The sequence below is a fragment of the Bufo bufo genome, chromosome 2 (genome assembly GCF_905171765.1).
Source record: "Bufo bufo chromosome 2, aBufBuf1.1, whole genome shotgun sequence".
NCBI lineage: Eukaryota > Metazoa > Chordata > Amphibia > Anura > Bufonidae > Bufo > Bufo bufo.
In genome coordinates this window covers 730,219,957-730,364,135 of record NC_053390.1, presented here as the reverse complement: position 1 = coordinate 730,364,135, position 144,179 = coordinate 730,219,957, and positions in this window count along the sequence as shown.

Genomic DNA, 144,179 nt, shown 5'->3' with positions numbered 1-144,179 from the left:
TCAGTTTTGAATACCTTGAGATGTGTAGTTTCTAAAATGGGGTCACTTTTTTGGAGTTTCTACTCTAGATGTGCATCAGGGATCTTCAAATGTGACATGGCAGCTTAAACTTATCCCAGTGAAATCCGCCCTCCAAAAACCATATGGCGTTCCTTTCCTTCTGCGCCCTGACGTGTGCCCATACAGCAGTTTACGACCACATATGGGGTGTTTCTGTAAACTAAAGAATCAGGGCAATAAATATTGAGTTTTGTTTGACTGTTAATCCTTGCTTTGTTAGTGGAATAAAATGGATTAAAATGGAAAATCTGCCAAAAAAGTGAAATTCTGAAATTTCATCTCCATTTTCCAATAATTCTTGTGGAACACCTAAAGGGTTAACAAAGTTTGTAAAATCAGTTTTGAATACCTTGAGGGGTGTAGTTTCTAAAATGGGGTCATTTCTGGGTGGTTTCTATCATGAAAGCCTCACCAAGTGACTTCGGACCTGAACTGATCCTTAAAAAGTGGGTTTTGGAAATATTCTGAAAATGTTCAAGATTTGCTTTTAAACTTCTAAGCCTTCTAACGTTCCCAAAAAATAAAATGGCATTCACAAAATGATCCAAGCATAAAATAGACATATGGGGAATGTAAAGTAATAACTATTTTTGGAGTTATTACTATCTATTATAAAAGTAGAGAAATTGAAATTTGGAAATTTGCTAATTTTTCTAAATTTTTGGGTAAATTTGTTATTTGAAATTTTTTTACTCAATTTTACCACTGTCATGAAGTACAATATGTGATGAGAAAAAAAATCTCAGAAAGGCCTGGATAAGTAAAAGCATTTTAAAGTTATTACCACGTAAAGTCACACATGTCAGATTTATAAAAAATGGCCTGGTCCTTAAGAGGAAAAATGGCAAGGTCCTAAAGGACTTAATCCACATTTTTATCAGTAAGATAAAATTGTGTCATAATGAATGTTTATAAGGTCAGAGATTATGAACCGTCAGCTGAGCAGTCTGACGCAACAGATTGAAAATTCAAAGCTTGCTACTAGAGAATCTCTGCCCTGTACAGAGAAAAATGCTTAAAATTTTTAATAAAGACCAAATGAAAAAAAATATTTTAGCTCAAAATGAGTACAATGCTATAATAATAAACAATGCTCCCAAAGGTGTACACAGCCTTTAAGCACACATTGTATATGGTGTATGGAGCTCCAACTTTACATTTGTATGTGATTATGACATACGGTATGGTAATCATAGAGACAATGGGCGGATGATCGGTCATGCTTATCGTGAGAACGTACTTCTCTAAAGCCTCTGAAACTTTACGTACTTTAAACATTAAACATTTGAAGTTTTACTTTACAGCAAGCTCCCTCCCTACAGTTTCTAGTTGTTCTAGGGATCACAAGAATTTTCACAAATATCCTATTCTGTGTAACCAGGAGTATAACATTTCCCTCTGTACATTGTCAGGTGAGCCCAAATCTACATATCTCCAATAATAATTTCTACATAAACCAAAAACAATAACAAACTATACCATATACCATTATTCCTTTCAGGCCAAACAATAATTTGTGCCTATGGTTATGATTACATTCGCAAACCTACAAAAATTAACAGATCGCACACAGTTACAATAGTACATATTCTTTATTAGTTCATAGTGGAAACTCTTGTTTACATATATGCATACAGCTAATATCGCCAGTCCTTTCTGTCTCCCTCTTCCTCCAATGATGTTGCAATGTTTTCAAACCCTCCTTTCAACAGTTTTTATTATATGAGCTAATAAAGTATATGCACTATTGTAATTTGTCTGCTAATTTTTGTAGGTTTGTCTACTTATCTCCAATACTTATTTGAACTGCACTCATGTCTTGTATTCCTGTGGGTGCTACTGCAACGCAGAGGTTTCCTGGATATAGTCCCCTTCAAAATAATAGATGGAGGAGGTGCAGTAGACATCGCTTATCTAGACTTTAGTAAGGCTTTTGATACTGTCCCACATAGAAAGCTTATCAATAAAGTGCAGTCTTTGGGCTTGGACTCCCATATTGTTGAATGGATTAGGCAGTGGCTGAGGGACAGGCAACAGAGGGTTGTAGTCAATGGAGTATATTCAGACCAAGGACTTGTTACCAGTGGGGTACCTCAGGGATCTGTTCTGGGACCCATATTGTTTAATATCTTTATCAGCGAAATTGCAGAAGGCCTCGATGGTAAGGTGTCTCTTTTTGCTGATGACACAAAGATTTGTAACAGGGTTGATGTTCCTGGAGGGATACACCAAATGGAAAAGGACTTAGGAAAACTAGAGGAATGGTCAAAAATATGGCAACTAAAATTTAATGTTGATAAGTGCAAGATAATGCACCTGGGACGTAAAAACCCAAGAGCAGAATATAAAATCAGTGATACAGTGCTAACCTCAGTATCTGAGGAAAGGGATTTAGGGGTCATTATTTCAGAAGACTTAAAGGTAGGCAGACAATGTCATAGAGCAGCAGGAAATGCTAGCAGAATGCTTGGGTGTATAGGGAGAGGCATTACCAGTAGAAAGAGGGAGGTGCTCATGCCGCTCTACAGAGCACTAGTGAGACCTCATTTGGAGTATTGTGCTCAGTACTGGAGACCATATCTCCAGAAGGATATTGATACTTTGGAGAGAGTTCAGAGAAGAGCTACTAAACTGGTACATGGATTGCAGGATAAAACTTACCAGGAAAGATTAAAAGGACCTTAACATGTATAGCTTGGAAGAAAGACGAGACAGAGGGGATATGATAGAAACTTTTAAATACATAAAGGGAATCAACAAGGTAAAAGAGGAGAGAATATTTAAAAGAAGAAAAACTGCTACAAGAGGACATAGTTTTAAATTAGAGGGGCAAAGGTTTAAAAGTAATATCAGGAAGTATTACTTTACTGAGAGAGTAGTGGATGCATGGAATAGCCTTCCTGCAGAAGTGGTAGCTGCAAATACAGTGGAGGAGTTTAAGCATGCATGGGATAGGCATAAGGCCATCCTTCATATAAGATAGGGCCAGGGGCTATCCATAGTATTTAGTATATTGGGCAGACTAGATGGGCCAAATGGTTCTTATCTGCCGACACATTCTATGTTTCTATGTTTCTACAGGGAGTGCAGAATTATTAGGCAAGTTGTATTTTTGAGGATTAATTTTATTATTGAACAACAACCATGTTCTCAATGAACCCAAAAAACTCATTAATATCAAAGCTGAATATTTTTGAAAGTAGTTTTTAGTTTGTTTTTAGTTTTAGCTATTTTAGGGGGATATCTGTGTGTGCAGGTGACTATTACTGTGCATAATTATTAGGCAACTTAACAAAAAACAAATATATACCCATTTCAATTATTTATTTTTACCAGTGAAACCAATATAACATCTCAACATTCACAAATATACATTTCTGACATTCAAAAACAAAACAAAAACAAATCAGTGACCAATATAGCCACCTTTCTTTGCAAGGACACTCAAAAGCCTGCCATCCATGGATTCTGTCAGTGTTTTGATCTGTTCACCATCAACATTGCGTGCAGCAGCAACCACAGCCTCCCAGACACTGTTCAGAGAGGTGTACTGTTTTCCCTCCTTGTAAATCTCACATTTGATGATGGACCACAGGTTCTCAATGGGGTTCAGATCAGGTGAACAAGGAGGCCATGTCATTAAATTTTCTTCTTTTATACCCTTTCTTGCCAGCCAAGCTGTGGAGTACTTGGACGCGTGTGATGGAGCATTGTCCTGCATGAAAATCATGTTTTTCTTGAAGAATGCAGACTTCTTCCTGTACCACTGCTTGAAGAAGGTGTCTTCCAGAAACTGGCAGTAGGACTGGGAGTTGAGCTTGACTCCATCCTCAACCCGAAAAGGCCCCACAAGCTCATCTTTGATGATACCAGCCCAAACCAGTACTCCACCTCCACCTTGCTGGCGTCTGAGTCGGACTGGAGCTCTCTGCCCTTTACCAATCCAGCCACGGGCCCATCCATCTGGCCCATCAAGACTCACTCTCATTTCATCAGTCCATAAAACCTTAGAAAAATCAGTCTTGAGATATTTCTTGGCCCAGTCTTGACGTTTCAGCTTGTGTGTCTTGTTCAGTGGTGGTCGTCTTTCAGCCTTTCTTACCTTGGCCATGTCTCTGAGTATTGCACACCTTGTGCTTTTGGGCACTCCAGTGATGTTGTAGCTCTGAAATATGGCCAAACTGGTGGCAAGTGGCATCTTGGCAGCTGCACGCTTGACTTTTCTCAGTTCATGGGCAGTTATTTTGCGCCTTGGTTTTTCCACACGCTTCTTGAGACCCTGTTGACTATTTTGAATGAAACGCTTGATTGTTCGATGATCACGCTTCAGAAGCTTTGCAATTTTAAGAGTGCTGCATCCCTCTGCAAGATATCTCACTATTTTTGACTTTTCTGAGCCTGTCAAGTCCTTCTTTTGACCCATTTTGCCAAAGGAAAGGAAGTTGCCTAATAATTATGCACACCTTATATAGGGTGTTGATGTCATTAGACCACACCCATTCTCATTACAGAGATGCACATCACCTAATATGCTTAATTGGTAGTAGGCTTTCGAGCCTATACAGCTTGGAGTAAGACAACATGCATAAAGAGGATGATGTGGTCAAAATACTCATTTGCCTAATAATTCTGCACGCAGTGTATGTTTCTAAGGGATTGTGATAAAAATTCAAGAGTTGAGATAATTACTACAATGGTTTTTGTAACAGAAATATCAAAGAAATTTCCAGTGGCTTCAAAATCTAATTAATATTTCCAAAAAGACACAAAGAAAGCCTCAGCTTTCCTTCTAAGGCCTAGAACATATGAATATGCAACAATGAAGCAGTGAAAAAGAAGCAATACTGCATGTGCCTGGATCTTGTGTAATTAATATGTAGAGCCTAGACTGAAAAGAATCTCTTTCATCCACAAATTAATAAGTCCCTCCTAAATAAATTGAAAATCAGGGATCTGTAAAGTTTAATCTATGTCACAAAAACCTGAAGATGACTTTGTTCAATGGATGGTAATGGTAAACAACAATAAAACTGCCATACAGTGCACAACATAATATAATAACATGTTCAAATAGTACAGCAATGTAGCCTCAGCATAGCAGTGCCATATGGGTCCAGATATCAGGGCCGGCCTTAGGTGTTCAGGCGCCCTGTGCGAGCTAACCTTGTGGCGCCCCCCCCCCCCAAAAAAAAAAAAAAAAAAAACACTGCTTGTTCATGGCATCATGGCATAGGCTGGCTGACTATCCAACCAAGTAGTTACCAGCCCACACACCCCATAGGTCGGTGTAATGTTATACTTCCCTACTTCGTGAGATTTCCCTACCCTCGTCACTTCCAGTCGCACCGGACATGACGTGAGGAGGTGTGCAGCGCCGCGCAGGCGCACAACGACAGGTTAGGGAAGTTTCACAGCAGAGTGCGCATGCGCCAGGAGCCTCACCAGCGGTTAGGGAAGGGAATAATTACTTACGGGCCAGTGCTTTTTCCCTACCCTAACCGCTGGTGAGGCTCCCAGCGCATGCGCAGTGTCGGCCGGTGTCCAGCTGAGAACATCCATCCGATCACCGCACCTGTGCACTGGCCCATAATTTTTCCCTACCCTAACCGCCGGCGAGGCTCCCAGCGCATGCGCACTCTGCTGTGAAATTTCCCTAACCCATCGTTGTGCGCAGTGCGCCCCCCCAATATAATAAACATTGGCGCAGTGCGCCCCCCCAATATAATAAACATTGGTGGTGCAGTGCGCCCCCCCCAACACCCCAGTATAATAAACATTGGTGGCGCAGTGCGCCCCCCCAACACCCCAGTATAATAAACATTGGTGGTGCAGTGCGCCCCCCCCCAACACCCCAGTATAATAAACATTGGTGGCGCAGTGGGCCCCCCCCAACACCCCAGTATAATAAACATTGGTGGCGCAGTGCGCCCCCCCCAACACCCCAGTATAATAAACATTGGTGGCGCAGTGCGCCCCCCCAACACCCCAGTATAATAAACATTGGTGGCGCAGTGCGCCCCCCCCAACACCCCAGTATAATAAACATTGGTGGCGCAGTGCGCCCCCCCCCAATATAATAAACATTGGTGGCGCAGTGCGCCCCCCCAACACCCCAGTATAATAAACATTGGTGGTGCAGTGCGCCCCCCCCAACACCCCAGTATAATAAACATTGGTGGTGCAGTGCGCCCCCCCCCAACACCCCAGTATAATAAACATTGGTGGTGCAGTGCGCCCCCCCCAACACCCCAGTATAATAAACATTGGTGGCGCAGTGCGCCCCCCCCATCACCCCAATATAATAAACATTGGTGGCACAGTGCGCCCCCCCAACACCCCAGTATAATAAACATTGGTGGCGCAGTGCGCCCCCCCCCCCAACACCCCAGTATAATAAACATTGGTGGCGCAGTGCGCCCCCCCCAACACCCCAGTATAATAAACATTGGTGGCGCAGTGCGCCCCCCCCAATATAATAAACATTGGTGGCGCAGTGCGCCCCCCCAACACCCCAGTATAATAAACATTGGTGGTGCAGTGCGCCCCCCCCAACACCCCAGTATAATAAACATTGGTGGTGCAGTGCGCCCCCCCCAACACCCCAGTATAATAAACATTGGTGGTGCAGTGCGCCCCCCCCAACACCCCAGTATAATAAACATTGGTGGCGCAGTGCGCCCCCCCATCACCCCAATATAATAAACATTGGTGGCACAGTGCGCCCCCCCAACACCCCAGTATAATAAACATTGGTGGCGCAGTGCGCCCCCCCCCAACACCCCAGTATAATAAACATTGGTGGCGCAGTGCGCCCCCCCCAATATAATAAACATTGGTGGCGCAGTGCGCCCCCCCTCAATATAATAAACATTGGTGGCGCAGTGGGCAGTGCCAATGAGGGTTAAAAAATAATTAACTCACCTCCTCCAATTGATCGTCTTCTGTTCTTTCTTCATGACCTGTCAAAGGACCTGTGGTGACATCACTGTGCTCATCACATGATCCATCACCATGGTAATGGGTCATGTGATGAGCTCAGTGACGTCACCACAGGTCCTGAAGAAAACAGGAGACCGGCAGCTATGCGATCAACTGGAGGAGGTGAGTTAATTTTTTAAAATTATTTTTTAACCCTCACTGGCACTTCCCACTGTGCCACCAATGTTTCTTATACTGGGGTGTTGGGGGGGGGGGGGGGGCCGCACTGTGCCACCGTTTCTTATATTCAGGTCAGTTTTCTTCATTGGTGGCGCAGTGGCCACAGCCCCTCCCCTCCTCCTCCTCCTGTCTCTCTTCTTATTGGCAGCGGCGGGGGCAGCAGGCAGGTCAGACACAGGGGAGGAGGAACGAATCAGGTCAGACAGGGGAGGGCTAGATGGAGGGGGCGCCCCGAGGGAGAACACAAGTTCAGCCTCGCCTGCCGCATATTACATTGCGAGCTGTCGGCCGCCCAGCGCCCCTGTTACTATGGCGCCCTGTGCGGCCGCACAGCCCGCACACCCCAAAGGCCGGCCCTGCAGATAATACTCATATTGAAAACATAGTAAGAAAAGACCGGCACTCGGATTCTTGTTGAAAGCAACTTCGCTTTATTCAAGCATGGAGGAGTAGAGCACAGAAGCTTGTGTACATTGGTGAGACATCTACCAGAATGAAAGACAGGTTTAGTAACCACAAATCCACTATACGTAAGAAAAATCAGATGTTGCCAATTCCTTTTCACTTTGATAGATGTGCTCACAATGTTTCACAACTCAGATTCCAGATCATTGAGCAGGTGTTGCCACCACGTAGGGGTGGCAATAGATTGCTGATACTTAAAAAATGGGAACGTTTTTGGATCCACACTCTACAAACTCTTGAACTGAGAGGTCTCAATCGAGAATATGAATTCAGTGCATTTTGTTAGTGTTTCTGATAGACAGTAATGGTCTATTGTATTTTATATTTACAAAAAATGTTTTTTTATTAAGTCACAGAAAAAATAACAAGAATGGATGTCGCTAAGCTATCCTGTAATCTGTATATGAAATACGAATTAGGGTAATTATCTTGATATTTGTTGATGCTGTCTGTTAGTGTCTCATGTTGTTTGCTGACTCCTTTTTTCATTTCTCACAGCTTATTCTACTTAAAGCTACAAGTATCAATTAAATGTTTATTTGCATTGAAATTATGTTACAACAATGTTTGGTATTGCTGAGATTGATTTGTAAAGTAACAATGTCTGTAATTGTTGCAATCAATGTTTTGTATACCTCTGTTGTCATGGTGATGTGACGTCAACACGCTTTGACGCCAAGGCTGGCGCACTATTTAAATTTGTGTTCTGTAGAGACTTACTATGCTTGAAAAAGGCTCGCATTCGAGCCGAAACACGCGTCACTTGCTTCTGTGCTCTACTCCTCCATGCTTGAATGAAGCGAAGTTGCTTTTAACAAGAATCCGAGTGCCGGTCTTTTCTTACTAAGTTTTTGAGTGGGTTTCCTACCCTGCCGCGAGCACCGGGATCCCTGGAGAGGAGTGCCGACTGCCTTTGTTACACTCATATTGAAAAGTCATACCCCTGCCAAAATCATTCCCACAGAATATCATACTGAGCCTACAAATACCCAAATTGCAGTCCTAATACTTCAAACAAAAAAAGAAGACTGTATTCCAGACTGCTCCTTAAATAAGTTCAACAGCTTTATAAAATGCATAATATAATACAACTCAAAAAACAAATGTGTGTAGATAAAGTGCTCACTAGTGTTGAGCAAATCGAAGTTAATGAAGTGGACTTCAATCCAAATTTCAGGAAGAATTCGATTCACCACGAAGCCAAATTTCCTTTATGGCAACAAATCAATTTTTTCTGAAATGGCAGTAAAAAAAATATATACTCACCTCATTAATTTGCTGGCAGAGAGGCCGTCGCGGCCATATTGATTGAAGAAACTGGGCAAATTCTCGCAAGTGTTGATGTCTGACGTCACCACGTTGGTGCGCTGGCCGGGCACAGGGACGTCATGATTACCCACCACACCCGTCGAGCGTGATGACGTTTGACGTCATCACATCACCGCACACAGTTTCTTCAATTAACATTGCCGCGACGGCCTCTAGTATATAAAGCAGTGTACTGACGTGAGGTACAAGGTATAATAGATGCAGTGTGTACAGATATACAGTACAGACCAAAAGTTTGGACACACCTTCTCATTCAAAGAGTTTTCTTTATTTTCATGACTATGAAGGCATCAAAACTATGAATTAACACATGTGGAATTATATACATAACAAACAAGTGTGAAACAACTGAAAATATGTCATATTCTAGGTTCTTCAAAGTAGCCACCTTTTGCTTTGATTACTGCTTTGCACACTCTTGGCATTCTCTTGATGAGCTTCAAGAGGTAGTCCCCTGAAATGGTCTTCCAACAGTCTTGAAGGAGTTCCCAGAGATGCTTAGCACTTGTTGGCCCTTTTGCCTTCACTCTGCGGTCCAGCTCACCCCAAACCATCTCGATTGGGTTCAGGTCCGGTGACTGTGGAGGCCAGGTCATCTGGCGCAGCACCCCATCACTCTCCTTCATGGTCAAATAGCCCTTACTTTCAAAGTTTTCCCAATTTTTCGGCTGACTGACTGACCTTCATTTCTTAAAGTAATGATGGCCACTCGTTTTTTTTTACTTAGCTGCTTCTTTCCTGCCATAATACAAATTCTAACAGTCTATTCAGTAGGACTATCAGCTGTGTATCCACCTGACTTCTCCTCAACGCCACTGATGGTCCCAACCCCATTTATAAGGCAAGAAATCCCACTTATTAAACCTGACAGGGCACACCTGTGAAGTGAAAACCATTTCAGGGGACTACCTCTTGAAGTTCATCAAGAGAATGCCAAGAGTGTGCAAAGCAGTAATCAAAGCAAAAGGTGGCTACTTTGAAGAACCTAGAATATGACATATTTTCAGTTGTTTCACACTTGTTTGTTATGTATATAATTCCACATGTGTTAATTCATAGTTTTGATGCCTTCAGTGTGAATCTACAATTTTCATAGTCATGAAAATAAAGAAAACTCTTTGAATGAGAAGGTGTGTCCAAACTTTTGGTCTGTACTGTATGTAGTCAGTTATATAATATAAATAGAATCAGTGGAGAACTCATGGTGCAGTTCTTCTCCGTGCTGTTGGGGGTTGAAGGACCTGTGTTGAAGCTCTGTGAAGTTCGTTTATTAGATGTACAGGAACTGTGATGATGATGATGCCATCACAGGTCCTGGCAGGTGTTCCTATGTAACCTGGGAACTACACCATGCTCTGTGCAGTTTCTTTACTAGATATACAGGACCTGTGATGACATCATCACAGGTCCTTTAACTTTATTGACTGATAATAGGGATATTATACTGGAGCTGGACAGTAATAAGTGTAATTAGGGGGTGGGGACTTTGATTCACTGCAGGCCCTTTTCCCCCACGAGCCTCATAGCTCCTGTCTGTTATGCCTCTATTGGAGGTACCCCCGTGTTAAGAAAAAAATTGAAGAAAAACTTTGAAACAGATTTTTGCTTTGTCTGTGAAGGTTCTCATTTATCCAGGTCATGGTATATCTGTAAAGAATAAATCAAGGCAACTGGACTTACTGTAGATTTCAGAATTGAGAAAGCTCGTTGGAAGAACGAGTGAAACGTTTTCAAGAAATCTACAGTAAGTCCAGTTGCCTTGATTTATTCTTTACAGATAGATTTTTGCTTTGTATCGCCATATTCAGACCCCCATAACTTTTTTATAGTTAGGTCTATGGAGCTGTGTGAGGGCTCATTTTTAGAAGAACAATCTGTAATTTTCAGTGTGTGTATGACTTTTTGATCACTTTATATAAAAAAAATTTGGTGTTGAAGCGCCGAAAAAACAGCAAATCTGCAATTCTGTTATTTTTTCCTGTTTTGGCGTACACCATACGGGGGAAATACGTTTATATTTTAATAGCTCAGGCATTTTGGGACATGGCAATGTAAATGATCTTTCGTTTTTTTTTATTGTTTATTTTTATTTGTAGTATGGGTGGGGGTGATTAGAATTTTTCAATTTTTTCAAATTCTTTTCACTTATATTAACTTGAGCATGTGTTTATTAGATCGCCGAATGATGAATTACCATTGCAGCCTATGGTACATTTAATACTTACCTGCCTGTGACAGGTCTCCATAGGAACCATCTCTGTTGTAGCTTCGGATCCTTTAGATGGACTGAGGCTACCACAAGGAATGAATGGCTCCCCCGATCACCCAGTGGTGGAGTCGTTTGCGCCCCGGAGCCCAGTGCTGCCGGGTAAAGCTGCCTCAGATGCCGTGGTCACAATTGACCTCGGCATCTGAGAGGTTAAATGTCTGTAATCGGCGTTATCGCAGACATTAGTTCTGGATGCCTGCTGTGTGAAACTATGGCACCCGCTCAACTCAGGAGCTGGCACCATGTTTAAAAACCCGACTTCCAATGTACATGTACGCCAGAGGTTGGGAAAGGGATAAGCCATATTCCTGTCAGTTTGATCAGAGTTGAGCTATAATGGGTGTGTATGAGCTGTCAGGGGTTGAGTGATAAGGGCTACACATAAAGCCACCAGAGCAGCTGCTTGATGGATTATTTGTAAAACAGAAAGCAATACAGTAAAATAAAGGAATTTAACTTATTTGAATACAGTCTGGTATATACAGTATATCTTCATATTTTTTTCTATATTAGGTTTTTTGTACTATATTGGCTTAGCTTGTTTTTTATTTGTAGGGCTTGCTTTGCTTTTTAGTTATACACTCACCTAAAGAATTATTAGGAACACCTGTTCTATTTCTCATTAATGCAATTATCTAGTCAACCAATCACATGGCAGTTGCTTCAATGCATTTAGGGGTGTGGTCCTGATCAAGACAATCTCCTGAACTCCAAACTGAATGTCAGAATGGGAAAGAAAGGGGATTTAAGCAATTTTGAGCGTGACATGGTTGTTGGTGCCAGACGGGCCGGTCTGAGTATTTCACAATCTGCTCAGTTACTGGGATTTTCACGCACAACCATTTCTAGGGTTTACAAAGAATGGTGTGAAAAGGAAAAAACATCCAGTATGCGGCAGTCCTGTGGGCAAAAATGCCTTGTGGATGCTAGAGGTCAGAGGAGAATGGGCCGACTGATTCAAGCTGATAGAAGAGCAACGTTGACTGAAATAACCACTCGTTACAACCGAGGTATGCAGCAAAGCATTTGTTCAGCCACAACACGCACAACCTTGAGGCGGATGGGCTACAACAGCAGAAGACCCCACCGGGTACCACTCATTGCCACTACAAATAGGAAAAAGAGGCTACAATTTGCACGAGCTCACCAAAATTGGACTGTTGAAGACTGGAAAAATGTTGCCTGGTCTGATGAGTCTCGATTTCTGTTGAGACATTCAAATGGTAGAGTCCGAATTTGGCGTAAACAGAATGAGAACATGTATCCATCCTCTGATGGTTACTTCCAGCAGGATAATGCACCATGTCACAAAGCTCGAATCATTTCAAATTGGTTTCTTGAACATGACAATGAGTTCACTGTACTAAAATGGCCCCCACAGTCACCAGATCTCAACCTAATAGAGCATCTTTGGGATGTGGTGGAACGGGAGCTTCGTGCCCTGGATGTGCATCCCTCAAATCTCCATCAACTAGATGCTATCCTATCAATATGGGCCAACATTTCTAAAGAATGCTATCAGCACCTTGTTGAATCAATGCCACGTAGAATTAGGGCAGTTCTGAAGGCAAAAGGGGGTCCAACATCGTATTAGTATGGTGTTCCTAATAATTCTTTAGGTGAGTGTACACTGTATAGTTAAATTATACCACCATTCAGCATTAATATGTTAGTGCTAAAAATAGTTCTCTTTGATGGCCATCTGTACATTTTGGTGCTACACAATGGTCGATGGACTAGTGCAATGGTCGTACAGCAACCACATTCTGAAAGCTTGAAATGCATTCTTGACTCCATTTAAGGGCCTAATTATTACATTTCCACACTAGCATTGGAGAGGTGGTTGCACATGAGGAGTCCTGCCGATCAGACATTAATGGAATATTTAATGATATCTCATAAGTCTGGTGGGAAAACTATTTAACCGTTTAACAAATGAAAGCATGGCGTCCCACAGCCCAACATATTTAGCATGATGTAAACCAGAAAGTGATATAAATTATGCCGCAAAACTTCACCCGTTCGAAGCTGATATAGATTTGATTTTTTGGTGCACAGACAACAAAAAGATGCCCGTGTCTCTAAAAAACATTTAGTGTATCAATTTACTTAAGATTAAGAGCAGCATAGGAGTCTTAGTATAACTCTTCACCAATAGTTTTTAGCTTTTTCTGCCTAAATGCTCAGCACATTTTAAATCATGAATTCATTTTAGATTATCTAAAGATTATCAGTTGCTTCTGATCAGGGCCGGTGCCACCTGTAAGGCGACCTAGGCAGCCGCCTAGGGCGCAATTTAGCAGGGTGCGCCGGCCCCATGCGGTTTTAAAAAAATGCGTTGGTTAAGTGGCGGCCGCACTGCCCGGGCTGGCGCGTCTATGATTGTGCACCGCCCGGGCGCAGCCTGAAGAGAGGGACTGACAGGAGGGAAGCGCCTCTAATGTAGCGTGGCCGAGCTCTGTTCGGTCCGCGGTACAGGAGCTTTTGTTTCCTGTACCCGGCCGGACTGACAGGAAGTGCTCACTTAGTGTGCACTTCCTTTCAGTCCGGCCGGGTACAGGAAACAAATGCTCCTGTACCGCGGACCGAACAGAGCTTGGCCACGCTACATTAGAGGTGGGGGGGAATGAGAGTGACAAGGGAGGGGGGGAAGGAATGAGAGTGACAAGGGAGGGGGGGAAGGAATGAGAGTGACAAGTGAGGGGGGATGAGAGTGACAAGGAAGGGGGGGATGAGAGTGACAAGGAAGGGGGGGAATGAGAGTGACAAGGGAGGGGGGGAATGAGAGTGACAAGGGAGGGGGGAATGAGAGTGACAAGGGAGGGGGGAATGAGAGTGACAAGGGAGGGGGAGAGAGTGACAAGGGGCGGGGTGAGAAAGAGAGTGACAAGGGAGGGGGGATAAGAGTGACAAGGGAGGGGGATAAGAGTGAAAAGGGAGGGAGGGGGGAGAAGAGAGTGACAAGGGGGGGGAGAAGAGAGTGACAGGGGAGGGGGGAGAAGAGAGTGACAGGGGAGGGGGGAGAAGAGAGTGACAAGGGAGGGAGGGGGGAGAAGAGTGTGACAAGGGAGGGAGGGGGAGAAGAGTATGACAAGGGAGGGAGGGGGGAGAAGAGAGTGACAAGGGAGGGAGGGGGGAGAAGAGAGTGACAAGGGAGGGGGGAGAGAGTGACAAGGGAGGGAGGGGGGAGAGTGACAAGGGAGGGAGGGGGGAGAGTGACAAGGGAGGGGGAGGGAGAAGAGAGTGACAAGGGAGGGGGGAGAAGAGAGTGACAAGGGAGGGGGGGGAAGAGAGTGACAAGGGAGGGGGGGAAGAGTGACAAGGGAGGGGGGGAGAGAGTGACAAGGGGGGGGGAGAAGAGAGCGACAAGGGAGTCCCCAGAGCCAGACCAAGAGCCAGACTGCAGCCAGAGACCAGATCCTCTTATTGTCCTGGTGGTAAGTAGACAATGCAATATGTTTAATATTTAATTGTTTAGTTATTAATACTACATTGGAAACTAATTTACCTCACATTAAAAGGACACTATAGTCCCAGAACCACTACAGTTTAATGTAGTGGTACTGGTGTCTATAGCCTGTTCCTGCAGAGAAAAGACACTGGGCAGTACTGGTGTTAAAGGAGCACTATAGTGCCAGGAAAACAAACTTATTTTCCTGGCACTATATAGTTGTTAGGAGTGGGGCACCCTCGTGTCCCCCTCCCACTGGGCTGAAGGGGTTAAAACCCCTTCAGCCACTTACCTTTCTCCAGCGCCGTCACTGGGAACTCTTCTCCCCGATCCTCCTCTCAGCTGCGAATGCAAATGTGTAACATCCCAGAGTTATGTTAGGCTACTTTCACACTACCGTTCAGAGCGGGTCCGTCTGATGTCTGCACAGACGGATCAGCTCATATAATGCAGACTTGGGATCCGTTCAGAACGGATTCGTCTGCATTATATTGTAGAAAAATTTCTAAGTGTGAAAGTAGCTTCAGACTGATCCGTCCAGACTTTACATTGAAAGTCAATGGGGGACGGATCCGTTTGAAAATTGAGCCATATAGTGTCAAATTCAAACGGATCCGTCCCCATTGACTTACATTGTAAGTCTGGACGGATCCGTTTGCCTCCGCACGGCCAGGCGGACACCCGAACTCTGCAAGCAGCGTTCAGGTGTCCGCTTGCTGAGCGGAGCGGAGGCTGAACGCTGCCAGACTGATGCATTCTGAGCGGATCTGGATCCACTCAGAATGCATTAGGGCAGTACGGATGCGTTCAGGGCCGCTTGTGAGCCCCTTCAAACGGAGCTCACAAGCGGAGCCCCGAACGCTAGTGTGAAAGTAGCCTTACTAAACTCTTTTACCCCGCTACAACCTGTTAAGTGTACTTGCATTGTCATCCTGTGTAATTTAACATCACATTCCTCACAAATGTGCATTGAAAGCCTTGTTTGAATGTACTTTGCTGTAATTTCCATGTACACCAGCACATGTACACCAGCAGGTGGCAGCAATGTATTAGCAGGGCCTTAGTTCAGTTTAGCATATCTAGATTGGAATAGTACATTCCAGTTTAGCTCCCCCCTCTGTGAGGAGGTGTGGAATGTTCCCAAATCCTGCCTCATGAGGAGGAAAGGAAGTTAGTGTTATTATGCCAGCCACCCCGGCTAGGGGAAGGCTGTGCTGGTAGGAGCTCCCAGTTCTAGGGATCCCAACCCAGGAGACCAAAGATCTTCATTCCCAGTCTGAGCCCTTCAGCCTCAGCTGGTTGACAAGCAAGCAGCCACCTCCAGAACTCCAGGAAGAACCATCCCCTGTGAGCTAACTATGAGTAACATCCAGAGACCAGGAGAAGCCAAATTCCTCCTCAGCTAGTCAGTCCCATGTACAGCAGAAGATAGACAGAGCAGAAGATATAGATTCCTGCCATATTCTCCAGGCATATGATAGAAGCAGAAGAGATAGTAATCCCTGCCACATATTGCCAATACCTGCTGGGACCCAAGACTATTGCTGTATCTCATATGGATTATTGCTGCCTCCAGTAAAGACAAGTTGAATTATATTTCAAGTCTGGATCTCATTCATTACTACCAAGTTCCTCAATTACTCCTACTAGCAACACACTCATTTATTGCAAGTGAGCCAGGATCCAGGAGTCCAGCTGTACCAAGGTAGGAGACACCGTTGACACTATTGCCATTATCAAACAGAGACATTATACCACTCTGGCAATCCTAACCTGGTACGTGAGTTGCAACACCTTAAAGGGCCCTGAGACTGTACCCTGCGCATGCTGCAATTGGCGTCACGAACAAAACCATAGACTTCTATACCCATATCCGGACCCACTGCATAGTTTGGTGTCCGCGTAACCGTACCACGGTCCGGCTCATTGCACATGCGCACTCATTCAAAACTGTGTTCCGCGTCTTCCCACTGTAATTTTCACAGTGAGAATCGCGGAAGCACCTCTAGCAGCTGTCAGGGAGACAGCTACAAGAAGCTTGATTAACCCTAAGGAAACATAGCAGTTCTTTTAATTTAAATGCTGAGAAAGGGGTGGAACATATGTGATGTCATGATATGGGCAGATCATCTGATAAGGGGGGGGTCAATTTTTATCTTGCCTAGGGCGGCAAAAATCCTTGCACCGGCCCTGCTTCTCCATGCATGTGGTAGACTTGGGTTCAGAAGTAAACTTACAATATTTTAGGATTAGCTCTATACTACTGCCTCTTTTCCAGGGGTGCACCTAGCCTTTCTGCTGCCTCCTTGCAAAATTTTCAGCCTAACCCCTTCCCTCCAGCCTTAAAAGCATACTTGGAAAACATTACATATAGTGCTACAAAACATACTGGTTAATATAGCGATACAGTTGAATATGCAGAGATCAACTCTTCCACAATGAAAGCACTCATTGCCCAAGGCCTTTCCGCTGCCTATCACTTGTCCTGACCTAGTGCTGCCTTAGGCAACCGCCTCAGCTCACCTCATTGGCGGTGCACCCCTGCTCTTTTCCATACCTCAATTCCATCAACCAGAATTCTCCTTTTATCTAGCACCAGCTTAGGAGACCCTTATGACTGCCGAAAGTCCATACTAGCGCAATACATAACATTATCTAGTAGTGTTAACATTAGTTAGTCACAGCTGGTAGTAAGGATAACTGGATAGGGTTTCAGGATCCTAATATACAACTGCCACTGTTCATGTTCAATCTATTCCAGTTTTCACACAACTAGCGCACACACAATATACTGAAAATTCATGCTTTCTGCAGCTAACTGTGGTTGAAGGGGGTTAAAGTACATTCATATCGGTGGCATTCCTGATCTGGCACAAATATCGACTGTCCACCAGACAAAGACCATTGCAGCAAGGTTTTTATTCCTCCGAAATCCAGCATTTATGCTACAAATCACCGGGTCACCACTGGTTACCCATTGATACCCATTGAGCTGTAGAATCTGGCAATGCAAATGTAGCGAAATCCGACAGGCTGCTCTCTGCTGTAACAGTCTACCAGATCCGCTGCTGCACATGTGAACGTACCCTTTATGATAGATGACAGCCCTTATGGAAGATCTCTAAAAAGGAAACATATATTGCTACAACATTTATAAATCATGAACAAATGTATCAGTTTACTAATCCTATAGATGGTGTAAATTTTAGGCCGTCTAGACCTGCACCAAATTTATCACAGGGGATCAGGCTGTGACTCTATACCAGCTATTGGTTGGCTTAGTTTGAGATACAATTTTACACCAGAATTGTGGCAAAATGAAACCATAATTGTGGTGTGAAACTGTGTCAAACTAAGCCAACCAGTGGTTTGTATAGAGTCACTGAAATGTGTCTGTCCCTGCACCAGATTTATCATTCATCCTGAGCCTCTGTGATGAATCTGGTGCAGGTCTAGACAGCCTGCCTAAACTTATGCCATCTATAGCAGGGGTTCCTAACCGCCGGACTGGAAGATTGTTTGCCGGGCTGCGGCAATCAGGGCCATCTTTAACGTGGTACTAATGAAGCGCTTTCATTATGGAAGCGCTTCATTAGTACCGGAGGACCAGGAAGCGGTCCTCGGCTCGGCTGTGCAGGGCTGCGCACAGCGTGAGGGCGCACTGTGACTTCACACTGTGAGCCGTGCCCGCGATACACAGCCGACAGCAGGATGAAGAGGATCGCGATGGTGAGGAGCGGTGGCGTCCAGGAGCAGGAGAGGTAAGTGTTTTTTTTTTTACTTTATTTGCGCTGATGGCTGATGGCTGTCTGACATGGGGGGATGATGGTTGGCTGACATGGGGGGATGATGGCTGGCTGACATGGGGGGCTAATGGCTGACATGGGGGGCTGATGGCTGGCTGACATGGGGTCTGATGGCTGGCTGACATGGGGGCAGGGCCAGCTCCAGGTACATGTGGGCCCTTGGGCGATAAAGCCTCAGTGGGCCCCTTGTGGCATTTTGCACAACACATGAGGCAATAAAACTGCATGTACAGTGATACCTCGGTTCACGAACGCTTCTGTTCACGAACAACTGGGTTCACGAACAGAAAAGTTCATAAAAATATGCTCCGGTTCACGAACTCCGCCTCGGTTCACGAACAGGAGCCGTGGCCATTTTAATGCTATTTCCAGGCTGTCACATGGTCGTGACTTCCTGTAGGAAGACCGTGGAGAGAAGAAGAGACACAGAAAGAAGTACTGTGAGTACTCTGCAAACATTTTAAGTGATTTTATGATTTTTGGTGTGCTTTTTAGCACATACAGTACTGTACAGTTCACTGGACACCCAATATGGCTCCCAAGAAGCATAGTGGAAAGAAGAAAGTGCGGAGCAGCAATGAAGGTGACAAGAACAGCAGTGCAGGTGACAATGTGCAAAGTGGAAATGCAAGTGACAATGTGCAAAGTGGAAATGCAGGTGACAATGTGCAAAGTGGAAATGCAAGTGACAATGTGCAAAGTGGAAATGCAAGTGACAAGAATGTGCAGCGCAAGCATGGTGGCAAAAAGAAAGTGCAGAGCAGTAGTAAAGGTGACAGCAAGGTTGTGAAGAAAATAACCATTGAGCTATACTATACTGTACTAATGTGTATTGTAATTTGTTTCATATTTTTGTGCTTCAAAAACCCCCAAAAAAAGGTCAGCACAGATTAACCGGATTTACATTGAACCCTATGGGAAAATGTGCCTCGGTTCGCGACCAATTCGGTTCGCGACCAGAGTCAGTTCACGAATTAAGTTCGTGAACCGAGGTATCACTGTATTAGACTACTTTTACACTAGTGTATTTGCTGGATCCGGCAGGGTTCGGCAAAAACGCTTCCGTTCTGATAATACAACCGTCTGCATCCGTTATGAACGGATACGATTGTATTATCTTTAACATAGCCAAGATGGATCCGTCATGAACTCCATTGAAAGTCAATGGAGGACAGATCCGTTTTCTATTGTGTCAGAGAAAATGGATCCATCCCCATTGACTTGCATTGTGAGTCATGACGGATCCGTCTTGCTCCACATCCCATGACGGAAAGCAAACCGCAGCATGCTCTCCAGTATGAGTACAAAAAGAGAGCTAAACCAATAACCCCAAAAGAAAATAGGGAAAACGCACATATAAAATATATGTAATTTATTGAGACATAATCAAAATACAAAATATAACATAAGGCACTAAGGTAGAGGAGGGAAGGAAGACCTCAGGTCAGAGGGTCATGTACAACTTCCCTCACAGAACCCAGCTAACAAGGAAAGGGTCACAGCCCTGGGTGTAAAGCAGCATAGATAGTAAGAACTGTAGGTTCAATCATAGTAACATATAATGCTATATATGCTGCATGCATACAAAGAGTACATATGGTCGCACATGGCAGACTAGCCGACCCAGGGTAACTGTGATGGCCACATAAAAATACAGGTAGCCCACAGACTGAATTACAGGCAGGGCAAGTGTGCCAAGTGCAAGCAGTAACAAAAAATACCAAACTGAACAAGCGTAACAACTGAATAGAAATTACCCATAATATGCTGGACCCAGAGCAAGCGACCGGAGCTGCACCTCGACGCATGTTTCGCCTTGAAAAGGCTTCTCCAGTATGAGAACGGAACAGGGTGCAATCCGTTCTGTTCAGTTACGTTTTGTCCCTATTGACAATGAATGGGGACAAAACTGAAACCTTTTTTCCGGTATTGAGACCCTATGACGGATCTCAATACTGGAAAACTTTAACGCTAGTGTGAAAGTAGCCTTATATATGGTGCCAAATTCAATAGACAGAGCACGCTACAGAGTGGATATATGTGAATCAATCCTTATGCCTGCCTCTCATTACTGATTACCACAGTTCTGTACTGGTAGAGAGTATGGCAGCCTGTGTCATTACTGATTACCAAAGAACAGTACAAGGAGGGAGCATAAGAGCAGAGAACTACAAGGCTCAGCATGTCCAGTCTGTCATAACTGATTACCAGAGGACAGTACTGGGAAGGCATATAAGAGCAGAGAACTACAAGGCTCAGCATGTCCAGCCTGTCATTACTGATTACCACAGAACTGTACTAGGAGGGAGCATAAGAGCAGAGAACTACAAGGCTCAGCATGTCCAGCCTGTCATTACTGATTACCACAGAACAGTACTAGGAGGGAGCATAAGAGCAAAGAACTACAAGGCTCAGCTTAGTACTCAATACTATCCACCAGTACTGTCCTCTTGTAATCAATAATGACAGCCTGGACATGCTGAGCCTTGTAGTTCTCTGCCCTTATACGCCTTCCCAGTACTGTCCTCTGGTAATCAGTAATGACAGGCTGGACATGCTGAGCCTTGTAGTTCTCTGAGAGAACCACAAGGCTCAGCATGTCCAGCCTCAGCAGCCTATCATTATTGATTACCAGCAATAGCATGTCAGTGCAACTAAGGCTCAGCAAAGGGAGAACTACTGTCTGTGTCTGAAACCAGTTACTCACCACTTCTTTCCCTCACAGGCCAGCTCCATGCCACACACTGCCAAGCCCCGCCCCCTCATGTAACTGGTCACTTGATCATAATAAAACTCCTGATTTCTTCGGCTCCTATGCTCCGCCCCCGCTGTGATCTGTCCTCCTCCTCAGTATGTAATCTGTATTCACGCACAGACTCTCAGCGGCCTGGAGACCCTGTGCAGTGACATCATGCGCAGGCAGCGCAGCAGCACTATGTCTCTGCCCGGTGATGTTTAAAGGGACTGTGGCCGCCACTATTTTGAAGTGAGGAAATGAGTGGGCCCCCTAAGGAGCAGTGGGTGTGCCGGGTGCTGACGCCGGCCCTGCATGGGTGGCTGATGGCTGGCTGACACGGGGGCTGATTGCTGGCTGACATGGGGGATGATTGCTGGCTGACATGGGGGGGCTGATGGCTGGCTGACATGGGGTCTGATGGCTGGCTGACATGGGGTCTAATGGATGGCTGACATGAGGTCTGATGACTGACATGGGGTCTGATGATTGACATGGGGGGCTGTTGGCTGGCTGACATGGGGGGCTAATGGCTGGCTGACATGGGGGGCTGATGGCTGGCGGACATGGGGGCTGATGGCTGGCTGACATGGGGGGCTGATGGCTGGCTGACATGGGGGGCTGATGGCTGGCTGACATGGGGGGCTGATGGCTGGCTGACATGGGGGGCTGATGGCTGGCTGACATGGGGGGCTGATGGCTGGCTGACATGGGGGCTGATGGCTGGCTGACATGGGGGGCTGATGGCTGGCTAACATGGGGGGCTGATGGCTGGCTGACATGGGGGGCTGATGGCTGGCTGACATGGGGGGCTGATGGCTGGCTGACATGGGGGGCTGATGGCTGGCTGACATGGGGGGCTGATGGCTGGCTGACATGGGGGGCTGATGGCTGGCTGACATGGGGGCTGATGGCTGGCTGACATGGGGGACTGATGGCTGTCTGACATGGGGGGCTGATGGCTGTCTGACATGGGGGGCTGATGGCTGTCTGACATGGGGGGCTGATGGCTGGCTGGCATGGGGGGCTGATGGCTGGCTGACATGGGGGGCTGATGGCTTGCTGACATGGGGGGCTGATGGCTGGCTGACATGGGGGATGATGGCTGGCATGGAGGCTGATAGATGGCTGAAGGTTGGGGGGTTGATCTAAAGCATTGGGGGTCTGATCTGAGGTCTGATTAACATTGGAGGTCTGATTGATGGTCTGACCTGAGGTGTAATGGAAAAATTTATTTTCTTATTGTTCTCCTCTAAAACCTAGGTGCACCTTATGGGCCGGCGAACAATACGGTACAGTGCAGCAGAGACCAGTGCAGCAGAGACCCTAGTCAGTTTATATAGTCGTTATATAGTGTTATATATTTTAATACGCACCTTGTGTTTTGTTATGCGAGTGAATCAGTCAGTGCCGACCAGCACCCCAAGCCCCGCCCACCCCCTAAGCCCTGCCCCAGAATCCCCCACCCCACCCGGTCCCTGGGAGAATTGTCTTGCATGAAACTGGTCCTTGGTGCAAAAAAGGTTGGGGGCACTGATCTATAGGATCAGTAAATCTGACACATCTGTTTTAGAAATATTGTAGTAATATATGTTTGGTATAGATGGCTGTCATCTATCATCACCTCCTTCAACCAATCTTTCCTGCTGATGCAGTCTACACAGCAAAGATTGCAAGTGGTATATCATAGGTTCTGACCAGGGACGTAACTACAATAGCGGCAGACCATGTGACTGCTATGGAGCCCAGGGCAGTCTTAGTTGGGATTATCTCCTCTTCTACTGGAGGTAAAAACTTGGTCAGGACTCTGCCCCCTAAAGGAACAATTTTTAGCTAATGAAGCAGTGGAGAAATGGCCCAGGGGTCATTAAAAAAGGGTTTAGGTCCTGTGTGGAGGGCCTGGTTTGATCCTTACTATGGATCAAATGTACGCCACTGGTTCTGACTTTCATTTAGTCAGTGCATTTTCCTTGAGTATGTTTGCTACTTTTTATTTTTTTTGTGTGTGATTTGTTCACATATTTCCAATGAAATAATTACCCTGGGAATTCCCAGAGTGCTATGATTATGCGATGTCTTAATCTTTTTCTTGTTGAAAGTATGAGTTGTGAGCAAATTGTGTATGCTCTAATTACTGTGTGAAAACTGGAATGGATTGAACATGCGGCAAAGTTTTCATTTTGTGTTAAATCAAATGCGTCACCTATGTTTGTTTCTGCCACCTAAAACCAGCTTGTAACAGATTTCCTATTTTTCTATAATTTTTTCTTTCTGATTTGTAGATAATTTTTATTTTATCTCCAGAACATGACTATGAGGGCAGCCATCTTGCATGAGCTGTTGTTGCCAGCATTCAGAGATATGTTGTACAGCAGACACCATGAGCCATAGACACAATGGTCTGGAGGGGACTCATTGACTTCTATGAGAGAGTTTTCTAGGCATGCTCTGTGACCTGTGCAGAGGTCAGGAGGGAGTAGATAAGCTGTGATATCACCTATTGTGAATGGGGGATCCTGCGGTATTTGTATACAGGTGATATGCAATTATAATCCCGCCTGTGATGATAATGAAATGACTACTGTACAGTGATCTGGACAGACAAAGAAGAGATGCCTATTATTAGGCTTAGTGGCCAATGGGAAGACTGCAGGATTAATTATTATTATTTTTTAATATAGAGATATGGGAAATTAAAAATAACATAATCAAAAATCTTTAAACATATCTTGAAGATAAAAACTTGATTTAAACAATAGGTCATTTTCTGATGACACATTCTCTCTAACAGTTTGGAGATGGCCTTTTTCTGTCCCAACTAGAAATGAGCGAATTTCTCAAAAATCCGATTCGGCTGGTTCGACAAATTTTCCGAAAAGATTTGGTTTAAGCCGAATTTATTTGTGGCAAATTGCGTTAAAAAACAGCTATTTCCTGGCTGCAGAGAGCCTGTATAGTGGTGTAGAACACTGTGCCTTGCAGGAACATGCATAGGGAGTCTGCTGTGGTAGTGAAATAATACTGTGAGTCAGTATGACACGCATATGACAGGTGTCGCTCTTAGAATCCCTGCGCACTTCACTTATTTGGGCAGTTAATGGACCAAAACTGACCAAATAACTCAAGTGTGAACTCAGCCTTACAGGTCAATGTTAGAGCCAGGTATAAAGAACCGTGCAGAGGCCCAAGATCCTACTGTAGCGTAAAAAAGCGCACTTCTTTTACACCGTCGTCAGCTGATTCCACATAGATGTCTACAGAACCTGTTCTATTAAATTCTTATACAAGTAGAGTCCCCTGACAGAGTGGAGAGGGTGTCATCAGTAAGTTTGTGTTGACGTCACTGATTATTGCCCTTCCTCTGATCCGTCAGAACAATAACCCACAAAAAACGGATCCTGTCTGTTGAGTAGTGATGGACGAACATCGGCCGGGACGATTCGAAAACACGATCAAACGTTCGCGAACTGCAAGTTCGCAGCGGGCCCTATTCACTTTAATGGCAGGCAAACCTGAAAAACCTTCAGGTCATATTTGCAGCCACCAAATACTTACTAGAAGTGCACAAATCGTCCCACAACATGGACAGTGACATACAAGAGGGGGATCAATGGCAAAAATTCCCACAAAAAATATGTATTTTAATCAGGGGCAATTTTTATGCGTCTTAAGGGAAACTGTCAAAAATGTGCCCTGCTGGAGCCTAGAAAATTTTTATTTTAGACCACGGGAGTACAGGCCCAAAACATTAGGCATTTACTGGACAGAACACATCAAGTGATTATGTGGCTGGAGGTATATTAGACGGTCAATGGATATCAATTTTACTGCAGGCCAGTGGACTACAGGCCCCAAAAAATATTCATTCACCGTACAGAAAAAAACAATTGATAATGTGGCTGGAGGTACATTAGGCGGTCACCGTATAACAATTTTACTGTTGGACAGTTAGATTACAGGCCCCAAAAATTATGAATTCACAGTACAGAAAAGATCAAGTGATTATGTGGCTGGAGGTATATTAGACGGTCCTTGGATATCAATTTTAATGCAGGCCAGTGGAGTACAGGCCCCAAACATTATGCATTCACCGTACAAAAAACATCAAGTGATTATGTGGCTGGAGGTATATTAGGCGGTCACCGTATAACAATTTTACTTCAGGCCAGTGGAGTACAGGCCCCAAAAATTATTCATTCACGTACAGAAAAGAACAATTGATAATGTGGCTGGAGGTACATTAGGCGGTCACCGTATAACAATTTTACTTCAGGCCAGTGGAGTACAGGCCCCAAAAATTATTAATTCTCAGTACTGAAAAGAACAAGTGATTATGTGGCTGGAGGTATATTAGACGGTCATTGAATCAGTGGCGGATCCAGAGCATGGTCTTGGTATGGGCACAGTCTGTCAGACTGTCACTGGCACCGCCGCAGTTGTCCGCAACCCGTGAGGTGAGGTCCTGTCCCTGTCCTGACTCCCGCGCGGCGCTCCTCTGTTCCGGACTTCCAGTTCCCGGGCCCGGAACTTGGTGGGCGGGGCTAATTAGAACGGCGCCGGCATGTACCGGCTTGATTCTGGCTGGATGGCAGTAAGATGCACGGGGGGTGGACGGGACAGGGTGTGCCACCAATGTCGCCGGCGCCGCGCCAGTTTATGTGAAGGGCCCTGAAAAACGTATTAAGGAGGACCTTTCATGAGTCCCAACATTGTAAGATAACTATCTGTATATGTAGGGCGGCGCCCAGGGATCTCACTGCACTTACTATTATCCCTGGGCGCCACTCCGTTCACCCACTGTGGCCCCGTTACCTTCTCCCTCGCTGTATGGTAATTGCTACTATCGGAATACCAGGGAGGAGTCTGCCCTGTTTCTCTCTGGGCGTTACTTCTCCCTGGCTGTAGCGCTGTCCAATCACAGCGCAGAGCTCACAGTTTTTTCTCCCTGCTGGTGAGCTCTGTGCTGCGATTGGACAGCGCTACAGCCAGGGAGAAGGAACGTCCAGGGAGAAACAGGGCAGACTCCTCCCTGGTGTTCCGATAGTAGCAACTACTATGCAGCGCGGGAGAAGGTAACGGGGTCACAGCGGGCGAACAGAGAGGCGCACACTCTCTCACTATATTTTTTGGGGGGGGAGCAATTGAATGATTAGATGGTCATTGGATAACAATTTTACTACAGGCCAGTGGACTACAGGCCCCAAAAATTATTCATTCACCGTACAGAAAAGAACAATTGATAATGTGGCTTGAGGTACATTAGGTGGTCACCGTATAACAATTTAACTGTCGGCCAGTTGGATTACAGGCCCCAAAAATTATGCATTCACCGTACAGAAAAGATCAAGTCATTATGTGGCTGGAGGTATATTAAACGGTCAATGGATATCAATTTTACTGCAGGCCAGTGGACTACAGGCCCCAAAATATTTTTAATTCACCGGACAGAAAACATCAAGTGATTATGTGGCTGGAGGTATATTAGACGGTCATTGAATATCAATTTTACTGCAGGCCATTGGAGTACAGGCCCCAAACATTAGGCATTCACTGTACAGAAAACATCAAGTGATTATGTGGCTGGAGGTATATTAGACGGTCAATGGATAACAATTTTACTGCAGGCCAGTACAAATACATGTCAAATACATATGTTTAAAAGAACTAAAAATATAAAATTGGAATAAAAACATGGCTAACGAAATCCCCCCTCTTGAAAAAAAACCAAATGATAATAGTTGAAATTCGATAACACGTGATCGTCACAGGTGTTGAATTCCTCCGTGGCCCCAAACATTAGGCATTCACCGGACAGAAAATGCCTTTAATGCCGCTGTATTTACATAAGACAGGGACTGTTCTTTGTTCTGGGTGGTGGCGGATATGTGTGGGCTGGCATGAGAAAATTCAATTAAATGTGGTCGTCACAGGTGTTGAATTCCTCCAAAATCCATGCCTCATAAATTTTTAGAAATGTGAGGTAGTTCACACTGTCGTGAGCTAGGCGAGTGCGCTTATCGGTCACGATCCCCCCTGCTGCGCTGAACATCTTTTCGGACAGGACACTCGACGAGGGGCAAGCCAAGAGTTCCATGGCAAATTGTGCCAGCTATGGCCACAGGTCAAGCCTGCACACCCAGTAGTCAAGGGGTTCCTCGCTTCTCAGAGCGTCCACATCGGCCGTTAACCCGATGTAGTCGGACACCTGTCGGTCAAGGCGCTCCCTGATGCTGGATCTGGAGGGCGGCTGTCGATGGGTTGGATGCAAGAATGATCTCATATCCGAAGTGACCAACACATCTTCAAACCGCCCTCTTCTTGCATGCGCTGTAGGATTGGTACCCGCAACTGTTTCTCTGTGGGTGGAAATTCCTCTGCCAGTGCCCGCAACAACAGAATGCAGCATCTCTAGAAGCAAGGCCTGAAAATGCTGCATTCTGACAGCCCTCTGTGATGCTGGTAACATGTCCGCCATTTTGTGTTTGTACCAGAGGTCTAAGTAAGTTGCCACCCAGTACTGGTCCTTGCCCTTTATGCTTTTTATACGGGGGTCCCTCTTCAAACACTGGAGCATGAAGGCCCCCATTTGCACTAAATTGGAAGCGGTGGAGTGGCATGGCTCCTGCTCATCGCCCAGGAGAATGTCGTCCTCAGTCTCCTCCCCCCAGCCACGGACAACACCATGGATCCCAGAAAAGTTTAAAGCCTGCTCTTCTTGCTCCCCCTGCCCCTCCCTTCCCCAGGCACCACCTTCCTCTGACTCCTCTTCAGAGTCCTGCTGACTTGTCTCAGATGGTGTAGCCCCCCCCTCCCCAGGGAATTCATTCAGCATTGCAACTTCCTCATCTTCCTGCTCCTCGACGGCTTGATCAATGGCACGACGCAATGCACACTCCAGAAAGAAGGCGTAAGGTACAATGTCACTGATGGCGCCCTGGCTGCGACTGACCAGTTTGGTGATCTCATTAAATGGCCGCAGAAGTCTGCATGCGTCACGCATGAGCAGCCACTGGCGCTGTGAAAAAAAACTAAGCTCCCCAGAACCTGTCTTGTTGCAGAGTTCGTACAGGTAGTCGTTAACGGCACGTTTCTGCTGGAGAAGCCTATCAAGCATATACAAGGTGGAGTTCCAGCGCGTCGGGCAGTCACAAATCAGACGTCTGACGGGCAAGTGGTGTCGCCACTGAACATCAGCAAGGCGAGCCATGGCCGTGTAAGATCTTCTAAAATGGCCAGAGATTTTCCTGGCCTGCCGCAAGACTTCCTCGACCCCGGGGTATTTGGCAACGAATCGCTGCACGACTAAGTTCAGGACACGGGTGTCATTTTGCCCTGCTTCAGTGCGCTCAGCAGATTGGCACCGTTGTCGCACACCACTTTACCAACTGTCAAATTGAGCGGGGTTTTCCACTGATCGGCCTGTGACCACAGAGCTGAAAGGAGTGCAGGACCGGTGTGGCTCTTGGATTCCAGGCACAACAGCAGCAGCACAGTATGGCAATGTCACACCTGGCACGTTGAATAGGTTCTGGGGAGCTGGGGGGGTGCAGCGGAAGAGGCGGTAGCAGTGGAAAAGGAGGAGTCAGCCGAGGAGGAGACGGAGGAAGGAATAGGAGGAGGAGAAGAAGAGGCAGGCCTGCATGCAATCCATGGCGGTAACACCAAATCCACACTGGTGCCACGAGTTGCATGCTTGACAGCCGTCAGAAGGTTCACCCAGTGGGCAGTAAATGTTATGTACCTTCCCTGCGTGCCAGAGATACATTCACTTGCCCCTAAACATGGCCATAGAGCTCTGGGATGCCCTTCTGGGAGAAATATTTCTTTCTGGGGACCTACCATTGCAGTGTGCCAATGGCCACAAATTTTCCAAAGGCCTCCGAGTCCACCAGTTTACAGTATATGGCAGTAGTTGGCGGGCTAGCAGTTCTGACAAGCCAGCGGTCAGCCGTTGGGCAAGAGGGTTTTCCGGCATCATCAACTTTTTACGTTCGAACATTTGGGCCACAGAAGCCTGCCTTTTGCCAGATTAACGCGACGGCTGCACGGTGGAAGGTGGAGTGGAGGACAAAAGGGAGGAGAGAGGAGAAGGAGAAGAGGCAGGACGTGGAGCGCCGGAAGTGTGGCTTTGTGGGTTCTGACGGTGTTGCTCCCACTGGGCTCTGTGATGGGAGCCCAGGTGCCTTTTTATGGCGGTCATCCCTAGGTGAGTGTTGGGCTTACCGCTACTTATGCGTTGACAGCACAGGCTGCAGATGGCAAGCTGACACGTTAAAAAAAGGCCACACTGCGGAGCCATGTGCCGGCGTCTTGGGAGCACCAGATGTGACCGTGCATGGTGGATGGCTCACTCCAGATAAATTAGCAGTCTGCTTTTTGCCTCCTGTGCACTGCGAGTTCTGCCTGCTTCTCCTCCTTCTCCTCCCTATCTGCTGCTCCGTCTCTCCCTCTGAGCTCTCCTCCTCTTCCTCTCTTGTGGGCACCCACGTGACATCCATCGACACGTCATCATCGCCACCTTCACCACCTATGACATTAGAGATCTCGGAGTAGGCAGCAACAGCGGGGACCACCCTTGCTCTAATCTGGGTTCTGTCGTCAGACCGCTGGGTGGCGGCCGTTGCTACCTCCTCTTCCTTATCCGATGCCAAGAATGGCTGCGCATCGGTAAGGTCTGGGAATTGATGGGAAAATAATTCCTCTGACTTGAGTGGAGGGGCTATGGTGGTGGTGGTAGTGGTGTCTTTGGGGGTGCACACAGCAGAGAGTGAGGAGGGTGCTGATACAGAGGATGAGGAGGATGCAGAAGAGGAAGGCTGAGTGAGCCACTTAACCAACTCTGGTGTGTCCTTTGACGTAATCGCACACACCTTCTCCAACTTCCCACTTATGCTCCGGCCTGGTGCACCTGCCTGACCCCTACCACCCCTGTGGAATGGCCTGCCTCTTCCTCTGCCTGTCATTTTCAAAATGACCCTGAGACAAAGTCCCTATAGAAGAGCAGTATTTCTGGAAGCAGGTATATCGCAGGCCTAAATCAATATTTTGTAGAAGCCGGTATATCAATCCCCTCTATCAGTATTTTGTGGAAACAGGTATATAGAACCCAATAATGAGTATTTGCTGGAAGCCGGTAAATCAAACCCCTTAATCAATATTTGGTGGAAGCTGGTGTATCGCAGGCCTCAGTCAATATTTGGTGGAAGCTGGTGTATCAATCCCCTCTATCAGTATTTTGTGGTAACAGGTGTATAGAACCCAATAATGAGTATTTGCTGGAAGCTGGTAAATCAAACCCCTTAATCAATATTTGGTGGAAGCTGGTGTATCACATCCCTCAATTAATATTTTGTGGAAGCCGGTGTATTACACCCCTCAATCAGTATTTTGTGGAAGCAGGTATATCGCACCCCTTAATCAGTTTTTTGGGGGGGCAACAGGTATATCACACCAGTTGCAAATAGTATCAGGTTGGGTGACACTCCAATTGGGTGGATACGCAGGTACTCCACTGAATTGCTTCAAGTGTTGTATTTTATTAAGCAAGCGGATTTCCAGTTCAAATCAAACATAGAACGTTTTCAGCATTTAGCCTTCTTCAGAACACTGGATGAGCCGCACTGATTTAAGAAAATAAAAGAGGGGTAAAAAACCTGCAGCCTTTGGCAATTGGAATAAGGAACCAAAATGGTCCTGTTATGCTGGGCTCTATGGCCCTTGTCAGCGCTATATTTAAACTGGGCAACTGCTCTTTAGGAATGGCAATTGCCCCGTTTAAACATAGCTCTGACAAGGGCCATAGAGCCCAGCATACTGTAACAGAACTATTTTGGTTCTTATTCTAATTGCCAAAGGCTGTGAGTTTTTTACCCCTCTTTCATTTTTTTCACTCAGTGCGGCTCATCCAGTGTTCTGAAGAAGGCTAAATGCAGAAAACGCTCTATATTTCATTTGAACTGGAAATCTGCTTGCTTAATAAAATACAACACTTGAAGCAATTCAGTGGCGTACAGGAGTCTTAATTTTTCTACCAGTTGCAATTAGTTATTTGAATAGCATTTGTACCTCTATATAGCTGCGGTATCTCAGCAGAACCGCACACAACTGCTGCACAATACAAATGCACTATAATATATTTTCTATGTTAGAAGGTATATATAGGTATATCACACCCCTCAATCAGATTTTTTTTGGGGGGGCAACAAGTATATCACACCAGTTGCAATTAGTTATTTCAATAGCGTTTGTCCCTCTATCTAGCTAGGGTATCTCAGCAGAACCGCACACAACTGCTGCACAATACAAATGCACTATAATATACTTTCTATGTTAAAAGGTATATTATAGGTATATCACACCACTCAATCAGATTTTTTTCTTTGGGGCAAATAGGTATATAACACCAGTTGCAATTAGTTATTCCAATAGCGTTTGTCCCTCTGTATAGCTGTGGTATCGCAGAAGAACCGCACACAACTGCTGCACAATACAAATGCACTATAATATACTTTCTATGTTAGAAAGTTTATTATAAATATATCACACCCCTCTGTATGTCACACCTATCGATAGCACACATATACCAGTCCTTAAAAGGACTTTTATGGCCCTATTAGCGAGCTAAATCCTGGCTGATCCACACCCGATTCATCTTCACAAAGGTCAGTCTCTTGACATTTTAGGTGGACAGGTGAGTTCTCCTTGGGGTATCTATGGCCGCCGCTGCACTAAACACCCGCTCTGATGCCACACTAGTACAGCTTTTCCAGGGCAAACTCGGCCAGTTGCGGCCACAAATCCAGTTTGGCTGCCCAGTAGTCCAGCGGATCTTCAATGTGGGGTGGCAAGATGCCAACTGCTTACATAGGATGTCTCTATAGTAGTTCAGTTTGTCCTCCCTCTCAGCAGGTGTAAAAAAGTCCCCCATTTTGGACCGGTAGGGAGGGTCCAAGAAGGTGGAGAGCCAGAAGTCATCCCTCTGCTGAATGGTGACAATTCGGCTGTCACTACCCAAGCAAGTGAGCATGCAGCGGGCCATTTGCGCAAATGACTCGGAGGGACTCCCTGTCTCCATCTCCACTGCATACTGCCACGGTGTGCCTGGGTCCTCTGCCTTGTCTTCCTCATCTCCCTCTTGCTCCTTCTGCTGCTCCTGCTCCTCCTCTCCTGTCACCTGTGTAGAAAACCCACCCATTTCGCTACACATTGTTTGTGCTCCAATGTCCTCCTACTCCTGTATCTCCCCTGTGCAGGGCCTGTCACTTCTCTGTCTGACATACTGTTAGATCAAATAAATTAATGAAAAGTAAATTAATAAATCCCAAAAAACGCTGTAATTTTATCACTTCACTGCAAAACGGCTAAAAGGCCTTTATTTTCCAGTAATACATCCCAAAAAAGGCTTTAGAACATATAATTGCACCGCTGAACGGCAAATAACTACACCCCAAAAAGGCTTTAGAACATATAACTGCACCACTGAACAGCTAATAAGACTTTTTTTTCCTACTAATACACCACAAAAAAGGCTTTAAAACATATAACTGCACCATTGAACGGCTAATACATTTTTTTCCCACTAATGCACCCCAAAAAAGGCTGTAATTTTATCACTTCATTGCACAATGGCTAACAAGCCTTTTTTCCCACTAATGCACCACAAAAAAGGCTGTAATTTTTTCACTTCACCACACAACGGCTAACAAGCCTTTTTTTTCCACTAATACACCACGAAAAAGGCTTTAGAATATATAACTGCACCGCTGAACGGCTAATAAGACTTTTTTTTCCCATTAATACACCACAAAAAAGGCTGAAATTTTGTCACTTCACCACACAACGGCTAACAAACTTTTTTTTCCCACTAATACACTACAAAAAAGGCTTCAGAACATATAACTGCACCGCTGAACGGCTAATAAGACTTTTTCTTCCATTAATACACCCCAAAAAAGGCAGAAATTTTGTCACTTCACCGCACAACGGCTAACAAGCCTTTTTTTCCACTAATATACCCCAGAAAGGCTGTAATTTTGTCACTTCACCACACAACTGCTAACAAGCCTTTTTTTCCACTAATACACCACAAAAAAGGCTTTTGAACATATAACTGCACCGCTGAACGGCTAATAAGACTTTTTTTTCCACTAATATACCGCAAAAAGGCTTTAATTTTGTCACTTCACCGCACAATGGCAAATAAGCCCTTTTTTCCAACTAATACACCCCAAAAATGCTTTAGAACATATAACTGCACCGCACAAGGGCTAATAAGACAAATATTTTCTAGTAATACACCCTGTTAATGGCTGTATCACACAGCACTTGCACCCCAATAAAAAACAAGGTTTGCTGGAGTTTACAGAGGTATCACCTAGTGCAAACCTAAAAGCAGCAGTATAATGGCAATTTGGATCCCCAGTCAGTGCAGCAAGGTGTAATAGGATTGTTCCTATTAACCAGGCTGTACACTCCCCTATTGGACCCAGTTCTTTTATAGTGTGGAATAATTCCTCCATATCCTTTCCCTACACTTCTAATGATCTTTCCCTGAACTTCTATTCAGCCCCAAAAAAAGTTTTAAACTCTTTTCTACCACTTTCCCTAGCGCTTGCTAACATCTCTCCCTGCACTAAGTACACTGGAAAATGGCTGAATGCAAGATGGCTGAGGCTATTTATAGGGCTGTGACATCACAGGGCTGGCTGGCTGCTGATTGGCTGCATGCATGGCATTGTGGGTGATCCCTTGTTCCCAGATTTCTTTGCTCCATGTCTTTACCCGTGCAGCAGTTATTTTAGAAAAAAATGTGATTTGTTACCACGAAGCGTGAGGAAATTTGGATTTGGTGTGAATCGAATTTTTCCTCATATTCGGATCGAATTCGACTTCGTCAACTTCGATTCTCTCATCTCTAGTCCCAACATGCTTTTACACATGTGGACAAAGTGGAGTTCATAAGGATATGTTTTTTTCAAATGCGCTAGCCACGCTGGTAACCTGCAGTTACCTGCACTAGCCCCATAGTAAAATAATTTGCAAACCAAATATTCTCATCATTTGCCTGACCTCACAAATGTTGGCTGAATGGGCTCAAATTCCAACACTCTAACGATCATGTGGAAAGTTGTCTCAGAACGGTGGAGACTTTTATAGCCGCAATAAGGTGCACAAATCTATATTGAGGCCCATGGTTTTCAAATTTCCAACTGACTGACATAGGTGACTGACTGGTCTGACTGGTCAGGTGTCCGAGAAACCTTTGGCAATATAGTTAATACAGTATGTAATGTCTCTGTTGGTTCTCTGAAGATAAAGGAGATAAAGTAATAGGGGCAGACATCTTGTGTGACCTTCCTTTTAAAATCCCAATGAAGAACACTACAGTCAGCCTCCCCTCAGCAATTACTCCTTATAATGAATAGTATATTGCATTGAACTGAATAAGATAAACTTTAATGTTTAAATTTGGCAATATGCAACATTTTATAGTGAATTATTTTACTTAGTGTCAGGAGCCTATGTGACTCAATACCTCCCATAGGCATTATATTATATAGGAAATAAAATAGACATGTTATGTCTGAATACACATCATACAATGTGCAGCACTGGACAAACTTTTAAGGGAGTTATCAGCCTCAAAAAATCTATGTGTGGTTTCAATATCAAGTCAAGAAGGCCTTAGCAGTTTTCCTCTAGTCAGTGATGTATTTAGGAACATGTCGAGCAACCTGAAGACAAGCTATCCAACTCTTCTTCAGCCTTCTAGCTGCTATGAAATACAATGTTGCTGATGATTATTTTAGTTAATTTAATGCCCAATATTTTATAAACATAATGGAATCTATGTTTCCCTCTTCCCATCTAACCATTGATGTTGTTGAAATGCAGTTCAACAGAGCCAAGGTTAGTTTGAGAACCTGTAGTAAATCTAGAAAACAAATTTCTTGTCTACAGCATGACATAGTTGAAAAAAAGATTTTCAATGTTTTCTTTTATAAAACTTAAAAAAGAAGGGAAGATCCTTTATATGTGATATCAAATGAAAAAGCTTGTAATAACAACCTGGTTAACAGTGCTCTCAGTAGACAAAAAGCCACTACAAAACAAGAGGCTCAGACATCTGTCTCCTTATGATTACCATCTATGTAGTTTTGGATCTGTTTATACCATTGCCCCATATATTTAAAGGCACACTTCCATCAGTAGAGAGTGATTTTTAAAACTCGATTACTCATAAAAAGATTTTTATTTTTTTATAATATTTGGTTGTTTTTCTTTTTCCTTTCAGTAGTACTATACCAAGGAAAAACTGAAATGCCAAATATTGTCCTTCTGTAGCAGTCACCACAAAGAGATAAATCTCCTATATACACAGATAATTCATTATCAGTTTACTGCTGCCTTGAGGGGAAGATGTTATCTGAAGGGTAATTCTCATGACGATAGTAGGTGTAGAATTGGAATGACAGTATAACTCTGTTGTTCTCTAGTCCTAGATAAAGATCCCCACAGAAGAACATTGCATTAATTAGTGTAATGTGTGATGCTCTAATTGAATCACTCATCCTTGTTCTTATTTGGCTTTAATGAATGGCCTGACTGAGAAAGTCAAGCAAGACCATTTCTGTGCTAAAAGTCCAAACAAAGAGGAAGTTAAAGAGGCAGGACAGGAAGCGGAGGACATGGAGTGACTGAAGAATACTGGAGATGATGTTAAAATCTTTTGAAGAAAGTTCTCTTTAATCTTATATTCATAATGTACATATGCCTACTATTGCAGCAAAAACATTTGATGTTTGTAAAGATCGGAAACATTGGAACTATTGTAAAGATATTCATTTTATTCAGTACACTTTGGAGAAAAACTATGGACAATGTTTTTTTTATGTTTAGTGTCCAACACTTGGCACCTCCACCAATCACCTATATTTGGCACCTTTCGGGAGCTGCCAGCACGGACAATGGACGAAGCCTTCGGCTTCCAGCTCCGTCCACTGTCTAGTAGTTTCCAGCACCAATGGTTGCAGAAAACAGCTAAGTAGTGGAGATGCTGGGTGTCAGATCCTACCAATCTGATACAGTATTCATGACCTATCCTAAGAATAGGTCATCAATATCTCCTGGCGGCAAAACCCCTTTAAAAGAACTGAATGATAAGGGATAAGCACCGTACTGTAAATTATAAGACAATTATCCTTCACCAAAGAGAAGTATGGCCATAGGAAAGCATGTATATCAGGAGTGGACATACAAGGGGGCCTCCAGGCATGCAACATCAATGCAACTTTAAAAACAACCAGGGTTTCATAGTGTCTAATAGATTTCATGGCTCGTTCCCATCAAAGTCTTACAACTGGATTGCTACATTGATGAAGGATTTTCTGGAGAGACACAACTGAGGTGGTCTATGGCTTGCCTCCAGCTGTTGTTAAAAACCAAGGACCTATATACAGGTTCTTGCACTGGTCCTTCAGTTGTCAGTGTCCACTCTTGAAGCATACAATATAAATGTGAAATAAAACTCAGGAATACATTGTGGCTCAGTTTAGCAGAGTTCAAAATTTTCCTGTATTAGGAGACCTCATTGGCTGGAAGGACAAATCAATCAAGTTGTGAAGAGCAGCACAAGCTGAATAATGTCTCATGAGCCTTTCTAAGAGTAGCAATGTTGCCTTCATATAATGGATATATTAGATTGCAGCATTTATGAAGATATACAATAACTATGACAATTAAAACTTGTCTTCACCCACTTTGGACAAATGAATGATTAATTGATCTGAATTGATTGCCAGTGGAAACAATGCCTATTAAGTCCCATGTCTCATAGATCTATAAAGCAAGTCACTCACCTCCTTAGTGTCTTGTTATCCTTCTCTATATAAATCTTCTACAATTCTCATCCAGCATATCCAGATATATTTTTTCCACAAATAAGTTCCAACCATAGCCAAAAGTCATGCGGTCATACAGGCCCATAGAATACCTAGAACAGGACAAATTCCCCCATCTGAGCGTGAAACAAGAATTTTCCTGACACAGCACCAGGTTTCATTACGGATTAGAGATTGAGGCGGCTAGCACAGATAGAGCTACCATTATCCTTTCACCTGAGAAGAGGCTTATGAGGCTCATGAATATGCAAAAGAACCGTCTACTACTCTTAATATTGCCTTACCTGAGAATGTATCCGAGTGGAGCTGCAGAAAGGAGAAAAAGAAATTCCAACACTTTCTTGTTAATTATATAATTCCTTCCTGGCTGAGATTCACTTAATGACTCACTTTTCTTGGATGTAAATTTAATGAAGGAGATTGACTTTATTAATATATTGAAATTGTTGTTGAATGTTATGTTATGAATATTTAGAATTGGAATACATGGAATTAATACATTTTTACACTACAGTTCAAATAATATTGTATATGATTACTGTATAGTGCAATATATATATATATATATATATATATATATATATATATATACCATCCAATATAATAATTGATAAAATATAGTACAGTTAAAGAGGATGTCTGGGCCCCTAACAAAATTGGGGATGGCCGGGCATGGTGTGTGAGTGAAAAAAATAAAACGACTTACCTGCTCTGCGGCACGTCTCCATCCCTGCTGCTTCTAGTCCCAGTGTGATGTGCCAACTTCCTGCATGTCACCGCTGCTGGTCAATCAATAGCCTTGGTGGCCGCATGCTGTGGCTACACATGTCACTGCTAAGGCCACTGATTGTGGTGTGAGAGTGGTTACATCACACTTCAGGCCATTCGGGGACTGGAGGCAGCGGAGACAGAGATGTGCCGTGGGAACCAGGGCAGGTGAGTCGGTGTATTCTTTACTCACCCAACACACCTGGCCACCCCCAATTTTATTTCCAGACAACACATTAAATTTAAAAAGTTCTGAATAACCAAAACCCGATGGTAACTGTTTTCCACTGTGTAAACCTATGCAATATTAATTTCCACACGTGTTATCCATTTCCAGTTTATAGTATATTCAATAAATGTATATCTTAGGCTTCGTTCACATCAGCGTTCAGCCTTTCCGTTCTCCTACTCCGTTATAGGCACAGGAAAAACGGAAAGGACGGATTCGGCACATAACTGAGCCGAACGGAGCCTAAGGATTTACGCTCAGAAGATGATTTTGGAGCGGAGACAAAAGTAGTGCATGCAGGATTTTTATCTCCGCTACAAAAATCTTCCTCTGGGTGGAAACCTAACGGACCCCATTATGGTCTATGGGGTCCGTAGGCTTCGCTCGGCTCAGTTATGTGCCGAATACGTCCTTTCCGTTTTTCCTGCCCCTATAATAGAGTAGGAGAACGGAAAGGCTGAACGCTGATGTGAACCAAGCCTTAGGCTTGGTTCACATCACATTTTTGCCCTACGTTTAACATATACATTGGAAAAGGAGGCAAAAGTGTTGAAAACTATGTTTTTCCATCCTGCATACATACATTCATCAACGTATTGTTTTTTTTTTATAATTGAACTCCATGGTGATGGATGCCACTGTATAGCATCCATTTAATGTATACATTTTTTGTATACGTTAAATGTAAGACAGAAACGTGATGTGAGCCCAGCCTAAGGCTTCTTTCATACTGTCAGTATTTGATCTGTGATTTTTATCAGTGATTGTAAGACAAAACCAAGTTCAGATCAAATACACAGAACAGGTGCAGATCTTTCCCTTATAGAGTACCTTATGTCTGTGTAGCCTCCACTCCTGGTTTTGGCTCACAATCACTGATGGAAATTACTGATCAAACACTGACCAAACACTGACCGTGTGATAGCGGCCTAAGGGTAGCTTCACATGAGTTTTTGTACCCATTGAACTCTATGGCCATTTTTTTTATCCGGCCTTTGGTAACGCCCATAAAAAAATAGGACGACAGGACCGACAGCCCCCATGCAATTCAAGGGGCTGTTTTTTTAAAAATGGCATCAGTGAAAAAATGATTAAGAATTGAAGCTTTCTTTTTCCATATCATATGAAGAGGTTGCGTTAGGAGCTTTTGTTGCAGATTCTGTCAAAAATACTGGACCAGTTTAAATATTTTTTCCAGTTAAATGCAGCATTTGCAAACAGTAACCCAATGGACCTCATTGTAGTCAATAAGGTGTGTGCGGTGCCTTTTGTCTCAGTTATGTGGCGTTATTTTCATTGTCCTGCTTCTATAACTGAGCAGTAGAACGTAAATCATCAGCGCTGATGTGACGCTCTGAAGTGTATGTCTGTACTCACAGTAGTAATTACATCATTAATGCATTACCAACACCATAACAATGCAGGAAATTGCTGCAAACGTTTTGTCAGCTAGTAACCTTGGTTGACAGGAATTGCTCTAACATTGGATTATGCTCACACCAGGTCAATAATCCGTTCCTTTATCTTGCTTGCTCAGCTCTCTGTAATGCCATTTAATCCAATTAGTTGTATCTCCATCTCTATATATTCACATAAACATGACATTGAGCAGCGTACAACTGTGCCGAAGAGGTACCAGACATATAATAGATGGATGATATTTAGATGAAACTAAATCAGCAAAAACACAAAAATGCATCACTTAGGGGGTCATTTATGACCAGATATATGCCACTTTTGTGGTGTATATCTAGCACAGATTGTGTTGCATGCCATTGTACTGCAGAATCTGCGACTTCTTCCCCGGTCACGCCAGGTCTAAAAAAGTGGGTGTGGGCAGGGAAGGGGACGGTCCGGCAGGCCTGTCTCATTCATCATTTTCTACGCCTGTTTTAGACGTAGAAAATGGTCTAAATGTAAGACAGCAAGGAAGCTGGGTTCACACGACCGTTTATTTTTTTTCGTTTACGGGCCGGGCCGTTTTTTTGCGTTCCGTATACGGTCTGTATATGGAACCATTCATTTCAATGGTTCCGCAAAAAAAAAGAAAAGTACTCCATATGCATTCCGTTTCCGTATTTCTGTTTTTCCGTTCCGTTAAAAGATAGAACATGTCCTATTATTGCCCGCAAATCATGTTCCGTGACTCCATTCAAATCAATGGGTCCGCAAAAAAAACAGAACACATATAGAAATGCATCTGTATGTTTTCCGTATCCATTCCGTTTTTGCAGAACCATCTATTGAAAATTTTATGCCCAGCCCAATTTTGCCCAGCCCAAAAAACGGAACAACGGATCCATGAAAAACGGACTGCAAAACACTGAAAAAGCCATACGGTCGTGTGAAAGAGGCCGTAGAATCGGCTCTGGATGCACTGAAGTAATGTACACGCCGACGCCTCTACATAACTTCGGTGGTCCATCGTCAGCGCAGGGGCTTATTGAGGTCCTAATAAATGTGCCCCTGTGGCGATTTCTTTGCATTATCCCCACCTTCTGAGAGACATAACTATCAGCATATCATCTAAGGTCTTTTTTCTGTGGCACAAGTTATGCTTTTGATTGTACCATTTTGCACTACATATCATGTATTTTTTTTTATTCATTTACCTGGGGGAAGGGTGGGAATAAAAACAGCAATAACTCAATTTCTGGGTTATGTATTTTTCTACGTGTTTTTTAGGGCACTCATTGTGTGGTATAAATTACATGAAATTTATTCCACGAGTCAATATATGTATGTAAAAAATGTATATGTTTCGTAAAAAAAAACATTCCTTTTTGTGTCGTCGTTCTGAGAGCTGTAACTTTTTTATTTTTACATCAAAAGACAAAAATAGCAATTGTGGTTTATTTATATTTGTGAAAATGTTCACCTTGGGGGTTAAATAACATGATAATTTTACAGGTAGTGTTTTTACAGATGCAGTGATACCAATTATGTCCAAAATAATAAAGCATATTTGATCATGAAACCATGAGATTGGCTGATTGATAGTGTAATATATAAGTATAGCAGTGCACTTTTTAAGGTCTAATAGGTGTACAAAGATGGGACTCTTTATTAGGCCTTCAACTGTCATAACAACACATCAGAAACCCTTGGAGGTCAAAGATTCTGCTTGGGTTACAGAGGGAACCCCCTACCTCTGTCTAATCATTTAGAAGTCACGGTTGCATTTGACTGTGGCATCTAAGAAGGTGAATAGCCAGGATCAAAGATAACTCTGATCCTGGCTGTTCACCTCCTTAAATGTCACAGTCAATAGCAATCGTGGCATCTAAGTGATTAGCAAAGTGTTAGCTGTAATATACTCAAAAATGCCTAATTTTAAGAAACATACCCAACTGTCCAAGGGTTTCAGCGGTTCTTGAAATGCATTCCCATTCAAATGAATAAGACATTGGTAGAATACAAGACACAAGCCATACACCATAGCGGTTCTGTTTCTGGAAAAGAGCAGACAATTTTCTTATGCTTGGAAAGCCTGCATTTTACTGACAGTTGTGAATTATTCATGATTAGTAAATCATGGGAACCGAAGCGGACTTCAGATTTAAAGGGTTTCTGTCATCAGAAAAGTCGTTATGTAGCTGGCTGACATTAGCAATGTGCTAATGTCAGCAGAACATAACTGTATGACTTATATCTCCCTGCCTACCGCCGTCCGTGCTAAATAAATATGCAAATGAGCCTCTAGGTGCTAGTGGGGTGTTGCTGCAGCACCTAGAGGCTCCCTCCTCTCACCTTTTGGCACGCACTTGTAAAGGTGATTGACATCCCAGGTCTCCTCCGTGCTCCGCAAATCCTGCGCCTGCGCGTCCATTTTAGTATTAGGCGCAGGCGCAGTGAGTGAAGGACGCTCGCCTGCTGCTGTCCTTCACTCACCGCGCCTGCGCCTAATACTAAAATGGACGGCGCAGGTGTGGGATTTGACCGAGGATGTCAATCACCTTTACAAGGGCGTGCGAAACGATGAGAGGACGGAGCCTCTAGGTGCTGCAGCAACGCCCCACTAGCACCTAGAGGCTCATTCGCATATTATAAAAGTCATTATTTTGCACGAACGGCTGCAGGCAGGGAGTTATAAATATATATTGTGGTCAAGGCTACGGCCGAGCTCGTGCCTGAACGTGCCGAACCTGACAGAGGAAAACCACCATGCCTACCTGATATGGCTGGAGAGGTGCCCTTAGCCATGCCGCGGGTAAGCCTAAAAGGGGGCATACCCTGATGATAATAAAGAGAAAAGGGGAGGGTGGGTGGGGCACCAGAAACGCACGCAAATGGGGAGAGGGCATGCCTCCTTTTAAGGGTGCCTACGCCCCTCCCACAAATGCAGGCTGACATGTCAGCCTTAACCTACTTGTGGTCAAGGCTACGGCCGAGCTCGTGCCTGAACGTGCCGAACCTGACAGAGGAAAACCACCATGCCTACCTGATATGGCTGGAGAGGTGCCCTTAGCCATGCCGCGGGTAAGCCTAAAAGGGGGCAAAAAGACAAACAGGTAGAGAGGGAAAACCTTTATTGGCAGTGAACCGAATTACAAAACCAACTTGTGGAAAGCCTGGGATATCTCGACCTGGGGGTTAGGTATGTATCGTGTGAAGCAGGAGGAGCGCCAGCGACCCATTTTGCGGATGATGTGGCCGGGGATGTTGTGTTGTGAAGCTGCGGATGCAGCTCCAATGCGGAATGAGTGCCCTGAAATGGCCTTGGGGTCGAAACCCCAACCCGTAGCCAGAGTGCAGACGTGTGAGATGAATTGCGAAGCGGTGAGGGCTGTGACCTGGAACGGGAGCAATGGTTGGTCAGGGGCGGAGTCCCCCAGAGCCGACAGCAGACGCTTGAGTACCTGGACCGGGCACCATGCGTTGGCAGAAGGGAAGAAATCCACCTCCACTGGTGGCCCTACCTGCGAGGTTTTGGAAGTAAGGAGGTGCAGGGAGAAATGGTCGTGGTGCCAGACTAGTTGACCCCTGGTGAGGCCCTTGGACCTAGCTGAAGTGCGGGTGACTTCGCCGGGTCTTAAGAACCCATAGAAACTAAGGTACATGGCAGCCTTGATGACTATGCTGGGAAGGAGCCCAAAAGGAAGACTATCTAGGGAGGTTGAAAGTTTCCTAAATAGTTCCCCCGATACGGGCTGCCTGCTCGGGGTGGCTGTGATACTACTTTTCTGAACCCCCCTAAGGGTTGCCCTGACTGCTTGGGATAGAAAAACCGACCTGCTTTCGGGGTCTTCCAACATGGAAAAATGTTGGACTCCGGCCAAATACACTTTAATGGTGCTGAAGGACAGCTTGAGATCGAAATGACAGAAGGCTATGAAAGCTGTGATGTACGTGGTTTTGTTGGTGTCACGACTTGGGTGTAGGCCCCTGAACCTGTTGAAGGTGTTCCAGGCGGTCCTGTAGTTCCTGGCAGTGTTGTGAGACAAAGACTTCTGCATCAATGTTTTTGCTGAATTAATGAAAAGGTTTAATCCAACACTAGCAATTGGTACATCGGAGGAGGAAGCCCCACACGGTCTGCCGCTGGCATGACCTGGAAGAAAGTTTCGTAATTAAAACGAGATAGGGCATCTGCGGCCACATTGTGAACCCCCTGGATGTGCTTGCATGTTACGTGGAAATTGTGCACCAGCGAGAGCCAGACCAGCCTGCGGACAAATGACATGATCTGGAGTGACTGAGACCTGCCCTTGGTGATGATGTCCACCACTGTTTGATTGTCAGTGATGAACGCCACCGAAGAGTTGGCCCACTGGCTGCCCCAGACCTGGGCAGCTGCCACAACTGGGTAGAATTCCAGCAAAGGGGATGACTGCAAGGCGCCTCTGGCTGTTGATACCTCGGGTGGCCAAGGGCCCGCGAACCATTGGTTCCCACATATCGCCGCGAACCCCCCGGAGGCGGCGGCGTCCGAGAAAATCAAGGTGGACTCTGGCCCTAGCCGAGGAACAAACAACGAGACTCCGTTCCAAGAGGCCAGGAAGTTCTCCCACATGGACAAGTCGGCCATGGCTTGTGCGTCTAAGGTGACGAGGCTGTCCTGCTCTGGGGCTGAGGGGAGCAATTGGAGAAGCCTGGACATGAAGGCCCTGCCCTGGGGCATGACTTTGGTGGCAAAGTTGAGCATGCCTAAAAGGGACTGCAACTCGACCTTGGTGCAGGTCCTGCAGCCCGCCGCAGTTGAAATGGCTGCCTTGATCTTTGCCAATTTCTCGGCTGGAAGCCTGGCCTCCATCTTCCCTGTATCTAGCGTTATGCCTAGGAAGGTGATTACCGTGGCGGGTCCTTCGGTTTTTGCAGCTGCCACCGGAACATTAAGTCGACCGAACAGGTGCAGCAGAGCCTGGAGTTTGGAAGGCTGGCGGTCTGGGCTTTCAATGATGAGAAAATCATCCAAGTAGTGGATGGTCATAGGGCAATCACAGTGGTTGACCAGGATCCAATGCAATGCCTGAGCGAACTGGTCGAACAGCCAGGGACTGCTCTTGGACCCGAACGTCAGGCGATTGGCAAAGAAGTACTGATCTTGCCACTTGATGCCGTAGAACCCCCAGAGCCGTGGATGAATGGGCAGCAGCTTGAAGGCGTCGGCGATATCTGCCTTTGCCAACCACGCCCCCCGACCTACCTGGAGGATCAGCTGTATGGCTTCGTCTATGGTGGCGTAGCTCATGGAGAACTCCTCAGAAGGCACTAAGGAGTTAAGACTGGGTACACTGGAGCCGTGAGGCGCCGACAAGTCATAGATTAAACGTGCTTTATTTGTGAACTGCTTGGTCACAATACCGATAGGGTTGATCCTCCAGAGGTCGAATGGAATGAAGGGGAAGGGGCCGATGAGAAACCCCTTCTCCAACTCTGATTTGATCAGAGTCCCCACCGGCTCAGGGTCCCTGCTCGCTGACAGTAGATTGGGCCCTTCCCAGGAAGTTTGTGGGAGAGCTACTAGCCCCGTGTGGAACCCGGTGGTGAACCCGGAGACCAGGAACTGCACCCAATGCGGCCTATGGTGCTCGCGCAAAAGGGACTCTAACAAGACCACGTTGACCCCGCTTAGTCAGGATGGCCTTGTTCTTTGAGGACACGCCGTCTGCGGGTGAGCCCTGAAACAGCCTGTGCAGACGTGGAGAGCCCTGCACTTGTTGTAATAACAAGCCTCCTGATTAAAGTTATTGCAAACCTGGCTGTTGCCCAGGAAAACTATTGGCCGGCCTAACTTATCCGTGGTAGCGCCAGGTCGTGGGAGGGGCCCGGAGCTACTACGGAGGGATCTGCCCTGGGATGTGGAGGGACCTGAGTTGGGGCACCAGTCCGACGAGTAATGGACTGGCATGACGTACATGCCGGTGCCCTGAGGCACGCGAAATGTCGGCAAAAGAGCTCCATGTCCGTTACCGCCCAGTTCGTGAGGTGCTGGAATTGGACCAGCGAGGCGGCGGCTTTGGCTGAGAACGAACGATGGTAATCGTAAAAAGCCTGCCCACGGTACTTGTGGCCCAACTCCGTGACCCTGTATAAGTAAGTGTCCAACTCTTCCCGCCTCTCAGGGTGGACGGAGCAGATGACATCTCTGTATAAGCTAAACGCCAGGACAAACTCCATGGGGGTTAGCTTCCTGTTGAGGCGGGGGTCCCTCGCTTTGAGGACGATGGACATGTCGCCGCAAGCAATGGTCTTGCTCTCCACTGTGTCATGGGTTGCTATCAAAATAGACGCCAGGTTGACGTCCTTGCCCTCTAAAATGTCCTTCTTGATGTTGCTGGGGATGAAATGGGCCGGAGCTACCTCGGGTGCGCAAAGAACCCTACCTGGGGGAACCAACCCTGCCACGGGGGCCACCGGCAATGGAGAGGCGACCCGCTCGGATGACAGTCCCTGGTGAGACTCAACTGCCAGGAGTCTGGACTGCACGTCTGAGACTGAGGAGGCAATAGTGTTCATCATAGCGTGCAGTTGTGTCAGAGACACTTGCATAGTGGACATGGAGACTTGCTCCAAGTCCTGGGCTGCTGGCTCCGCCGTGAGTAGCCTGAATAGTTCGGCTTTCCGGGCGGAAGCGGGGTGTTGGATCCCTCTTCTGTTAAGCTCCGCAATTAACTTGGCGATCGTCCAACTCCTCAGTGATGAGGAGCAGGGCCGCTCGGATGCGGGTGTCTCCGGGATGGACAGAGCTTCCTCGATATTGGAAATCTGCGACATATCGTGGCTGTGAGGTGATAAACAAAAAATTAACATCTGAGCTGGAGACCCCAAGTGACAGAACGACGACACCCAAGCCGTGAATGGTGATGAAGAGCGAACTTGGGGCGGGCGAGTGCCTAGAGCTATGAAGGGGGTACTACTGTGGAAGACCTTACCAACCTGAAAGTGAAAACAAGACGTAAGCGCTACGAGGACGTGGCCATTGACAGAGGAGTAAACACATGGAAAAAACACCAAACCTGGGGTCGTACCGTAGAAAATAATATCGATCGAACCTGAAAAACAATGATAGCGACAAAGAATAGTGATTAACCGCATGATCCTGACCTGTAACCGGTAATGGAAAACGTAAAAACCGGCAGCGTGACGGGGAATAAAAACATGGGAGAAAACGTAAGCCTGACGACGTGACAGGCAACAGACGGGGTACAGTAGATACGTAAGCCTGAAGCGTAACAGGCAACAATTGGAAAAACGTAAGCCTGAATCGTGACAGGCAGCAGGACATATATTGAAACGTGAACCGGAGAGGAACCGGCAAGAGAAAAAGGAAAAACGTAAGCCCGCAGACGTGGCGGGCAACAGACATGAAATAACGGAAAATGGGAGCCAGGAAAGTGACTGACGCTAGACAGAGAAAAACGTAAGCCTGGAACGTAACAGGCAGCAGACATGTTATAACAGAAACGTGAGCCAGAAACGTAACTGGCGACAGAAAGAACACAACAAGTGAGCCTGCAAACGGAAAAACAGACAGCAAACATGAGAATAAGCCCCTTTTTTTTTTTTTTTTTTGATTGTTCCTGACCCCGGCTCTGACGAAACTGAAACGTGAGCCTGAAGCGCGACCGGGAACCGGTATGGTATGAGAGAAAAACGTAAGCCCGTAGCGCCAAGGGCAATGAGATGACAAGAAATACGTAAACCTTACACAAAATAGGCCCCAAACATGGCGGAGCATGATATGACATAGAACCAATAAGTAATTACCGAACAATGTCCGTAGATGTGGCAGAGCAGAATGGCGGTGTTCGCAGCGGTTGGAATTTGTAGAGAACTTTGGCAGACGATGGATGTCAAGCACGGCAGAGTAACCAGAGTCTGCAACAATAACCAGTAGCGTGAGGGGGGCGGGGGGGGGTGGCCCCTGCTACGCCATAGTACGACCCTGAACCAGGGAACTGCGTGTCCCTGTGACTGATGAGACTGTGTTTGTGGGAGCTGAGGTGCGAGGTAGCGGACCGCTGCCGTGGGGTGTGGAGGGTTGACTGGTCTGCTGTTTAGCAAGACAGGGGGGGGGGGGCACGTGGGAGCCAGCGGAGTGCCATGACCCTGGCAAGCAGATGTGATATGTGTGAGCTGGCGAGGGCCTATGATGGGGCTTATGGTGTAGAACCAGTGTGTGTAACCATTTTTATTTATTTTTTATTTTTTTATATAACTTTATTGCTGGCGAACAGCAGCCGGCGCCGGCCAGTGGCTGCGTGTGAAAGAAGCGGCACACCTGGGTCTAGACGGACCCGCCCGTAGGGTGAGCGCCAGGACCAGCCAGACGAGGGGGGTTGAGCTGCTGTGGCGGCCGGAGCCAGGACGGGAGCCCGACAGCAGAGGCCGGCCGGGACGCAAGATCCGTAGCCATGGCAACGGAAGCGCTGCCGGCGTCCCGCGAGATCTGCTCAGGGCGGCACCTGAGCAAGGACGAGCCGGGCGTGCGAACCGGGATGCGAGGTGAGTGGCGAGTGGAGCGGACTGGACCGGACCGGGGGGGGGGGGGATGATGGACACGCCGGAGAGGGGTGCGGCGGAGCCTGAAACTTACCCCGACAGCCGACCGGAAAGCGATGGAGGGGAACCCTCAGCAAACTTACCTGCACAGCAGTACAGCAGGACGGGGCGTGACGTCAGGCGGGAAAAGGCACCAGAAACGCACGCAAATGGGGAGAGGGCATGCCTCCTTTTAAGGGTGCCTACGCCCCTCCCACAAATGCAGGCTGACATGTCAGCCTTAACCTACTTGTTATGTTCCGCTGACATTAGCACATCGCTAATGTCAGCCAGCTGCATAACGATTTTTTTGATGACAGAAACCCTTTAAATAATCAATATAACTAATATACCAAGTGGTTTCTCCAAATTCAGAACAATATGCCGCTATTATTGACTACTGCTGTGTCAGAATGATTCAACCTCTTGAATAGATTCCCTCATACAGCATATATTTGCAAATCAGATGTAATCTCAAGCAGATCATTAACTGCATCTGGTGTGCTTGAGATAAAACACATCTAATACCAGGACTGGCTGGGGGTTTGTTGGCTGTGACATTTGATTGCAAGGTTAGTTTGACATATCATATCACTTGTGAATACGCTCCTTGGGAGTAGTATTCATGTGCACTGTTGCCCCACCTATCTAATAGGCGACCTTGATTAAGGTGGTACATATAGTTGTGTGTACTCCTCCTCCCACCGGTTGCTGCTGCACATGGAGGTAACTAGGAGCAATACACTATATGTGTGGGGTCTGCGCTCCTGAACATAAATGCATAACGGCATAGGCAGGTTTAGTGTAGGACCTGCCTGAACTGAGACGACCTTGTCGCTTGGTAGGTGGGCTTAGATGTGTTTTGATCAAAATGTATTGACCAAGTATCTCAGATTTTATCAATAGAGTGAGGGCTTAGGGTACTTTCATACTTGCGTTGTTTGATTCCGGCAGGCAGTTCCGTTGCCTGAAAACTGTATGCAAAAGCATGTAATTTTTTCTGACTGATCAGGCATTTTTCAGACTTATCAGGATCCTGATCAGTCTGAAAAATGACTGATCAGTCAGAAAAATGCATTGCAATACCTGATCCGTTTTTCCGGTGTCATCTGTCAGTTCTCTGAGGCCAAAACTGCTTTCCCTCACTTCCCATACACACGTGCTGTAGCCAGCAGCTCCCTGCCAGCCAATCAGATTGGATTACTGGAGAGACACGCCTCCTCACTCTGAAGCCTAATGCAGACATGCAGTGTGAAGGACCGCCCCTCCGTATTCCTGTCTTCTTAACCAGAGACAGACAAGCCATAGCAACTGTCTTTTAAGGGAGCAGTGGAAAGGGACAGAGGACATTAATGAAAGCTGTTATTATAAGGTAATTACAGATCTTATAACAATCATTGACAGACTAAGGGCTTGTTCACACGACCGTATGGCTTTTTTTTTTGTGTTTTACAGATTGTTTTTCACGAATCCGTTGTTCCGTCTTTTGTTCCCGTTGTGTTTCTGTTTCTGTTCCGTTTTTCCGTATGGCATATACAGTATACAGTAATAACATTAAAAAAATAGGTCTGGGCATAAAATTTTCAATAGATGGTTCCGCAAAAACGGAACGGATATGGAAGACATACGGATACATTTCCGTATGTATTCAGTTTTTTTTGCGGACCTATTGACTTGAATGGAGCCACGGACCGTGATTTGCAGACAATAATAGAACAAGACTCAAAATGTAGTGGAACAGAAATGCGGATATACGGAAACAGAATGTACAAATTTATTTTTTTGCGGACCCATAGAAATGAATAGTTCCGTATACGGCCCGTATACGGATCGCAATAAACGGCCCGTATACGGAACGCAAAAAACGCTCGTGTGAAAGAGCCCTAACTCAGGTATACATGCTTTGCTCTAATAAACTAGCAAATAAAAAAAATATGACAGTTACACTTTAACCCCTTAAGGACCCATGACGTACATGTACGTCATATCTGGCTGGGACTTTAAGACCAGTGATGTACATGTACTGCATGGTGATCGGGCGAGTGCAGGATCTGCGCCCGCCCGATCAGCGGCAGGGGTCTGGCAGTCACTGATAGCCGGACCCCTGCTGTATGCGCCGACATCAGTGAAAACACAGATGCCGGCGCATTAACCCTCACACTGCCTCGGTCAGCGCTGACTGCGGCACGTGCGATGTATGGGGAGGGAGGGAGCTGCCATCGGGTCCCCGCGCTGCTGTGACGGGGACCTGATGGCAGGGAAAGCAGCCTGATGCCTTCCTTAGACATTGTGGCTGCTTTCCGTGACAGCCTGTGAGATCCAGTCCCCTGAATCTCACAGGCAAGCAGGCTGAAGTGTATTAAAGTGTGTAATACACTTACAGCCAATGCATTACAATACAGAAGTATTGTAATGCATTGTGAAGGTGATCAGACCCCCAAAAGTTGAAGTCCCAGAGTGGGACAAAAAATAAAGTGGAAAAAAAAGTTTAAAAAAAAAGTTTAAGTTTCAAGTAAAAAATAAATAAATAAAATAAAATTGTAAAAAATAGGGAAAAAAACAAAAGTAGACATATTAGGTATCGCCGCATCCGTATCGACCGGCTCTAAAAAATATCTCATGAACTAACCCCTCAGGTGAACACCGGCACCGTAAAAATAAAATAAAACTGTGTCAAAAAAGCAATTTTTTGGTCACTTTACATCACAAAAAGTGTAATACCAAGCGATCAAAAAGTTATATGCACCCCAAAATCATACCAATCGAACCGTTATCTCATCCCACAAAAAATTAGATCCTACCTAAGACAATTGCATAAAAAATAAAAAAATGTCTCTTAGAATATGGAGACACTAAAACATGTTTTTTTTTTGTTTAAAAAATGCTGTTATCGTGTAAAATTTGAATAAATAAAAAAAGTATACATATTAGGTATCACCACATCGATAAGAACCTGCTGTATAAAAATATCACATTACCTAACCCCTCCGATAAACACTGTAAAAGAATAAAAATAAAATGTGTGTCAAAAAAGCTATTTTTTGTCACCTTACATCACAAAAAGTATAACACCAAGAGATCAAAAAGTCACATAAGACAGTCGCCCAAAAAATAAAAAAAACTATGGCTTTCAGAATTGGAGACACTAAAAAATATATTTTTTCAAAAATGTTTTATTATGTAATACTGAAACAAACAAAAAAGTTGTCATATTTGGTATTGTCGCGTCCGTAACAACCTGCTCTATAAAAATATCACATGATCTAACCTGTCAGATGAACATTGTAAATAACAAAAAATAAAAACGGTGCCAAAACAACTATTTTTTGTTACCTTGCCCCACAAAAAGTGTAATATAGAGCAACCAAAAATATGTACCCTAAAATAGTACCAACAAAACTGCCACCTTATCCAATAGTTTCCAAAATGGGTTCATTTTTTAGAGTTTCTACTCTAGGAGTGCATCAGGGGGTCTTCAAATTTGACATGGCAGCTTAAAATTATCCCAGTGAAATCTGCCTTCCAAAATCCATATGGCATTCCTTTCCTTCTGCGCCCTGCCCAGCAGTTTACGACCACATATGGGGTGTTTCTGTAAACGACAGAATCAGGGTAATAAATATAGAGTTTTTTTTGGCTGTTAACCCTTGCTTTGTTACTGGAAAAAATAGATTAAAATGGAAAATCTGCCAAAAAAGTGAAATTCAGAATTTTCATCTACATTTTCCTTTAAGGCCCCTTTCACATGGGCGTTGCGGATTGGGGCCGGATGCGTTCAGGGAAAATGGTGCGATTTTGACACTAAAACAAGTCAGTTTTCACTGCGATTGCGTTCCATGTTTGCGTTTTTTCCGCGCAGGTGCAAAACATTGCAATGCGTTTTGCACGCGCGTGAGAAAAATCGGCATATTTGGTACCCAAACCCGGACTTCTTCACAGAAGTTCGGGTTTGAGTTATGGTTATAAGGGAAAATAATAGCATTCTTAATACAGAATGCATAGTACAATAAGGCTGAAGGGGTTAAAAAATATAAAAAATAATTTAACTCACCTTAATCCACTTAATAGGGCTTCTCTTCTGTCTTCTTCTTTGAGGAATAGGACCTTTGATGACGTCACTGCACTCATCACATGGTCTATCACATGATATTTTACCATGGTGATGGATCATGTGACGGACCATGTGATGAGCGCAGTGACGTCATCAAAGGTCCTTTTCCTGTGCACAGCAAAGAAGAAGACATAACAAAACCGGGGCTGCGCGATCAAGTGGATTAAGGTGAGTTATATTATTTATTTTTATTTTTTTAACCCCTCCAGGCCTATTGTACTATGCATTCTGTATTAAGAATGCTATTATTTTCCCTTATAACCATGTTATAAGGGAAAATAATAATGATCGGGTCCCCATCCCGATCATCTCCTAGCAACCGTGCGTGAAAATCGCACTGCATCCGCACTTGCTTGCGGATGCTTGCGTTTTTCACGCAGCCCCATTCACTTCTATGGGGCCTGCGTTGCGTGAAAAACGCAGAATATAGAACATGCTGCGATTTTCATGCAACGCACAAGTGATGCGTGAAAATCACCGCTCGTGTGCACATCCCCATAGAAATGAATGTGTCCGGATTCAGTGCGGGTGCAATGCTTTCACGTCACGCATTGCACCCGCACGGAAAACTCGCTCTTGTGAAAGGGGCCTAATTCTTGTGGAACACCTAATAAGTTAACAAAGTTTGTAAAATCAGTTTTGAATACCTTGAGGGGTGCAGGTATGGGGCAATTTATGGGTGGTTTCTATTATGTAAGCCTCACAAAGTGACTTTAGACCTGAACTGGTCCTTAAAAAGTGGGTTTTGGAAATCTTCGGAAAAATTTCAAGATTTGCTTCTAAAGTTCTAAGCCTTCTAACGTCCCAAAAAAAGAAAATATAATTTACAAATTGATCCAAACATGAAGTAGACATATGGGAAATGTAAAGTAATAACTATTTTAGGAGGTATCACTATCTGTTTTAAAAGCAGAGAAATAGAAATTTTGAAAATTGAGACATTTTCCAAATTTTTGGTAAATTTAGTCTTTTTTTATAAATAAAAATGAAATATTTTGACTCAAATTTACCACTGTCATGAAGTACAATATGTGACGAGAAAACAATCTCAGAATGGCTTGGATAAGTAAAAGCGTTTTAAAGTTATCACCATATAAGTTGACATGTCAGATTTGCCAAAAATGGCCTGGTCCTTAAGGTGAAAAATGGCAGGGTACTGAAGGGGTTAAAGGAACACTGTATACACTCCCTGAACATGGCAGAAAGAGGAAGCTGGCTGCTACCAGATTCCTTAGGAAGCAGGTGGTTAAAAAGTGGCTGCAAAATTTGAACTAAGGTTTCAGTTTCAGTATACTATAGAGATGAGCCAATCAGTTTGCAACTAACCTGGTTCATTATGAAGGTCCCAAAAATTTGCCTGCAAGATGAACCCAAAGCTTTTCAGGTTTGTGGCGGACAAAATCCAGTAAAACTGCACATGTCAGCAGAAAAAAACCACAAGGAAGGAATATGTCAGGGACAGTATACCGTCACAATCAAGGTTCTATTCTAGTGTCAGGGACAGTGACGGGAAAGGCTAGAAAGAATAATTGTGTACAAAAGGGAAAGGCAGGGAAATCTGTGACAGGGTATCTGCAGACAGTTCAAGTGTTGGTGTGGGTTGCAAAAATAGCAATACAGGTGTACAACGTGTGTTTTACAGTCCAGAGGGGATCATTTTAAATTTCTAAGTAAATAGGAAACACCTGAATTAGTAGTCAGAAATCTGGGAGAGAGCATCTCCAGACAGTTCAAGTGTTGGTGTGGGTTTCAAAGATAGCAATAAAAGTGTACAACACATATTTTATAATCCAGTGGATACTGTTTTAAATCTCTGAGTGAAAACAACTAAAATGGTAGCCTGAAATCTGGGACAGGTCATCTTCAGAGAGTTCTAGTGTTGGTGTCTGAAGGGAATCTATGTTATACAACATGTAGAAGCTTCTTTGTTTGTGTATCAGTTTCTGTTCTTTGTAAAATGAATCTTATCTCTTTGGCACTACGCCCAGATGTTTCCCCCAAATATGGAAGTTCCGCTCTTTGCTCTATTTGCCTGTAGAATAGAACATGTTGATTTATGATAGGTTGAATAAATAACTTACGTTGATATGCTAATATGTGGGCGAAAACCCCTCTATATAATCTGTGTGTACTAATAATAAACTTTAGAGCGTTCATTCAGTACATCATTGTTGTGTCTGTTATTCCCTACTGAGTGAAGTGCTCTCCTGACGTCAGAACAAGACTCAAACCAAGCCGATACTAGAAGTTTGGTACCAGGGGTACCAAGTGGGACGTTGAGATTTCCTATCAGTTTGGGGGCTCGTGTCTGGGATCAAGAAGGTCATCCTCGGGTCCGGTAATAAAGACATCTGTTATTGTCCTCTGGCCGATCCGAGGACCACGTCTCGATCTAGTAAGTAGAACCCAAAACTTCTAGTATAACTACTGTATCAGGGATACAGGGAACAGACTCCGGGAGTCTGGGGAGAAGTGACCCGGGGACTCCGGGAGTCCGCCGTGAGGATCACTTAGAGAAAATATAGTGCACACTGGAAAATATTGTCTCAGGGAGACAAGGACGGAGCTTGGTTTGACTCTTTTTTTTAATTGTTTAGAGTATAAGAATATTAGAATTGATATAAGGATACTGATGTCCATGTGGTAAGTGTACGGACTGAAGTTGACTATTTGCATAGTTATAAAAACATTGTATTGTTGTTTTACTGTGTTGCGGAGGTCTGCAAGACGCCCCACCCCCCCCGGCTAGGAGCATTCCGTTGACCCGGGGATAGGTGAACGCAAGTGGCGGAACAAAACAACAAATTATATGTTTGATGAAACTCTCTGATATTTTGTGATCAGACCTGAGTCCTTCGTCTAAGTTGACAGGATTTGTCAGAGCCTTCACGGTTCAGTACAGCCAGTCCTAGAGAAGTGGCATCATTAAAATATCAGACGGAATGGGGGCACAAGGGTCAAAAACAGATTACCCTAAACCTGAGATGGGAGAAACATGTAGTTTATGTTGCACGGTGTAGTCCCACAAATTACTTCCTAGTTAACCCATGGGTAGACAATTTGGCAGGATGTGATATTAATGGAGAATTGAAAGTTAAAATGTGAAAAAGAATGTTACAGAGAAAGTGTGGCCCCGGACAGCAGGTTGCCTGGCTGGCAACAGGGATGAAAATCTGTAAGAATCTGTGAAGTTAGACCTTTAGACTCTGGACATCAGAACTCCTGTGATGGTGAAGGGGGGGTTCTAATGAGTGAGAAAACAGAGCAGTGTCAGGAAGTTAATTGATGGCACTAGCAAGAAAGAAAGTGTCTGCAATCAGAAAGGAGCTTGTGTTAAATGTTCAGAAATGAACTGGTTAAGTTTTGTTACCCTAATGATATGTGTGTGTTTAAATAGGGAAGATCCTTAGCCCTAGCATTAGAGATTAGAGCAGTAAAAGATGGTCAGTTAATGGATAAGTATTGTACCTAGTGTGAGCCACAGAACATGAAGGTGTTAGAAAGATATCTCTGTTGAAGTAGTTCTACTTTGCAGAGTGTGAGAAGACGCAGTATTGTCTGGTGCAGTATCTGTAAAAGTTTGAGGAATATTTAAGACGGTTGAACGTCCTGTGGTGGGCTGATTCACTTCCCCTGCCTTAACAGAGAAACATTCCTAAGATAAGAGAAGCAGGCAAAGAAAAAAGGGGGGAGGGAATCATGCAGAGTTTAACTCACCCTTGGCCCCTTTACCCAACCTTGACCCATAACAAAAGACACCGACAACTGTATCATTTTATTGCTGGGTGGTGATCGGCCACAGCTTCTTTATTAAAGCGGCAAACCTTAATAAACCATAATATCGGAGCGGTATGCCAAAGGCTGGACTCCTAGCGGGCAAGTTAAACCGTAATCATCAGAGCGGTCTGCCAACCGCTGGATTCCCAGCGGGCAGTTAAACCATCTGCTACCACCATATCTCCGCTGTACTCAAATGCTGCCAGCTGTGACTTCATAAACTCGACCAGAATTCGCAGGTCTCAAAAGCCGTAATTATCGGAGCAATATCCAAAACCGCTGGACTCCCAGCGGGGGCTCTTAACCCCTTAAGGACATAGGACGTACCGGTACGCCCTATTTCCCGAGTCCTTAACCACCTCAGCCCCCAGTGCTTAAACACCCTGAAAGACCAGGCCACTTTTTACACTTCTGACCTACACTACTTTCACCGTTTATTGCTCGGTCATGCAACTTACCACCCAAATGAATTTTACCTCCTTTTCTTCTCACTAATAGAGCTTTCATTTGGTGGTATTTCATTGCTGCTGACATTTTTACTTTTTTTGTTATTAATCGAAATTTAACGATTTTTTTGCAAAAAAATGACATTTTTCACTTTCAGTTGTAAAATTTTGCAAAAAAAACGACATCCATATAGAAATTTTGCTCTAAATTTATAGTTCTACATGTCTTTGATAAAAAAAAAATGTTTGGGTAAAAAAAAAATGGTTTGGGTAAAAGTTATAGCGTTTACAAACTATGGTACAAAAATGTGAATTTCCGCTTTTTGAAGCAGCTCTGACTTTCTGAGCACCTGTCATGTTTCCTGAGGTTCTACAATGCCCAGACAGTACAAACACCCCACAAATGACCCCATTTCTGAAAGTACACACCCTAAGGTATTCGCTGATGGGCATAGTGAGTTCATAGAACTTTTTATTTTTTGTCACAAGTTAGCGGAAAATGATGATTTTTTTTTTTTTTTTTTTTTTTCCTTACAAAGTCTCATATTCCACTAACTTGTGACAAAAAATAAAAACTTCTATGAACTCACTATGCCCATCAGCGAATACCTTGGGGTCTCTTCTTTCCAAAATGGGGTCACTTGTGGGGTAGTTATACTGCCCTGGCATTCTAGGGGCCCAAATGTGTGGTAAGGAGTTTGAAATCAAATTCTGTAAAAAATGACCTGTGAAATCCGAAAGGTGCTCTTTGGAATATGGGCCCCTTTGCCCACCTAGGCTGCAAAAAAGTGTCACACATCTGGTATCTCCGTACTCAGGAGAAGGTGGGGAATGTGTTTTGGGGTGTCATTTTATATATACCCATGCTGGGTGAGAGAAATATCTTGGCAAAAGACAACTTTTCCCATTTTTTTATACAAAGTTGTCATTTGACCAAGATATTTATCTCACCCAGCATGGGTATATGTAAAAAGACACCCCAAAACACATTCCTCAACTTCTCCTGAGTACGGGGATACCAGATGTGTGACACTTTTTTGCAGCCTAGGTGGGCAAAGGGGCCCATATTCCAAAGAGCACCTTTCGGATTTCACTCCTCATTTTTTCCTGAATTTGATTTCAAACTCCTTACCACACATTTGGGCCCCTAGAATACCAGGGCAGTATAACTACCCCACAAGTGACCCCATTTTGGAAAGAAGACACCCCAAGGTATTCCGTGAGGGGCATGGCGAGTTCCTAGAATTTTTTATTTTTTGTCACAAGTTAGTGGAAAATGATGATTTTTTTTTTTTTTTTTTTTTTTTCATACAAAGTCTCATATTCCACAAACTTGTGACAAAAAATAAAAACTTCCATGAACTCACTATGCCCATCAGCGAATACCTTGGGGTCTCTTCTTTCCAAAATGGGGTCACTTGTGTGGTAGTTATACTGCCCTGGCATTCTAGGGGCCCAAATGTGTGGTAAGTAGGTAAATGACCTGTGAAATCCGAAAGGTGCTCTTTGGAATGTGGGCCCCTTTGCCCACCTAGGCTGCAAAAAAGTGTCACACATCTGGTATCCCCGTATTCAGGAGAAGTTGAGGAATGTGTTTTGGGGTGTCTTTTTACATATACCCATGCTGGGTGAGATAAATATCTTGGTCAAATGCCAACTTTGTATAAAAAAATGGGAAAAGTTGTCTTTTGCCAAGATATTTCTCTCACCCAGCATGGGTATATGTAAAATGACACCCCAAAACACATTCCCCAACTTCTCCCGATTACGGAGATACCAGATGTGTGACACTTTTTTGCAGCCGAGGTGGGCAAAGGGGCCCATATTCAAAAGAGCACCTTTCGGATTTCACAGGTCATTTTTTACAGAATTTGATTTCAAACTCCTTACCACACATTTGGGCCCCTAGAATGCCAGGGCAGTATAACTACCCCACAAGTGACCCCATTTTGGAAAGAAGAGACCCCAAGGTATTCGCTGATGGGCAAAGTGAGTTCATGGAAGTTTTTATTTTTTGTCACAAGTTAGTGGAATATGAGACTTTGTATGAAAAAAAAAAAAAAAAAAAAAATAAGCATTTTCCACTAACTTGTGACAAAAAATAAAAAATTCTAGGAACTCGCCATGCCCCTCACAGAATACCTTGGGGTGTCTTCTTTCCAAAATGGGGTCACTTGTGGGGTAGTTATACTGCCCTGGCATTTTCCAGGGGCCCTAATGTGTGGTAAGTAGGTAAATGACCTGTGAAATCCTAAAGGTGCTCTTTGGAATATGGGCCCCTTTGCCCACCTAGGCTGCAAAAAAGTGTCACACATCTGGTATCGCCGTATTCAGGAGAAGTTGGGGAATGTGTTTTGGGGTGTCATTTTACATATACCCATGCTGGGTGAGAGAAATATCTTGGCAAAAGACAACTTTTCCCATTTTTTTATACAAAGTTGGCATTTGACCAAGATATTTCTCTCACCCAGCATGGGTATATGTAAAATGACACCCCAAAACACATTCCCCAACTTCTCCTGAGTACGGCGATACCAGATGTGTGACACTTTTTTGCAGCCTAGATGCGCAAAGGTGCCCAAATTCCTTTTAGGAGGGCATTTTTAGACATTTGGATACCAGACTTCTTCTCACGCTTTGGGGCCCCTAGAATGCCAGGGCAGTATAAATACCCCACATGTGACCCCATTTTGGAAAGAAGACACCCCAAGGTATTCAATGAGGGGCATGGCGAGTTCATAGAAATTTTTTTTTTTTGGCACAAGTTAGCGGAAATTGATATTTTTAATTTTTTTCTCACAAAGTATCCCGTTCCGCTAACTTGGGACAAAAATTTCAATCTTTCATGGACTCAATATGCCCCTCACGGAATACCTGGGGGTGTCTTCTTTCCGAAATGGGGTCACATGTGGGGTATTTATACTGCCCTGGCATTCTAGGGGCCCTAAAGCGTGAGAAGAAGTCTGGAATATAAATGTCTAAAAAATTTTACGCATTTGGATTCCGTGAGGGGTATGGTGAGTTCATGTGAGATTTTATTTTTTGACACAAGTTAGTGGAATATGAGACTTTGTAAGAAAAAAAAAATAAAATTCTGCTAACTTGGGCCAAAAAAATATCTGAATGGAGCCTTACAGAGGGGTGCTAAATGACAGGGGGGTGATAAATGACAGGGGGGTGATCAATGACAGGGGGGTGATCAATGACAGGGGGGTGATCAATGACAGGGGGGTGATCAATGACAGGGGGGTGATCAGGGAGTCTATATGGGGTGATAACCACAGTCATTGATCACGCCCGTGTAAGGCTTCATTCAGACGTCCGGATGCGTTTTGCGGATCCGATCCATCTATCAGTGCATCCGTAAAAATCATGCGGACATCTGAATGGAGCTTTACAGGGGGGTAATCAATGACAGGGGGGTGATCAGGGAGTCTATATGGGGTGATCACCACAGTCATTGATCATGCCCCTGTAAGGCTTCATTCAGACGTCCGGATGCGTTTTGCGGATCGGATCCATCTATCAGTGCATCCGTAAAAATCATGCGGACATCTGAATGGAGCTTTACAGGGGGGTAATCAATGACAGGGGGGTGATCAATGACAGGGGGGTGATCAGGGAGTCTATATGGGGTGATCACCACAGTCATTGATCATGCCCCTGTAAGGCTTCATTCAGACGTCCGGATGCGTTTTGCGGATCGGATCCATCTATCAGTGCATCCGTAAAAATCATGCGGACATCTGAATGGAGCTTTACAGGGGGGTAATCAATGACAGGGGGGTGATCACCACAGTCATTGATCATGCCCCTGTAAGGCTTCATTCAGACGACCGGATGCGTTTTGCGGATCCGATCCATGTATCAGTGCATCCGTAAAAATCATGCGGACATCTGAATGGAGCTTTACAGGGGGTGATCAATGACAGGGGTGTAATCAATGACAGGGGGGTGATCAGGGAGTCTATATGGGGTGATAACCACAGTCATTGATCATGCCCCTGTAAGGCTTCATTCAGACGTCCGGATGCGTTTTGCGGATCCGATCCATCTATCAGTGCATCCGTAAAAATCATGCGGACATCTGAATGGAGCTTTACAGGGGGGTAATCAATGACAGGGGGGTAATCAATGACAGGGGGGTGATCAGGGAGTCTATATGGGGTGATCACCACAGTCATTGATCATGCCCCTGTAAGGCTTCATTCAGACGTCCGGATGCGTTTTGCGGATCCGATCCATCTATCAGTGCATCCGTAAAAATCATGCGGACATCTGAATGGAGCTTTACAGGGGGGTAATCAATGACAGGGGGGTGATCACCACAGTCATTGATCATGCCCCTGTAAGGCTTCATTCAGACGACCGGATGCGTTTTGCGGATCCGATCCATGTATCAGTGCATCCGTAAAAATCATGCGGACATCTGAATGGAGCTTTACAGGGGGGTAATCAATGACAGGGGGGTAATCAATGACAGGGGGGTGATCAGGGAGTCTATATGGGGTGATCACCACAGTCATTGATCATGCCCCTGTAAGGCTTCATTCAGACGTCCGGATGCGTTTTGCGGATCCGATCCATCTATCAGTGGATCCGTAAAAATCATGCGGACGTCTGAATGGAGCTTTACAGGGGGTTGATCAATGACAGGGGGGTAATCAATGACAGGGGGGTGATCAGGGAGTCTATATGGGGTGATCAGGGGTGATTAGGGGTGATCAGGGGCTAATAAGGGGTTAATAAGTGATGGGGGGGGGGTGTAGTGTAGTGTAGTGGTGCTTGGTGCTACTTTACTGAGCTACCTGTGTCCTCTGGTGGTCGATCCAAACAAAGGGGACCACCAGAGGACCAGGTAGCAGGTATATTAGACGCTGTTATCAAAACAGCGTCTAATATACCTGTTAGGGGTTAAAAAAAACACATCTCCAGCCTGCCAGCGAACGATCGCCGCTGGCAGGCTGGAGATCAACTCTCTTACCTTCCGTTCCTGTGAGCGCGCGCGCCTGTGTGCGCGCGTTCACAGGAAATCTCGCGTCTCGCGAGATGACGCGTATATGCGTGACTGTGCGCAGCGCTGCCACCTCCGGAACGCGATCCTGCGTTAGGCGGTCCGGAGGTGGTTAAGGACCAAGGACGTACCGGTACGTCCTAACTTTTAAATCGGGATTCCGGCGCCCGAGGGGTTAAACGGAACGGGATTTCGGCTGAAATCCTTCAGCCGGCATCCTGTGACAACGCCAGGGGGGGTCATGTGACACCCCCGTGTCGGCGATCGCAGCAAACCGCAGGTCAATTCAGACCTGCGGTTTGCTGCGCTTTTTGCAGTTTCTGGACCGCGGGGGATCAGAAACTTTAGAGTGGCTAAAATCTATATTTTTCACCCCCCCCCTGCACCCCTGCAGGCGGTGGGGGCGTTGCGGGAGGCGGGCGGTGCGGCAGGCGGGATCGCGATCCCCCGCCCGCCTCCCCATGAATGATCGTTGGCTTCTAGTGGTTATACCAGGGTGCCAGCACATTGCTGGCACCCTGGTATAAACGGCTGACATCTGTGCAGATGTCAGCCGTTTAACCCTTTCCATACCGCGGTCCGTACGGACCGCTGTATGGAAAAAGTTAACTGTCATCGGTCAGGGAGCTCCCTCCCTCTCCATCGGGGGGCTGCTGTGCCTTTGCAGCCCCCCGATGGAGAGGGAGAGAGCCCCCAGAGAGCCCTCCTCAGCCCCGTGCTTACCCTTCCCCGTCTGCGAAGTTCTGAGCAGACGGGGAGGGTTCCCATGGCAACAGGACGCCTGCTCAGGCGTCCTGCTGTCCATTGTGCTGAATAGATCTATGCTGAAAGCATAGATCTATTCAGTGTAAGTAAAATACAGTACAGAACAATATATATTGTACTGTACTGTATTATACAGACATCAGACCCACTGGATCTTCAAGAACCAAGCGGGTCTGGGTCAAAAAAATGTAAAAAAAAGTGAAAAAAGTTAAGATAAAAAAAAACATTTATCACTGAATAAAAATTAAAAAAATAAAATACACTACACATATTAGGTATCGCCGCGTCCGTAACGACCTGATCTATAAAATGGTCATGTTACTTTCCCCGCACGGTGAATGCCATAAAAATAAAAAAATAAAAACTATGAGAGAATTGAAATTTTGCCCACCTTACTTCCCAAAAAAGGTAATAAAAGTGATCAAAAAAGTCGCATGTACGCCAAAATAGTACCAATAAAACCGTCATTTCATCCCGCAAAAAATGAGACCCTACTCAAGATAATCGCCCAAAAGCTGAAAAAACTATGGCTCTTAGACTATGGAAACACTAAAACATGATTTTTTTTTGTTTCAAAAATGAAATCATTGTGTAAAACTTACATAAATAAAAAAAAAGTATACATATTAGGTATCGCCGCGTCCGTATCGACCGGCTCTATAAAAATATCACATGACCTAACCCCTCAGATGACCACCGTAAAAAAATAAAAACAGTGTAAAAAAAGCCATTTTTTGCCATCTTACGTCACAAAAAGTGTAATAGCAAGCGATCAAAAAGTCATATGCACCCCAAAATAGTGCCAATAAAACCGTCATCTCATCCCGCAAAAAATGAGACCCTACTCAAGATAATCGCCCAAAAACTGAAAAAACTATGGCTCTTAGACTATGGAGACACTAAAACATTTTTTTGGTTTTAAAAATGAAGTTATTGTATAAAACTTACATAAATAAAAAAAAAATGTATACATATTAGGTATCGCCGCGTTCCATGACAACCTGCTCTATAAAATTACCACATGATCTAACCTGTCAGATGAATTTTGTAAATAACAAAAAAAAAAACGTGCCAAAAAAGCTATTTCTTGTTACCTTGCTGCACAAAAAGTGTAATATAGAGCAACCAAAAATCATATGTACCCTAAACTAGTACCAACAAAACTGCCACCCTATCCCGTAGTTTCTAAAATGGAGTCACTTTTTTGGAGTTTCCACTCTAGGGGTGCATCAGGGGGGCTTCAAATGGGACATGGTGTCAAAAAAACCAGTCCAGCAATATCTGCCTTCCAAAAACCGTATGGCATTCCTTTCCTTCTGCGCCCTGCCGTGTGCCTGTACAGCTGTTTACGACCACATATGGGGTGTTTCTGTAAACTACAGAATCAGGGCCATAAATAATGAGTTTTGTTTGGCTGTTAACCCTTGCTTTGTAACTGGAAAAAAAATATTAAAATGGAAAATATGCCAAAAATTTGAAATTTTGAAATTGTGTCTCTATTTTCCATTAAATATTGTGCAACACCTAAAGGGTTAACAACGTTTGTAAAATCAGTTTTGAATACCTTGAAGGGTGTAGTTTCTTAGATGGGGTCACTTTTAGTGAGTTTCTCCTCTAGGGGTGCATCAGGGGGCTTCAAATGGGACATGGTGTCAAAAAACCAGTCCATAAAAATCAGCCTTCCAAAAACCAAACGGCGCACCTTTCCCTCTACGCCCCGCTGTGTGGCCGTACAGTAGTTTACGGCCACATATTGGGTGTTTCTGTAAACGGCAGAGTCAGGGCAATAAAGATACAGTCTTGTTTGGCTGTTAACCCTTGCTTTGTTAGTGGAAAAAATGGGTTAAAATGAAAAATTAAACAAAAAAATTAAATTCTCAAATTTCCTCCCCATTTGCCAATAACTCTTGTGCAACACCTAAAGGGTTAATAATGTATGCAAAATCAGTTTTGAATATCTTGAGGGGTGTAGTTTCTTAGATGGGGTCATTTTTGGGTGGTCGACTTCAGACCTGAACTGGTCCCTAAAAATTTAGTTTTTGTAAATTTCTGAAAAATTTCAAGATTTGCTTATAAACTTCTAAGCCTTATAACATCCCCAAAAAATAAAATATCATTCCCAAAATAATTCAAACATGAAGTAGACATATGGGGAATGTAAAGTCATCACAATTTTTTGGGGTATTACTATGTATTACAGAAGTAGAGAAACTGAAACTTTGAAATTTGCAAATTTTTCCAAATTTTTGGTAAATTAGGTATTTTTTTGTGCAAAAAAAATATTTTTTTTTACTTCATTTTACCAGTGTCATGAAGTACAATATGTGACGAAAAAACATTTTCAGAATGGCCTGGATAAGTCAAAGCGTTTTAAAGTTATTAGCACTTAAAGTGACACTGGTCAGATTTCCAAAAAATGGCCTGGTCCTTAAGGTGAAAATGAGCCCGGTCCTTAAGGGGTTAAGAATAGAAAAAAAAAAAAAAACAGAATAACCAAGTATACATAACTGCTCAGAACCGTGCACCTCAACCCGCCTACAAGAATAACCGCAAAGGGAGGGAGGGAGGGCCAATCTGCTGCCACTTGCAAGAGGAAGTGACCAGAACAGAGAGGAGGTATATGTGACCTTCAGGATTTCCTGCACTGCCCCCATCCTTTCTAAGGAGGATCCTCAGTGAATTAACCCTTAATGACCCTAATCTGCAACCTACTTAACCATTACTAAGACGGGGCCAGCTCCCTAAATGCCCCTAAGGGGAAAAGGGGGGAGGACCATCAGTCCCTAAGCACCCTCCCTATACAGTCGGGCGCTTGCCAGACTGCTGGTATCCAGGGAAACAGGGGAAGGGGTACTACCTTTAACTCACCCTTGGCCCCTTTACCCAGCCTTGACCCATAACAAAAGACACCGACAACTGTATAATTTTATTGCTGGGTGGTGATCGGCTACAGCTTCTTTATTAAAGCGGCAAACCTTAACAAACCATATAATCGGAGCGGTATGCCAAAGGCTGGACTCCCAGCGGGCAAGTTAAACCGTAATCATCAGAGCGGTCTGCCAACCGCTGGACTCCCAGTGGGCAGTTACGCCATCTGCTACCACCATATCTCCGCTGTACTCAAATGCCGCCACGGAGGAGACCCGTTCTCCTAACGGGGCTTCGACCACCACCCAGCAGAACAGAGTCTGTTTTAGCTCTCATACAGGCCAGAAAAGGAATTGTCCAAATTAACACCCAAGAAGAAGACACCTTCAGGTCCCATTAAGAAACCAAGGCCAATAAGGCCCCTGATGAGAGCATAGTCCAACCACTTTTCAAATCACTAGTCAGACCACACATGGAGTACTGTGTACAGTTCTGTTTCCTGTGAACAAGGCAGACATAGCAGAGCTGAAGAGGGTACAGAGGAGGGCAACTAAAGTAATGACTGGAATGAGGGAACTACAGTCCCTGGAAGATTAGCAAAATAAGGGTTATTCACTGTAGAAAAAGACGACTGAGGGAAGATCTAATAACTATGTATAAATGTAACAGGGGTCAGTACAGACATCACTCCCATCATCCATTTATCCCCAGGACTGTGAAAGAGGAACACTCTCTGTGTCTGGAGGTAAGAATGTTTTTTCACAACATAGAAGAGGATTCTTTACAGTAAGAACAGTTAGACTATGGAACTCTCTGCCTGAGGAGGTGGTGATGGTGAGTTGACCAAAAATTCAGGAGGGGCCTGGATGTATTTCTGGAGTGTAATAATATTACAGGCTATAGCTACTAGAGATGGGTCGCTGATCCAGAGGACTGTAACCACTACACTATATAACTGCATCTTCCCAATAACAGTGCCGAACTACCGCCCATTGACCTCTACCTGTGTATTATATTCATAACGCCTTCCATATATGGCCCAGAACAACCCATCCGGGAGAAAAACACCAACTACCCTACTACCAACTTCCTGAAAAAGAAATGGATAATCATATGTCAGGACACAAGAGGTCCAGAGCTCTGGAGTAGACAAAGGGGCATTACCACAGCGTGGGTCACCAGCATCACCGCACCTCTGGCGGAACTCTATACCAACCACCTCCGGAAGAAGTTATAACCACCTGAATTCCTGGATCCCTTTCCAAAAGACTTCCACCTTTCGAAAAAACCAAAGAGCACCCACTGGGCCTGTGTTCCTCTCTCCGCACCGCACAGAAGATATACGAAAGGCCAACCATCGAACCGCTGAACGCCACGAATCTGAAAGAAAAAACAATTAGCCCGAGCCTCAACACACAAAAGAGGATCTTATAACTAGACACAAAATAGTTATATTTCATCCAAAAAGTTTTTTCTTTTTTCTTATTTTTTCTTTTTTAATTTAAAAGACCAAGGTAAATTGTCAAACCGCCTGAGGGAAACCAACCTAAAGGGAAAAACAATTGGAGCCCCACCATGCGTGAAGTCATTACCGAATACCAAACAAACCGACCAGCTGTACCGAAACCGGATACACACCCCTTTATATTAACTGGATCGACATGTATAGACAGCCCCTAATCCCGAGTACTATTACCCCATACAAAACTTCTGGAATAACAACCCCCCGCGCAGTGCGGCCTTGAATGAAGAGACAAACACCTTGGAGAAAATATCAAATCAGCCAGAACAGAAGGCTGAAGGAGACGAGACATGGCTATCCAAACTAAATACTCCCTAACTATACCCATATCGCCTACCGTACAATGAAACGATACATGCAAAATAATGCTTGGAGGGTCACCATGCCAACCTGTGAAGTCCTGTCAGGAGGACCAGTCAGTGGGTCTGACCCGCATCAAAACCTAGATCTGAATGTGGAATAAAAGGCTGCAGTTTTACTGTGTAACTACATAAATTGTGTTGTATCAAGGCTCTACCCTGAGCGATGTATACGAACGGACCTGGTTTTCCGCTTCTGGCTTACCATCTAGTTATACCTGCGACTACTGATTTCGCCATATCCACTCAACTAGGGGCAGCCCTGCTTCGTAAAAACCATTTGGCACCAGTATACTAATACCGCCCTCATGGCAACCAACCCAGCTGGACTAGAATAAAGTCTCTTGTAATGCTAACATCGTGTACATCTCCCTTGGATTCGACCCTACTGGATCCCACCGCACTGTAACTCCTGTAACACTGGACATGAGGCAAGTGCATCACCACCAAGCTGCCAGCCTGCACAGACATGTTAGAAGCTCAGCAGAAGTGCCCAGTTATCAACCATTCCGGCGGACCAGTACCGTAGACTGCAGAAAGAGAAAACCGTAATTGCGGCTGTGATGATATGAACTCACAACCATTTACATTAAAGGAAGGTCCATAGCCATGGGCTATAGAGCTGAATGCTAGAGAGATTACTACTACTGCGCCTCGCCTCCGCATATGTGTACTAACCATGTCCTATATGTCATTGTTGAAAGCCCAAATAGAACACATATTTTTTTTTTTACATACACACGGCCTAGTGCCCGCAGATAGGAGCATAACAGGCAGTACTAATTTACACATGAAAGCACCAAATATACAGCTCCCTAATACTCTCCTATGTTCATTATTTTTATTTTTATATATATATATATATATATATATTATTTTTTTTTATATATACAGGGAGTGCAGAATTATTAGGCAAGTTGTATTTTTGAGGATTAATTTTATTATTGAACAACAACCATGTTCTCAATGAACCCAAAAAACTCATTAATATCAAAGCTGAATATTTTTGGAAGTAGTTTTTAGTTTGTTTTTAGTTTTAGCTATTTTAGGGGGATATCTGTGTGTGCAGGTGACTATTACTGTGCATAATTATTAGGCAACTTAACAAAAAACAAATATATACCCATTTCAATTATTTATTTTTACCAGTGAAACCAATATAACATCTCAACATTCACAAATATACATTTCTGACATTCAAAAACAAAACAAAAACAAATCAGTGACCAATATAGCCACCTTTCTTTGCAAGGACACTCAAAAGCCTGCCATCCATGGATTCTGTCAGTGTTTTGATCTGTTCACCATCAACATTGCGTGCAGCAGCAACCACAGCCTACCAGACACTGTTCAGAGAGGTGTACTGTTTTCCCTCCTTGTAAATCTCACATTTGATGATGGACCACAGGTTCTCAATGGGGTTCAGATCAGGTGAACAAGGAGGCCATGTCATTAGATTTTCTTCTTTTATACCCTTTCTTGCCAGCCACGCTGTGGAGTACTTGGACGCGTGTGATGGAGCATTGTCCTGCATGAAAATCATGTTTTTCTTGAAGGATGCAGACTTCTTTCTGTACCACTGCTTGAAGAAGGTGTCTTCCAGAAACTGGCAGTAGGACTGGGAGTTGAGCTTGACTCCATCCTCAACCCGAAAAGGCCCCACAAGCTCATCTTTGATGATACCAGCCCAAACCAGTACTCCACCTCCACCTTGCTGGCGTCTGAGTCGGACTGGAGCTCTCTGCCCTTTACCAATCCAGCCACGGGCCCATCCATCTGGCCCATCAAGACTCACTCTCATTTCATCAGTCCATAAAACCTTAGAAAAATCAGTCTTGAGATATTTCTTGGCCCAGTCTTGACGTTTCAGCTTGTGTGTCTTGTTCAGTGGTGGTCGTCTTTCAGCCTTTCTTACCTTGGCCATGTCTCTGAGTATTGCACACCTTGTGCTTTTGGGCACTCCAGTGATGTTGCAGCTCTGAAATATGGCCAAACTGGTGGCAAGTGGCATCTTGGCAGCTGCACGCTTGACTTTTCTCAGTTCATGGGCAGTTATTTTGCGCCTTGGTTTTTCCACACGCTTCTTGCGACCCTGTTGACTATTTTGAATGAAACGCTTGATTGTTCGATGATCACGCTTCAGAAGCTTTGCAATTTTAAGAGTGCTGCATCCCTCTGCAAGATATCTCACTATTTTAGACTTTTCTGAGCCTGTCAAGTCCTTCTTTTGACCCATTTTGCCAAAGGAAAGGAAGTTGCCTAATAATTATGCACACCTGATATAGGGTGTTGATGTCATTAGACCACACCCCTTCTCATTACAGAGATGCACATCACCTAATATGCTTAATTGGTAGTAGGCTTTCGAGTCTATACAGCTTGGAGTAAGACAACATGCATAAAGAGGATGATGTGGTCAAAATACTCATTTGCCTAATAATTCTGCACGCAGTGTATATACACAGTCGTGGCCAAAAGTTTTGAGAATGACACAAATATTAGTTTTCACAAAGTTTGCTGCTAAACTGCTTTTAGATCTTTGTTTCAGTTGTTTCTGTGATGTAGTGAAATATAATTACACACACTTCATACGTTTCAAAGGCTTTTATCGACAATTACATGACATTTATGCAAAGAGTCAGTATTTGCAGTGTTGGCCCTTCTTTTTCAGGACCTCTGCAATTCGACTGGGCATGCTCTCAATCAACTTCTGGGCCAATTCCTGACTGATAGCAACCCATTCTTTCATAATCACTTCTTGGAGTTTGTCAGAATTAGTGGGTTTTTGTTTGTCCACCCACCTCTTGAGGATTGACCACAAGTTCTCAATGGGATTAAGATCTGGGGAGTTTCCAGGCCATGGACCCAAAATTTCAACGTTTTGGTCCCCAAGCCACTTCGTTATCACTTTTGCCTTATGGCACGGTGCTCCATCGTGCTGGAAAATGCATTGTTCTTCACCAAACTGTTGTTGGAAGAAGTTGCTGTTGGAGGGTGTTTTGGTACCATTATTTATTCATGTTGAAACAAGTGATGTACCTGCATTGAAAAGCCTCCGATAATACTGTATGGCCATACAGAAGAAAATTTCTACAGTAAAGGATTAACTATTCTTATCATCGAAAGCTGCACCAAAGGAAATTGCGGAACAGAGTGGCAACTCCCGCGATCTTTGAAACTCCCGCAAAATTTAAACCAGCTTGCTGTATGGAGCGACTGAATAAGCCGGCAAAAATTTAAAGCTCCATTGAAGCAATAGGGAGACAACAGACGCTAAACGGTAAGCCAAATATCGATTTAAAGTTTTCTTCGATTCAAAGCTCATATCAACCTTAAAAGGATATGCTATAAGAGACTTTTTACATTCTCAGGATTCCTGTGGACACTTTATGAACATATTGCGCTCCCAGTGAATACACCTACAACATTTTCAGTGACATTCAGTTTCCCAAATTGGGATAGAGCGCTAGAAGATAATATCCCCTCTTTCCCAAATAACAGCATATACTTGAAGTTTTTTTGGTGTGATATATATTATTGAATTTATCGACACTATTGAGTGGTATCGAATATTCTATCGAATATTTCAACATTGAATTTTCTACCATTCAATTTATCAAATATTTCTATCGAATATATTTTTATCGAATATAATATCGATCATATCTACCACAATATATGTGACTGTAATGTTGTATATTATTGCTACATTGTTCTTATAAATTTTATTACTTGAATTTTATGGGGATTTAATAAATATTTTCTGCACATGTCAATTTGGTTGCCAAGTGTATGAGTGCTCGCTCATTTTCCTATTACTACATTTGCCTTTTAAGAGAGGGTTGGGTAATTCCCTCTATATGAGCTTGCAGCACCATACCTTAACTACTTGCTAGTGAGCCACCACAACCTACCACCATTCTTTATTCATGGCTGTGTTTTTGGGCAAAATTGTGAGTGAGCCCACTCCCTTGGATGAGAAGCAACCCCACACATGAATGGTCTCAGGATGTTTTACTGTTGGCATGACACAGGACTGATAGTAGCGCTCACCTTTTCTTCTCCGGACAAGCATTTTTCCAGATGCCCCAAACAATCGGAAAGAGGCTTCATCAGAGAATATGACTTTGCCCCAGTCCTCAGCAGTCCATTCACCATACTTTCTGCAGAAGATCAATCTGTCCCTGATGGTTTTTTTGGAGAGAAGTGGCTTCTTTGCTGCCCTTCTTGACACCAGGCCATCTTCCAAAAGTCTTCGCCTCACTGTGCGTGTAGATGCGCTCACACCTGCCTGCTGCCATTCCTGAGCAAGCTCTGTACTGGTGGCACTCCGATCCTGCAGCTGAATCCACTTTAGGAGACGATCCTGGCGCTTGCTGGACTTTCTTGGACGCCCTGAAGCCTTCTTAACAAGAATTGAACCTCTTTCCTTGAAGTTCTTGATGATCCTATAAATTGTTGATTGAGGTGCAATCTTAGTAGCCACAATATCCTTGCCTGTGAAGCCATTTTTATGCAACGCAATGATGGCTGCACGCGTTTCTTTGCAGGTCACCATGGTTAACAATGGAAGAACAATGATTTCAAGCATCACCCTCCTTTTAACATGTCAAGTCTGCCATTTTAACCCAATCAGCCTGACATAATGATCTCCAGCCTTGGGCTCGTCAACATTCTCACCTGAGTTAACAAGACGATTACTGAAATGATCTCAGCAGGTCCTTTAATGACAGCAATGAAATGCAGTGGAAAGTTTTTTTTTGGGATTAAGTAAATTTTCATGGCAAAGAAGGACTATGCAAGTCATCTGATCACTCTTCATAACATTCTGGAGTATATGCAAATTGCTATTATAAAAACTTAAGCAGCAACTTTTCCAATTTCCAATATTAATGTAATTCTCAAAAATTTTGGCCACGATTGTATATACAGGTCCTTCTCAAAAAAATTAGCATATTGTGATAAAGTTCATTATTTTCTGTAATGTACTGATAAACATTAGACTTTCATATATTTTAGATTCATTACACACAACTGAAGTAGTTCAAGCCTTTTCTTGTTTTAATATTGATGATTTTGGCATACAGCTCATGAAAACCCAAAATTCCTATCTAAAAAAATTAGCATATTTCATCCGACCAATAAAAGAAAAGTGTTTTCAATACAAAAAAAGTCAACCTTCAAATAATTAAGTTCAGTTATGCACTCAATACTTGGTCAGGAATCCTTTTGCAGAAATGACTGCTCAGGGGCGTACATAGAAATCCTTGGGCCCCATAGCAAGAATCTTAATGGGGCCCCACTAACTCCGTCCACTGGCCCATCCCACCTGCCCTAGCTTCTCCCCTGCCATACCCCCAGCAGTTGCAGCCGTGTAGACATTAGGAGCTACTTTCACACTTGCGTTTCTATTTTCCGGTATTGAGATCCGTCATAGGGTCTCAATACCGGGAAAAAACCCGCTTTTGATTGTCCCCATTCATTGTCTGAGGGCACTGTCCACTATAAGCAGCACACAGGGGGTGCTATGGTGGTGCTGGCATAATAGTATACCAGTGCCACCATAGCCCCCCTTGCCTTATGAACTGTCAGAACCTCCTAATGCATACCTCAGCTGCTGCAGAACATATAAAGCTTCGTTCACATCTGTGTTGGGGCCTCATTCGTGGATCAGGTTATAAATGCTGGACACAATTTTATAGCCTGGAAGATGGAAACCTGACAGATCTCATCATAGTCAGCGGGATCCGTCAGGTGTTATCGTCCGTGAAGCGCCAGATCCGGAACTGCAGTGATTTTCGTTGTTGTGCTCCTATGACGGCAGAACAGCGACCGTCACCAGCACAGAAGTGAACAAGTAATATACACCTCAACTGCTGCAGAACATTATAATAGTGACAAGGGAACTACAAGTCTCATCATCACCAGATCTTATTGGAAATTAGGGAGCAACACATGGAGAGGTGAAAGTGGAGAGAACTACAATTTCCAGCATGTCCAGGCTGTTATGATCAGATACAAGTAGATATTACACAGAGTATAAGGCCGGGTTCATATCACCGTTTAGTTTTCAGTTCTTCTGATCCGTCAGATAAACAGAAAAATAAAGGAAAAAAAATGATCCTGTATTTCAAGCGTCAGTTCTGCACATTTGGCATCCGTTTATGCCATTTCTGTCGGAGATCCGTTATTTTAGACAGAAAAAAGTCCTGCATGCAAAACGGAAAACTAAACTGTGATGAGAATCCAGCCTAAGAAAAGAGAACTACAACTCTCAGCATGTCCAGATTATAGGACATCATCTAGTTGTACCAGGTAAGAGCTTCAAAAAGAAATAACTATAACCCCCAGTATGGCCAGACTTATTATGGGTCATCAGTATACATTCCAAAGAGGGGGTATAAGAGGAGAGAACTACAACTCCCAGCATTACCAGCCTGTACTAGGGCATACGTTTAAATTACATTGAGAAACATATAATACGACAAAACTACAACTCCCAGCTTTTCTAGGATGTTATGTTATCCCAGAACACCACTAACTTCTCCTTCAGGCACCACACAGAAGCTCCGCCCCCTCACAGCGATATGCCACAGGTCTTTCACCAGTCCTCTGCACTGGTCACATGATGATGACATCACCAAAGGTCCTTTAGACTTCTGCTGCTCTGCTATTCATTGGCTTCCTGCACTGGTCACATGGTTGATGACATCACCAAAGGTCCTTCGCCACCTCTTACTTTCTCAGGTAGCCATACAAGTGTAATTAGTGGGCGGGGCCTATCCTCCACTGCGGGCCCCCTTTCCCCAGGGGCCCCATAGCAGCTGCGTGGTCTGCCTCTATTGGAGGTACGCCACTGTGACTGCTTCAATGCGGCGTGGCATGGAGGCAATCAGCCTGTGGCACTGCTGAGGTGTTATGGAGGCCCAGGATGCTTCGATAGCGGCCTTAAGCTCATCCAGAGTGTTGGGTCTTGCGTCTCTCAACTTTCTCTTCCCAATATCCCACAGATTCTCTATGGGGTTCAGGTCAGGAGAGTTGGCAGGCCAATTGAGCGCAGTAATACCATGGTCAGTAAACCATTTACCAGTGGTTTTGGCACTGTGAGCAGGTGCCAGGTCGTGCTGAAAAATGAAATCTTCATCTCCATAAAGCTTTTCAGCAGATGGAAGCATGAAGTGCTTCAAAATCTCCTGATAGCTAGCTGCATTGACCCTGCCCTTGATAAAACACAGTGGACCAACACCAGCAGCTGACATGGCACCCCAGACCATCACTGACTGTGGGTACTTGACACTGGACTTCAGGCATTTTGGCATTTCCCTCTCCCCAGTCTTCCTCCAGACTCTGGCACCTTGATTTCCGAATGACATGCAAAATTTGCTTTCATCCGAAAAAAGTACTTTGGACCACTGAGCAACAGTCCAGTGCTGCTTCTCTGTAGCCCAGGTCAGGCGCTTCTGCCGCTGTTTCTGGTTCAAAAGTGGCTTGACCTGGGGAATGCGGCACCTGTAGCCCATTTTCTGCACACGCCTGTACACGGTGGCTTCCGCAGGTCCCCCAAGGTCTGGAATCGGTCCTTCTCCACAATCTTCCTCAGGGTCCGGTCACCTCTTCTCGTTGTGCAGCGTTTTCTGCCACACTTTTTCCTTCCCTCAGACTTCCCACTGAGGTGCCTTGATACAGCACTCTGGGAACAGCCTATTCATTCAGAAATTTCTTTCTGTGTCTTACCCTCTTGCTTGAGGGTGTCAATGATGGCCTTCTGGACAGCAGTCAGGTCGGCAGTCGTACCCATGATTGCGGTTTTGAGTAATGAACCAGGCTGGGAGTTTTTAAAAGCCTCAGGAATCTTTTGCAGGTGTTTAGACTTAATTAGTTGATTCAGATGATTAGGTTAATAGCTCGTTTGGAGAACCTTTTCGTGATGCTAATTTTTTGAGATAGGAATTTTGGGTTTTCATGACCTGTATGCCAAACTCATCAATATTAAAACAAGAAAAGGCTTGAACTACTTCAGTTGTGTATAATGAATCTAAAATATATGAAAGTCTAATGTTTATCAGTACATTACAGAAAATAATGAACTTTATCACAATATGCTAATTTTTTGAGAAGGACCTGTATATATATATATTTTTTTAATAATTTTTTTTATACTTTATAACTGCTGCATAAAAGGAGAAATACAATCCAGTTAGGAGAAGAAAGCTCCTACACTCCAAGCTGTAAGGGAAAACGGGAGGACACCCAGAAGGACTGAGCTTTACCTAAAACCAGCTGCAAGAAGAACTGCCGAAAGAGCCTTGATTTAATAAAGGAAGAATATGTCACCAAATTGATACAGGTACTTAATAAAACTGAGGAAAAAGTTGCTTGTAAGTCTCCCTCTCTTCCACAGTAACCCACCCATACAGGGTGGGGGATGAGGTGGTGGTCGAAACACTGAAGAGAGGAAGAGCTCAAGGTGATTTTGTATATGGCCCATCTACTACCGTGGTCGCAGTAACCAGAACAGCCGTGCTGACTGAACAATCTCCAACGTGGATCCACGCCACCCAAGTTAAGCTTGTGAGAGCAAGAGAGGAGGCTGAAACGGGGGCAGACAGCCCTGACCTCCAACGAGGCCCAGAGGTACTAACAGGGGCAGACAGCCCTGACCTCCAACATGAATATCCTCTCCCCTGTTTTGGGAAATGGTTGAGCGCATTGATTAAGATTGCAATGGCCTCGATTACTTTATTGAGTTTACTAGCCAATAGTAATAGGTGTAGTAGCATTATGTGTTATTCCTTGTGTGAGACAAATGCTTGAAAAGGGGATCTCTAATATGTCATTATATCAAACTCTATTATCCCAGGAGGATCGAAGCCCAGAAGGGTATAAAAATTATCTAATATCATATAGAAAGAAAAGGGACAAGAAAGGAAAGAACCATGTAGTGTGATACACTAAAGGTTCTAAGAGGGGATTTGAAGGGAATCCATGGTATACAACATGTAGAAGCTTCTTTGTTTGTGTATCAGTTTCTGTTCTCTGTAAAATGAAACTTATCTCTTTGGCACCACGCCCAGATGTTTCCCCCAAATATGGAAGTTCCGCTCTTTGCTCTATTTGCCTGTAGAATAGAACGTGTTGATTTATGATAGGTTGAATAAATAACTTACGTTGATATGCTAATATGGGGACGTAAACCCCTCTATATAATCTGTGTGTACTAATAATAAACTTTAGAGCATTCATTCAGTACATCATTGTTGTGTCTGTTATTCCCTACTGAGTGAAGCGCTCTCCTGACGTCAGAACAAGACTCAAACCAAGCCGATACTAGAAGTTAGGTACCAGGGGTACCAAGTGGGACATTGATATTTCCTAACACTACTCATTACTGAGTTCATGTTTGGAAGTTGGATTTCTGTTTTGGGGGGGTTTAGTTTTTTTTGGAGGTGTGGTCCTAAACATTTGATCAGCTGAAAAACAGCCATATTTCAGATTATTCGTTGTTTTCATTAAATTGAATGCTCAAAAAATGTTTTGTCTTACATCCATTTCTTCTTGTTGTATGTTGAAGCTCTACTTGGAACCTTGTTAAGATCCAACCATGCTAAATATGATTTTTTGCCATTTTTCAAGTGGTCTTAAACTTTTGATCAGGACTGCAAGGATGGATTCATACCCAAATCGGTTGCCTGCATACCATACCACATCAGTACAGGCTGTTAGCAGAGTGGAGCAAGCTCAGTGCAATAACTCATGGACAATTCAATTTTTTTGATGCTTCACCTTCTCAGAAAATTGAACAAAAAGTGATCAAAGTGTCATACAAATCCCAAATTTTTTCCAATTGCACCCCTTTTAGAATCTTTTTGTCACTTACCACTACATCATATGCCTGTGATGGCTAACCTCCGGCACTCCAGCTGTAGTAGAAGTACAACTCCCAAGATATACACTTGCCTGGCTGTTCTCAGAACTCCGTAGAAATGAATGGAGCATGCTGGGAGTTGTAGTTTCACCACAGCTGGAGTGTCGGAGGTTAGCTATTACTGCCTTATGCAATATTAAATGGTGCTATTAGAAAGTACAACTGCAAAAAACAAGCCCCAAACGACTGAACAAACAAACAAACAAACAAACAAACAACAAAATAATAATATTATGGCTTCTGGGAGGCAGGGAGTGAGAAGCAAAATTGGAAAATTGGCATGTCAGGAAAGGGTTAAGCTTTACTGATGCCATAAGGAGTTGGGCCTGGAGAATAATTTCCTAAATGGCAAGTCTAAGTTTATGCAGATAGACTTTAAAAAGACAGAGAAGGAGTACCACAGCCTCCATCACTGCTGTTATCCATACATTGATTTCCTTGGAATTATGCCTTGATATTGTTGGATTTTCTACTACTCCTGTTTTTCACTTTAGTAATGAGAGACTCCATCACCATCTGCTGGCCACTGCTTCCAGACCCAGCCAAAACTCCAAGGTAATCACAACCAGGCAGGAGCCCCAATATCTGGGTGTGCCCCAAGAGAAGAACGGGTGCATTCTCCAGTCACTGCACAGCCCTAGGGGGTATCGGTGTGAGGATTGCCACTGAAATCCATGCGTGATGTCAATCCACCCGGAAGTGGCAGCAGGCAATTATAAGACATAAAGTATTAGCACATTTATGCATTTGTAGTGGATTGCATGATTTTGTAATACACACTGACACCAATGACTGGATATAACATATTAATGCTAGACAGTCACAGCACTGGCATCATTAGACACGACTGTCTAGAACTGTTAATCAAAGGGGAGAGGGGAGTGTACCAATCACTGAGGAGCATAGCAGTAGTGGTGCTCCAAGGGCTACACCAGTCCCTCGGTGCTCAAACTTGCATAAATATAAAAACTAATGTTGATCCTATCGCCATAAAATAGATATCAATTTAATCAGCATGTTGAACCCTACCAGGTAATATACCTGGTTTAATAGGTTTGATCATAAAGTGAATCTGCATCTTTAATGTTTAATCTTTAATGTTGTTTTTAGGTCCAAAATTCTTGGCTGATTTCTCAACATATCTTGGGGTCAGAGCTCTATTTCTCTGATACAGAGCTCCAAATTCCCTGCACAGATATAGATTTAAAAATAGTAATGATACCAACAACACACTGTTTGCCTGCAGTCACCACTAGGGGGAGTATACTGCATGCATTCTTATTATTGAGTTCAATGACTAAGGTCTCTATCACATTTGTTTCTTTTGTTCAGTATCTTACATCAGTATTTGTAATCCAAAACCAGGAGTGGAATATAATGAGAGACTTGTATCTGTTCCATGTCTCCAGGTTTTGGACCCACTCTGGGGTTTGAATTATAAATACTGACCAAAATACCGTCATGTATGGTGCCCCCCAGAGCGTGTAGCTTGGGGGACTCATAGGGGCACAGTCACTGGGGCTTGGTCTGGTTTTAATGTTATGGCTGCTTGGTGGTGGCTTTGTGTGTTTTCTTCCCCCCCCCCTGTGTTTTGCGTTCTTACCTGAGGTAATTCCAGTTCCAGACAGTCTTGGTATTTCTGCCCAGCAACAGTTGTCAGATGTCTCAACTGTCCATTGGCCAGATCAGTGGCGTCGCTACAGGGGGGCAAGGGGGGGCAATATGTTATTATTTGCCCTTCCACCCCCCCCCCCCCCCCCCGCTGATTCCCCAAAGCAGCTGCTCTGCCTCTTGAGCCCCAATGGCCAGTAAATACTAATGAGCGCTTCCATTATGGAAGCGCTCATTAGTACCGAAGGACCCGGAAGCGGTAAACACTCTATACTTACCGCTTCCGGGTCCTCGGCTGTTGGCTGTGCAGGGCTGCGCACAGCGTGAGGGCGTTCTGTGACTTCACGCTGTGCATGCCAGTTCAGAGCACAGTCGACTGAGGAGAAAGAAAATTGCAGGCGGCGTCCAGGAGCAGGAGAGGTAAGTGTTTTTTTATTTTATAAAAAATGAGGTTGCTGGGCGCATAATAGGGGCTAATGAGAGGCATAATGGGGGCTAATTAGAGACATAATGGGGCTAATTAGAGACAATGGGGGCTAATTAGACTATTAGAGGCATAATGGGGGCTAATGAGGCATATGGGGGCTAATGAAACATATGGGGGCTAATGAGAGGCATAATTGGGGCTAATTAGAGACATAATGGGGGCTAATTAGGCATATGGGGGCTAATTAGGCATATGGGGGCTAATGAGAGGCATAATGTGGGCTAATGAGGCATCAGGGCTGATATGGGGGCTAATGCGAGGCATGGGGGCTGATATGGGGGTGATAAGAGGCATAATGGGGGCTAATAAAAGGCATAATGGAGGCTAATGAGGCATAAGGGCTGATATGAGGGCTAATGAGAGGCATAATGGGAGCTAATGAGAGGCATAATAACATTGTCATCCACAGATGCCCCCATAACAGTGTGTCTTCCACAGATCCACCATAACAGTATGCCTGCGCACTGACGAGAGACAGAAAGAAGGGGAAAGAATCCGCGGAAGCAAGCAGAGGACGGCACAGCAGACGACTGAATAGCTTCTTTTGTAAGTAAATTGTTTTATTATAAATGTATTCCTGCATACCGCAATTCTATCGTATTTTGTAATCTTATTTATATATACTTATTTTGTTTTTCCCCCCCCCCCCCATTTTTGACTGTGGTATCTACTACTATCTATATTGTTCCTAGAGTCACCACTGGGCCAGATGTTTGGAAGCGGGAGAATCCTTAACAGCTGGTTGGCTGGATCCTCTGGTGGTGGGAAACCTATGGGTTTAAAAGAGGAGACATCACCATTAGTAGCTGCCAGTTGAAGAAGATCAAGACCAACGCAGGATGGAAGACCTTCTGAAGCAGCTGATTCCGCGAGCGGAGTCGGCCGGCGGCGAGGAGTGGCTGTGGCATTGCCTTGCAAGGCGCGCCTATACTCAGCCCTCTGATGGCAGAAGAATGTGGGCCAGACTCAGCGTAGCAACTGGGGAAGAAGCGCCGCCCACGGAAGATGACAGGAGGAGTCGACACCATGAAGAGAGCCAGAGGTCGGTGGTGGGTTCTGGGAAACTGCATTTTTCCTCTGGGCCAAGCAGCGCTTCTGTTATCCAAGGAAAGCAGCATGAAGGGGATCTTGGCGCCTCTTCAGACCCTCAGTGGATTGATAATTTCCAAGCAGCAGCCAAGGTTCCTGTAATCTACACTTACCACCAGCAATCTTACCTGAAGTCCAGGGTGAAGAACAAGTGAGGCTGGAGTTGAAGAATCTTCTTTCCTCTGATCCTGGTCAGGAGGCGCCATCTAGTGGTGAGAGAATCAATGTTCAGTCTATGTCCAATTTACTGTCTATTCAACAATTTGTTTCTGGCTTATATTCCCTTTTTTTCAGATTTTGTGCAAAAAGGGAATATTACATTGCTGTCAGGGATTTGGGTGAATCAGCCCAAAGAGGCGATACAGAGTCAAATTGTTCCTATGTTGGATAAGGGTATTGGTGTTTCTGAAGCCTGTGAGCCGTTGCCTCTAGGCTTTCATTTAACACCAAGCATTAAAGAGCGAATTTGGCGTTTAGAATTTATTGAGATTTTATCTTTATTACCATCTAGTAAAGACCATATTGTCCGCACGGACAAAAAAGATGAGAAAATTTATGAGGACAGAAACCGTAGTCAGCCACGTTCTTTTAATAACTGGCTGCTGGCTTTTTGTATTTATTCAGAGGTACTTGAACAAATGCTGCGGTTTAGGCCTCATGCACAGGACCAGCGCCGCAGCAGGGGTCCGGCAGTCACTGATAGCCGGACCCCTGCTGCATGCACCGGCATCGGTGAAATCACCGATGCCGGCGCATTAACCCTTGATGTGCCGCGGTACATGCGATGTCCTCGCGGGTATCGGAGCTGCCATTGGGTCCCCGTGCTGCTGTGATGGGGACCCGATGACATGGAAGGCAGCGCGATGCCTTCCTTAGGCATCGGGGCTGCCTTCTGGGGGAGAGCCTGTGAGATCCAGCCCATTGGATCTTACAGGCAAGAAGCTGTATGTGAAATACACACTGTATTACACTTACAGACAATGCATTCCAGTACAGAAGTATTGGAATGCATTGTAAAGGGGATCAGACCCTCAAAAGTTGAAGTCCCAGAGTGGGACAAAAAAACAAAGTGAAAAAAAAGTAAAAAAAATTTAGTTTTCCCCCCAAAAAAGTAAAGTTTCAAGTAAAATAAAAATATCTTTTTGCCAAAATAAAGGGATTTAAAAAAAAAAAAATAATAGGGGAAAAGAGAAAAGTAACACATATTAGGTATTGCCGCGTCCGTACCGACCGGCTCTATAAAACTAACACATGACCTAACCCCTCAGGTGAACACCATCAAAAAAATTAAATAAAAACTGTGCTAAATAAAAAAATTTTGGTCACCTTACATCACTAAAAGTGCAACACCAAGCGATCAAAAAGGCGTATACCCCCCAAAATAGTATCAATCTAACCATCACCTCATCCTGCTAAAATTTAGCTCCTACCTAAGACAATCACCCAAAAAGAAAAAAAAATATGGCTCAGAATATGGAGACACTAAAACATCATTTTTTTGGTTTAAAAAAATGCTGTTATTGTGTAAAACTTAGGTAAATAAAAAAAAAAGTATACTTATTAGATATTGCTGCGTTCGGAACAACCTGCTCTATAAAAACACCACAGGACCTAACCCCTTAAAAAACGGTGTAAAAAGAAAACATATTTTTTTCACCTTACATCATAAAAAGTTTAATAGCAAGCGATCAAAAAGTCATATGCACCCCAAAATAGTGCCAATCAAACCGTCATCTCATCCCGCAAAAATCATACCCCAAAAACTGAAAAAACTATGGCTCTCAGACTATGGAGACACTAAAATATGATTTATTTTTTGTTTCAAAAATGATATTATTGTGTAAAACTTACATAAATAAAAAAAAAGTAGACACATTAGGTATCGCCGCGTCCGTAATAACCTGCTCTATAAAAATATAACATGACCTAACCCCTCAGGTGAATAACGTAAAAAAAAAAGCCATTTTTTATCACCTTACATCACAAAAAGTGTAATAGCAAGCGATCAAAAACAGTCATCTCATCCCGAAAAAAACTAACCCCTACACAAGACAGTCGCCCAAAAAATAAATAAAACTACGGCTTTTAGAATGTGGAGACACTAAAAAAATCTTTTTAAAAAAAAAAATGCTTTGTTATGTAAAACTGAAACAAACAAACAAAAAAAGTTGTCATATTTGGTATTGTCGCATCCTTAACAACCTGCTCTATAAAAAAATTTCCATTAATTCTTGTGGAACACCTAAAGGGTTAACAAAGTTTGTAAAATCAGTTTTGTATACATTAAGGGGTGTAGTTTCTAAAATAGGGTCACTTTTTTGGAGTTTCTACTCTAGGGGTGCATCAGGGGGTCTTCAAATGTGACATGGCAGCTTAAAATTATACCAGTGAAATCTGCTTTCCAAAAACCATATGGCGTTCCTTTCCTTCTGCTCAATACTGTGTGCCCGTACAGCAGTTTACGACCACATATGGGTTGTTTCTGTAAACTACAGAAACAGGGGCATAAATATTGAGTTTGGTTTGGCTGTTAACCCTTGCTTTGTAACTGGAAAAAAATTATTAAAATGGAAAATCTGCCAAAAAAGTGAAATTTTGAAATTGTATCTATATTTTCCATTAATTCTTATGGAACACCTAAAGGGTTAACAAAGTTTGTAAAATCAGTTTTGAATACATTGAGGGGTGTAGTTTTTAAAATGGGGTCATTTTTGGGAGGTGTCTATTATGTAAGCCTCACAAAGTGACTTCAGTCCTGAACTGGTCCTTAAAAAGTGGGTTTTTGAGATTTGCTTCTAAACTTCTAAGCCTTCTAACGTCCCCAAAAAATAAAATGACATTTACAAAATGATCCAAACATGAAGTAGACATATGGGGAATGTAAAGTAATAACTATTTTTGGAGGTATTACTATCTTTTAAAAAAGTAGAGAAATTGACATTTGTAAATTTGCTAATTTCTACAAAAAATTTCTAAATTTGACATTTTTTAATAAATAAAAAAAAATAATTTGACTCAATTTTACATGAAGAACAATATGTGACGAGAAAACAATCTCAGAATGGCTTGGATAAGTAAAAGCAATTTAAAGTTATCACCACATAAACTGACACATGTCAGATTTGCAAAAAATGGCCTGGTCCTTAAGGTGAAAAATGGCAGGGTCCTGAAGGGGTTAAGCAGACTCCCTCCATTTAAGGATTGAGGAAGGGAGTTTGTTTTGCTTAAATGAAAATACCTATAAATGGTTAGCCAACTGCCGCTATAAGCATGAGTGTTCCTTTTGTGGGGGCACCCACCCTTTGTCAAGATGTTTTAAGAGGAGCGGACAGGCAAATTTTCAGAAGTCAATTAAGGAGCAGCTGGCAAAAAGCTTGGACTCCAGTGAGATTAATAGAAATGCTGCCATGACTAAAGCGATATTCAGACCAGGCGAGAGCAAATTTAATTATTGATGGTTTTTCATTAGGTTTTTTGGTTCCTGAATTTAAGAGAATTGGTTGTGCATTGGTTGCTAATTTGAAATCTGTAGTCAGATTTAAGGAAGTAGTACGTGCTAAAATGAATAAAGCCTCATTAACACGTCCGTGTCCATGCTCAAATCCGTGAGCAGGTGGTCAGTGATGCATCCGTGAAGGATCCGTGTTGGATCCGTGTGTCCGTTTTTGCTGTCCGTGTTGCATCTGTGTTTCACTGACACTAAATAGCTGAAAAATTATTTTCAAAGCATCTCTTCCTAATGATCGGTGAAACACGGATGCAACACGGATGGTATCCGTGCTGCATCCGTGGTATTTACGGACCCATAGACTATAATGGACGTGATGGATCCGTGAACACGGACAAAATAGAGCATGCATCCGTGCTGAAAACACGGACCCATGGACTGTGCTAAAACACTGATGTCTGAATACACACATTAAAATGAATGGAGACGTGTGCTGTCTGTGGAGAACACGTCCGTGGAACACTGACGTGGGAATGAGGCTTAAGGATGATGCTTCAGTGTCTTATGCTTCATTTGATCAAGCTGTTGATTTATTGAAGTGTTTTAGACAAGGGGCTTTACTGGCAAAGGCGGACATTAAATCAGCATTAAGTCTTTTGCCAGTGAGGACGCAAGGTTTTAATTCGTTGGGTTTCAGTTTTGATGAAAATTTTTATTTTGATAAGTGTCTCCCCATAATGGGTTTTTCTATGTCTATGTTTTTCTATGTCAACTTTTTTAGCAGTGGGTAGTGCAGGTTAGTATTCCAGAAGGTGGTGTGTTACATTATTTCGATGATTTCTTTTTTGTAAGGCCCCTTTCACACGAGCAAGTTTTCATCTCGGGTGCAATGCGTGATATGAACGCATAGCACCCGCACTGAACCCTGACCCATTTGTTTCAATGGGTCTGTGTACATGAGCGTTGTTTTTCACGCATCAGTGCGCCGTTTGGTTTTTGGAAGGCTGATTTTTATGGACTGGTTTATTTACACCATGTCCCATTTGAAGCCCCCTGATGCACCCCTAGAGGAGAAACTCCCTAAAAGTGACCCCATCTAAGAAACTACACCCCTCAAGGTATTCAAAACTGATTTTACATACGTCGTTAACCCTTTAGGTGTTGCACAAGAGTTATTGGCAAATGGGGATGAAATTTGAGAATTTCATTTTTTTGCCTAATTTTCAATTTTAACCCATTTTTTCCACTAACAAAGCAAGGGTTAACAGCCAAACAAGACTGTATCTTTATTGCCCTGACTCTGCTGTTTACAGAAACACCCCATATGTGGCCGTAAACTACTGTACGGCCACACAGTAGGGCGTAGAGTGAAAGGTGCGCCGTTTGGTTTTTGGAGGGCTAATTTTGCTGGACTGTTTTTTTGACACAATGTCCCATTTGAAGCCCCCCTGATGCACCCCTGGAGTAGAAACTCCATAAAAGTGACCCCATCTAAGAAACTACACCCCTCAAGGTATTCAAAACTGATTTTACAAACTTTGTTAACCCTTTAGGTGTTGCACAAGATTTAATGGAAAATAGAGACACAATTTCGAAATTTCAAATTTTTGGCAGATTTTCCATTTTAATATTTTTTTTCCAGTTACAAAGCAAGGGTTAACAGCCAAACAAAACTCATTATTTATGGCCCTGATTCTGTAGTTTACAGAAACACCCCATATGTGGTCGTAAACCGCTGTACGGGCTGTTGGGCCTTTTTATAGGTAAATGCATTGATATCCAATTCATTATTGTCAAAATGGATGTTCATTTCCTTTAAGAGCCATGCTCGACTATAGTTACAATTTTGTATGTCTTGAGTAGGCCAATTTAAGGTCACACAAAGGTTTATACTTTTCAGTGTTATCCTTCCCATGAGTATACCAGTCTGAGAAGAGGCATCCTTGTTTACTTACTTAAATTTATGACGGGAGTAAAAGATAAGCTTTATGCAGCTGGTGATAATTACCTATACAATTAGGCATTTATAAATGAAGCAAAATACATAATATGTGTGTATTCATTTATTGAGCCTTAGTTAGTCCTTAGCATAAGACAATCAGTAGGACATATATATATTTGTTTATATTATATTGTTATATGTTACGAAGACAACATGTATCCAGTATATTGTATATATTTCTCATTAGAAGAGTGTCTGTGAAGATGTGTGTTTTGTAACAATTAATCACATCTTTGGTATGACAGGAGGTACTGATATCTCTGAGAAAACAAGCCATTTACGATCCATAAATTAAGTGTGAAAAACATTCAAAAGAGACGCCTAGAGGTCTGTCTCTAATTGCTACAAGTGTCAGAATTAATCCCTATGGCTTTGAATTAAAGCTTCTAAGGTCAAAATGTATATTCAGACTTATATAAGTTAACCCTTTATACTATGATGCAGATAGCTTATACAGCAGTGCCACCTATGTATCAGTAGGTGACATTACAACAGTAGCAAAAGTGCATTCTGGGTAGGGTTATGATGTCACATTTTTATCAATGATCACGCCCATTCGACAATGATTGGAAAGATCCAAACTAGGAAGGTGTGTCTAACTGATAAGTTTGGGATCATAAGCCATACACAGTAAGAAAAGAGGAGAAGGTAAGAGAAAGTGAGAAAGAAAGGAGGAAGGAGAGGAGAAGTTGAGGTCTATCAAGATGAAAGCCATGGTGAGATGTGCTATGATGGACCACCCAGCTTTCCTAGGAGCAGAAGTGAGATTCCTACTAGGACTTGGTAAGAGACACAGAAAATGATATTTCATTTTATTAAGACTAATTTGATAGTGTGGGTGAAATTATACCATCTAGATTGGCGAATAAATAAATAATTAAATTAATTGATCATCTCCATATTGAGATGTAGTTTTAGGATATTGTGAGGCTTCATTCTACCTGCAGAAGAATCTGGACTCATAATCTAGCAAAGCATTAAATAATTGCTTATATATATATATTAATAGAACATTCTTCGCCAAGCTAAGTGATGGATTCCCACAGGAAGGACTTATATCAAATCCTTCCCATTTAAGATATGGACTAGCAAAATCCTAGATCCCTGTTATTTGTCTTAATAGTCTTACCAAAGTCATGTATGTGAAAATAGTCCAGGATGGGGCGGAAGGATATGGTTATCTCTTCTAAGTTATATCCTTGGATGGATTTGCCCATCTTGAGGTCATGTGATGTGTAGTTGGTTAGAGGGGGGCAGAATGTATTTATCATTCTATATTGATGTCCATTTGGTACATCTTCTCTCACATTATGATGGCAGTGTCTGAGGGATGGGTGCAGTCAGTACAGGGACAACTACTGTTCAATTCCGCTTTACCTGATACAGTGGCACCAATCAGTTGCAGTAATACTACAGGACTAAACTGTGATCGATTGGTGAAAATCAAATTTACTGCTTTACATATACTGTATGCCCTTCTTTAAGTAAATCTGCTGGTGGTCCAGCGGCAGCGTGTCAGCCTTGTAACACCTAGTGTTAACCCTGTTAACTTTTTTTTTTTTTTTTTTTGTGTGTCTTTACTTAATAGAGTTCACTCCTGTATATTCGAGTACAGTCTGTACAGTACCTATACTCCTGCAGCCCTCACTATTATGGAAAAAATCTTTGCAAAATCACTGGAAATCTCCTATGCTTGCGCAAATGTGCCGAGGGACTCTTCCTGGTATTTTGGGGGGGGGGGGTGGAGTCATTTGGTACATCTTCTCTCACATTATGATGGCAGTGTCTGAGGGATGGGTGCAGTCAGTACAGGGACAACTACTGTTCAATTCCGCTTTACCTGATACAGTGGCACCAATCAGTTGCAGTAATACTACAGGACTAAACTGTGATCGATTGGTGAAAATCAAATTTACTGCTTTACATATACTGTATGCCCTTCTTTAAGTAAATCTGCTGGTGGTCCAGCGGCAGCGTGTCAGCCTTGTAACACCTAGTGTCTAGGGTTCGATTCCCCTGTTAACTTTTTTTTTTTGTGTGTCTTTACTTAATAGAGTTCACTCCTGTATATTCGAGTACAGTCTGTACAGTACCTATACTCCTGCAGCCCTCACTATTATGGAAAAAATCTTTGCAAAATCACTGGAAATCTCCTCTGCTTGCGCAAATGTGCCGAGGGACTCTTCCTACACCTACAGTATGTTTCTACTTTTCTATTTAGAATAGTGATGTCTTTGTTATTGTCAACAATACTATCTGTATTTTTTCCCCACCCATAGATCAGAGCATAGAACATGGGCTTCTTATGCGGCCGCATGGAGGGGTTGGCTCTGCCTTGTTTGTCGGTTTGCATTGTAAATTATTTAACCCCCCCCCCCTCCCCCAAAGCATTAAGCAGTCCACTTCACATATCTAAGACGGAGGTGTTAAATACGGCATTGTTATGCAAATGAGCTACGTGATTCCTCACTTGCAGACACTGAGACAATGAGCTCTGGCTACAGGTCCTGACCCTTCTCCATATAATCCCATTTTATTCCTCTCACTGCTGCCGGCTTCTTGTTCTAGATAAGGTGCCACCTACACAGCCTGGCGCCCCCAACCACTGCGCTAATCCACCCCACTTGGACTTGTAGTTCCACGCTGCTCTGATCTATGGGTGGGGAAAAAATACAGATAGTATTGTTGACAATAACAAAGACATCACTATTCTAAATAGAAAAGTAGAAACATACTGTAGGTGTAGGAAGAGTCCCTCGGCACATTTGCGCAAGCAGAGGAGATTTCCAGTGATTTTGCAAAGATTTTTTCCATAATAGTGAGGGCTGCAGGAGTATAGGTACTGTACAGACTGTACTCGAATATACAGGAGTGAACTCTATTAAGTAAAGACATACAAAAAGAAAAAAAAAAAAAAAAAAAGTTAACAGGGGAATCGAACCCTAGACACTAGGTGTTACAAGGCTGACACGCTGCCGCTGGACCACCAGCAGTTTTACTTGTTCATATGCCCAAGAAATTGACACACTCTTCTGCAGCCACAGTAGTACTGTAGTGTGACGACAAATAGAAAACAAAGCGTGCATGACACCTAGCGGTGAAAGTGATTTAGGCAGGAATCCAGAGGGAAAAAAAAAAATGAATGAGCGACACAGCTCGGTGCTGTCTCACGCGACAGGGCTCACAGAGGGTCAATATCGCCGATGCAAACCCAGTTTTATGCACAATCTCGCGATAACCTACTGTATTCCCAGTTTTAGTTGCAATAGTAGTTTGGGGTTTGTTTTTTTGAAACAAGAGAATTTGTCTTTTCACGGATAATAAAGGTGTGGTTTTTGCCATCAATACAATGTCTTCTAAATGTGAGAAGACAGTTTGACTTTTGAGACATCTGGTGTTGTGCTGTATGTCTTTTAATATTTGGTCTAAAGCTAAGCACATCCCGGGTAGAAATAATGATATAGCTGACTCTTTGTCTCGTTTCCAGTGGAAGAGGTTTCGGGAATTGGTTCCATCAGCAGAACAGGTGGGGACACCTTGTCCTTCACACTTATGGGACCTGCTGCGGGATTAGTAGCTGATAATCTCCGTAGTTCTGTGGCACCTAGAACATGGGCTTCTTATGCGGCCGCATGGAGGGGTTGGCTGTCGTTTAGTCAAGCAGCTAATGAGAATCCGTCAAGTAATATTGAAAAATTGGGCCTGTTGTTTGTTTCTTCACTCGTGACCAAAAAGTATTCTTATTCGCATATCGTTAAAATGGCGGCTGGGGTGTCATTTTTTAAAAAAATTGTGGGTCAGGCTCCCTTATAGTGTTTTTATTATTAAACAGATGTTGAAAGGTTATCGTAGACTAATTTTAACTCAGATTTGAGACGTCCTATCGCTTTAGAATTGAAAAAATTTTGGGCATCTTGCCTAATGTTGCAATAAATCTATTTGAGGTGCTCATGTTTAGAACGGCTTTCATCCTGGCTTTCTCTGGGGCCTTTAGGATTGGGGAGTTGGGGTGGCTAGTTCTAAGTCCCCTGATTCAAGTTTGTTGGTTTTGGATGTGGCAGTTGATAAGGACAGGATAAAAATTAGGGATTGGACGTTTTAAGATAGATCAGTTGGGCCAGGGTCAGTTTTTCATTAAATAGTTGGCCTAATTCTTTGTTGTGTCCAGTCAGAGCTGTTATAGCTTGGCTGGAGGTTAGGCCGGTAGTGCAAGGTGCTTTTTTAATTCATTCTAATTTAACCCCACTAACAAAGTTTCAATTTAATTATTTGCTTTTGAGTAAACTAAATATGAGTCACCTCCGGATATCCTCCCATTCTTTCCGAATTGGAGCGGCTACAGAAGCAGATAGGATGGGATTGGAGGATACAATAATTAGAAAGCTAGGCCGCTGGTCTTCTAATAGATATAAATTATATGTCAGACCAGATTTGTTGTTAGATTGATCTTTTTATTGTTTTTCAGGTGCTCAATTAATCATATGGGTTATTGGACATTCGTTCATTTATTGGGTTCAGAAGAGAGCTGAAAATAGGTTTTACTCTGAGAACTATAATAAAATGCATATATTTTGGTGCGGGTTGAGGGGTTTGAAATAGAAGAACATGTTGAATGTAATTAAAAGACTGGCGATTAAATGGCCTACCCCTGCATGTTTTAATATTGCATGCTGGGGGTAACGATATTGGGAATATGAAAACCCTAGATTTAATATGGGAAATGAAAAAAGACATGGCCCTGTTGAAACGCTCTTTTCCGAATGCAACAGTGTTTTTTTCTGAGATTGTCCTGAGATTGATATGGTCGGATAAAGACGATTTGGTTTTTAACAAGATTAGAAAGCGGATCAACAGGCCCATGTAAAAAATTTTGCCAAGTTTAGGGGGTTTTAGTTATAGGCACATTGATTTAGAAAGCTTTGCCCAAGGCTTATACAGGTCTGACAATGTGCACTTGTCAGAAGTAGGTTTGGATATTTTTAATTTGGGACTTCAAAATGCAATTGAGAAGTGGCTGTGTTGCTTTCTGGGGGCCATGCTCTCATAGAGGCATGGCTTGTAGGGGTTTAGTCGCTTAGCTAATGCTGGGTGGACTCTTGGTCAAGATTTTTTGGTGATTCATGATTGTTATTTATTCTTGATGGTTATGTAAATAAATATTTATTGGTGCAATTTTATTGGTAACCCTAACCCCAAAATAAAGCAACACGGCCTTATTTATCCAATCATACGCTTGGGTGTCTTTTTATTTATTTTTGCAGAGTATTATGTGACATGTGTCTCCATGTAAAAGTAGCCTAGGTAAGCAGTTACTGTAGCTCAGAGATCAGCACCCTTCGGCTCCAGCTGCTGTGAAGCTTTAACTCCAAGCATGCAAACAAGTGAATAGAGCATTCTGGGAGTTGTAGTTTCAGAATATTTAGAGTGCCAGAGGTTGCTGATCCCTGCTGTAGCTCCTAAAATCCCTGTAGTGAAGCCCTGTATCAGAAAAGTAAAACTATGACCACTATAAAGATACACTATACGGACAAAAGTATTGGGGCACCTACACATTACACCTATAGGAGCTTTTATGACCATCCATTCTAAATCATAGACATTATTGTGCATTAAACTCACCCCCTTCTTCCCTACCTAGTGCAGATAAAACAGCCTCCATTCTTCTGGGAAGGCTTTCTACATGATTTTCAAGTGTGTCTGTGGGAATTTATGCCCATTCATCCAGAAAAGCATTTGTCAGGTAAGATACTGATGTTAGCTGAGAGGGCTTGGCTCATGATCTCTGTTCTAGTTCATCCCAAATGTGTTTGATGGGGTTGAGATCAGGGCTCTGTACTAGCCTGTCAAGTTCTTCCACACCAGGTTCACCCAACCATGCCATTATGGACCTTGATTTGTGCACTGAGGCACAGTCACGTTGGAATAGAAAAGAGCTTTCTTGTCCCCACAGTGGAGTTGGAAGCATATACTCATCCAAAATGTCTTGGTATGCTGAAGCATTAAGATTTCCCTTCACTGGAACTAAGGGGCCTAGACCAACCTCTGAAAACAGCCCCATGGCATTATCCCTCCTCCACCAAACTTTACAATGGGCAAAATGCAGTCAGGCGATAATGTTCTCCAGGCATTCGTCAAATCCAGACTCATCCACCAGACTGCCCCAGATAGACAAGCCTGATTCGTCACTCCACAGAACACATTTCCACTGCTCCAGAGTCCAGTGGTGGTGGACTTTACCATCCAATACTTGGCATTGTGCACAGTTTTTGTACTGATGTTACTGCCAGAGGTGGTTTGGAGCTCTGCAGTTATTGAGTCAGAAGAGCGCTGGCTGAGTAAAATGCATAATGATGATTGGCTACGTTTTCATAAAATACACGGGTTACGAATGACTTGACATGAGAAGATATTGAACTTAGACCCAAAATGTAACTGTTTGAGTCCCTTCTCTCTCACTGCAGTGATTATTGTATGCTTTTACAAATTTGGACGAAAGCAAGCTGTAGTCTTCATCTATAGATGTAAAGGGGAACTATTATAACGCATTCTATTACAGTACCATGCTGGAGTTCAGTCTTTATAATGACCCATTCTTTCATTAATGTTTGTAAAGACAGACTAGATTTTATACACCTCTGGCAATGGGACTGATTGAAGCACGTGAATTCAAGGTTTAGAAGTGTGTCCCAATACTTTTGTCCGTATAGTGTGCAGCGATCGGGAGGGGAGAATGGTAGGAGTGGTAGTGGCTATGATGTTGGTAGTACTCACAGCTCACAGTGGAATCTTCCCTCTGATTCTCCACGGGACTGTGCAACAGTGAATGGAGGGCTCGCCCTTTCTTCCCTTAGGGTTCTCCCTAACTTTCTAGGACTTTTGCCTGGTGGTAGTTGGGGTGCCCGTAATGGTGTGCATTTGGTAGGGTGCAAGGAGGAGATCAGTTAGAGTGAGGGCCAGCGAATGGTGGAGATAATGACAAGGCACAGTATACTTGCAATAAATAAAGTCTCTCTTTACTGAATTAGATAATTGGATAAGTAGTCTTAATGGCATAAATGAGCGATACCTTACAGTTTGAATCCAGTGCACAGCCTTGATGGTTCTAAACCTTCTATGGATGTCTGTTTTCTTCCTCTCAGGGGTAGTTTCTCAGTTAAGGTGTCTGTCAGCTTTTCAGTCTCAGGAATGGTGTTTCCTGGATGAGGCTTCTGTTTGGGCCTAGTTAGCAGGAGCTCACACATGTAGGTCTTGCTACTAGCTTCTCTGACTAGACACTCACTAACTAGAGGAGCCCAGACCAGCCAGTCCCCACTGACCTAAGCAAGACTGCCAGTGTTAACTGTTTGTTATCTATACACAACTATTTGGAATACATAGTGGAGCATTTATGGAGGCTTTTACACGACTATTGTGGCTTAAAAAAAGTAGCAAATTATGGCACACACCATATTTGCACTATAATTTGCGACTTTTCAAGCTTCAGAAAATTGGCGAGAAAAGGGCCAGGACTTAGTGGGAGGGGTGGGGGCGCAGTCCGATGGATTTACTGTAACAGTTGCAAGTTATAGCTCAAGTGTGGCTGGCATAGATTTGAGTTTCTGAGGAACAGATTGCCAGAGATGAGGCTTTTGCCTCTTAACCACTTCCCATCTGGGCCATATGCCCCCTTCCTGACCAGGCCTAATTTTGCAAAACTGACATATCTCACTTTATGTGGTAATAACTTTGGAACGCCTTTATTTATCCAAGTCATTCAGAGATTGTTTTCTCATGACACATTGTACTTCATGATAGTCATAAATTTGAGTCAAAATATTTCACCTTTATTTATGAAAAAATCCCAAATTTACCCAAAAATTTGAAAAATTCTCAATTTTCTAAATTTCAATTTCTCTGCTTTTAAAACAGAAAGTGATACCTCATAAAATATTTATTCCTTAACATTCCCCATATGTCTACTTTATGTTGGCATCATTTTGGAAATGTAATTTTATTTTTTTAGGACGTTAGAAGGCTTAGAAGTTTAGAAGCAATTCTTCAAATTTTTAAGAAAATTGCCAAAACCCACTTTTTAAGGACCAGTTCAGGTCTGAAGTCACTTTATGGGGCCTACATAGTGGATACCCCCATAAATGACCCCATTGTAGAAACTACACCCCTCAAGGTATTCAAAACCGATTTTACAAACTTTGTTAACCCTTTATGCGTTCCACAAAAATTAAAGGAAAATGGAGATCAAATTTTTAAATTTCACTTTTTTGGCAGATTTTCCATTTTAATCCAATTTTTTCTTTAACACATCGATGGTTAACAGCCAAACAAAACTCAATATTTATTACCCAGATTCTGCGGTTTACAGAAACACCCCACATGTGGTCATAAACTGCTGTATGGGCACACGGCAGGGCGCAGAAGAAAAGGAACTCCACATGGTTTTTAGATGCCATGTCCCATTTGAAGCCCCCTGATGCACCCTTACAGTAGAAACTCCCAAGAAGTGACCCCATTTTGGAAACTAGGGGATAAGGTGCCAATTTTATTAGTACTATTTTTGGGTACATATGATTTTTTGATCATTCATTATAACACTTTATGGGGCAAGGTGACCAAAAAATTGGTTGTTTTAGTACAGTTTCTATTTATTTATTTTTACAGCTTTCATCTGAGGGGTTCAGTCAAGTGGCATTTTTATAGAGCAGATTGTTTACGGACGTGGCGATACCTAATATGTATACTTTTTCTCATTTATTAAAGTTTTACACAATAATAGCATTTTTGAAACAAAAAAATTATGTTTTAATGTGTCCATGTTCTGAGAGCTATAGTTTTTTTTATTTTTTTAGAGATTTTCTTATGTAGGGGCTCATTTTTTGCGGGATGAGGTGACGGTTTTATTGGTACCATTTTGTGGGACATGCGCGTTTTTGATCACTTGGTGTTGCACCTTTTGTGATGCAAGGTGACAAAAATTGCTTGTTTTGACACCGTTTTTTTTTTTTTTTTACGGTGTTCATCTGAGGGGTTAGCTCATGTGATATTTTTATAGAGCTGGTTTTTACGGACGCGGCAATACCTAATATGTATACTTTTTTTTATTTGTTTCACTTTAACACAATAGTAGCATTTTTGAAACAAAAAAAAATGATGTTTTAGTGTCTCCATGTTCTAAGAGCTATAGTTTTTTTATTTTTTGAGAGATTTTCTTATGTAGGGGCTCATTTTTTGCGGGATGAGGTGACTGTCTTATTGGTACCATTTTGTGGGACATATGCGTTTTGACAGTTTTTTTTTTTTTTTTTTACGGTGTTCATCCGAGGGGTTAGGTCATGTGATATTTTTATAGAGCTGGTTTTTACGGACGCGCCAATACCAAATATGTCTATTTTATTTTATTTTTTCTATTTTTAACATTTTTTTTTTATTCCTTACTTGTGGACTTTTTTTTTTTACATGTGAAACTTTTTTTATTTTATTTTTTCAACCCTTTATTTTTTTTTATCTTATTTTACACTTTTCGTCCCCCATAAGGTCATACAAGACCTCTGGGGGACATTTGCTTCACTTTTTTTTTCACTGTTGATTTCTCCTGTAACTGGGGCTGACATAGTAGCCCCAGTTACAGAAGAAATGCACCCCCCAGAGAGGCTGTACAGCATAATTCTGTGCTGTACAGCCTCAGAGCAGGGCTGATCGAGGTCTATAGAAGACCGGACAGCTCCTGCACTCTCCGGTCCCGGCGGTCCGTGAGCGCTGTGTATGCAGCGATCCAGAAGGCAGGGACACCTGGGAACTGTCCCTGCCTGCTCTCTGGGTTGCCCTGCTGTCACTGACAGCGGGCAACCCGATCAGCAGCTGCACTTTCTGAACGGACGTTTTAAAACGTGCTTTTAGAAATAGAGATCCACCCATAGGACGTTTATATCCTATGAGCGGACGTAAAGTGGTTAATAAATTAGACTCATCTCATTCAGGCACAGATGGATCAAAACAGGTGTATGGAAACACTGGTCTTGATAAATCTCAATCAAAGTTCATAGAGAGATAAAATTAACATTTAATCACAACTTTTTGCAAATAATTAACAGGGTCCACAGGGTCACTGTAAGCTTATGTTCAGAAATGTATCAGTAAACTATTTTAAAACTATTCATTTTACCAAAAGAACCCAAACCATCTAAGGCTACTTTCACACTGGCGTTTTGGCTTTCCGTTTGTGACATCCTTCATGGGCTCTCCCAAGCGGTCCAAATCGGATCAGTCTTGCCCTAATACATTCTGAATGGTAAAGGATCCGCTCAGAATGCATCAGTTTGCCTCCGTTCCGTCTCCATTCCGCTCTGGAGGCGGACAGCAAAACGCTGCCTGCAGCGTTTTGCTGTCCGCTTGATGAAACTGAGCCAAATGGCTCCGTCCTGGCACACAATGTAAGTCAATGGGGACGGATCCGTTTTCCCTGACACAATCTGACACAATAGAAAACGGATCCGTCTCCCATTGACTTTCAATGGAGTTTATGACGGATCCGTCTTGGCTGTATTACAGATAAAACAAACTGATCTGCTCATGACGGATGCATGCAGTTGTATTATTGCAACGGATCCGTTTTTGCAGATCCATGACGGATCCGCCCAAAACATGAGTGTGAAAGTAGCCTAACTTGAATGGGGGCCTCTGGACTCCCACCCAACAAGGGGGGAGACAAAGATTAGGTTGGATTTCAGCTGCCAGTTGCTATGTTCTATGGAGGATAAGCCTTCACGAGAGGTGCCTGACAGAAACTTTCAGAACACAGGCATGTATATGGAGACCTCGGGAGAGAGAACTATAAGCAGATCTAATGTCTATGGCCGACAGCCCCAGTGTTGTCTACTAGTGAAGACACCAGCCTGCCGTGTGTGTTACTACTGGGGTGTATACTGTCATCAGTCACAGTCATGTGCTCTGGAGGAAAGGTAAGAAAAGTACTGTATATAGTTATCACATTCCTATTCTACAGACTAGATAAGAAGCCTGGCCGTTTATCATCACAGATAAGAACACAATACCATATTCATTAGTAATTTGGCAATTAACCTTTTACTACATAATGTAACGTATTCATTAAAATTACTTCATCATTTGGTATAATATTAACCATACTGCACCTGTCATAGACGATTCACAAGCAGTTTTATATTCTGATGAAATATTTTGAGGAAGGGCATGTACAGGCTGTTACTAGGGAAACGGTTTGGCGCTCCTTTACCCAAGTTAATATCCCTCACCCACAATGTGATACATGTCAATGGATTTATAGTTCTGCGGCCTCCTCTTCCTGGGCACTGCTCCTGATGGGTAGTGGTCGTTCTCCCTTCTGATATACAAGTGAGCCTGCTGCAGAATTAGGCTACTTTCACACCTGCGTTAGGTGCGGATCCGTCTTGTATCTGCACAGACGGATCCGCACCGATAATGCAAACGCTTGTATCCGTTCAGAACGGATCCGTTTGCATTATTCTTTTTTAAAAAAGTCTAAGTCAAAACGGATCCGTCCTGACTTACATTGAAAGTCAATGGGGGATGGATCCGTTTTCAACTGCACCATATTGTGTCAGTGAAAACGGATCCGTCCTCATTGACTTACATTGTAAGTCAGGACGGATCCGTTTGGCTCCGCATCGCCAGGCGGACATCAAAACGCTGCAAGCAGCGTTTTGGTGTCCGCCTCCAGAGCGGAATGGAGGCGCAACGGAGCCAAACTGATGCATTCTGAGCGGATCCTTATCCTTTCAGAATGCATTGGGGCTGAACTGATCCGCTTTGAACCGTTTGTGAGATCCCTGAAACGAATCTCACAAACGGAATTCAAAACGCCAGTGTGAAAGTAGCCTAAAGAGTATCCCCCATTGTAATTAAAACTTCAGTAGACCCCCTCCACATACACACATTCAGCACCAGGGGTAGACGCTCCAGCAGCCCAGCCCTTACTATGCCTCTGATAAAACCAGCAATTTGTATGACGGATTGTGTTGATAAATGATCCCTACTGCATAACCGCTCATTTATAATGGGAAAAAAGTAGTCATAAAATTCCTGTAATCTCTTAAGTCATCAGTTTACTTACATGAAACATGTAGGTGCAGCCCGTTAGGCCTGATCTTCTGATAATATGCATTCCACTTCATAGCCTGAATGACATCACACTATAGTTCACTATTAATAAAGGCCGACAATACAAAATGATTATTTCAGCAGTACATTGGTTCCCACGTTCTGCGTATGAATATTAGATTTGTGCTCGGATCGGCTCATGCTGAGAGGGTACCCTACCTAAGCCTATACTCCACCCCCCCAACCTAGAAGCAGCAGAGTTATGCCGGAACTGCTTATCGAAGGGTAGCCTAAAGGGGGCTACCCCAATGATGAGACCTGAAAGAAGGGAGGGCTCCTGGGTGGGTTGAAATCGTTCGAACCGACAAGTGGGGGGAGGAGGGCCAGGTTTAAATAGTGAACACCCCGCCTCCCCTCACACAAATGCGGCACTCTTAATTGCCTACCACTTGTGCTCGGATCGGCTCATGCTGAGAGGGTACCCTACCTAAGCCTATACTCCACCCCCCCAACCTAGAAGCAGCAGAGTTATGCCGGAACTGCTTATCGAAGGGTAGCCTAAAGGGGCCAAAAGAACCATGCATAGGAGTTAGAAAACTTGATAACAGAAACTACAGACCAAAACTCGAAAGCCAATGATATTTCGTATAAGGATCCGGGATATTACGCATGGAACACGCGGAACTGCGACGACCCAACCGTTTGATGACATGTACTGGCACCTAATGCATGGACGCCGTTGCTGCCGCGCCCATGCGGAAGGAATGTCCTGTGATCCAGCGAGGACCGACCCCTGAACCTGTCAACTAACCTGAATGTACGTAAGAAAGGCCGCGGTGGTTAGCCGGGCATTGCCTAGTTCGAGTACGGGAGAACATGCCGCTTGGACTAAATACTACGCAGCCAAGCCTCCAAGGCCTGCACCGGACACCATCTGCTGTCCGTGGGAAAGTATCTGACCGCCACTGGTTGCCCCGGCCGTGACGTCTTGGACGAGGCCAAGGTGAGGACATAGATGGACCCGCGCCGGATGAGCTGACCTTTCCGCAGGCACCCAGCCAGCGTATTGGTGCCCATGAGCTCGCCTGACCTGAGGAATCCATGGAAGGCCAGGTACAAGGCTGTTTCTACCAGAGCGCTAACCTGTGGCCCGAACGGTTTGCCCCTGCAGTTTGCCTGTCACGGCCTGAACAAACTACCGGTAAATGGCTGACGCCCATGTCGTTTCACAACAGAACGGTTTGCCCCTGCAGTTTGCCTGTCACGGCCTGAACAAACTACCGGTAAATGGCTGACGCCCATGTCGTTTCACAACAGACATCTTGCGCAAACGTTTTGATCGGGTGGGCGGAGAAGAGTGACGGTAGGTCCGGATGTAGCCTGTACCAATGGTGCTGAATACCTGCCATGTATAGTTAACAATGCTATAGGACAGGTTTAATTGAGAGTGGCAAAAACCCTGACAAAGCCCAATAGGTGAGTGATAGGCCCCCTTTTTTTTTTTTTTTTTTTTTTAATCTCCATGCGTGAGAGACTCTAATGGCGGAGTCCTGTGTGTAAACCTAAAGCGGAGAAGCCATGCGTGAGAGACTAATGGCGGAGCCATGCGTGAGAGACTAATGGCGGAGTCATATGTGTAAAACTAAAACGGAGAAGCTCTGCGTGAGGGACTCTAATGGCGGAGTCATATGTGTAAAACTAAAACGGAGAAGCTCTGTGTGAGGGACTCTAATGGCGGAGTCATATGTGTAAAACTAAAACGGAGAAGCCATGCGTGAGAGACTCAGATGGCGGAGTCATTTGTGTAACCTAAAACGGAGAAGCCATGCATGAGAGACTCTAATGGCGGAGTCATATGTGTAAACCTAAAATGGAGCAGCCATGCGTGAGAGATTCTAATGACGGAGTCACATGTGCCAACCTAAAAAGGAGAAGCCAGGCGTGAGAGACTAATGGCGGACTCGTATGTGTAAAACTCACATTGAGAAGCCATGCGTGAGAGACTCTAATGGCGGAGTCATATGTGTAACCTAAAACGGAGAAGCCATGCGTGAGAGACTCTAATGGCGGAGTCATATGTGTAAACCTAAAACGGAGAAGCCATGCATGAGAGACTCTAATGGCGGAGTCATATGTGTAAACCTAAAACGGAGCAGCCATGCGTGAGAGATTCTAATGGCGGAGTCATATGTGCCAACCTAAAACGGAGAAGCCAGGCGTGAGAGACTAATGGCGGAGTCGTATGTGTAAAACTCACATGGAGAAGCCATGCGTGAGAGACTCTAATGGCGGAGTCATATGTGTAACCTAAAACGGGGAAGCCATGCGTGAGAGACTCTAATGGCGGAGTCATATGTGTAAACCTAAAACGGAGAAGCCATGCGTGAGAGACTCTAATGGCGGAGTCATAAGTGTAAACCTAAAACGGAGAAGCCATGCGTGAGAGACTCTAATGGCAGATCCGTATGTGTAAACCTAAAACGGAGAAGCCATGCGTGAGAGACTCTAATGGCGGAGTCATATGTGTAAACCTAAAACGGAGAAGCCATGCGTGAGAGACTCTAATGGCGGAGTCATAAGTGTAAACCTAAAACGGAGAAGCCATGCGTGAGAGACTCAGATGGCGGAGTCATATGTGTAAACCTAAAACGGAGAAGCCATGCGTGAGAGACTCAAAAATGTATTTTATTTTATTTATTTTTTATTTATTTTTTCACTTAAGCAGCTCCCGTATGGGCACAGCTCTGAGTACGAGCATGAAGAGCATGGTATAACGCAGATCACCTGCACGGACTAACTAACATCCTGTGCCTAAATAACCCCCTTGGAACCTAATGTACGGCCGGCAGCAGAAAGCCAGCCACCGCCTATGATCTGCTCCCCCTGACCGAGCCTAGTACTCCTTCCCCTGATCCCTGCCTACCTAACGGCACGGCGGCCCGTGCCAGACTTTATTGAAGATGAGGAGCCTTACCCCCCAGCCGCGTGGGGAGCTCACGCTGCTCCCTGGCAGAATGCACCAGTGCGGGGGAGCCCCCCTCCTCAGCTAGGGCCGACCCACCGCCGGCTGGACACTCGTACCGCGTGGGGAGCAGCGCCACTCCCTGGCAATGTGCACCGGATCAGAGGGAGCCCTTCCTTTACCGTGGGCCCCGGCCCCCGCTGGTTTGAACCGTGTGCCGCGTGAGGAGCCGCACAGCTCCCTGGCATTGTGCGCCGGTGCGGGAGTGCCCCCCCTCACCTAGGGGCTGGTTATTGTGACTGGAACCCGCTGGGAGACTGAAGCCTAACTGGACCTACCTGTGACCGTGAAGGCTGACCTCCCAGGCCGTGGCTGACCCACGTGCGTAGTCGTGACGCAACTACCGGTAGATGCCCACCCAGTGCCTGTAGTTAACGGGAGTGCGACCGAGTCTGTGGATGTGACCGACTAGCCCCTGTAGTCGTGAGGGGACCCTACATCGAGAGTAGCGGTAACGGACCATCGCCTGTAGACGTGGTAGTATTACCTCATGAGTCTGTTGACATGAGACTAATGCCTGCAGTCGTGGCCGGTCTTAATAATGAGTCTGTAGTCGTAACGGATTTGTGCCTGCAGTCGTGGCAGGGCTTTAGAGCGGGTCTGTAGTCGTGACAGACTGATGCCTGCAGTCGTGGCAGGACTTTATAACGAGTCTGTAGTCGTGACAGACTGATGCCTGCAGTCGTGGCAGGACTTTATAACGAGTCTGTAGTCGTGACAGACTGATGTCTGCAGTCGTGGCAGGGCTTTATAACGGGTCTGTAGTCGTGACAGACTGATGCCTGCAGTCGTGGCAGGACTTTATAACGAGTCTGTAGTCGTGACAGACTGATGCCTGCAGTCGTGGCAGGGCTTTATAACGGGTCTGTAGTCGTGACAGACTGTTGCCTGCAGTCGTGGCAGGGCTTTAGAGCGGGTCTGTAGTCGTGACAGACTGATGCCTGCAGTCGTGGCAGGGCTTTATAAGGAGTCTGTAGTCGTGACAGACCTGGCAAAGCAACATTCCTATCTATACCATTATTATTATTTTTTCTTTTTCTTTTTTTTTTTTTTCTTTTCCCCCCCACCAAAGGCCACGACTGTAGGCGCCACCCTGTAAGAGATGCGCCAGAGGCCTGGACATAATAGTCCACCATCCCCCGTCCCCCAAGCCTATGCAGGAGAAAAGAGAGGGTTGGCCCCCGCATGCACCACCCCTGACTCACCTGGCGGCCATGACAGCCACGAACCCCACAGTATCGTAAGTTAGCCCACCACCTGTGGACCCGAACAACCAAGAACAGACGTGTGAGTGAGCGCACGCCAGCTGGGCGACACTTCACTCATGCCACCGCTCCCTAGCTAACCACCGGATTATTGTGACTGCGCCCGAACCAACCCCCTGACTGACCGTATGGGCTTACGGGCGGCCCGGCTGCGTGCGCAAAGTGACATGGCCAGCCCCCCTCCTTGAAGCCCTCTTTATATTTGATCCTTGAACATATTCCAAATTTTATTTAAATTTTTTATTTTTATTTTTTTTTATTTTTTTTATACTCCTGCCTTAGTACCTAGCCACTGTGCCTGAGCAGAGGAGCCCTGCACCTGGACTGCAGTACCAGTATGGGCCTGTAGGTGTCGACCATCCCCCGCCCTCTCTCAAGCCAGGACCTGCTGGAGCGCAGCAAGCCAGTGATTCCCTTCTAGGTTAGAATTAACCATTGAAATCATAACTTGTTATACAGTGCACATGTCTGAGTATCTGCTTATCTCGTCTTGCCTGAGTTTGGCGCAGTAAAGAAGACAAGTTTATTCTGCAGCGGATTACTAGACATGACTGAAAGTCACATAAGCATGTCCACCTTCACAGCCTCGCTAATTGTAATTACCAGGAGAACGTGCATCAGGATCGGCTGCGAGGGATTTGCGCTCCGCCATGTGGAACATTGCATCCCGTGCCCACCGCTATCGACTATTTGTACAGGGAAAGCTGCGGCGTATTAATCGCCTATAGGTTTCGGCTTCCGCCCCCTGATCCTGCAGCTGGACCTCCGCTTACTGATTGCAGCTAATGAATAGATCCCTGTGTGAGCGGACGGCGTTTTCCTCTACGGCGGAACGTTCTGATACGGGAGTGAGATATATAACGCTGCGTCGTGGAGCCGACGGCCGGCGTGACCGATGCTCAGGGTATGCGAGCGGACGTCGTGACCCGTCGCTGCTGAGCCACAGGTGAGGGGTGCCTGCTTGGGGGACGCTGCATGTGGGAGCGGGGGTGCTTAGCGCAGGGCCTGGAGCGGATCGGGGTGCCTGTCTCGGGGTGTCGGAAGCGATCGGGAGTGCGGGCAGTCTCCAGCGCAGCTGGGGACCGGCGGCACGCTCGGCAGCCCCACATGTTATACATAGCGAGACGGGTGTGCAAGCCACCCTGCCTACCTAATCACCGTAGCGACGAGCTCGACGCAGCCGATCCCCCGATCCTCCAGTGACGCATGCCCTTCTCTGGCACCAACCCACAAGCCGATTCGAAATCGTTCGAACCGACAAGTGGGGGGAGGAGGGCCAGGTTTAAATAGTGAACGCCACGCCTCCCCTCACACAAATGCGGCACTCTTAATTGCCTACCACTTGTCAGCAACAATCTGATGACTAGTATTTTAGTCCAAGTGGTTGTAGGGTCAACGTAGGCCACTAATGATTGATTGGTGCAGGTCCAACCCTCAGGAACCCTAAAAATCCTCAGGATGAAGGGGTCAGGTCTCTTTACTGTTGTACTTGGTACTCCAACGCAGCCCAGGTTTTGTGAATGGCTAGCTTTATTTTACTTTTTGATCCTTTTTCTTTTTCAAAGATAAGCAAGATCAGCATTTCATGGTCACCTGTCTACCTCCCTCTATAAAAAATAACATGTATTTGGCCAAACTATGTGGTCAGGTTAATCACAGGGGCAAACACAGGGTTTTAAAAAATAAATAAAAATCTACCGGTAAGTGCCTTGGTGCCCATAGCAGAGGTGGCAAGATTAACCCAATTATACTGCTGTTAGTCCACATGCATTACATGACATTTTAGATAGGGTGGTGTAAGAGTTAACGATAGTATTTTTATCATACTTCTGGTAGTCTAAAGTGGTTTGGTGGCTAATACTGTAGCTAATATCTCTGGTGGTCTTAAGTGATGAGGGGGTGATATACATTATACATGGTACCCTAGGGTAGTTATAGGTTTAAATCTAATGTCTCCGGAGGTGTGGGGTGGTTTATTATTACACAATGATATAATGACAGTATATGATTATTAGAATTTCCTTATACATTCAGTCCCATCCCCTGGTTGAACTTGATTGACTAATGTCTTTTTTCAACAGCACGAATTATGTAATTATAAATTAATAGAACGGTCTATGTAATTATAAATCAACAGGGTGGTCTTAAAGTAACATAGTTGGCCCCTACAGCAAAATTCAGTATGAGTGCATACAGTTACTATAGAAATTAATGGAAGCTATAAAAAGTTCAGCCCACTATCCAGAGGAAAAGCTAAGGGTACTTTCACACTAGCGTTATTTTTTTCCGGCATTGAGTTCTATCCTAGGGGCTCAATACTGTAAAAGAACTGATCAGTTTTATCCTAATGCATTCTGAATGGAGAGCAATCCGTTCAGGATGCATCAGGATATCTTCAGTTCAGTCTTTTTGACTTTTCAGGACAGAGATAATATCGCAGCATGCTACGGTTTTATCTCCATCCAAAATTCCGGAACACTTACACTAAGGCCTCATGCACACGACCGTTGTTGTGTTCCGTTCCGCAAAATGGGGTTCCGTTGTTCCGTGATCCGTTTCCGTTTTTGCTTCCGTGTGTCTTCCTTTATTTTTGGAGGATCACCAAACATGAAGGAAAGTAAAAAAAAATCTAAGTCAAGTTTGTTTTGCAAATGATAGGAAAAAAACGAATGCGGACGCTCGGACACGGATGACAATCTTGTGTGCCTCTGCGTTTTTTCGCGGACCCATTGACTTGAATGGGTCCGCGAACCGTTATCCGCGAAAAAAATAGGACAGGTCATATTTTTTTGACGGACTGAAACCACGGATCACGGACGCGGATGACAAACGGTGCTTTAGCCGAGTTTTCAACGGACCCATTGAAAGCCAATGGGTCCGCAGAAAATCACGGAAAACGGAACAACGGACACGGAACACAACAACGGTCGTGTGCATGAGGCCTAATTGAAATGTATTAGTGCCAGATGCGGCATTAAAAACACTGCAATGCTGGATCCGTCCTTCCGGTCTGCACATGCGACGATAAAAATGTGAAAAAAATAGAAACAGGGTCAGTGCACAATAATCTGGAACATGGAATTGTAGATATGGGAGACAGGATTCCCTGATTCAACTGCGATACACTGATACCACCAGGCACACTTATTCAATATGCATTGCACTAACGTGCTGTGCATGTTGGTCTGGGGTGCCGAGGTTGGGAAGGTTTCATCCCCCTGAAGAGGTGTGTCCTCCCCTATGTGTGGTGGTAATGTGAGCAGTTCTTTCGGAGCCACATGAGTTCCATAACGGCTCGTACTTAGCATTTAGGCAGCCCGCCTGAGTCCAATATGGTGGTATCATCTCATTGTGTCTGTGCGCATGCACGCTATTCTATCTGATAGAAACCACACTAAAGATGGCTATGTGTGGAACAGCTTTGAGGTGCGCATGCGCGGTCTCTCGCTGCGTGTCACTTCCTGTTTCCGTGCACCTATGCCGTCCCCTGGAGTATGCGCACTGTGACTTTCTAGACGCCGAACATAGTGCTCCAATTTGCAGCATATTGGATCCACGTGTTGGGTATGACTATAGGTTCCTTGCTCTCTGGTCTCCGCTCCTTGATTAGATTTTTATTGATGTTTTTATTGAGTTATATACCTCATTACAATGTATACATGCACTTTATTATTTATATATTTATTCACTTTGCACTTTATGTAACACTATTATATCGCTGTAACACTGCATATATACAGTCCTGATGAAAAGTTTAAGACCACTTGAAAAAGGGCCAAAAATCATATTTTACATTGTTGGATCTTAACAAGGTTCCAAGTAGAGCTTCAACATGCAACAAGAAGAAATGAGAGTGAGACAAAACATTTTTTGAGCATTCAGTTAATTGAAAATAACGATTAAACTGAAACAGGCTGTTTTTCAGGGGATTTGACCTTGATGGTTTCCAACGTTACTGGCATGACGAGCAGATCCCACCTGAGATGTTTTCTATGCGCCACAGTGGAGGGGGCGCCATAATGGTCTAGGGTGCTTTTTCCTTCAGTGGAACAATGGAACTTTAGGATGTGCAGGGGCGTCAAACGGCCGCTGGCTATGTCAAGATGTTGCAGAGAGCATTCCTCATGACTGAGGGCCCTCGTCTGTGTGGTAACGACTGGGTTTTTCAACAGGACAACGCTACAGTACACAACGCCCGCAGGACAAGGGACTTTCTACAGGAGAATAACATCACTCTTTTGGCCCATCCTGCGTGTTCCCCTGATCTAAATCCAATTGAGAACCTTTGGGGATGGATGGCAAGGGAAGTTTACAAAAATGGACAACCGTTCCAGACAGTAGATGGCCTTCGTGCAGCCGTCTTCACCACTTGGAGAAATGTTCCCACTCACCTCATGGAAACGCTTGCATCAAGCATGCCGAAAACGAATTTTGGAAGTGATAAACAATAACGGCGGAGCTACTCATTACCGAGTTCATGTTTGGAAGTTGGATTTCTGTTTTGGGGGGGGTTTAGTTTTTTTTTGGAGGTGTGGTCCTAAACTTTTGATCAGCTGAAAAACAGCCTGTTTCAGTTTATTCGTTGTTTTCATTAAATTGAATGCTCAAAAATGCTTTGTCTCACTCCCATTTCTTCTTGTTGCATGTTGAAGCTCTACTTGGAACCTTGTTAAGATCCAGCCATGCTAAATATGATTTTTTGCCATTTTTCAAGTGGTCTTAAACTTTTGATCAGGACTGTATGATATGACATTGATCACTGGTTTTTAATTAAATATAGTATTTTTATTTGTATATTGATTAATTATGTTATGAATTGTACACAGCTTTCTGGCATCATGTTCACTGATTAGATGAATTGTTTGGCTTATATATTAGTCACTTGCACTTGTGTTCAATGCTTGAGAAAGGCTCTATTGTTGAGCCGAAAAGTTGCTTCCTTTTTTGCCACATGGGTGAATAAATCTTTTTTACCTGGAGTGCTGTCCGATTTTCTTTTTTCACATTTACTACATTTGGGCTTTGGACATATGCCCTGGGACATAGCACCCGCCTCACGTTTACTCGGTGCCGCCATTATCTTCCTTTATTTATATATACCGGTATATCCATTTTGCCCCCTGCCCTGTATATACTGTATATATTCCATTTTGTCCCTCTGTACAGGGAGAAAAATGGATATATATACAGGGGGAAAAATGGACAATATACATTGGGGGCAAATGGATATATATATATATATATATATATATATATATATATATATATATATACAGGGTGCAAAATGAAATATATACAGAGGGGACAAAATGGATATACAGGTGAAACTCGAAAAATTAGAATATCGTGCAAAAGTTAATTTATTTCAGTAATGCAACTTAAAATTAGAATTTTGTGAAAAGGTTCAATATTCTAGGCTCAAAGGGTCACACTCTAGTCAGCTAATTAATCCATACCCCCTGAGCAAAGGGTACCTGAGATTGTGACTTTGGAGTTTTTATAAACTGTAAGCCATAATCATCCAAATTATAACAAATAAAGGCTTGAAATATCTCGCTTTGCATGTAATGAGTCTATCTCAAATATTAGTTTCACCTTTTAAGTTGCATTACTGAAATAAATTATTAACTGCGAGTGCGTAGTGCTGCGCCGCTGGCCAGGTGTAAGATGGAGAAACAGCCACTGATTCTTGAATGCTGTTTCTGAGACTGTCATTCCGTTTTTCTGCCACAAGAGGCTGCTGTTTCCCCACACAGCGAAGTTACTGACGGATCTAGATATGCAAAACAGATGATGACTCATGCTGCTGTGTGCCAGACTGAGCAGGAAATGGTGACATGAGGAGACATGCTTGTGCAGAGGCTGTATACGGGAGCCAGGGTCATCCTCAGGTCTGTGGGACTTAGAGCGGTCAAAGTCACTGTCAGAAGTGACTGATGCCTGTCAGCAATGCAGATGTTGCCAAGGGAGAAAGGATCGGTTCCCGGAAGGTCAGTTGGACCGTGGAATGTGGTTACAGACTCTGTGAGGCCTCATGGTGGATGGAAGGACCTGCGAGTTGGTGTAAGTCCCATCGGATAAGGACCAGGCCAGGGTCAGCGATCCAGAAGGCTTCCCAGAGAGACAGAGAGAGGTCTGGGTCCTGGAAGGCTGGAAGAGCCGTGTAACGGTTGGAGTTACCAGGAGAGGTGGAGTTGCTCAGCTTGATGGGGTATATGTGACTCCATTTTGTCTTATTCAGCCATGTGTATTACATTTGGTTAGTGCACTACAAAACCTCCCTTCCCCCTTAAGGAATGTGTGTGACACATCCTGGGCTGTTTCAAGAAATCCATACATTCCTTAGGTTGTAAGTCTGAACACTCCTACCATATAAAGCCATCTGGCTCAACTGTATGCTAGCCCATGTGTATATACATGATTGATCAAATGCTGTTTCTAGGAGTCATCTATTATGTTAATGCAGAGCTTATGTGTGACCATACCATAGGTCAAATACTAATGCTAACATATGATTGGATGTAAAGGAAGCTCAACCCCCTCTATTATAACTGTTTGCCAGCTGTGAATAAACCAGAATGGATTAGAAACTACACACGGTTCAGTGTTATCTTCTTCATTCTCCCGGTACCGGTTAAGACTTCATTCAAGCTGGCCACTGAAATCATGTGTCAGGGACACACCGTTAGGCAAGAGAGTAAATTTTCCTAACAGCTTGGGGGCTCAGTTTCCGGGATTGGGAGGGTCAACTCTTCAGGTCTACAGTGAAAGACATCAATTTTTGTCCCCTGGACCTGGGAGCAATGACCAAAATCCCATTCAAGTAAGTCGAACCATCTATTTATGATTTCAGTGGACTGCGATGTCTGGGACACGCAAATGTTGATTGTAAGCGGCTCATATCATTGAGTCCATATCGTTAGGTATAAAAAGTTGATTGTAAGAGGCTCATTTGAGTCCGTATCGTTAGATAGTGCACTAAGAATAATCTGTTCCGGGAACAGAAGGATAGAAGCTTGAATTAACTCTTATGTATATATAGTATAAGTATTTTAGAAGTATTAAGATTATCTGTCTGTGTGAGATGTTGGCCGGGTGGTAAGTTTACGGTCGCATCCCGCTTTGAAATCATTCTGTTTCTATTACTGCCAACATGTAAACTTTGTTGCACGGTCTAGTCCCACAAATTAACACATGGATAGACAATTGGGCAGGATGTGAGAATTGACAGTTAAAATGTGAAACAGAATGTTATGCCCGGCTGGCAACAGGGATGAAAAGCTGTAAAAAAAAATCTGTTAGAAGCTTACAGACAGTGTACATCAGAACTCCCGTGATTGTGAAGTTAGAAGCTTACAGACAGTGTACATCAGAACTCCCGTGAAGGGGGGCTATTGTGAGTGACAAGACACAGCAGAGTCAGGAAGTTAATTCATGGCAAGGGAAAAAGTGTCTCAGTGTTTGCAATTAGAAAGGGCTTGTGTTAAACGTTCAGAAATGAACTGGTTAAGTTTTGTTGCCCTAATGATCTGTGTGTGTTTAAATAGTGACGATTTATAGTCCTAGGATTAGAGATTACAGCACTAAAAGATGGATAGTTAATGCATAAGTGTATTGATAATTGAAGTTAGAGAAATGAAATGAGCAGCATTTCTTATTTCAAGATGGAGGATTTTGAATCCTATAGAGAGAACAAAGGTTGCCATGAGGCATCCCTCCCCCCACCACATTCCAAAATGTCACTTGTAGTCCTACAAGAACTTCTTCCTGTTCTGTCTGAGATGTGTTTTCAGAGAGAACTCCCTTCCATCTCATACCCCCCCCTCCTCTGCTATGGGGGTTGAGGGGGGGAGGGGGGCTGCTAATTGGTAATGCATGAGCAGAATGTGAAGATACTAACCTGTGTTATCTATAAGATATTCCAGACAGGGCTCCAGTATTGGATTGGATCTTTCCAAATTGTATGTTCCGATGGTTTAAAATGTGCCTGCAGTGATGATGCTAATTGGAAGTGTCCACTCCTATCAATCTAAGGTTGCACCCATTCTAAGTCCTTATTCAGATATGAGTAATAAGTAACGATGTGTATAACACTAAACCAAAAACTACATGGCATATAAGATGATTTGTTAATTTTAACAAAATGACTGTATGATTAACATGTATATTGTTTTACAGTGACAGACCATCAGCAATTCTGGGTGTGGTATGAATATCTGCTTCCCGGAAAGCTGTGTTTGTCTGTGCTGCAAATTTTGGAATGTAACAAAGAAATTGTGTGATTGGGTGAAAGATACATGATTCAGTGGAATGTGAATGGGTGTGGCTCTGAGTTGTATGTACGTAGCAGAGCTGTGTGTGCAATTCATATTTTATGTGTAAGGGCGTGGTTATGAGCTGTTTTGTGAAGATGAGTACATGAAAATGTATATGAATGCGTATGGAGTATGGTATTTGTTTTTAAATATGCACATTAAGAATTATATTTTATTTTCTTGGAAGTTTTTGATTTTTTTTATTGGTACCAACAGCATTGATCAAGCTGTACATTTTTATTTCAATGAAAAGTTTTTATGGGCCCTTTGTGTGTTCATGTCTGTATTGTCAGATCTGTTTGTTTCAATGTTTGCAGTTACATGTTACATGTTCAGTGTTGTGCTTAACATCAGAGCTCTGCTCGTATGGACAGCTAAGATACTAATGGCAGAGCAGAAGACAGACCAAAGCGTCCACTAAAAGGGGTGGCCTTAGATGACTCAGAATGGGAGGAAGGAAATGTGAGCCCTCTATGGGAATAAATGGGGTACTGACAAGGACATACAGAACAGATTCCTTACCAGTAGAAACCATTGACAGGGAATACATCACAAATACATCACAGATCATGTCATGTATTTAGCATTATACTAGATTGCCCAGTCAGCCTATTAGGGAGAGATTTGTTCATTAAGCTTGACTTGCAGGTATCAGCAAAGACTCAGGGCATAAGAGTACATTCAGATCTCATTCCAGTCTCTACACCAGTGCCACTGATTCTTGCAAACATACAGGACCACCCAGAACTTAATAACATTAACCCTGCATTATGGTCTTCAAATGAATATGACACAGGATTCATAGATTTGCACACATTACAAAGCTACTGTGAAACCAGGTGTCATCTCAGTGTTCCAGAAACAATACCTGCTGTAAAAAAAGAGAAACTTGATGGACTTAGGCCAATGATAAAGGAATTCCTACAAAAGGGAATCCTGGAAGAGGTGATTTCACCCTACAGCACGCCCGTTAATCCAGTGACAAAGGCAGATGGTACTACCCGCTTTGTACAGGATTTAAGGGCCATTAACAACATCATTGTGCCTATAGCCCCTGTTGTACCTGATGTCACTTAATTATTATCTGCCATTCCAGCAGACGCTGTTTGGTTCAGTGTGATAGATCTGAAAAATGCATTCTTTTCTATCCCAGTTGATAAGATAACCAGACTACTTTTTGCTTTTTCCTTTGACAGACGTCAACTGACCTGGTGCAGACCCCAGGGATATGCTGATTCACCTGTAGTGTACAGCATAGTCCTCCAAGCGATGTTAGAGTCATGGTACATCCCCCCAAGGTTCTGTGCTGCTGCAATATGTCGATGATTTATTACTGTGTAGCATGTCAGCGGAGGCCAGCATTCAGGATGGTTTATCACTGTTATAATGGTTGTCAGGATGTGGTCACAAAGTGACACTTAAGGAAATGCAATGGTGTAAAATACAGGTTGAATACTTGGGCTTTGTCCTCACAAAAGGTGAACGGAGAATCAGCGCAGAAAGAGTCCAGTCTATTGCGGGTTTGGTCGCCCCGCACACCAGGAAAGAAATGTTATCTTTCCTTGGTATGATAAACGGTAGACAATGGATTCCTGATTGCTCCCACTATTGACAATGTTTTGCGGCAAGCCACTCTGGGAGAAAATCCAGATTTGATTAAATGGTCTTCTGAAATGTACAATGCATTTGATTATGTGAAATGTTCGCTCATGTCGAGTCCAGGGCTGGGCCTCCCTGACTATAATATGCCCTTCCACATGTTTGCACGCCAAAATTGTAAAACCATGGCGGGTGTACTGACACAAGAAAACGGAGGCAAGTTGCGTCCTTGCGTGTTTTTCTCAAAGGTAATGCCCACCCCTGTTCAAGGGATGCCGGCATGTCTGTGTTCTCTTGCAGCCTGTGCTATGATGGTAGAGTTGACAACTTCTTTCACAATGTGACATTACACCATTTTGCACACCACTCATGATGTTGTAGGCCTACTCAAGGACATCCGCACTCAACACAGCAGGCAGCTGAGCTCATTGCACTCACTAGGACATGTATTCTACATGCTGATAGACCTGTCACCATTTATGCAGAGAGTAGGTACACACATGGGGTAGTGTGGGACCATGGTATGATCTGGCAGAGGAGAGGATTTACGGCAGCAGATGGTAAGGATCATGTCTCACAGGGCAATGCGCTGGCAGTTAAGGTGGCCAAATGCAACCTCACAGGTTTGTATAACCATTGGGAGATGCCATGTTTGGCACCTCCAACCACTGAGATGTTGCAAATGCTTACTGATTTTCAGTGGTATGTCACTGAACAGGAACAGCAGGACTGGTGTTATCCAGTATTGCAGAAAAATCCTGAGATAGGATTAGTCTGCGAAGAGGGGAGGTTGTGTATTCCCCAACACAGTGCTTCCATCTTAAATAGCACATTTCCACAGAGTAGGACATAAACAGCATTGAGATACTCATGGGTAGGCCTTTCCCCACACCATGGGCAAGACGCCCCCTGGAAGTGCAGGAAGGGGACTTGGACCTGATCAGAGAGGAGTAATAATCTGATCAAGGTCCTCAGTAAAACTGAAGAATAAGTTGCTTGTAAGTCTTTTTCTCTTTCACAGGAATCAAGCCGTCCATTCCGGATAGACGACCAGGTGATGATCAAGATCTTAAAGAAGGGAAAGGAACCAGGAAGCTTCACCTACGGACCACCTACCGAGGTAGTCGTGATCACCAGAACAGCAGTCCTCACTGAACAGTCGCCCACGTGGATCCACGCCACAAGGATTAAGTTGGTGAAGAAAAGAGAGGTACTAACGGGGGCAGATAGCCCTGACCTCCAACGAGGCCCAGAGGTACTAACGGAGGCAGACAGCCTTGACCTCGAAGAAGATACAGAAGGGGTACTAACGAAGGCAGACAGCCTTGACCCCCAACGAGATGACGCAGTCGGGAAATTCCTCGAGATGGCTGAGATGCAGTGCCTTAATAATTGCAATTTTGTGTCTCCTACTTACTGTCCCATGGCTGTGGGACAGACAGATATACTTGAAAACAGAATGCAGAGGGGAAGACAGTCTATGCAAGACAAAGGAGAACTTATGGCTGTACCTGGCCAAAACTCTGAACTTAACTGACTTTTGTCTCCAAACCACTTTATCGGCATCTAACATTTTGGAGACATGTCTGGTAGCGGTCCCCACCCCACTAGATGTATGGACGGAGCTCCTACGTTCCCAATGGAATGATATGGAGGATCATGATGTTAAATATGGATATGTAAATCCTTATCATGCTTGTTATGACTGTCCTACATATAAGACTCTGCAAAGTAATATGATAGAAATAATTACAGGTCTTGTCACAGCAGCAGGAATATGTTATAATTTCACCTGTGATGAGACACTATTGCCTCCCTGCATACAAGCAAAAATGCAGAATAAGATTAAGCCAAATATTTGTGATAGAGATTTAGGTAGTTGTAAAAAGATAATATCAGGAAAAAATATGCAATGTAATATTACAAAAACAGTACCATCCCTAGACAAACATGTACCTCTACCAGCAGGATGGGTATTGGCCTGTGGGAATACTAGTTACACATACATACCGGCCAATATTACAGAGGGACCCTGTACAATAGCTAGGCTGACATTAGCAATGATACCACTATTCCCAGCAATGCAGACACAACTCACGAGAGACACTTCTCTACAGTTACCAGAAAATTGTGATTATAATGTGAATCTCCTCTCTAGATCAGAATATATGAGTTTAGGGGTATCTTTGATAGGAGTACCAGGGTTGGCCATATATAACCACAGGACAATATTAAAACTTGCCTGTTTTATGGTAAAACAGATAAATATCACTAGTGCAGTTCTGCAAGATATGCTGCTGGATATACAATCGTATGAAAAGGCTATCTTGCAGAATAGGGCAACTATTGACTATTTATTGCTCCAACATGGTGTAGGATGCTCAGCGTTCGCAGGGATGTGTTGTTTCAATTTATTAGATCACTCCCGTGGAATAAAAGATAAAATAGGCCAATTAGAGGAGATGAGAAAACATATAAAACAGGATGTTGACCAAGGTTGGTGGGACTGGCTTTTTGGCTGAGTACCTGACTTTGGTCAAATAAGGTATGTTTTAGGAGTGGTACTCGCCGTGGTCGCTGCAATAGTGTGTCTCTGCTGTTGTCTGCAGTGTGTGCCCTCCCTTCTTGTCATATGTCAAAAGGTGGCCGAAAGAGGGGTACACTCAACATTCCTCTATACTCCGGTAGAGGTAGAAGAGGTAAACCCAACCTCAACAAAGCCTGAGGATTATGCTCCTGAAGGGTATATGGAATACCTAAAGGCTTACAAGCAAACAAAGGAAGAGCAGAGAAAGAACCATATAGTATATATATATATATATATATATAAGGTTCTAAGAGGGGATTTGATGGGGTATATGTGACTCCATTTTGTCTTATTCAGCCATGTGTATTACATTTGGTTAGTGCACTTACAAACCTCCCTTCCCCCTTAAGGAATGAATGTGTGTGACACATCCTGTGCTGTTTCAAGAAATCCATACATTCCTTAGGTTGTAAGTCTGAACACTCCTACCATATAAAGCCATCTGGCTCAACTGTATGCTAGCCCATGTGTATATACCTGATTGGTCAAATGCTGTTTCTAGGAGTCATCTATTATGTTAATGCAGAGCTTATGTGTGACCATACCATAGGTCAAATACTAATGCTAACATATGATTGGATGTAAAGGAAGCTCAACCCCCTCTATTATAACTGTTTGCCAGCTGTGAATAAACCAGAATGGATTAGAAACTACACTCGGTTCAGTGTTATCTTCTTCATTCTCCCGGTACCGGTTAAGACTTAATTCAAGTTGTGGTCAGGACCTAAACGAGTGGAAGATGCCCAACCACCACCCCCCTACCTAATTGGCCTGAGGTGTGCCTTGGCCTCACTAGGTCGGTATGCCTGAAAAAGGGGGCATACCCTGAATGTGATGGTTGAATGACTGAATGAAGAATGGGAATGGGTGGGCAGGGGACGTCCGAATGCCGACGTGCTGCTTGGGAGAGCCAGACTGCTTAAGACAGGTACCGGCCCCTCCCACAAATCCAGCCTTAACACTTGTGGTCAGGACCTAAACGAGTGGAAGATGCCCAACCACCACCCCCCTACCTAATTGGCCTGAGGTGTGCCTTGGCCTCACTAGGTCGGTATGCCTGAAAAAGGGGGCAAAACCCACCAGTGAGGGAAGGATTGGCCTGAGGTGCTACTCTGCCAATGTACTGAATGCTTGGACCAGCTCCGCTTGTGGCTCCGGGATATACCGTACAAAGCACCCCGAGCGCCAGCGCCCCAAGTGTTTAATGATATGCACAGGGACTCCATGCTTGGACGCTGCAGATGCCGCACCGATGCGGAAAGAATGCCCCGAGAATTGAGCCGGATTCAATCCTACACTGGTCAACAGGATGCGAATATGTTTGATGAACTGGCTGGACGTCAGTGGACCAACAGGGAATGAAAGTAATGGGTCGGTGGGGCTGTGAAGACTAAGGGCCAGCAAGAGGTTGTCCAAGACTGTCACTGGACACCATGCGTTTGTGGTCTGGAAGAACTTAACTACATGGCCGGGACCTACCTGCCTTGTTTTGTTGTGAGGCAACTGCAAATGAGTTACTGCCCATCCTGACTAAATCTCCCTTGCGGAGAGCCACCGCCCCTTGTCTGGCCTGTGTCACTTCACCTGGTCTTAAAAACCTGTAAAACGCCAAGTACATCGCCGCCTTGATCACCAGGCTGGGAAGGACTCCGAATGGTGACAATGTGAGAACTTCCGACAGGCTACGAAACGTGTCCCCCTTAATAGGTCGACGGACCGACTTGACCGTGACCTGGCTTTTTTGAATGCCTCTGAGGATGGCCTTGATCGGGTGAGCTGAAAATATAGAGGGTCTGTCTGGCTCTTGAAGTGCCAAAAAATGCTGCACCCCAGCCAAATATAGCCTAATGGTGTTGTAGGATAAAGCCAATACCGAATGACAATAAGACACGAAAGCCACCATATACTTGACCTGACCTGTGTCACCTCTAGGATATGCCAACTTAAAGTTCGAAAAAACCACCCACGCTCGGCGGTACGACCGCAACGTACTGGCCGACAAAGTCTTAGTAATGAGTGAACTGGCGACCACCATCAGAGAGTATAATCCAAGACCAGCAGCCGCCAGTCCGGTACCGGGGTGCCCACTGAGTCTGCTTCTGGGTTCTGTAAGAGAAAGCGAGAAAAATCAAAACTAGATAAAGCATCAGCTGCAACGTTGCTGACCCCGTCCAAAAACAGGGCATGAAAATGAAACCCCTGTTCCAGAGCTATCCAGGTCAATCTACGCATGAAAGACATGATGAGTAACGATTTAGATCTGCCCTTGTTAATGATCTCTACGGTCGCCATGTTGTCAGTGTGGAAAACCACCGTGTGACCCGACCACCTATGCCCCCAGACTATAGCAGCTGCTACGATAGGATAGATCTTGAACAATGCCGACATCTGAGAAAACCCCGGCAACTGTAGCACGTGTGTGGGCCATGAGCCGGCGAACCAATGTGAGCCAAATATGGCCGCGAAACCTACCGAGGCAGCCGCGTCTGAAAATACGTGTGGAGAATCAGAAGTGGCCCTCGGAATAAACATGGAAATGCCGTTCCACCCATTGAGAAATCTGTCCCACATGAACAGATTTGCTCGGGCGTTCGCATTAAGATGCACTGATGCGTCCAAATCACTGGTCTGTTGTAATAAGACTAGCAATCTTGAAATGAATGATCTACCCTGAGGAATGATCCTCATGGCAAAGTATAACATGCCCAACAGACTGCAATTCTCTCTTGGTGCAAACCTGAGACATGAGCAAGGAACGGACACCTGATTTGATTCTGTCGAGTTTGTCTTGTGGCAGACTGGCTGACATGGCACGTGAATCCAGAGGGATCCCCAAGAACGTGACAACCTGCGCAGGCCCTTCTGTTTTGTGTTCGGCCACTGGAATGTTTAACTCCTTGAAGACCTGCAAGAGAACCTGCAAGTCAACAGGTGCCTGTGAGGGTTCTTCGATCAACAGAAAATCATCCAGGTAGTGAATGACATTCTGGCAACCCTGTTCCAACAAAATCCATTCCAGTGCCTGCGCTAACCTGTCAAACAGACTGGGGCTGCTCTAGGAACCAAACGTCAACTTGGTGGCGAAATAGTACGCATCTCTCCATTTGATGCCATGCCACTGCCAGAGAGATGGGCTAATGGGCAGCAGTTTGAACGCATCAGAGACATCTGCTTTGGACAGCCAAGCCCCCATGCCTGTCTGAAGAATGACCTGGATAGCCTGGTCTACGGAAGTATACTTCAAGGAAAATTCCTCGGACGGAATCAACGAGTTGAGACTAGGAACGTGGGAAGAATGTGGAGCAGACAAATCATAAATCAACGAAATTTATTGGAATATTTTCCCTGCACCACCCCCACCGGGCTCACCCTCCAAGTGCAGAAAGGAGGGGACTGGAAAGGACCAATGATGAAACCCTTGTCCAGCTCAACTGCCAAGAGTGAATCCACCAGACCAGCATGTTTAGAAGCCGACTGCAAGTTGGGGCATTCATGAGTCTGCTGGGGCAAGGTGATGAGCCCAGTGTGAAACCCCCGTGAAAACCCTTCCACCAGGAATGTACGGAACGGCTGAACCGGATGAAGCCGCAGCAGCTGGTCTAGTGCCTCCACATTCACCCGGCTCAGTCACGCCGGCTTCAATGTGCAGACCGTGACCGGATGTGCCCTAAAACATGTGGCACAGACATGCCGGAGCCTGCACTGGCTGAAGTTGCAGATGGCGTAGACCACTGCAAACAACACAACAAACACCACAAAACAACAACAACAAACAAAAAAAAAAAAAAAACGAAGAAAGAAAAAGAGAAGAGAAAAAAAAAAAACAACCTGTTAACCCTACGACCTGCTGCCCGTAAGCTGACAAACAAGATGACGGAATCTAAGCCCCTCCCCTTCCCCCCCCCCCCAGCAGCGTGAAACGATTGAACGAAAAGCCTTCGAGGCTGACAGGGAGTATGATAGTCGTTTCCACTGACGTATGAAGCGAGCCCGAGTTTGTGTGAATCTGTGACGTGGCAGATTAATTAAAAACGAATACTGCGGGCTAAAGAACCTACAGACGTGGTAGGTGATGTATGTAAGTATAGGATTTGTGGAAAACAGACCGTATGACGTATGACACTAGTCTACGAGATGACACGGGGTGTGTATGTCGTGCGAGCGTGTAGCTGTATTGGCGGATGTACCTATGCTAGAGGTGTATGGATGAAGCTTGGTGGATAAAGGTTTTTTGTTTGTTTTTTTAATCCCAAAAAATTCTCTTTTTTTTCTTTATTTGAACAACCCACTCTTTTTTTTTTTTTACTTTATTTAACAATCCACTTGTACCCTTTTTTTTTTTTTTTTTTTCGTCAAACTGCCTGATGTGCGAACTATGTGTCTAAGGTATGTATGTAGTGTATGTGATGAGTGTCAAACATGTGCACAAGCAGCAACCTTGTAAGTAATCAACTCAGTAATGGCACCAGGACCCAGCTGCCAGAGTTTAACCTGCTGAGCCCAGATGACTCGCAGCCCCTGTATGAACTTAGATACAGGTTATGCTGAGACAGGCAATGAGCTCCAACTATGTGATAATGCTGCCCATTGGTGCCAAAACTTGAATTGCATGTGCCTGAACGCAGTGAGGAGAAGCGATCCTCCGGCACACTTCCCCCTCTCTACACACCCTCCTACCCTCCTCCACGTTGCCACGCTCCCCAAACAAACCAGTTATCTTGGAAAACGACCTGAACAGCTTGCAGACTGAAGTGAAAGGTACACCCGGCTTCTTTGAGATCCGACTCGTGCAGGACGCTTGCTGATGACGTCACACCCGGAAGTAGCAGACGTCCGAATGCCGACGTGCTGCCTGGGAGAGCCAGACTGCTTAAGACAGGTACCGGCCCCTCCCACAAATCCAGGCTAGCCTGCGGCCAGCCTTAACACCTGGCCACTGAAATCATGTGTCAGGGACACACCGTTAGGCAAGAGAGTAAATTTTCCTAACACAGCTTGCAGAAGTCCGCCATTTTGTGAGCTGCATGAGAGAACCGTGTGGATCCGGATTCTGTTCACAGGAATGAGTATCGGCGTCAGGAAGCTGATCGGAACAGAGGGTCAGAGTACAGGTTCTGCAGGGTCACATGTTGTGGCAGGGACTTGCTGTCTGTCTGGAGCAACCAGTAAACACAGGACATACCCAGGTCAGTGACTTAGCGGCACGGTTATTGACTTGCAGGCTCTGCCGTGTGCGCCAGCGGTCAGGTCTGTTACCCTGCGGCACAGTATCGACTTGCGGGCTCTGCTGTGTACGCCGCTTTTGGTACGGTTTTTCCTACGAGGCTGAAGTTGGTTTCTTATTCGTCCAGTTTCTTATTCACTGAAGTTGGTTTCTTATTCGGCAGTTTCTTATACATTACTATGACAAATAAACCTTTTTTTCTCTTATTCCTCTGCAGTAAATGTGTTTTTTTCTACATAAATGTTAAATATTATTTGTGAACAATCAGATTAATAAAAAAAAATCTAGATTGTTTGTGTTTTTACAAAAAAAAACGATAGTGAAAAATGGATGAAAAAATATGCATTTTGAATAAGTAACTGAGGAATTTAAGGGGTTAAACGCTGTTGGGCCACTGATCTAAGGGTGGAAATATAAAGAGTAAGGACCCCTCTATAATACCCAACTGTATCCAGCCTGGCCCAAACAGTGGATTGGCAAGAAAACAGGTGCCAACCTTGCCAACTATATACATTTTCAGCATTTTGAATAAGTAACTGAGGAATTTAAGGGGTTAAACGCCGTTGGGCCACTAATCTAAGGGTGGAAATATAAAGAGTAAGGGCCCCTCCATAATACCCAACTGTATCCAGCCTGGCCCAAACAGTGGATTGGCAGGAAAACAGGTGCCAACCTTGCCAACTATATACATTTTCAGCATTTTGAATAAGTAACTGAGGAATTTAAGGGGTTAAACGCCGTTGGGCCACTAATCTAAGGGAGTGAATATAAAGAGTAAGGACCCCTCCATAATACCCAACTGTATCCAGTCCGTCCCAAACTGTGGATTGGCAAGAAAACAGGTGCCAACCTTGCCAACTATATACATTTTCAGCATTTTGAATAAGTAACTGGTGATTTTAACCACCTCCGGACCGCCTAACGCAGGATCGCGTTCCGGAGGTGGCAGCGCTGCGCACAGTCACGCATATATGCGTCATCTCGCGATGGCCGAGATTTCCTGTGAACGCGCGCACACAGGCGCGCGCGCTCACAGGAACGGAAGGTAAGAGAGTTGATCTCCAGCCTTCCAGCGGCGATCGTTCGCTGGCAGGCTGGAGATGTGTTTTTTTTAACCCCTAACAGGTATATTAGACGCTGTTTTGATAACAGCGTCTAATATACCTGCTACCTGGTCCTCTGGTGGTCCCCTTTGTTTGGATCGACCACCAGAGGACACAGGTAGCTCAGTAAAGTAGCACCAAGCACCACTACACTACACTACACCCCCCCCCCCCGTCACTTATTAACCCCTTATTAGCCCCTGATCACCCCTGATCACACCATATAGACTCCCTGATCACCCCCCTGTCATTGATTACCCCCCTGTAAAGCTCCATTCAGATGTCCGCATGATTTTTACGGATGCACTGATAGATGGATCCGATCCGCAAAACGCATCCGGACGTCTGAATGAAGCCTTACAGGGGCATGATCAATGACTGTGGTGATCACCCCATATAGACTCCCTGATCACCCCCCTGTAAAGCTCCATTCAGATGTCCACATGATTTTTACGGATGCGCTGATAGATGGATCCGATCCGCAAAACGCATCCGGACGTCTGAATGAAGCCTTACAGGGGCATGATCAATGACTGTGGTGATCACCCCATATAGACTCCCTGATCACCCCCCTGTAAAGCTCCATTCAGATGTCCGCATGATTTTTACGGATGCACTGATAGATGGATCCGATCCGCAAAACGCATCCGGACGTCTGAATGAAGCCTTACAGGGGCATGATCAATGACTGTGGTGATCACCCCCCTGTCATTGATTACCCCCCTGTAAAGCTCCATTCAGATGTCCGCATGATTTTTACTGATGCACTGATAGATGGATCCGATCCGCAAAACGCATCCGGACGTCTGAATGAAGCCTTACAGGGGCATGATCAATGACTGTGGTGATCACCCCATATAGACTCCCTGATCACCCCCCCTGTCATTGATCACCCCCCCCTGTCATTGATCACCCCCCCTGTCATTGATCAACCCCCTGTCATTGATCACCACCCCTGTCATTGATCACCCCCCCTGTCATTGATCACCCCCCTGTCATTGACCCCCCCCCTGTCATTGATCACCCCCCTGTCATTGATCACCCCTCTGTAAGGCTCCATTCAGACATTTTTTTGGCCCAAGTTAGCGGAATTTTTTTTCTTTTTTCTTACAAAGTCTCATATTCCACTAACTTGTGTCAAAAAATAAAATCTCACATGAACTCACCATACCCCTCACGGAATCCAAATGCGTAAAATTTTTTAGACATTTATATTCCAGACTTCTTCTCACGCTTTAGGGCCCCTAGAATGCCAGGGCAGTATAAATACCCCACATGTGACCCCATTTCGGAAAGAAGACACCCCCAGGTATTCCGTGAGGGGCATATTGAGTCCATGAAAGATTGAAATTTTTGTCCCAAGTTAGCGGAACGGGAGACTTTGTGAGAAAAAAATTCAAAATATCAATTTCCGCTAACTTGTCCCAAAAAAAAAAAATTTCTATGAACTCGCCATGCCCCTCATTGAATACCTTGGGGTGTCTTATTTCCAAAATGGGGTCACATCTGGGGTATTTATACTGCCCTGGCATTCTAGGGGCCCCAAAGCGTGAGAAGAAGTCTGGTATCCAAATGTCTAAAAATGCCCTCCTAAAAGGAATTTGGGTACCTTTGCGCATCTAGGCTGCAAAAAAGTGTCACACATCTGGTATCGCCGTACTCAGGAGAAGTTGGGGAATGTGTTTTGGGGTGTCATTTTACATATACCCATGCTGGGTGAGAGAAATATCTTGGTCAAATGCCAACTTTGTATAAAAAAATGGGAAAAGTTGTCTTTTGCCAAGATATTTCTCTCACCCAGCAAGGGTATATGTAAAATGACACCCCAAAACACATTCCCCAACTTCTCCTGAATACGGCGATACCACATGTGTGACACTTTTTTGCAGCCTAGGTGGGCAAAGGGGCCCATATTCCAAAGAGCACCTTTAGGATTTCACAGGTCATTTACCTACTTACCACACATTAGGGCCCCTGGAAAATGCCGGGGCAGTATAACTACCCCACAAGTGACCCCATTTTGGAAAGAAGACACCCCAAGGTATTCCGTGAGGGGCATGGCGAGTTCCTAGAATTTTTTATTTTTTGTCACAAGTTAGTGGAAAATGATGATTTTTTTTATTTTATTTTTTTTCATACAAAGTCTCATATTCCACTAACTTGTGACAAAAAATAAAAACTTCCATGAACTCACTATGCCCATCAGCGAATACCTTGGGGTCTCTTCTTTCCAAAATGGGGTCACTTGTGGGGTAGTTATACTGCCCTGGCATTCTAGGGGCCCAAATGTGTGGTAAGGAGTTTGAAATCAAATTCTGTAAAAAATGACCTGTGAAATCCGAAAGGTGCTCTTTGGAATATGGGCCCCTTTGCCCACCTAGGCTGCAAAAAAGTGTCCCACATCTGGTATCGCCGTACTCAGGAGAAGTTGGGGAATGTGTTTTGGGGTGTCATTTTACATATACCCATGCTGGGTGAGAGAAATATCTTGGCAAAAGACAACTTTTCCCATTTTTTTATACAAAGTTGGCATTTGACCAAGATATTTATCTCACCCAGCATGGGTATATGTAAAATGACACCCCAAAACACATTCCCCACCTTCTCCTGAGTACGGCAATACCAGATGTGGGACACTTTTTTGCAGCCTAGGTGGGCAAAGGGGCCCATATTCCAAAGAGCACCTTTCGGATTTCACAGGTCATTTTTTACAGAATTTGATTTCAAACTCCTTACCACACATTTGGGCCCCTAGAATGCCAGGGCAGTATAACTACCCCACAAGTGACCCCATTTTGGAAAGAAGAGACCCCAAGGTATTCGCTGATGGGCATAGTGAGTTCATGGAAGTTTTTATTTTTTGTCACAAGTTAGTGGAATATGAGACTTTGTATGAAAAAAAAAAAAAAAATCATCATTTTCCACTAACTTGTGACAAAAAATAAAAAATTCTAGGAACTTGCCATGCCCCTCACGGAATACCTTGGGGTGTCTTCTTTCCAAAATGGGGTCACTTGTGGGGTAGTTATACTGCCCTGGCATTCTAGGGGCCCAAATGTGTGGTAAGGAGTTTGAAATCAAATTCTGTAAAAAATGACCTGTGAAATCCGAAAGGTGCTCTTTGGAATATGGGCCCCTTTGCCCACCTAGGCTGCAAAAAAGTGTCACACATCTGGTATCTCCGTACTCAGGAGAAGGTGGGGAATGTGTTTTGGGGTGTCATTTTACATATACCCATGCTGGGTGAGAGAAATATCTTGGCAAAAGACAACTTTTCCCATTTTTTTATACAAAGTTGGCATTTGACCAAGATATTTATCTCACCCAGCATGGGTATATGTAAAAAGACACCCTAAAACACATTCCCCACCTTCTCCTGAGTACGGAGATACCAGATGTGTGACACTTTTTTGCAGCCTAGATGGGCAAAGGGGCCCATATTCCAAAGAGCACCTTTCGGATTTCACAGGTCATTTTTTACAGAATTTGATTTCAAACTCCTTACCACACATTTGGGCCCCTAGAATGCCAGGGCAGTATAACTACCCCACAAGTGACCCCATTTTGGAAAGAAGAGACCCCAAGGTATTCGCTGATGGGCATAGTGAGTTCATAGAAGTTTTTATTTTTTGTCACAAGTTAGTGGAATATAAGACTTTGTAAGAAAAAAAAAAAATCATCATTTTCCGCTAACTGGTGACAAAAAATAAAAAGTTCTATGAACTCACTATGCCCATCAGCGAATACCTTAGGGTGTGTACTTTCCGAAATGGGGTCATTTGTGGGGTGTTTGTACTGTCTGGCCATTGTAGAACCTCAGGAAACATGACAGGTGCTCAGAAAGTCAGAGCTGCTTCAAAAAGCGGAAATTCACATTTTTGTACCATAGTTTGTAAACGCTATAACTTTTACCCAAACCATTTTTTTTTTACCCAAACTTTTTTTTTTTATCAAAGACATGTAGAACTATAAATTTAGAGCAAAATTGCTATATGGATCTCGTTTTTTTTGCAAAATTTTACAACTGAAAGTGAAAAATGTCATTTTTTTGCAAAAAAATCGTTAAATTTCGATTAATAACAAAAAAAGTAAAAATGTCAGCAGCAATGAAATACCACCAAATGAAAGCTCTATTAGTGAGAAGAAAAGGAGGTAAAATTCATTTGGGTGGTAAGTTGCATGACCGAGCAATAAACGGTGAAAGTAGTGTAGGTCAGAAGTGTAAAAAGTGGCCTGGTCTTTCAGGGTGTTTAAGCACTGGGGGCTGAAGTGGTTAAGGGGTTAAATGCTGTTGGGCCACTGATCTAAGGGTGGAAATATAAAGAGTAATGCATTTCTCTGGAAAAAAAAATAACATGTTGGGGAGATTTATTAACACCTGTCCATAGAAAAGTTGCTGAGTTGTCCATAGCAACCAATCAGATCGCTTCGTTCATTATTAACAAGGACTCTACAAAATGAAAGAAGCGATCTGATTGGTTTATGTTCAACTCATCAACTTTTCCTTTGGACAGATTTTGATAAATCTCCCCCGTTATCTGTAGGTCCATATATTTACAACAATACAATATAGGTCTTGTTTTAATCCACAGTTTGGGCCAGGCTGGATACAGTTGGGTATTATAGAGGGGTCCTTACTCTTTATATTCCCTCCCTTAGATTAGTGGCCCAATAGCATTTAACCCCTTAAATTACTCAGTTATTATTCAAAATGTTGAAAATGTATATAGTTGGCAAGGTTGGCACCTGTTTTCCTGCCAATCCACAGTTTGGGCCAGGCTGGGTACAGTTGGGTATTATGGAGGGGTCCTTACTCTATATATTTATACCCTTAGATTAGTGGCCCAACAGCGTTTAATCCCTTAAATTCCTCAGTTACTTATTCAAAATGCTGAAAATGTATATGGTTGGCACCTATTTTAATGCCAATCCACAGTTTGGGCCAGGCTGGATACAGTTGGGTATTATAGAGGGGTCCTTACTCTTTATATTTCCACCCTTAGATTAGTGGCCCAACAGCGTTTAATCCCTTAAATTCCTCAGTTACTTATTCAAAATGCTGAAAATGTATATAGTTGGCAAGGTTGGCACCTATTTTAATGCCAATCCACAGTTTGGGCCAGGCTGGATACAGTTGGTTATTATGGAGGGGTCCTTACTCTTTATATTTCCACTCTTAGATTAGTGGCCCAACGGCGTTTAACCCCTTAAATTCCTCAGTTACTTATTCAAAATGCTGAAAATGTATATAGTTGGCAAGGTTGGCACCTGTTTTCTTGCCAATCCACAGTTTGGGCCAGGCTTGGTACAGTTGGGTATTATGGAGGGGTCCTTACTCTTTAAATTTCCACCCTTAGATCAGTGGCCCAACGGCATTTAACCCCTTAAATTCCTCAGTTACTTATTCAAAATGCTTAAAATGTATATAGTTGGCAAGGTTGGCACCTGTTTTCTTGCCAATCCACAGTTTGGGCCAGGCTGGGTACAGTTGGGTGTTATGTAGGGGTCCTTACTCTTTATATTTCTACCCTAAGATCAGTGGCCCAACGGCGTTTAACCCCTTAAATTCCTCAGTTACTTATTCAAAATGCTGAAAATGTATATAGTTGGCAAGGTTGGCACCTGTTTTCTTGCCAATCCACAGTTTGGGCCATGCTGGCTAAAGTTGGGTATTATGGAGGGGTCCTTACTCTTTATATTTCCACCCTTAGATTAGTGGCCCAACAGCATTTAATCCCTTAAATTCCTCAGTTACTTATTCAAAATGCTGAAAATGTATATAGTTGGCAAGGTTGGCACCTATTTTAATGCCAATCCACAGTTTGGGCCAGGCTGGATACAGTTGGGTATTATGGAGGGGTCCTTACTCTTTATATTTCCACCCTTAGATTAGTGGCCCAACGGCGTTTAACCCCTTAAATTCCTCAGTTACTTATTCAAAATGCTGAAAATGTATATAGTTGGCAAGGTTGGCACCTGTTTTCTTGCCAATCCACAGTTTGGGCCAGGCTGGGTACAGTTGGGTGTTATGTAGGGGTCTTTACTCTTTATATTTCTACCCTAAGATCAGTGGCCCAACGGCGTTTAACCCCTTAAATTCCTCAGTTACTTATTCAAAATGCTGAAAATGTATATAGTTGGCAAGGTTGGCACCTATTTTAATGCCAATCCACAGTTTGGGCCAGGCTGGATACAGTTGGTTATTATGGAGGGGTCCTTACTCTTTATATTTCCACCCTTAGATTAGTGGCCCAACGGCGTTTAACCCCTTAAATTCCTCAGTTACTTATTCAAAATGCTGAAAATGTATATAGTTGGCAAGGTTGGCACCTGTTTTCTTGCCAATCCACAGTTTTGGCCAGGCTTGGTACAGTTGGGTATTATGGAGGGGTCCTTACTCTTTAAATTTCCACCCTTAGATCAGTGGCCCAACGGCATTAAACCCCTTAAATTCCTCAGTTACTTATTCAAATGCTTAAAATGTATATAGTTGGCAAGGTTGGCACCTGTTTTCTTGCCAATCCACAGTTTGGGCCAGGCTGGGTACAGTTGGGTGTTATGTAGGTGTCCTTACTCTTTATATTTCTACCCTAAGATCAGTGGCCCAACGGCGTTTAACCCCTTAAATTCCTCAGTTACTTATTCAAAATGCTGAAAATGTATATAGTTGGCAAGTTTGGCACCTGTTTTCTTGCCAATCCACAGTTTGGGCCATGCTGGCTAAAGTTGGGTATTATGGAGGGGTCCTTACTCTTTATATTTCCACCCTTAGATTAGTGGCCCAACAGCGTTTAATCCCTTAAATTCCTCAGTTACTTATTCAAAATGCTGAAAATGTATATAGTTGGCAAGGTTGGCACCTATTTTAATGCCAATCCACAGTTTGGGCCAGGCTGGATACAGTTGGGTATTATGTAGGGGTCCTTACTCTTTGTATTTCCACCCTTAGATTAGTGGCCCAACAGCGTTTAACCCCTTAAAATTACCAGTTACTTATTCAAAATGCTGAAAATGTATATAGTTGGCAAGGTTGGCACCTGTTTTCCTGCCAATGCACAGTTTGCGCCAGGCTGTATACAGTTGGGTATTATGGAGGGGCCCTTACTCTATATATTTCCACCCTTAGATTTGTGGCCCAACAGCGTTTAACCCCTTATATTCCTCAGTTACTTATTCAAAATGCTGAAAATGTATATAGTTGGCAAGGTTGGCACCTGTTTTCTTGCCAATCCACAGTTTGGGCCAGGCTGGGTACAGTTGGGTATTATGGAGGGGTCCTTACTATTTATATTTCCACCCTTAGATTAGTGGCCCAACGGCGTTTAACCCCTTAAATTCCTCAGTTACTTATTCAAAATGCTGAAAATGTATATAGTTGGCAAGGTTGGCACCTGTTTTCTTGCCAATCCACAGTTTGGGCCATGCTGGGTAAAGTTGGGTATTATGGAGGGGTCCTTACTCTTTGTATTTCCACCCTTAGATTAGTGGCTCAACAGCGTTTAATCCCTTAAATTCCTCAGTTACTTATTCAAAATGCTGAAAATGTATATGGTTGGCACCTATTTTAATGCCAATCCACAGTTTGGGCCAGGCTGGATACAGTTGGGTATTATAGAGGGGTCCTTACTCTTTATATTTCCACCCTTAGATTAGTGGCCCAACAGCGTTTAATCCCTTAAATTCCTCAGTTACTTATTCAAAATGCTGAAAATGTATATAGTTGGCAAGGTTGGCACCTGTTTTCTTGCCAATCCACAGTTTGGGCCAGGCTGGGTACAGTTGGGTGTTATGGAGGGGTCCTTACTCTTTATATTTCTACCCTAAGATCAGTGGCCCAACGGCGTTTAACCCCTTAAATTCCTCAGTTACTTATTCAAAATGCTGAAAATGTATATAGTTGGCAAGGTTGGCACCTGTTTTCTTGCCAATCCACAGTTTGGGCCATGCTGGCTAAAGTTGGGTATTATGGAGGGGTCCTTACTCTTTATATTTCCACCCTTAGATTAGTGGCCCAACAGCGTTTAATCCCTTAAATTCCTCAGTTACTTATTCAAAATGCTGAAAATGTATATAGTTGGCAAGGTTGGCACCTATTTTAATGCCAATCCACAGTTTGAGCCAGGCTGGATACAGTTGGGTGTTATGGAGGGGTCCTTACTCTTTGTATTTCCACCCTTAGATTAGTGGCCCAACAGCGTTTAATCCCTTAAATTCCTCAGTTACTTATTCAAAATGCTGAAAATGTATATAGTTGGCAAGGTTGGCACCTGTTTTCTTGCCAATCCACAGTTTGGGCCAGGCTGGGTACAGTTGGGTATTATGGAGGGGTCCTTACTCTTTATATTTCCACCCTTAGATTAGTGGCCCAACGGCGTTTAACCCCTTAAATTCCTCAGTTACTTATTCAAAATGCTGAAAATGTATATAGTTGGCAAGGTTGGCACCTGTTTTCTTGCCAATCCACAGTTTGGGCCAGGCTGGATACAGTTGGGTATTATGGAGGGGTCCTTACTCTTTGTATTTCCACCCTTAGATTAGTGGTCCAACAGCGTTTAATCCCTTAAATTCCTCAGTTACTTATTCAAAATGCTGAAAATGTATATAGTTGGCAAGGTTGGCACCTATTTTAATGCCAATCCACAGTTTGGGCCAGGCTGGATACAGTTGGGTATTATGGAGGGGTCCTTACTCTTTGTATTTCCACCCTTAGATTAGTGGCCCAACGGCGTTTAACCCCTTATATTCCTCAGTTACTTATTCAAAATGCTGAAAATGTATATAGTTGGCAAGGTTGGCACCTGTTTTCTTGCCAATCCACAGTTTGGGCTAGGCTGGGTACAGTTGGGTGTTATGGAGGGGTCCTTACTCTTTATATTTCCACCCTTAGATCAGTGGCCCAACAGCGTTTAACCCCTTATATTCCTCAGTTACTTATTCAAAATGCATATTTTTTCATCCATTTTTCACTATCGTTTTTTTCAGTAAAAACACCAATAATGTAGATTTTTTTTTTATTAATCTGATTGTTCACAAATAATATTTAACATTTATGTAGAAAAAAACAGATTTACTGCAGAGGAATAAGAGGAAAAAAGGTTTATTTGTAATGTATAAGAAACTGCCGAATAAGAAACCAACTTCAGTGAATAAGAAACTGGACGAATAAGAAACCAACTTCAGCCTCGTGTTTTTCCTTTGGGCTGGTACCGTGACTCTGAGCCTGGGGTATAGGGTAATCTGGACACTCCACTGTTGCTACACTACAAGGCCACTCCAGCGTCCAGGCTGGGAGTACTCAGGGCATATGAACAGTGTCATTTGGGGGCAAGAGAAAGGAATGTGAGGTGTTTATTGTATTTGATATATATTTGATATATACTCTGTAACCACGGTTGTCATTACTGTTAATACTACTGTTTATCCCCCTGTTCAGTAAAGTTACTGTTTTTGCATCAGGAGCTGGTGTCCGTGTCGCTTTCCTTATTCCATGACTTCGCTGTATCCTGGGGGTCCCTCCCCGGTTCACGGTCTTACACAGGCACAGAGGCCGGGGCCTGACCGGCCATTTACCATTAAAAAATTTAAAATACAGGCCAGGTCTGATCGCGGTAACACCCTCTGCGACCGCGATGATTACGCCCCTGCATTTAAACCAAGTACCCCTAAGGAAGCGAACAGTGATATTCTCACCCTACTCACCCTGTGTTCCAAGCCTCTGTCAGCAGTTTCTTAATATTTGACAGAATGGAGCAGTATGCAACTCTAATCTTCCTGCCAAATCACAGACATCACATTAGGACCCATGATGGATTACTATTAGTATTTAAATTATATTTCATGCTTCCAAAAATACTGGAGAACACACCACATACCTCTATATATCCAGTGATGTCTTCTGTGATGCACATGGTCTATTTCCTCATCTTCTCTGAGCCATGATGACTACTTTCAGCTATGTCTTGTCTAAGCAGAGTTTGCAACACTGACATCTGAGGTTCTTACTTTTCCTCCATCCTCCCACCTTCTTAACACCCTATCATTACACCCCTATACTGTTCCCACTGTGCTCCCCAGTCCCCAATACTATACTGAAAAAAAAAGATAGTCCCCATGAAAATACTAGTACCACACAGATATGCATTCAACAATTATTGCTACATAGTGCCCTGAAAAATAATAGTGCCCCTGACAGTAACAATGTTGTAAAGGTAGTGTCTCCCAAAAATAATTGTGCTAAGCCGATACTGTGCCAGGGTGCCCACACAGTAATAGCCATCCCAAAATCCCAGCCATACGAATAATTCTCTCCCAGAGGGCGCTTAGTAGTAATAGTGCCCCGACAGTGCCCCTAATTGGAATAATGTCCATCATTGTTCCCCAGAAGTAATAATTCCCCATAGTGCCCATACTAGGAATTATGGTGCCCATAGACCCCTAGTAGTAATAAAGCCTACCATAATGCTCCCGGTAGTAATAATGTCCCCATAAGTAATCATGCCCACCTGTAGTTCCCCCAGTAGTACTAAGGCCACCTATAGTGCCCCAGTAGTAATAATGCCCCCATAGTTTCCATACTAATAATTCTCTTCTACATAGTCTTTCAGTAGTAATAAATCCCAACACAATGCCCCCATAAGTAATAATGTCCACTTGTAGTGCCCCCAGTAGTATTAAACCCACCTATCATGTCCCAGTAGAATTAGAGCCCACGACAGCACTCTTCAGTAGTTAGAAAGCCCACTATAATGCCCCCAGTGGAATTAAAGCCACCATAATGTGCCCCAGTAGTAAATATGTCCCCTTTTAGTGCCCACAATACTTATTGGCCCTGAAGTGCTCCCCCAATAGAAATTATGCCCACCGTAGTGCCCCCAGTCGTACAAATGTCCCCTTATAATGTGCTCCAGTAGAAAAAAGGCATCAGTTTTTGACCAGCAGTTAGCCTCAGGAAAGACATCCACATCACAGCATCTACTCTGTTACTGCATTCCTGTATTGCATCACCGTATGTCACTGCTCTGGATCGAATAAACCCACGTTTGATTGCATCCTCATGTCTACGTCTGGATCCATCTAACCTGAGCATCTGCCGGTCCGGTCTGCTCCACTGCTTGGATACGAAGGTAAGACAGTCACAAAGTCATTATCAGTTACACCTTCATTCGCCTTCATGTGGGGACAGAACAACTTGCATCGCCCCAAAAAGCTGGATATTGAGGCCATGGCCCAATATTGCTAAGCCACATCCCAACTTTGCTAAGCCACTCCCCTATTTGCCGGCAAAAGACAAAAAAACGAAGACGTGAAGGTGAGCTGCGTGGGGCCTGGAGTGCTTCTCTCACCCTCAGTCAGCCAGTTTGTGCTTGCAGCTCACACTCAGACAGTGCTATGTTGTTGTCTGAGCATGGACCCACTGAAAAGGAAGACACTTCAGCGTCCGTCCAGGCAGAGTGCCAGGAACCCAGACTGTCCGGCCACCCTCATTTTGCCACCTGTGCCGACCTCTGATAGGCTACAGAAACTAGACCTGAGGACTATCAGAGTAAACGGTGGGGTAAGGAGACATCTGCTCCCCTCCCCGTGTCCTCAGGACAGCCATACAGCTGGATGTCGAGAGGCCCAAGTCTGTCCAGTGTACTTAAGGATCAGTGGTCAAGAGTATTACGAAATATGTCAATGTTCTGTACCAACCGTCTACCAATAGGTGTGTCCTACAAGGCAATTCTGCCAGATCTGCCATTCAGAAATGACAACTTCTATAGCAGTTGTAACGGGAAAAAAATGTTGTCAGTCATCCAGGGATGATCCCCCAGAGACTGATAAGTCAGAAATGCAGAGTTGCAACATACATTTCCAAGGCTCCACTTTAAAATCTGTAATAGGTCCCCTCTCTACCATGTACCATTTATAGTACTGGTGTCTAATAATATGTCAGAGGGGCCTTTGGACACTTTCAGGCACCTGATGGGACCTCCTGGAGCTACACCTCTGAATAACTGTAGTATGCTTCATATGAGATGACAACTGAAGAAATAAACTGGTTTTCCGGGACATAGATATTGATGGCTTTTCCTCCAGATAGGTCATAAATATCAGATCAGTGTAGGCCTACCCTTGGCACCCCCGCTGATCAGCCACCGATCCTGGAGACTATACAGTTGACGGAGCAGGAAGTAGAAGGCTCCGTCCTGTGTAGTGACCAGTCTGGGGTACTGCAGCTCCGCACTAATACAGTACATAGGTTTTGGACATATGACATCTATGTGTGTTGCTTAGGCTACTTTCACACCAGCGTTTCGGTGTCCAGCTGTGAGATCCGTTTCAAGGCTCTCACAAGCGGCCCCAAACAGATCAGTAGCCCTAATGCATTCTGAATTGATGCAGATCCGTTCAGAATGCATCAGTTTGGCTCCGTTCCGCCTCCATTCCGCTCTTATGCTCTTGAAAAAGGGATATATTCCCGAAACGCGTCAAGCTGAATCAATAAAAGACTTCCTATATACATTGGAGCCCCGGTGTCATCCTTTTGGAGACCAGGAAGTTACTACTACATCATTTGAAGCGACCTCGGCGGGGGAGGCTGAGGTATAGGTGTCTTGAGCTTTATCCTATGCCCTCCTCCCCGGTGAAGTAAGTGCAATTTTTTACCAAGATAACAATAGTGTATTCCACTATAACTGTACAATTTTATTAATAGTACTGGAGTTTATGTGGCGCCCCCTGGGTTTCATCAGGATACCTGAGATACCCGGCTTACCAGCAATTTTATTCCGCTCTGGAGGCGGACACCAAAATGCTGCTTGCAGCGTTTTGGTGTCCGCCTGGCCGTGCGGAGCCAAATGGATCCGTCCTGACTTACAATGTAAGTCAATGGGGACGGATCCGTTTGACGTAGACACAATATGGTGCAATTGCAAACGGATCCGTCCCCCATTGACTTTCAATGTAAAGTCAAGACGGATCGTTCTGACTAACAATTAGACTTAGACTTTATTTTACATAGAATGCAGACGGATCCGTTCTGAACGGATACCATCGTTTGCATTTATAGGTGCGGATCCGTCTGTGCAGATACCAGACGGATCCCCACCTAACGCAGGCGTGAAAGTAGCCTTACTGGAATAGATTTTGTAATAAGCCTACTCCCATTGCTTTATATCAGTAGACATGTTGATTAGTCATGGAAATTTCACAACCAGAATTCCTCACTACAATCTTTCTAAACCAATATAATTAGATATAATTATATGTGATATAATTCAGAGCCATTATATTTTGTAATAAGCAGAAACTATATATTATGTGTTATAGGGAATAGCTCATACTATGTTTAACAGGGTTGGTCACTTTCTGGCTACTTGTGACCAATGTGTGATTAAGATGACTATATGGCACTTACTGATATAGCCTTTGCTGAAATTCTGCACCATTTTCTATATTTCATAAGGCATGCCCCCTTGTTTGGAGCAGGCGCATTGTGTTTAAAAGCAGGAGACATCACATGAAGGAGATTTCCCTGGTCACCTGTCTCTGGCCATCTTATGGACAGCACGTCTATGTGGCCAGCATAGATTTGCCCAACAAGGGGACGTGGCTTATGAAATATAGCAAATGGCACAGAATATCTACAAAGGCTATGTTAGTAAGTGTCATATACAGTGGCATAGCTAGAAATGACTGGGCCCCACAGCAAATGTTTAAACTAGGGCCCCCCCTACACAACCCCCTCCTTCTGTGGCGTAGCTAGAAATGACTGGGCCCCACAGCAAATGTTTAAACAGGGCCCCCCCTTCACAACCCCCTCCTTCTGTGGCGTAGCTAGAAATGACTGGGCCCCACTGCAAATTTTTGAATGGGGCCCCCCTCCCCCAGTAATTTTTTCGCCACCCCTTCCTTTCATGCCACCCCCATTCCTGTGGCTAGTAAAGATCGCTCTCTCTCAGACCAGGCCCGGCAGCTGTTCCATCCGTTTTCTACACTGTCTATACTGTCACTGTATATATTTTCATTGTGTAATACTGTTGAGGGGCCCTGACAAAATTTTTTAGTCCTCCTTCTCCTGGATGGGCCCCCTTCTGGGTCAGGGCCCCAAAGCAGCCGCTTCCACTGCTTCCCCTATAGTTACGCCCCTGCCCTCCTTCAATGCAACCCCCACTCTTGTGGCTTGTGGCAGTCACAGGAAATCCAGCCGTGTTGGATTTCATGCCACTGCTGCAGCGATACCATGCATTTCTGAGTGATCACCACTACTCAGCGATCCTGGCTGTCATGCGATCAGTGTCGTCATAGCCTAATGCAACGGGGGCCGCCCCCCAGGGCCCACTATCACAACCCAGGTGTAATAGGAAATGCAGAGTGGTGTAAAAGTGCGGCCTAAATGTCTCTTTATGTTTCACGGTGCTCCTACCTGGATACTGCTGGACGCCAGGCTTTGGCTCCAAAGCAATAAAAAGGGGGAATAATTGAGGGATTTGAAAAAGATAGATTGAGTCCAAACCTTGTATGTAGTTGAACAGCAGCTTTACTTGAATAAGGCCTCTTTCACATGACCGTATGGCTTTTTCAGTGTTTTGCGGCCCGTTTTTCACGGATGTGTTGTTTGTTTGTTTTTGTTTCCGTTGTGTTTGCGTTTATGTTCCGTTTTTCCGTTCCGTTTTTCCGTATGGCATGTACAGTATACAGCAATTACATAGAAAAAATTGGGCTGGGCATAACATTTTCAATAGATGGTTTTCAAAAAACAGATACGAAAGACATACGGATGCATTTCCGTATGTGTTCTGTTATTTTTTGCGGACCCATTGACTTGAATGGAGCCATGGAACGTGATTTGCGGGCAATAATAGGACATGTTCTATCTTTCAACAGAACAGAAAAACGGAAATGAATAGTTCCGTACACGAAGCATATACGGAACGCAAAAAAACGGCCCGTAAATGGAAAAAAAAAACAGACGTGTGAAAGAGGCCTAAATGTTTATGAAAACAATCTTCAAGCTTTGTCTTGGTCCCAGCAGGCTTTGGCATGGACTGGAAGGCTTCTTCAATAACTCTGCTTGCTTTCTCTCTATCTGCTGTACTGACAGGCTTGGTTAAATACTTTGCTTTCTTTCTTTAAAGGGCTTCTGTCACCCCCAAAACCCTTTTTTTTTTATTGGGCTTGTTAAAATCCTTTTATAACGACTATTCCCTACATAGGGCTCTTACCTTTGGCTGTGGCTTCTTTTCCTTAAAAAACGATCCTTTAAAATATGCAAATCACTTCACTACCAGCAAGTAGGGCGTCTACTTGCTGGTAGCCGCCGCAAAAAAAAAAAACCCTCGTCCTGTTGATTGACAGGGCCAGCGAGCGCTCTCCTCCTCCGGTTGGCCCTGTCAGCATTTCAAATCCCGCGCCTGTCTTCATTCGGCGCAGGCGCTCTGAGAGAAGGAGGCTCGCCTCCTCAGCACTCCCTCAGTGCGCCTGCGCCGATGACGTCTTCTCTTTCCGTGACATCATCGGCTCAGGTGCACTGAGGGAGTGCGAAGGAGGCGAGCCTCCTTCTCTCAGAGCGCCTGCGCCGAATGAAGACAGGCGCGGGATTTGAAATGCTGACAGGGCCAACCGGAGAAGGAGAGCGCTCCCTGGCCCTGTCAATCAACAGGAGGAGTGGGCGGATTTTTGCGGCGGCTACCAGCAAGTAGACGCCCTACTTGCTGGTAGTGAAGTGATTTGCATATTTTAAAAGATCGTTTTTTAAGGAAAAGAAGCCACAGCCAAAGGTAAGAGCCCTATGTAGGGAATAGTCGTTATAAAAGGATTTTAACAAGCCCAAAAAAATAAAAAGGGTTTTGGGGGTGACAGAAGCCCTTTAAGATGCACTAAATTCTGCTTAAGTCTGAAAATCGTATTAAGATCGTCTCCTAGCAACTGTGCGTGAAAATCGCACTGCATCCGCACTTGCTTGCGGATGCTTGCGATTTTCAAGCACCCCAATTCACTTCTATGGGGCCTGCGTTGCATGAAAAACGCAGAATATAGAACATGCTGCGATTTTCACGCAACGCACAAGTGATGCGTGAAAATCACTGCTCATGTGCACAGCCCCATAGAAATGAATGGGTCCGGAATCAGTGCGGGTGCAATGCTTTCACCTCACGCATTGCACCCACGCGGAAATCTCGCTCGTGTAAAAGGGGCCTAACTCTAACTTCTGCCCCACCCTTTCGGCAGGAAGCAGGACTGGCCCACTTCAGCCCAAAGGGGGAGAATGGAATGGTAAGTTCCATTCTATCTAAGGATAGCTCTGCCATTCGCACTGCCACCTGCTGGTGAGCCAGGCACATTACATATAATATAATGAAAGATATTATCATTGCACCATGTAGAGGAGCTGGACAGAAATACACAGATGACATTTGGGTTAGACCATTAGAGAAAGTAGAAAAACAAAAAAGACCAAGGGTGTCCAAATGGGAAATGAAGAACAGTGTCCACCTAATATAGCCACAGAGGACACCCGTGGTTGTGACTCGGTACTAGCTCCAGAGTGAAATAAGCGAAAAAACAAGAGAACGGAGCTCATAGTACCAAAAGTAAAAATATATTTTATTGTAACATGATTAAAAGATATATATGTAAAGAAAGGAGTAAATGATATGCCATTAAAAAGTGAATGGGAGCAGAAAAATAGCGCCACCCTGGGATAGCACACGTATCAATTGTCAAAAATATATATATTGATCAATGGAATATGCATGGTGCAATGACCAACCAATGACCAGAAAAAACGATAACCTTAATACACAGGTGAGTCAGCAGTCAAAAATAAACCTACACGGCAATAAAGCAGGGTTAGTATTGCGGGTGCAACATAGAAAATGGAAAACAAACCACAGTGAAGACCAGGTATGAAATATAACCTAAGTCAAATGCCGTCTAGGTGAAAAAAGAACAGAGACTCACCAAAAAGAGACCGTGTGCTATGTCACCCAGGATGACGCTACCCCAACGCACGTTTCGGAGTGCCTTCGTCTGGGGGTCACTTACCCCAGACGAAGGCACGCCGAAACACACGTTGGGGTAGCGTCATCCTGGGGGGGGGGGGGGGTTGACAACATGAGATGCAGGACAGCTAGTGCTGGCAGTGATAAGCCTGGAATGTATGGGCTCCTGAGAGCGACAGGCACAGGCTCTTCTTTCTGCAGCACTTCCTGTCACTATTCAGCAGGGGCGGATTAAGTGCATGATAGGCCCGGGGCTGTCTACCCAATTCGCCTTTCCCCTCCTTTCTACTTTTAGTTTTTTTTCTGTATGAAGAGGCTGCAGTGCTTCGTAAGCGCCAAAGTCTCTACCTCGGCCATATAACATCACATTCATAGTTCACATGGTCTAGGTGCAGCTTTGTCCCATCTGAGTGATTGGGTCTGAACTGCTTTGCTTGGCAACGAGCAAAGAGGCTGCGGCGCTCACATCACAGTCTCCTCAAACAGCTGATTGGCGGGGGTGCCAGGAGTCGGACCCCCACCATCTCATAACTCTCTGAGTACAGATTTCCTAGATGTTACCTGCAGTCCTATGTAACACCCCACATAACACAGTGAGCTATTGTGTTATCTGGGCTGTTACATAGGACTGCAGGTGACAAATTAAAATTTTAGTTGCCAAATTTTAAATACATACGATTAAGATAAAAAAAGACTTGGAGGAGAAGATGAGACACAGGTCACAACAGTGAGCCAGCTTAACATATAGGGGAATATACAGCACCACATACCTCTTACTTCCAGTGACATCTCCTGTCATGTAGATCTTCTCTTTCCTCTTCTCCTCCATTTGCCCCAGACCGCCATGACTAATTCTTTCAGCCGCATCTCGTCTCTACAGAGTTTGTTACACAGACACGTTGTCACGGTGGGGAGTTGGGAAAACCCCCCACCATACGATGACTGGGGCTAAGGAAAGCAACTAGGCCTGAACACAAGGATAAGGAAGCAGGTCACCTCCTAATGCGTCCCTATACCTAGCCCTAACTCCTCACCGTATGAGCGGACCTGGATGGTAGGACGGCTAATACCCTGGATACCTAAGGCCCTGAGTCGCCCTGAGAATCCCTCACAAAGGAGCTGAGGAGAGGCGCCCTGTTCTTCCAGGACACGGAAGAACAGGAGTCTCAAACGGCCTAGAAGCAGGAAAAGGAAAAGACCATATACAGCAAGAGAATCGGCAGGTAAGAAAACAAGACGACACACTTACCTGCCGCTGCCACCATGACTGGAACCCGTGAATGCGTACCAGAGCCCTAACACCAAACAGGACACAGTAACAGGAACTCACACAGGTATCCAGCACACCAGACTCCGCCAGGACCCCCATGCCTCTAGGTGCATGGCAGCCCCAGGTGGCACTGCATACAGGCTAGGAAGTCTGTGCTGTTCCTTTCAAATTGAATTTCTGCACTGTATTATTATTTCTTGTTTTACCTATGTTGTTTAAATCTATTGTTCTCTGCTGCCATCTGCTGGCCGGAATTCGTATGCTGCACGCCTTCGTTCTTGTTAAATAAAGTTTTTTCTCTGGGCGTGGTTTTGCAGCCTTGGGCCTGGTCACTTCCTGTAGCCTTTTTCAGTGCTGCATCCTTTGTGACTGGAGACACACACCTTGGCTTGTGAAGGCATCAGTTTTTGACCAGCAGTAGCCTCAGCAGTTAGCCTCTGGAAAGACATCCACATCACAGCATCTACTGCATTCCTGTATTGTATCACCGTATGTCACTGCTCTGGATCAAATAAACCCACGTTTGATTGCATCCTCATGTCTACGTCTGGATCCATCTAACCTGAGCATCTGCCGGTCCGGTCTGCTCCACTGCTTGGATACGAAGGTAGGACAGTCACAAAGTCATTATCAGTTACACCTTCATTCGCCTTCATGTGGGGACAGAACAGTCAAAAACTGCCTTAAAGCCTTATACCCCAGTCAATATCCGTCTGAATGTCCAATGCCCGGCTACAGGTTCCCTCAGAGCCCAGCGCCACACTCAGGAACCTCCCCTGCAACAGGCCCACTCCCAGCAAATCTGCCCAGCAACAGTGCATGTCCCATAAGCCTAAGGGGAAGCACGGCGTGTCCGCAGTAGATATACTCTCGCCTGGAAGTCCTCCACTACTTGCCAAGCCACTTTCTACATCCTATATTAACCCTTGCTCGCATGATATAAGAACTGTTCACGCACGCGGGGCCTCCCTTAAACCAAAACCCCGCAATTCACTAAAAGGACTTTGGGAAACTCATCGGGGTGCCTCATCTGAGCCGCACAGCAATTTTCAACCCCCAATTCAAAAGTTCATTTTCTTAAAGAGACAGCGCACCTTAAATCAAAATGTCCGAAAAGGACCTCGTACAGTTCCCCAGTGACGAAATAAAGCAAATGCAACCTGATACTGATCATTATGAAGAGCTGTAGGTAGAACCTACACTTCCAGCAGACCAAGTCACGCGACCAAGGCGCTCTCTCAAACCAACTATAAAGGTCATGGAAAACTATCACACCAGGAAAGATGAGCTATGTGACAACCTGGAAGAGCTATGGGAACGAGTTTCCTCCCTCATATCAGGACTTAAGTCCTCCTCAGGCGATGCCACCAGTTTACAAGTTGCTGTCGGGCGGCTGAACGCAGCCCATGAAAAATACAAGAGACTATCCACAAGGTATATAACATTTCTAAAAGACTCTAATATAGAAGAAGCCCCGTCAGAATTGTGCAAGGCAGAATCAATAGACAGACAAAGAAACGCCATGGTGCTGGACGCTAAAGATAAAGTGGAACTCCGCATCTCTCATTTACAAGAAACCAGATCACACAGATCACATTCGTCCAAACATTCCTCACGGTCCTACAGATCATCATGCTCTAAAAGCTCCAACCTGAGCGACAGATTACTAGAGGCCCGCATAAATGCAGAGCTATCCAAAGTGAGGCGTTCCTTCACCGAAAAAGAAGTCCTTGTGAGAACAGAAGCACAGACGGCGGCGGCCAAGAGGGCAGAAGCGGAGGCAGAAGCCAAGAGGGCAGAAGCCAAGAGGGCAGAAGCGGAGGCAGAAGCCAAGAGGGCAGAAGCGGAAGCAGAGGCTCGAATAAAGATCCTTGAATCACAGAGGGAAGAGGAAATCGCATTAGCAAAAGTAAGACTACTTGAGCAAGCATTGAGCCAAGGCTTTGATTCAGTCTGCTTACCACCAGAGGAGATAGACGATCCAGTTGATCGCACCAGCGACTATGTACTGAAACAGTTATCTGCACCACCCCCAGTGTGCAGTACTGTCCAAGCCAACAACACTGAAACCTCCAAGTCAGCTCTACCCACAGCACCCGAGCAATTCAATAACAGTCGCCCAGACGCGCCCTCTCAAGGGCAGTTATTACAGCAAGATGGCTACCAGGTGTTTCCTGGCCTACCTCCACAGCTCAAGCAGCAGTCATCAGAATCTACAGAGGCTAGACCACAGCTCAACCCTGCAGCAACATCATTCTACCCGGAAGCATCTCACCCTTTCACGCCACGCAGCCTATACGCCCTAGGGGCATCACAAGTTGTCATGGCAACAAGCAGTGAGAAATCAGATATGTCTGAGTTTGCCAGGTTTATGGTGAGCAGAGAGCTAATTAACACCAGTCTCTCAAAATTTGATGACCGTGCGGAGAGCTACAGAGCCTGGAAGGCAACCTTCAAAGCCGCCATCGCCAACCTCAACCTAACCGCAGAGCAGGAGCTCGACCTCTTGATCAAATGGCTGGGCCCAGGCTCCACAAATCGCATCAAGAGCCTTAGAACTGTCTATGTGGGACAAGCAGAAGCAGGTCTCGCTGCAGCCTGGCAGAGACTCGAACGCACCTTTGGCAGTGCAGAAGCAATAGAGAAGGCACTATTCAGGAGACTGCAGAACGTCCCCAAGATCAGTCTCAAGGATGTCCACAAGCTTCAGGATTTAAGAGATTTGCTCATGGAACTGGAGCTCGCCAAAAGAGACCCTCGTCTGTCCGGGCTGTGCTACCTGGATACAGCCCATGGGGTGAACCCAATCGTCGTGAAGTTACCATACAGCCTGCAAGAGAAGTGGGCGGCATCAGTCTCAAGGTACAAAAGAGTGCATGACGTCACTTTTCGCCCATTTATTCATTTCTGCAGATTCATCGATGAACAGTCCCAGATGAGGAATGACCCCAGCCTCGACTTCCTGGAGTTCAATACTACAGCCTCAGTGACACCATCATCAAGGTATGAAAGTATTGTACATAAACACAGAGACTTTAAGAGCAGCGTGAATGTTAGAAAGACTAACCTACCATCATCCGCAGTACCCACTGGTAGACAGTACACTACCTCATCAGGAGACAAGGCCTTCAATCGTGAATGTCCCATTCATAAAAAACCACACTCACTGAACAAATGCAGAGGATTTAGATCCAAAACCATACAAGAGCGCAAGAAAGTCCTCACCGAGCTTGGGGTATGTTTCAAGTGCTGCGCTTCATTGGAGCACATGGCTAAGGACTGTAAATCCATTATCAAATGTGAGGAGTGTCATAGTGATAGACATGCCTCAGCTATGCACCCAACTCCACTCACAAGGGATTCACCTGCTGCCGTCACCACCAGTCCTGCTCCAAGTCATGGCGGGGAGCCCCAGAACCACGCTAACACAGCCACTGCTGTTTCCTGCTCATGCTTGGATGTATGTGGGGAGGGCCAGAGTGAGAAATGTTGTGCCCGCATATGCCTAATCAAGGTCTACCCGGAGGGGCTACCAGAAAAGGCAGTAAAAATGTATGCCATCATTGACGACCAAAGCAACCGTTCCCTAGCAGGACCTAAATTCTTTGAAGCCTTTGGAATAAAGGGACCGTCGGAACCCTACATCTTAAACACCTGCTCTGGTCGCATAGAGACTAGCGGCAGGAGGGCACAAGGATTCATCGCTTGTTCCGTCAGTGGAAATACGGAAATACCTCTACCGACTCTGATCGAATGCGATCAAATACCCAACCATAGGGATGAGATTCCTACCCCGGAAGCTGCATTTCACCTTCCACACCTAAGGCACCTAGCCAACGTTATCCCACCTATGGACAACAACGCCGAGATTATACTCCTGCTTGGCAGAGACAATCTAAGGGTACACAAGGTGCGTCAACAGTGTAATGGTCCCGACTATGCACCATACGCCCAGAGACTGGACTTGGGATGGGTGGTCATAGGAAATGTATGCTTGGATCAACCAAGAATCCGCTCTTTCAAAACGTACGTGTGCGGAGATGGACGCACAACTTGCATTAAGCCTTGCCCTCATCACTATGAGGTGAAAGAGAAGCCTCCAGACCTCATACAACCACCTGACGACATTCCTCCCTTCTTTGCTGACAACTTGGGAAGATTAGTTTTTCACACAAGCAAGGACGATGATAAAGTAGCTTTGTCAGTAGAGGACAGAGAATTTATCAAGATAATGGACAATGAGTTCCTTAAAGACGAAACCAATCACTGGGTTTCTCCATTACCCTTCCGAGCTACCAGGGTGAGACTCCCGAACAATAGGGAACAAGCTCTGTCTAGATTTAACTTTCTTCAGCGTACCATGAACAGTAAGCCTGAGATGAGAGAACACATCGTTGCCTTTATTGACAAAATATTCCGCAACAACCATGCAGAACCAGCTCCATCCTTAGGGAAGAACGACGAGTGCTGGTACTTGCCTTCATTTGGAGTGTATCACCCACGGAAACCTAATCAAATTAGGGTTGTTTTCGACTCAAGTGGCAAACATCAAGGTGTATCGCTTAATGATGTCCTTCTCACAGGTCCTAATCTGACGAATAACCTAGTTGGAGTGCTGATGAGGTTCAGAAAAGAGCTCGTTGCCATCACCGCCGACATTGAACAGATGTTCCACTGTTTCGTAGTCAGAGAGGACCACCGGAATTTCCTCAGGTTTCTGTGGTACAAGAATAACGACACCAAAGCAGAGATGGCAGAATATCGTATGAGGGTACACGTATTTGGAAACAGCCCTTCACCTGCCGTGGCAACTTACGGCCTTCGGCGCACTGCATTAGAGGGAGAATCCAAGTACGGTAAAGATGCCAGAGACTTTGTAGAAAAGGACTTCTACGTAGACGATGGACTCAAATCACTACCGACTGAAGAAGCGGCTATCGATCTGCTCAAAAGGACTCAAAGTATGTTGTACCAAGCTAAACTTAGACTACACAAAATTGCTTCAAACAGCCTGGCTGTTATGAGGGCCTTCGAATCAGGCGATCATGCACCAGGATTCAAGGACATTAACTTGGGACTGGACAGTCCACCTGTGCAGAGGAGCCTGGGCCTCAGATGGGATCTCTCGGCTGACTCCTTCGGT